At 41.2% G+C, this 107,521-nt stretch overlaps 1 protein-coding gene and 1 long non-coding RNA gene across 3 annotated transcripts; one reads left to right on the forward strand and one right to left on the reverse strand.

Moving 5' to 3' along the window:
- Positions 1-31,455: 31,455 nt before the first annotated feature.
- LOC128135233 (uncharacterized) lies at positions 31,456-65,130 on the reverse strand. Of its 2 annotated transcripts, none has more exons than XR_008233015.1 (3): positions 64,932-65,130; positions 58,710-58,863; positions 31,456-31,877 (listed from the first exon to the last, which is right to left on the reverse strand). It is a non-coding gene; the product is annotated as an uncharacterized LOC128135233 (long non-coding RNA). The 2 variants fall into 2 exon arrangements; XR_008233016.1 differs by having other exon boundaries at positions 64,864-65,130.
- A 78-nt stretch (positions 65,131-65,208) lies between these two features.
- Positions 65,209-99,990, forward strand: MRPS9 (mitochondrial ribosomal protein S9). Its single transcript, XM_052773881.1, has 11 exons — positions 65,209-65,355; positions 72,019-72,198; positions 80,740-80,802; positions 80,898-80,928; positions 83,207-83,286; positions 89,646-89,728; positions 92,466-92,541; positions 95,312-95,480; positions 97,274-97,382; positions 98,222-98,391; positions 99,787-99,990. The coding sequence occupies exons 1-11, from the start codon at positions 65,284-65,286 to the stop codon at positions 99,876-99,878; spliced, it is 1,125 nt and encodes a 374-aa protein (XP_052629841.1). The 5' UTR covers positions 65,209-65,283; the 3' UTR covers positions 99,879-99,990.
- The last annotated feature ends 7,531 nt before the right edge of the window (positions 99,991-107,521 follow it).

A 107,521-nucleotide genomic window follows, 5' to 3' on the forward strand; every position in this document is an offset into this window, starting at 1 on the left:
CTTGCCTTCTCTTGATAGCAGACAGCATGAGCACTGTGATATGGATCAGTGATACAACATGTTTTCCTTCATTAGAAACACAACCTAGACATTAAAAACAGCCTGCTGAAGAATCATATTCATTTAGTAATCATGTAATTTCACAATCAAGGGGTTACTATCCCTCCCCCGCCCTGTCGCCCCTTTAGGACTGCCCATTTATGGGGAACATCTGATACCAATAAGCTTACGATACCTATTTCTAAAAGCAATGCCTGCATTTCAAATGTGGCTTTAGCAGTTGGGTTATCAGATCCAGTGCTGACTGCAGATGGGATTTATCTTCGCCGACTTTAGCCATATACTGGTTAATGTGTAGGCCAAGTCTGGGCTCCCTCTCTATTCAATGGAGAAAGACGGAGGGCGATTCATGCCAGCTAACTTAGGCACCTATTAAAGGGAGGGATGAGTCACCTTTTGAAGTTGCCTGCATTGCTCAGTCCATTATAGCAAGAAGCCAGACAGCTAGCTTAGTTAGAGCGTACCTGACCAGATGGCTGAAGTTAGGGTAGATGGATCCTGTCCTACCTCTCTGTAGGCAACGCAGACAAGGACGAACTGCATTCAGCACTGTCTCAGACTCAGGACTAGTCGAGAGGAGCTGTTATTACTGAGCGTGAACGCGTTTTGCCTGTAACAACATCTCTTGGACAGGCTCACTTTTAAAAAAGGGGCCTGACTTATACTGTAGCCAGTGGCAAAGTGCTCAGGAAACACGACCCCAGCCTGCAGCTCATTTGATCAATTTACAGTCATGCCGACTGAAATACTTTGGCACTCCTTTATTTGCCATTCAGGCTGTGGTGCTTCTCCAAGACATGAGGTCTTCTAGCTTTTCTTCATGACAGGGTGAGTTGGACCCTCCCTTTTGTTCAAATATTTTCTGCATAACCATATGAGTCTAGGAGCCAGGCATTAAAAGAAATGCCAAGCAGCATGAGACTGGTCATAAAAACAAAACAAAGACCTCCAAAACCCAAAATGAAAATGCGGCAGAAATGAATATAGGAATACCTCCTCATGTGGTTGCGCTGGGGTGAAATCCACCCATTTACCGAGCGCTGGCGCACACAGCTTGTACAGAGTTAGATTTACACAAAACTAAACTCAAACTTTTCTCTCTCTACCCAGTTAGTGAGACCCCATGAACTGGGAGGTATGAAGGCAAGGGAGCTGCTCTGCTGGGACATGTTGGAAGAGACATACATAGCCCAAAGCCTTTTTTCATGTTTCGCTCCAAGGGTTCGTGTGTCAGCTGGAGCCGGGCGGTGGGGGGATCAATCACACCTAGCCGGGGAGGTCAGCAGCCTGAGACAGCCTGCAGCCCTGGGCTGGAAACAAGCACGTTGCCAGAGCCATGGTGCAAGACGGGGGCCGGACAGGTGAGTCTCAAGAGTAGAACATGACACAGGGAATGGCTGGTTAACAGTGGCAGAAGCAGAAGAATAATCAAGCACCTTTCTTCAGAAGAACGTATCTCGGGGCACTCTGTCACCTTTATTGAAAATTTCACTCCAAGGACCTCTCCGGAGAAGCGGCAGAAGCAGATGGACCCCGTGGACAGAGGAGAAAATACCCACCTGCTCAGCTATAAGAAGTCTGTACGTATTATCCCAGTGAAGCCAATGGGTAATTTCCTATGACCTCCTGCGAGAGGAAGCCCAAGCCCTTAGCTCTGCAAGCAGGTTTAGCTTTAAACTGGCAAACAGCAACGCTGCATACATATGAGATGGTATTAAACACACGTTCTAGGCCACTTTGTTTTCACTTTTGATGTTTGGCTGGCAGGCAGGTAGTGAATGGGGCTTGTTCTCTACATAGGACATAGCCAGCCTCAATATTTCAGATGGTAAAGTTCAGCTGAGTAGTCAGACAAGTCTGAGAAAAATGTTTTAAATTTTACATGAAAATCCACGTTCTTCCTCTTTCACCATTCAAGCTACTGAATATTGCTCAAACTTGAAATTTAAAGTTTTTTGCAAGATTCGGGTCTTTCTGTTTCAGTTCGTGTTTGGCAAACTAGCAAAAGTTTAGAATTGAGAAGCAGCTAAAGATTTATCGAACACTGAAGGAGACCTGCGGTCTTCTCGCATCACACAAATCTCTCCTTTTAATCTCTCCCTCAGATATTCAGCCACAGTTAGGCCCACGAGACTAGAAGAGGCTTCTTGGACCAGCAAGACCTCCTCTTATCACAAACACATAGGTTTGCTTTCAACGATGTGTCAGGTTCAGTCTTAAATGCCATTAGATTCTTGGTGCTCACTCTCCCCCACAGCAAGACTGATGACTCTAACGGCTAGGGAATATTTTCTGATTTTGCTGATTTCTTGTGGCTAGCTTATACCTTCTCAGTCCTCCTGGTTTGTTTTGGGGGTTTTTTGGGGGTTTCCCCCCCCCAGCTTAACAAGCTGAGTTATTCAGGCCTCTTCTTGTTTCCTCTTGGTCAAGTTAGCTGTGTTTCTGCACAGTGCTTCCAGCTGGAATCAAGCTTTCCTGCCCATGGGTGCTCAAAGCTGCACACAAGGTCTCATCAGGTTTTGTGCTAAAGGATTAACACTTTCCGATCTCTCTCTCACTGGATTTTAGTTGCCTGTTTTGAAGGCTGGGTCATACCGTAGTACAAGAGTCATCTTGGATAGCGTGGCCAGGTATTTCTGCTCACGTATAAGCTTGGATCAACCAGGGGAAATTGTATTGTTAGTCCTAACTTTGCATTTAAATTTTTTTTTTTTTAATCTTTACCTGTTTTCAGAGTCTTCATATGCTTTTCATTGCATTAATGACACCTCTCAGTGTTGCATCATCAAAAATTTAAAAGTCTGTACTTATGTCAGGATCATTTATGAAAATCTTACAGGAGATTGGTCCCAACGCTTAGTTTGAAGAGCTCTCCTAATTGCTTCTCACCAGCCTTGTAATGCTGTTTTTTTCAGTGGTGTCTGTGTGCTGTAAGGCAGATCCTTTTTATACATACAGTTTTTCTGCAGAGCTCCAGCTAACAAATAACGTCTTCTGTGCTACTGTGTCAAATGCTGTAGTGAAATGCACATAGACAGTATTTACCCTGTTCTCTCTGTGTAGGATATCATCTTGTCCAAGAAAGCTTAGGAGGACTTTGGTGTGATCTTTCCTGTCACATTTTAGCCCATTCCCTGTTTAGCACTTGGTTTTTCTTTTAAAAGACGTAAGCCAATGTACTAGTACCTCTCTTGAAGTGGTTATAGAACCAGGTTTTCTCTTTTGCCTGTTACGCAGATTCCCGAAACTTTTAGTCGCTCAGACCTGTAGAAGCTCCAGGCCTCTTTCACGTTTTAATGCCAGGACTCTGCAATCCATCTGACTTTACTAATCAATTCCATGAGTTTACCAAACTTTGCCCTTTTGAAATGCAAACCCTTATTAACAGACTCATTTATCTGTTCCATTTAATTAGGAAGTGTCAGTCCCTGACCACTTGAGCCGAGGTCATTTTTTGCTGCAGTCATCAGTTACCAAAACCAAGTCTCAATCAGCATCACTTTTTACTGGTTCTGTGAGAATTTTATTAAGAAATTTGCTGACTACTACATGCAGAAGCATCTGGATTCTGTCATCATTAGTGGCATTTGTTCTTTGATCCGTATTCGGGAAGGTAAAAATTTCCCTGCATGACACAAACCCAACAGAACTTGTCTCTCTAATGGCATCACTGCTGATTTTACCCATAACCAGAGCCAAATCAGGGGGCTCACACTTTCCAAGTACTCTCTTTTACCAGCTTTCCCCAAAGTGATTTTGACTGGAACAAATTCTGCTTTTTGCATGCTATCCCTTCTGCACATCCTTCTTTGCAGTGTTTCGTATCATTAATGCGCAGTTCTCTGCCACCACCTTCACCTTTATCTCTGCCTTTCTGAATAATGCATCTGCTTTGAGACCAGTGTTCCAGCCGTGATTGCTATTCTGTTGTGTTACCAGTGTATACCTGTCCTGCCTAATGCCCTGCCAGCTTAGTTCATGCTCTTCCCTTTTCTGGTACATATATTGTTGTTAAGTATTTCTGTACCCCATACCGCAGCTTTGTTAAGACCTGCTCCTGACACTCACTGTATTGCTGACTTGGAAGCAGTTCTCCTCACAGTTTGCACTTTCTTTCTTTCTTCTTATTCCCCGCCATTCTGATTGCTGGAATTTCTTTATCCTTTGGCATACCCTCGTGTACCTAGGCTTTCTCCTCTGGTGTTCTATGGGCATGTGGAGATTATTCAAGTCTTTCACTCTGTACCCTTCATTTCTCAGTTCAAAGTTCTGCTTATCAGTTCTGCCAGACTTGCTTCCAGAAGGCTATTTCCACAGTTGCTCAGATGGAGTCTGTCCTTCAAAAAGGGTCTTCTTTCAGTAAATACATCCCAATGGTCAATCCCAATGGCTATCTGTTGATCTTCCTCAAAGCACCTTTTTTTCGGCCTAGTTTTTATTTCCTATAGCATCAGGAAATGCTAGACCCTAGTGCTCTTTTTAAATAAGCAAAATTAAAAAATAATAATAATGACATTTGCCCCAATTCTCCAGTAATACAGTTCTAAAAAGAAACTCCCTCATGCAAGCAGCCAGCCCAGAGAGACAACTGAGAGGCAACTGGAACCAGCAGTGAATATTCTGTTCCCCCCCCTCAGGATTTCTTGTCTACGCAGAGTTTTGCCATCCTTGCTGTGTCAGTCAGAAGCATGAAAACGATTGCCTGAGGTAGACAGAACAATATCAGGGAAAAAAAAAGGGGGGGGGGTGTTGCTGGTTTATTATTTTGTTCATCAAAACAGTTCCACTGAGGTGGCTCTGTTGGTATTATATTAGTGCAGCTTTGCTGGCAAGCCCTTTCACATGTAGTGAACAAGGTCTAATGGAATAGCAGAGAGCAGGGACTACACCGTGTCCATTCTGCTTTGGAGGGTGATTCAGTGCAGGTGGCTTTAGGACCACAACAATTTGGGGTAGAAATGAATGCGATGTGAGAAAGGGCAGGAACAGCCCCTGTGGAATTAAAAAAGGCTACAGTGGATGCCCTCATGAATGTCCTCTGCTCACAGAACTTCCTCAGGACTCAGTGTTTCTGAGCTGTAGGCTCAACATAAGCTCAGCAGACACTTCTGGCAAACTAACATTTTGATCATGTTAAGGTATAAAAAACTACCTAGAATACGAGTGACTTCATAACAATAGCAAATATATAAGAAAACAACTGACTTAATTGTAAGTGAACCTGAAGAAGTAAGGTAGTCACTTGACTTGGGCAGACAAAATGCATTCCAGGTTTGCTTCCCCTCTTCTTTCCTCCCTCCCTTCCTTCCTCCTTTCCTTTCACACTTTCCTTTTCTCCCTTCCTCCTTTCTCCCTTCCTCCTTTCTCCCTTTCTTTCTCCCTTTCCTTCTCCCTTTGTCTCCTCTCCTCTCCTCACCTCTCCTCTCCTCCTTAAAAGGCTCACATTTCTGTGGAATGTGAGATGACATGGCTGATCTAAACTCACAGTAAAATTTGATTGAATGAAGTGGAAAAATGTATTGGCACTACAAACAAAAACCCCATGGTATTTCTGGAAATGCCAGCCCATTTTTTTAATGCAACAATTCTTGTTAGTTAAAGTATCACTTATGGAGTCAAAACAATGTAATTTTGTAGAGGATCACCATCATAAGAACATACTATAAATATTGAATAAAGTTCTGTGAGGAAATAGCCCCCTTGGTATATATATCTGTGGATTACACCTCTAGATGTAACAGTAAATTAGGTGAAAGTAAGTCCTGGCTAGCCATTGAAAACAGAGAATTAGGAGTGTGTAGTTTCTACATCTGGTTCAGTTCCCGATTCCCTCTGTGGACTTCAGGCAAGTGATTTCAACTCTTTGTCTCATTTTCAGTATCTGTAAAATCGGAAATATGCTAATATTTATCTGTCCTTCTGGACCCGCGGAGGATTCCTTAACAAATCCACAACACACTGACATAGGTGTAAAGCACAGTTGTTGAATAACTATGATCAGCGTAGGAATGGACCTGGAAAGACTTGAAAAAGTTGGCCATTAACCACATTTCTGTCAACTATCTATATGTTCTCAGAGACCACCCTGCTTAAAGGTATCTGAGGAGCGTGTTTCAGCCAGGGCATTGGCTCCCAGGGCTGCAGCTGGTGGGCTGTATGGTCAGCCAGGTGATGGGCTGGTCTTCTCTCCTCCTGCCTGTCTGGAGGGAGGCTCTGGGCAGCTGCTTCCACCCTGTTTCCCCCCCACCCCACCCCTGCTTTCTGCTGCCCAACAACTGGACGGTTAGCTGAAGAGTGAAGACCAAAAGTTTGAATCGAAGGCTGAGTCTCTCTTTCTTGAACGTAGGTTTAGACATGCCCCTGCAGCTTGATGGAGCCCATTTCCTAGGGGTGACTCCGAAAGTTTCCAGCTGTAGGATTTCCCTCTTCAGCATTTTTCCCTAGGAGAAACATAAGCTCTTCATTATTTCTACCTTTAAAGGCTGAGGGAGAGAATCCCAGAAGAAAAAAATCCATCAAGCCGTATTAAATACAAAGATACCACCTCTGGCTCAGCTTGTTCTCTAGCTGCTAATCACTAGAAGCTAGGAGGGTGTATTGGAGAACAACGGCTGCATTTTTTGGCTTTGTATTTTTCCCTAAACATCTGCTATTAGTCACCATCAGAGGCAAGAGTCTAGAGGGACGTTGGTATGATCCAATATGACCATTCTTACATTTTGATATTACGTTCTGATAATTTGGCCTTACGCAGCCTCAGGAAGCCAAGACATGGTAATGTCTGGGCAAAAGGGCACGGATCAAACATTGCTATCAAAGCCCATTCACTAATATTTTGGAATAAGCACATAATAAAAATGATGAAGAATCCACCCTTCAGCTTGGCTGTTTGCAGCAAATATTATAAGGGTATTAAACTAAACAATAGCTTGTACTCATCTGGCTCTCCAGATGTTTTCTATGACTCTTATTTTCTATCAATCAGTTAACCATGGTTTTTGCTTTCCTTAGCAACGTATTTCCAAATCACAATCAAAGAAACTAACGGCAAATAATGAGGGCTAGATTGTATTTGATTGCTGCTAGTTGCTCATGGGAAAGGAAACTGCAAGAAGCACTGCCAATCCTTCACACTGGCAGACCGGCCAGGAACGCTTCCAGCTCCCCTGACCGCCCCCCCAGCGCGCTCCACGCCAAAGGGGCTCTGCAGTGGTCGCGTCTGACGGGGAGACCCTACGGCTGGGGATGGAGGGAGTCATGCGACTGATTGCTACGCGGGATGGGAGATATGGAATAATTTATTTCTCTTTCCATTCAGTCCTTTATTACAGCCTCCCCAACTCACTCATAGACGCAGCAGGCTGCAGTCATTTAGAGTTTAGCAGTGGGTGTTTTTAGCCTGGCTCCATAAGGAAGCACAGCTCAAATAATTGCAGTGTGTGTGCGCTTGTGCACATGGTTGTCTAATAACTTTTGAACCCATTGGCCAATTGTAGCTAAACCTGGCAGAAAGGGAGAGGTTTCAGAGATAAACAAGTTCGTAAGTTTTTGCGAAAATAGAAAGCTGAAGAGTTTTCCTACTGACGGAAAGGCTGCAGCCCACGCTCAGTTCTTGTTTGACACGGAGCGAATCCACCTGGGAGAGAGTCTGGATGTATGTGAAGGAAAGCTTCAGTCAGAGCTTATACCTTATTAGATATAAGGGAATCCACTCCGCAGCCAAGGCTTCTCTCCCCTATGGATTCTCCGGTGTCTGATAAGGGCAGAATTCACATCGCAGCAATAGTATAATTCATTTAAAATGTCAGTCAGCCATGAAACACTAACTCCATTGGAAACTAGGCTTCCAGAATAATTCCGGTATTCATGGAAATACTTGTTCCCTCATACACTGCAAAGCTCCAGGAGGAATTATGGGTGTTTCTCCATTGCTTCCAGTCTCCAAGCTAGCGCTCTCGGAGCTATCTCTGCCCAGCAGTACACTGGGTCTTTCTAGCACCCGCTGCCTCTAGAGGTTTCAGAGAGGAAAGTTATATTTCACTTCTTTCCTCGGAGCCAGGCTCATCAGGCATAACTCGTCTGAAGAACCTGATTCACAAAAGAGTTCCCCGTTCCCTTTTAGGCACTGAAGAGAAAAAAAAAAAAAAGGCCAGCTTTCTCAATGGCTTCCTGGCCAGAAAGAATTGCTGGCTGCTGAGCACTTGTGGAAAAATGCTCTATTGAGAAGTGTAAATGAGAATGGAATCCTTCTGAAAATCTGGATCCAACTGGGGACTATCGGCACTTGAAAATTTGGCCCTCATTGCTTTTGAAATACTTAGCTCTTAAATGAGCAAAATCAGAAGTGACTTTTCAAAAGCCTCCTGCCTTCATTCCCCCTTATTCCCAGGTAGCACTGAAAATACTTGTGGTATTGATGTCAAGCATTATGCTCAAACCAGGAAAAAAAAGAAAAGGACACATTTCAGTCGGCTGAATGCTCAGATTTCCTCTAGATACTGTTTTAATAACAGACTCATTAGGAAATTCCCCAATTATTTGTATTGTCTTCCCATGTTAAAAGACAGAATGTTATTTCTTAATTTCAGTATTATTATTGAATAGGGATAGCTATTCCCTGCAGAATGAACAGATTATTCCGGTCCACTCAGGGATCAGCATTATTTCTGGCTGCTACATTTCCCTGGGAATGAATGTTAATATCATGACAGGTATTTGACAGCGGTATTAAAAAAAAAAAAAAAAAAAGAAGAGAGACATATCAAGTCATTCGATTAGTGATAGAGAGGGAGCGGGAGATCAGCACATGGAGACACATGCGAGTTCTCCCGTCAGAGAGAATCCAGTCTAAAACGGAACAATTCTGATGCCTGATCTTGGCGGAATTTAAGTCGGTGCCAATTTGCCACAGTTCTGAATGGGAGCAGGGCCCAGTGACAAAGAAAGCAAAAATTATTTCCCATATAGCTACGCAGCGTTGTTTGATTTCAATAGGTGTTGCAAATACATGCTGGGAGTTAGACTCCGGCTCTGTTAAAAGTCAGGGTTGCAGGAGATTGCGCTGAGATTGTAGGCAGGACAGATCAGATATTACACGAGCAAGAAGGAAATACAAACCTCACAGAATTAACATATATTGTCACATTCTATTAAGGTTTTCTGTAGGGCTAGATCAGATTAAATGCATTGAATCCCAGTCATCTTACAGCATATGAAAATATTGTCATGGATAGAATTTTTCATTAGTGAATAAAATGCAGAATAATGAACAGTAGACAAAAAAGAGAGAAGATGTAAAGCCAATCAAAGGAAGGGCAGATGTTTAAAAAGTCTTTTGCTATTCAGGATTGTGATCCAACAAAAGCAATTATGTTTCTGCTTTCTCAATTTCAAAACAGCAGAAAAGAGCTTTGAGGTTTTTCCAGTGCTTATGGCCTATCTCCACACCGTTAACTGAACAGAAGGTAACATAATACCAAACATAGCCAAAGGCAACTGATTCCATGCAAAGCTTATAATTTGGGACATCCAGTGAGTTAAAGGGGATCGTAATCAAGAAGGAGAAATATATATATATATTCAAAAATTGCCAAAGAAATCTATAAGAAGCCTAATTTAATTCTCTTATAAATCTGGAAGAGGAATCGTAAAACCAAAACTGAATCAGTGCCTACAGGTGGAAATTACACTTGGTAACTGCCCTCTGAACCCATGAAAAAAGATAATGTGTGGAATTTTGTTGAGGAACAGCTGGCATGTGGCTGCAGAAAAACAATGGTGTCTCTTGGCAAAGTGCTGAATATTATTTTTGCTCAAAAATTGTGTTATTTTTGAATGGAAAAATATCAGAGATGTAATTATAAATACAGTCCACCACATTCCTACCCCAGTATCCCTAGCCATGCACCTAAACAAAAGTCAGTGAGGCTGAATATGGGAATATTCAGTGAATGCAGCATATGTATGGCCCCAAATGCAATAGAATAGAGAGGAACGTGACAGAACAGAGAGGGAAAAGATTCAATGCCAGCCATTCTACATTGTGAGAGAAACACTTTCTTAATAATACAATACTCTTCCTGTATTACCTGACGCACAAGGCCTGATGTAAAGAGATGCTGCTTGCTACTCAGAGTGCAGGTACTGCGCCATAATAAAAATGGAGACGGTCGCATTCTGCCCTTTGTAGCAGTCACACAACTTATTAACACTGTGCCATTGAAAGGGGTCTGCGGTCAGACAAAAGGACACGCAGCCATAGAATAGAAAGCTGTTGAAATTGGTGGAATTTTTGCCAAGGACTTCAGTGGGGCTGAGATTTTGCCCACACAGTTTGACTTCTCTTTCTGTGGCTCTTCTTCTGCTGTCCTATTCAGACAACACAGGATGTTTCCTGCTTCCTCGGCTCCCCCACCGAGGGAGCAGGAAGCATAAAGTCTCATTTTTGCAGGTAAGCAGGCAGAATTTCTTCAAGGCACTATGAGATGAACCTTCCTTAGGTGCCCGGTACAGTCCTACTGTATGTGTCCACCCATTCCTGCCCACAGCCAGCTCACGTAAAGAGGAGCGTAGCCTTACTGCAGGGAAAGGAGCTGGGGCTTGTTTTCCCCTGCAGCAGAAAGTGCTAAGGTACAGTGAAGGCTAGGACTGTAGAGCCTGGGGCAGGACAGGAGAGTTCAGGAGAACAAGGCTCTCGGTCCTGCCGGGGAAATAAAGCAGCAGAGGCACCAATTACTGCCCCAAAACGCAGACTGCTGCCTCATTTTCCTGGGCTCTGTCTGAAGCAAAGTGGTGCTATTGCTTTTTGTTTATTTGGTTTGGTTTGGGTTTGGGTTTTTTTTTGCAACAAGAGGCAGAAAAAGCAACAGCCTGCTTGTCTTACATCTCGAACTGTCCCTGCTGCAGGGCTACATAGCTGAACTATTCCTATTTCCTTTCACAAGCTGGGCCCTCCCTACCTCATACCCTGTTGGGTCAGAACCATCGAGGTTTGCCCCAGAGGTGCACAGGACCAGAATGTAGGACTGGTCTGGCTTTTGACAGCAATCGAGAGCCCCCCTGCTTGTTTTCGGGGGGGACACGGTGCTAACTAGGAGCTTTTGAACATGAAGCTGTGTAGTTGCATTAGCTCAGGATCAGCTTACAGGAAAGCAGTTCCCCAGCTGGCTTGCAAAAAGGACAAAACAGGCTCACCTCCGTTTGCAAAAGACCATATCAGCATAGTCTCATACGCTCTTGGTTTCAGTGTTCTCAGGCAGTTCCTTTCAAACGCGACAACTGCTGTCTACCTTTTGTGCAATTGCCTGGCAGCTGGAACACTTTGGGAAATAAAAGTTTTCAGTTCTCTTTAGCCTAAGGTGTGGGTTTGAAGGTCTCTTAAGGAGACTCTCGTTGAGAGAGAAGAGGTAGCAGGGGACAGGACCATGTCATACTTCACACTGAAGTAAGCCACAGTGCAGCCAAGAAGTCAGGAGTTGCAGAGCTAGAGCAAAGGCGAGGTACTGCTTTTGCATTGTGTGTAGACAGGCACGGACTGAAAACCAGGGTTCAGAGCTTCCTATTCTCAGTGGGAATACTCATTACCTGTGCCACTCGCGGCACTCCTTTCTACTCCCTCTGGCTCTATGAGCTGGGCCTTCTGGGCTGTGCAGTGACCCATCGAATACAGAGAAAACAGAAGCACTCTCTCATCACTATTTCCACTCTCACCTAAATCCTTCTGATGAGACCCTCCTTCTCTACCTTATTGTAGAGTCTGCTGAGGTAGGGCTGGAGTCCTGCTTCTGGGGCACATATTCAACAGGCTACGAGCTAAAAGCGGTATCATCACTAGCCCCGTCCCAAAGGAGAACAGAGATGAGCCACTTGTCTCCAAATGTGTGACTAAGGTAGCTAAACACAGGACAGCCCACTTGAGAAGCTGGCATTCAAAGACACACTTAACTGCAGCTCTGATGGGGAGCAAAACTCCCCTCGCTTGGATCTCCTATTGGCTTCGGTGGCACACTTAGCTTGCTGTGCCCTTTCTTAGGGTATGTTTACATAAGTGGGTATGGACAGACACGTCTGGTCCATCCATGGTGCAGGCCAAATGGATATATGGCATTCTGGTCCAGGAGATAAGGCTTGTGAGCTCAGTGCTGTTGTTGTATGGGTACACAGCTGTGAGACCGGAGCTGGGTCACCATCCATGACAGGAGCAGGCGTATGTCGCACTGTACCCATCTACACATGGTTACTTGGTAAGTGCTAGCTTTCCTCAGTTGATGTCAAGGGAATTTAAGCTTTATCTACCTGCACGTTGCCTATATCTTAGCCCAAGCTTGTGACCTAACTCAGGAATTTACTCACTGCTGATCTTTAAAGCCAGAATGCGCACACTCTCTAGCCTGGATCTTCAAACTGCCGGGTCGGTGGAGAGGCAGTCTGTGTGGACACATTTGAGCTCTATCGAAGGCCAGCTGTTAGCACAAGCAAAGTGAAAGCGGTGGCTTAGACTGACCTTTGCCCGGGTTATAATGGGCTATTACAATAGCCATTTAACTGGTGTCCTGCATCCTTGAAAGCCAGGCTGTCCAATGACGCGAAGTGAGAGGTCAGAGTATGCATCAGGGAACCCGCTGCTCCTCCCAGGATCAGCAGTCATTCCCCCAGTTACCCAGTGACAGCAGCATCCAAGTATGGCTCTCTGACACATTTCACTGCTTCCCCTCCCCTCTTATAGCTGGGGCAGCCCTGGGGACCTGCTCTGCTTTCTTTCCCTTGGGGCAACAAAATCGGATTCTGGGACGCTGCGAGGCACCTCTCGCTCTGTCCCATGCACAGTGCGGTACGCCGACACACTCCGAATGGGCCAGTCGCACAGAAGCTCGGGCTGAAAGACAGAAGCAAATATCTGAATGGTGGTGTTAAAAAAAACAATACAAAACCCCAACATGTCAAGGCTCTCCCTCAGCACGTAGCAGCCACCTCATTGCTGAGATAGGTTGACTGTGTGGACTCTGTCCCTGCTTTACTCCAGGAGAGCGTGCACCCCACTTCCCCGCCAGCCTGCCTGACCACGGCTGAGGAGGGGACGTGCTCCTACTGTCAGGTGGCAATGTAACAAGCGGCACTAGTTGAGAAGTGGTTTAAAAAGCCATATCCCCTCTCAGCTAATGGTTGGTGCTTTCGAGCGGAGATCCCTGCCAGAGTACGTGCCATTTTGATCACAGCGCCAGGGGGTCACAAAGCTCATCAGGACAAATCCAAAGGCAAACATCCAGTGTACACAGAGCTTTAAGGTGTCTTGCTCAGCACTGTGAATTTTGATTCAAGAGCTAAGCACCTCCTTCCAGGTATCACACAGCTAGCGTGACAGCACGGAGGGCTGCTATTAGACGAGCTCTTCTGACTTCTGCTGATCAGGGTTAAGATGTGGATGCACTCAGCCATGTCCAGAAGTTTGTCCCCTTTCCCCAGAGGTTACTGCTCAATCAATTTTGCAATTTAACTCTTTGTCTGATTGCTCCTTGACAATGACTTCCATAAAGTGATTCAAGAGAGAAGAGCCTTTGGAGCCAACCTTGTCTGCACAGCTTCTTGGAGTATCCCAGCCAATTTGTAAAAGGAGCAGTGGGCGCAGCTCAGGAGGGACATGAAGAGTTGCAAGGGAGCCCGTTGTAGCTTTCTGTTTCTGGGATTCATGCTGCACTTTAACAGGCTATTGCCCCCATGAGGGTCTTGGAAAGGAAAAGGGAAAATGCAGAAATACCTCAACTGCACCCCTTCTCTGCCCCCACTAGGCTCCTCTAAACAGGTTCTGCGGGAACAGATGGCATAGGAATCGGCTCTGTCAGCTTTGTACGAGCTAGGAACTCCCTCATGCCAAGGGAATCCTCAAATGGGGAGATTCGGCAGCTCTCCAACTCTTCTGAAGTGGGTCAAAATGATTTAAGAATCTGGCCCGTTGCGGCCTCATTTCCTCTGTAAATCGGCTCAAACGCCGGGGATGATGGAGTGGTGAGAAGGTAGAGAGTAAGATTTCAAAGAGGATCAAAATATGCCATTTCAGCTTTTGTATGTATAAACATGCATAATATGACATTTTGTTTAGACAGTTATTTAAAAAGAAACTTACAATCTTTTTAATTAAAATGAATGCAAAGGAATAGGCTATAAATATGAACACAGGAAGGTAGGAGTTGACAGCACACAGCCTTCCAGACAATCTTTTTTCAGTTGTTATGGAGTATAATAAAATTTTGTTTTCCTTTGCAATTTTTCCATAATGTTTATGTTTGTTTTAGGTAACAGATTAACTGTAGGTGACTTTTTTTTTTTTCATATATCATGTCATGTGTCAGAAGCCCTCATTTTACGGCTAGCGTGGGAACAGTGAATGAGATTATAGGAGGAAAGAGAAAGAGAGAGCGAGGTGGCCATGTGGGAAGACCATGCCCGAATTGTGGATGTGATACTGTCTACACTTACACTGCCGTTATTATTAAAACATCGCCGGCTCCAAGTCTCATTACCTTACGCCTTACCTCTGCCATTCCCCCGCTGCCTACTTCGCTCTGCCTCTGCTGCCTGTCCACCTAACTGGTGAAATGCTAAACAAGTTTTGATATTTACCTGTTTATGATTAAACTGCAAAATGATCCGCTTAGTTCTGTTCTAAATTAAGGTCCGCGTTAAATGTCATAGCATTTATCTTTCATAAAACGAGACAGCAAGGACACTAATTTCCCAGGTACTCAATCACTGCCCCGTGCCACCGGAGAGCGGCCCGGGGAGGAGCGCGCCCGCCGTTCACAGCTCGCTGACAGCGCTGAGGCGGAATCATAAAAGTCAATTAATCATTAAAAGCTGTTACCAGCCCGTATTGAACCGCTCTGGCGCAAAATGTTAATCAGCCCCGCATCGATACCATAAATTCCTGCAAATTGGAGCGGTCGATAGCGCCGAGGCCCGCCTGGATCGATGGGAGGGCGCGAGGCCTCTCCGCCGGGCCCCGCCAACATGGCCGCCGGGCGGCCGCCACGCCCTTCCCGGCAGGCCCCGCGCCCCGCCGTTGCCACGGCGACCGCAGGTCACCCTCCATTATCCCCCCTCCGGGGCCCGATGCCTCGCTGCCTTTGATGGGTCCGTCAATAACACTTAGCAGGGGAAGGGGGGGCCCTCCCCGGCGCCGTCGGGGCGGTTTAATGGCTCGAGGCGCCGCGTGCCGCCGCATACGCGCCGGGGCTAAGCAAGGGCCGGGGGCGGCCGCTGCCCCGGGGACGGGCCGCGGCGGCCGGCGCCGTGTTGCCATTAACCCGGGCGCTGCTGCGGGAGGAGGAACCTCCAGCTCCGCGGGCGAGGAGGCCGCTCTCTGTAATGCGTTACTCATGAACGGCTGCCGAGTTGTTCATTAATCCCCGCCGGGCCCCGGGGACGGCGTTTTCCTGCGGCCCCCGGGCGCGCCGCTGCTGTGGGCAGCCATGAAATGGCGCCGGCGCGCGCCTGGGGCGCGTGGAGGTGCGGGGAGAGGGGACGGCGGCTTCTGCTTCGGCGCCTTTTCCCGCCTCACCGTGGCCGCCCTGAGAGCAGGAGGGGTACACGCGAGCCGCCCCCCGCCGCCCACGAGGCGCTTTCGGCCGTTCTTTCTCAAAGCGTCCGCGCGCGGTCGGGCGTCGCTTGCGGCGAGGCCTCGGGTCGCCTCCTCGCCGCTCTCGTTCCCGGGGCCGGGGCGCGCTCCCAGCCTTCCCGCCCGGACCGGAGCGGGACGAGCGGACGAGCCTGCGGCGGAGGAGCGAGCGCGACGGGAAGGGCTGCGTCCCGAGTGGGAAGAAGGACTCGTCCCCCCGAGGCCGTCCCTGCGGTGCCCCCGCCGCCTTCTGCCGCTGCTTCTCCCGGGAGGGCAGAGATCCCTGCCTCCCATCCACAGGGCTGCCGAAGGCTCAGCTGAGCCCAATCCATTTATCTCCTGTTACTGTTATTAAATCTGACCCGCAGTGGGGGAAAAATGGCGTTTTTAGGATTGCGGGATATTAAGAAGCCTCTTTAGAGATGAAAGAAATGCTGGATAGCGTTACTCCAGGGAAGGATTGTGTTCCACCAGTTTCATTGTCATTTAACGTAGAACATAAAGGTTAATGCTGAATAAAATAATACCCATGTTGATTATTTTAATAGTCTCAAAGTATAACTTTTTCCCTGGACTGCAGTTACCTAATCCATGTGCTGTACATGCACCGGCAGTATTTTGTACTTTTCCACGGCGCCGAGATGATGGTTCCATTAAGTTCAGTGCTGAGAAGCTATTGTGTGTATCTCTCATACAATCGTTGCGTACTCTATGGAAAATGGAAAATATATGGATCCACAGACATGCTAATTCCCAAGATTTGTACATTTTTAAAGATTAATAAAAAAGTCCATCTTATTATTATCTGAGTTATAGGAAACATCAAAATAAATTAGGAATCTTACTGCAAAGAAATCTCCCATTCAACATATTGAGACAGGATGATGTTATGAGTGTTCAGACAAAGGTAATACAGTGCCTCTATTTAATTGCCCTGACACCTTGCTCAGTTCCTCCAGCTATACTCTGAGAGCTAAAAAACCCCCTCTCATTGTTATTAATTGTATTCCTTTTTAAATGTAATGTCATATCGCTGCGGGCTGAGCTAATGAAACATACCCATATTACCAAAATAGGCATATTTCTTTTTGTACAACACATTCTATCAAAACTGTCTGCTAAAGACATTGTGTTAAAGACCTTTCATAGAGCAATATAAAGAATATCTCAGCTACTCCAACATTTCTATTACATGATTATTAAAATGCCCAGGAGGACTAAACAATATAGTGTGGATCCAGTTATCATATAAGACTTTAGAAATATTGTTAATTCCTGCCACTGATTTATGTTAATACTAATGCTAGATTACATGCTATGGCTACTAAACAGCCACTGCATACCAATTCACACAAAGAGAGTCTCCCTCCTCTCTATGGGAGCTGCACTCTTCTGTTATAATGAGAATCTGAATTATTTATCTCTCTTTATCCTACAGTAGTTCACTTGACCACAATCACTTTTTTTTCCCCCTGTTTCTACCGCATATCAATGCATGTAAACATGACACAATAACAACTACTGTCTTTACCTATTTCAGCCACTTTAAATCACATGAGATCAGTCAGAGGATGGAAGCGAAAGTATTGCGCAGTGCTGAGCAGGAGAGGGGTATGAGGTTGCCTAGATGCTGAAATGACAACCCCGCCCCGAGTTTTCTTCAGTATATTTAAATACAGGTCCAGTGTAAATCACAAACTGAGCAATACAGAAGACTTCCTTGCTGATGGTTTCCGCTGATGGCAGCTTGTCTCAGGTGCCCGCTGCTTTTCGCAGCTCTAGCTGGGTGCCAACAGCTCCTCCGCAGCACGTGCACAGACTCTGCTGCGTCTGAATGGGACTCCAGGCAAAACCAGCAGCGTGGGTAGGATCAACTACTGGTCTGGTTTGGATGTTCATGTCAGAAAGCAGCGTTCAGTTCCATCTTCTTCCTAATCAAGAGCAGGGATGTGGCCAAAGCTCTTCTACGTGAGAGGTGAGTACAGGGCAGTCTGTGGCATGTCTGTGAAAGTATTTTTAACCTGTCTATAACACCTGTTCCGCAGTCATTAGTGCTGGGTTTATGCATTATTTGTCAGAATGCATTTTGCCTCCTTCATACACGGCACACGTATGTTTTAGTTGAATGCCCCACATGATATTTGTATGCTGAGCCCTACTGCCTGCTGTCTCACTCTGCACTTTAGCTGGCCTTGGCTCATCAGGAGGGTAGGAATCCAACCCTGTTGAATTAGTTCTGAGGGTCCTTCTGGAGAGCTCCTTGGGGAGGGTTGGTTCTCCTATTTTCAAAATAAAGAAGCTCACACTATATCTAGGATGCTCTTTCAGCAGTAGGATACCAGCGCGTCTCACCGCTGCTTCCACGCCTTTTGCAAGCAGCTGTGAAAAGTAGGATGTTCTTGGTCACGGTCCTACAAGTGTCAATGTGGAGGCATGCAGGTTTACGCTGCGTACTGCTCTGTGACCCAGGCTCCGAGCAGGGTTAGAATTTGCAACTGCACGTGTTGCTTGCCATAAGGAGTTGCAGACTGCCATTCTACCTGGTGGCAGGACAGGTACGGACCTGATCTGGGCTGCTAAGGACCCATGACAGCAACAGAGGAGCAGGCTGTAAATGAAGGGTGATCAGCTATGGAAAGAAGAAAAAAGACAGCGTTTGTGGAAATCTGAGCCACACCTCAACTGATCATCCCAACTGATGAGGAAGGTGACTATCATAATTCTCAGGAAATGCTGAGGAAGGGGTTGTAGAGGTTATTTGGAAACTGACAACCCAAATTACATTTGCTAGGCAATTTGATGAAAAACAGAAAGACTGCTCACAAGGTGGCATGTGCCATCTTGTGCTGTGCTGCCCGTAGGTATTGGATGCACAAAGCTTGAACTCTGTCAGGGCCATTAGAATACCTGTATCTCCATTTTCTGTATTCTTGACCTCTCAGTTACACATCAGTTGAGAGGCATATTTTTGCGCTGTGCTTTTAGCTGTTGCTGTTCACTGCACTGTTTCACTGCCATTGCCCCCAGCTAACAGGACACACCATGGCAGGTTTTTCCACAGCCCTTGCTTGTCCAAGGCTCTGTAGTTATCTCAGTTTGTCCTGTCAGCTAAACCTATCAAGGCCAACAGAACCATCATGTTATCCACTATCCGTCTTATCTTAGTGAACTTTCGCTCCCAATTTCAGCCACCATCTAGAGCACTTAAGTTTTCACCAGAAAAAAAACTGTGGAGTGGAAATAGAAGGGTGGGGGTTTTTTCAATTCTAACGCCTGCCCCCATTTTTCTAAGAGCAAGATGGTGGACTTTCTCTGTCAGGCTTGAGACCACATTCTGTACAATGCCAGCAAGACCAAGGGGGAACAGATGGGAGAAGTTTGGAGGAGGAGACTGAGGTGGAGTCACACACTGTGAAATCACATTCATTTACCCAGCAGAGCCAAATGAGTCAAATTGTGATGGATGTTCTGCCCACGTGTTCTCTGCAGACACCCTGACCACAGCTGGAGATGCTACGGTGCTGTATGCTTGTTGCTTTGAAAGTTATAAACCCTCATTGTATGCAAGTCTTGATCCCAGTGTCTACTTCAGCTTGTCCTTGCCCTTGCTGGCTCCCCATCACCTGCACCTGCAATGAGCAGCCATCACTACACCATTATCCTGGAAAGGCAATGGGACGTGAAATGCTGAAGAGTGAAGAGTGGGGCTTTGTTGTGAGAAGTGACTAGTGAAAAAAGAGAAAGAGAAAGAGAAAGAGAAAGGGAAGGGAGGGGAAGGAAAGGGAAGGGAAGGGAAGGGAAGGGAAGAGAAGGGAAGGGAAGGGAAGGGAAGGGAAGGGAAGGGAAGGGAAGGGAAGGGAAGGGAAGGGAAGGGAAGGGAAGGGAAGGGAAGGGAAGGGAAGGGAAGGGAAGGGAAGGGAAGGGAAGGGAAGGGAAGGGAAGGGAAGGGAGGAATCCATTTAAAGGGTTTGATTAGACAGAATCATTTGTGAGTAAGTGTGACTGTGTGGAGGTTTGAAACCATGGAGGTGGGTATATGTGTGTTATTAAAAGCCACGGTCATTGTAAGGACTTGAATCTCAACAGGGGGGACCTCAGAAGTGATGTTGACCATCTACTCTGACCACTTCTGGTCTCAAGAGGTGATCGCATTGAATGGTGTGACACTGACCCCCTCACACCTGGCCAACAAAACCTCTCTTTCTCTCGATCAAGGAAGCCTAGCCCTGCACTATTCAGTGATGTTATTGATATGGTGCCTCAGAGGTGGACATTCTGAATTCCAGTCAGTTGTAATAATTAGTCAAGTTCAGTAAAATACCGCAAAGATGGTATTTTAATTCAGGAAAACAGAAGGTCAGATTTTATGTGGTATAAATTAGCCTAACTCCAAACCCTTCAGTGTTGCTCTATTAATTTCTATTATCTGACAGTTTGGTTTTGGTTACACCGATTACCATGGCAAACCATTTTTCTTTAGGGGAGTAGAAGTCTAAAGACAGATTTTAACCTTCATTATGGCAGTCTAAACCTAGAGTAGTTCTACTGAGTTTGAAGGAGTTACACCAGATTTACAGTGTAAGAAATGAGGGCACAATCGAGTCGTAAAGCAAGATGCCATTTAGCATCTATCAGTTGATGAGGTCTTACCTTGTAATATTTAAAAGCGCTGGTATTTTAGTCAGATAGGGAAATGCACTCTCAGAGTTCAATTTAACGAAGTCTAATTTCAGAAAGTGAAGCCCAATTCTCCTAATCTGAGTGACTTTAGATACATATGGGAATATCAAAACATGATTGCCCTGAAACTCAATCTTCTTCTTTTTAATTAAAGAAAGAATCCTATCTTAGTCACCTGAGAATCTGAAAGATACTCTAAGTATTTGACACTCAGAAGAACTTTTAAAAGATAAATTATGAGGACAAGAGACAAAAGCCACCATCGATAGTAAAAGCAAATTTAAAATAAAACTGAAGATGCTCTAGTAATTCTGAAAAAAAGAGCTAACCAATCCTGATCTGCAAATCCTTCCTTCAAGCCAAAAATAAACCCATTGCAGGAATTAAGTTATAAAAAGTCGTGGCTAGATCTTCAACTGATGTAAATCAGCAAAGCTCCACTGATTTCAGTGGAGCTCTACTAAGACAGGTTAGATGAGAATCTGACCCTCAATTGCTTGGTAATTTTTTTCCCCAATCAACAAACAAAATATCATTTTTAAGTTAACATAGAATCATAGAATGGTTTGGGTTGGAAGGGACCGTTAAAGGTCATCCAGTCCAACCCCCCTGCAATAAGCAGGGACATCTTCAACTCCATCAGGTTGCTCAGAGCCCCGTCCAGCCTGACCTTGAATGTTTCCAGGGATGGGGCATCTACCACCTCTCTGGGCAACCTGGGCCAGGGTTTCACCATCCTCATCGTAAAAAATTTCTTCCTTGTGTCTAGTCTGAATCTACCCTCTTTTAGTTTAAAACCATTACCTCTTCTCCTGTTGCTACAGACCCTACTAAAAACTCTGTCCCCATCTTTCTTATGAGTCCTCTTTAAGTACTGAAAGGGTGCAATAAGGTCTCTCCGGAGCCTTCTCTTCTCCAGACTGAACAATGCCAACTCTCTCAGCCTTTCCTCATAATAGGAGAGGTGTTCCATCCCTCTGACCATTTCATGGCCCTCCTCTGGACCTGCTCCAACAGGTCCATGTCTGTCCTGTGCTGAGGACCCCAGATCTGGACGCAGAACTGCAGGTGGGGTCTCACTAGAGTTGAGCAGAGGGGCAGAATCCCCTCCCTCGACCTGCTGCCCACGCTGCTTTTGCTGCAGCCCAGGATACGGTTGGTTTTCTGGGCTGCGAGTGCACATTGCCAGCTCATGTCCAGCTTTTCATCCACCAAACATCTGTCTTAAGCCCTTACCGTTTCTCAGTCATAACCTGATGTTTCTTTTGTAACAGATCTCCCAGTTTCTCTGTTTTGACAATTTTAGGAGTAAGACAAATCGTTAAGAAATTATTTTTTTTAATCAAGTTGTGCAGCCTTGATAAAGTATATGTCTTATACTATACACAGCACCACCTTCTCCTGACTTTGAAGGAAGAACTGGACAATGCTAAAGGATTAATCTCCTGGCATATTTTCTCTGGTGTCATTCAGGCTAACACATAGGATTGCACATATAGTCACATGCCCTATATTGCTCGACAGGCTTTTGCTGGGAAAGTTTTACTGGGCGCATCCTCCTTTTCCATTTTTAAGGTGTGCTTGCTCCCAAGAATGTTGTAGGGAAAAAGTAGAAGTGGAATACAACTGAGCTTAAATAGCTCACACTGATATTAAAACTCCTGCAATCCCTGCAGGCAAAAGCTGAAAAAGCAGTGCAAACTCCGGGCTGATGCTGTGAGTGCTCTGCAGAGACTCGTGCTTCCACGGGCTGAGGACTGGTGCAGACCAGTCCAAACATGCCAAACAGTGAACAAGGTGGGGGAAGCAAGATCTGCTTTTCCCACCAGATCAATTCCTTGAGCTGCTGTACTTCATGGCCTCATAAACACCTGGCTAAGCAAAGCATTGCGGTGACGTGGAGCTGGAAATGAGTAGCCGAGGGGCTGGAGGGTCAAAAGCCACCTAAGGCCATCTAAATAACACCAAATTTGTCACCAAATACGAAGCCACACAATCTGCTACACAATCTGCCACACCATACCACACTAAACTTTCAAGAGCAGTTCTACAGCCTGAATTACAGACCAGAAGCAAACAGGAAGCATAGACAAATGGTGGAGCTCTGGTATCCTATGCCAAACCAATTAAGCAGTCAGGCCCATCGGTAAAATTGTCTGGAAAGAAAACAGCTTTGTGCCCTTCCTGAGTACAGCACAAAGAGAACTGGGAATACTGCGGGGCTGGAAGGAGACCCAAGCCAACCAGCAAATTGCAGTGTGCTGGCTACACTGATTTCTGTCCCCTTGGTCCCCTTGGTTTTACAGCTGTAGAGGTCCCCGAATCGCTTCCTAATAACTTTCTACTGAATGCTGTGAAAATGAAACCCATGTAGTTTTAGTCTTGTCGATAGTGAAGCTTTTAAAACTGAGGCATCCAGCAATACAATTCTATTTTGTGCTGTATTCTTTTCTGCTTGCAAGTGTGGTTTATGGTCATAACAATGGTAGAAGAAGGATCGAACGTCCCTTATCTATTAACCATCAGGCTGCCTTTATGAACATTAAATGGCTTCCCGACTGCTTCAAAAATAAAAAGCACCAGCAAATATTTAATGCTATACAATAATTAGAAAAGTCTGGAATTGTCTCTCATTCGTTAACTTTAATCATATCAACCTGTTCACATACATTAGCGTATCAAATGCCAAAAGCCTGCTGGGAACCCATCCCTTTGCCAGCTGGTATGTACTGTATTCGACCAGGACTCCTTTTTGTATGGGAAGCAATGGAAGAGCATCCACAGCGGTTTGACAAAAAACATGGAAACCAGCAAACACATCTGGAAGTTTCTGAGAACAAGCACACACACCGTGTGTTCATTTATTTTCCCACAAACAGGGAGACAGACAAGAGGATGTAGCTTGTGAAAGGACAATATCATTGGGGCATCATATTATATTACTGCAGAGAAAGCACATGGACTTCCAGTTTTCACCAGGGATTGCGGCTAACTGTTAGTCTGAATACATGGAGTGAGCCACATAGATTGACAAGGAATTTTGTTACCAAATGTTCATCACCCCTTGAAGAAGTTATGTGCTTTGCTGCACAGTGGTATCTTTTTTTTTTTTTTTTCCACAGAAAGTGGAAAGAAATTCAGTATAGTGGAAGAGCAGATCAGCAAGCAAGAGGCCCAGAGTTATGCCCACAGATGGCCTCTGCAGCCCCCGAGGTGGGAGAGGGAAAGGGGGCACGTTATCGCTGCCTGGCTCCATACACATGCTCCGAGCCGCACAGGTGCAGTCAGTCACCCTGTTGCACGCCTTTCCTTCCTGCAGCTGAATCATTTTGTGACTGAAAATGGAGTAAATTCTACATTAGAAATTTTCTCATAAGATATAACATTGGCAAAAAACAAGTGGGATGCCACATAATATTATTGGTGCATTTTAGTCTAAGGTTAAATTTAAACACATGTCCTTAAATTCTTAATTTCTCTTATTCTTACCCTTCTGGTCTTGCCTCTTTCAGCCTTGCCCGCTGGTTTTGCTCTTGACTAATATGCCAGCAGCTATTTCCCTTCTATTGCTGCTTTTTCCCCGGGTAGGTGAAGTGAGGTCTTTCTTAGCGCTGAATTCTGCACTAAATAAAACTCTATCTTTTCAATAATGAATCCTTCACATTGTCCCAGGGGCCACGCACACAATTAAGAACAATATGAAATTTAATTAACACAGGATAATAATAAGGGTATGAATGTCACAGTGAACTCTGAGTGAATACAGACCCCCCACAGTAAATGGTTTGGGAACTGGAGTGAAAGCCAGCTGCTAACACTGAGGTCCCAGACACCCAAGTGGCATTTCAACACCTGACCTCAAGTATCAAGGTACTGGAAGGGAAGAAAAGATGACTGCCAAGCAATTACGACCCAAAGGCTACAGATCTTTATAGGGTAATGCTAAACCAGGGAGTTATATCCGTAGGTGGTGATGGAGGGAGCGGAGTCTGGGCGCTGAGCGCTCTGAATGCCTGCAGCCTGCCCGAGGCATCACCTGTGGGCGCACCACAGGTCACATCCAAGGGACATTGCTCAAAGGGTGCTCCCATGCTAGTCACTATGACGGTCACAGGCATGTTCTTTAAACTGCAAAACTCACTTCTGGTCACATAAGGTGGTGTCTGTCTTGCCAGTCTATCCTATGTATGTCTATGTCCAGAGTGCTCCTGCAGTTCTAAAGCACTCCCAGACATTGTTTGGGAACCCCAAAGAGTACACATTAACTAGCATCACAAGTACAACTTCCATTATCAAAACAAAAAGGCTGCTACAAAATAAGAAAGTAGTGGAGCACAGAAAGGAAAGAAACGACTGACTGCAGCCCGTGTTTCCATTAGGGGAAAACACTCACTTGCTAAGATTTAGATAAATCTTCGTTACAAAATCTAAGTACAAAGGTAGACATCTGAAGTGTGGTTAAAGTGTTTCCATCCCCTTGCTTCTCCTGCCTTTTCCCCTCTCCCCAAGGAGCCAACACAGCTCTGGCAGTTCACACTGGCTGAGAAATGGGCTTCTCTTCCTTAGACTGCAGTCATGTGCGTGCGTCTTCTCATTTAAGCTCTTCCATTCTGTTTCTCTCAGAGGTGGAGAAATCTGCTTTTGGGGAGAAAAAAAAAAAGAAGTGGGGAAGCTCATTAGCAGTTTGTTTAGAATTTGAATGTCACCGTAGTCACTTATGTCTAAGTGACTGAAAAATGTATGCGAGTCCTCTGACTTTCAGCAAGAGATCCAGTGTTCTAACATCAGAATGAACAATATAATTACTGTGTGTATGAAGACATATTGGTCTCCGTATAATGAGGTATTCAAATCTGCTCTACTTGAATCAGATCACAGAGATATATTAAACACACATGGCGAAAGAATTCAGTGTAAGGGTAACCATGTGTTCTGCCAAGTCTTTCTATGCATGAATGGGCTGCCAGGGCACCATAGGCTACAGACAAAGTACAGGAGAGCTGTGTTCAGAGGTAGGGAAATGAGGTTGCGAAGGTATTTCCTCTTCATTCCCTCGAACATGCGAGTGTCTCCCATTTCTCTTCCTCTTTCACAGGCTGGTGCACCTCAAAAGCAATTCCACCAGAATTTACTGTAACATTACTGTATCATGGTTTCTTGGTACGGTTTATTACTGTGTATTTATAGCACCCAAGAGTGAGCTGGCTGCCTGAGAGGGGTAGCGATTGCGAAGGCTATTCTCAGTTTCAGTTGCAGAATTGTTTTCACAAGTTCGCAACATTCTGGAAAACATGCCTCCTTTTCCAGCGTCGCTGCAGCTATTTTCAAGCGGAGGTGCTTGAACTTGCTGGCTAGCGGCAGCGTGCGTGTGTGCCTGATAGGTGCTGAGGATTGATTGACACGTCGGAGAGCCGAGGCTTGGGCCCCTCGCTGTGCCTGAGATCATGTATTACTGTGTACGATCAGGAGCAACCATTGTCAAAGCAGAAGATGTCAATTTTTTGGCACTGTTATTTCAACATCCAGATACTATGAAAAACATAGTAAGATGAAAACAGTAGCTGTTTTGCTTACTCGTAGAATTGTCTAAGCGTGGATACCATAGCAGATTGAGTTACGCCCAGCTGCCAAAACAGACACGGAGAGTGTTTCTGTGGGTCACGAAAAAGTCTGAGCGCCAAAGCATGCCGTTCTTTGGGTGGCTGAGCTGCTGCAGAGACCTCGGTGTGACAGATCAGAAAAACACAAACGACTCAAGGCCGTGATTTCAGTCTTTACCACTCACAAGTGAGCGTGTGGTTATGTGGACAAGTTTCTCTGCTGTGAGTGCTGACTGATTTTAAAGGGAATTTTGTCTTGCTTTTTGTTCCCGGGCATGTGTGGCATATATGATGTATTAAACATGCTTTTCTCTGGGTACAGCTGCTCATATGCCTGTTGGGTACACGGGCATTTTCAGAGGACGCTTCTCTTTTCCACGTGTCGATGGAGCCAGAATTTCAGGGTGGCAGGAGCAAGCCGGGAAGGCAGGAGGAGTCCAGTCCTTGCTCCTCTCTTGGCAGCCACCGTGGCTGCGTTCTGCAGAGCACTTACCAAGATGAGGATGGCAATTCACACAGGAGATAAAAGTTCTGGGAAAAAACACCACTTCATGTGGCTGCCAGTGATACCACCCTGGGAAGAGATTTATCAGGAGAAGCCTGGCCATTTTTAGGAAGTGAGAACTCACTGTTTCGAAGCAGAAAAGAGAGTGAGACCTATCTGTCTCTTCAGAGAACCACAGCTGCCAGAAGGAAAGGTGTCAGATAGATGTGGTTACCAAACTCAATTTTTTAGAGGCTTCGGTGGTAACTAGGGAAGGGGAGAAGGGGCGGAAAAGATTTAATGGGAATTGCATACGCACATCTCTTAGAATAAAGCTCAGGCTTTGTATTTTATTTCACTTAGAGATGGACTGTAGAGTTTATTTTCGCAGAATCAGTGAGGTAAAGCTGCAGTTTTAGAAAAACCAAACCGTGGATGGTTCCTATCCTCTTTTGTTTCATACAACTCTTTCAAGTCTATGTGAGGTTTCAAATACTAAGCCAGGATTCAGATGCCAAGCTCAGTTTTTAATTCATGTTTAAATTAACTGTTCAAATATGTAGAGCTACACTACTGCAAGAACCTTTTCTCACAGCAATTTTCTAATATTGAGATCAGCTATAGCCCTATACTGCAACTTCAGCACAAGGAAAACCTACACTGTGCTTTAGTCTGAAAAAAGACATGTTCTGGCTTTTTAAAAGCAAATGTAGTAACATTTAGTTAGCACAATGGTAGATTTCTTCTTTGAGGGCATTGAAGTTGCCTTTTACGTTCACCAAATCTATCTTTGAAGGGTGTGGAAAATAAAAAAGAAACAAATAAGCAGATAGTTAAGCTGGATAGATGTATTGACTTCATCAGACAATGTTTGGCTGGCTAAAAACTCTCTTTCATCATTATGAGAGTCAGTTCATATCCTCACCCTGTGGAAGTAGTTAGCTTTTAATTCATTCAAGAGATGCTATCAAAAAAGAGGGAAGTATTTTTTACAATCCCAAACCCAAAGTAATACTGCTAAACAATACATAATTCATATCTCTTCAGAATTCTGAATGTGGTCAGAAATAAATAGCAGCACAGGCATTTAAGAGCTATTCTCATTGAAAAATGTAATTAATTGGTGTTATCCACAAAATATTTCTTTGAGGGGGGGAGCAGCGTTGCTTTAATTACAAGTAATTGTTCTCAAAATCACGCAGCTCATAAGTTTTGCAGGCTAGACAGTGATTATGCGTCAATACACTAATCTATCACCTTCATTATTTTAGTCATCTGGGTGTGATCATCAAACTTTGGAGTGTAACCCAGACAAGAAACCAGACATATCTCATGCTTCTATTCTTTCCAAATCGGTTTGTTTTAAAAGAAAAAATTTGCACTGGTGATACAAATTTCAGTGCTTTTGTTTCAGATGGAGTCTGTAAATTAAATTAAATTCCCCTTTGTATGTTATTAGACGATGACAATGGAAAGGATGTTCTCGTGACTGCACGATAGCCTGGGCGGCTCAGGACACTCCAATATTTCTGCATTCTGCCACAGACTGTCTTCGGGGACAGGAGATTTCACTTTTTGCAGTTTGTTCGGACTGCCTAGTGAGCTTATTGGGAATCAGCTGCTGGAGACCAAGCAGGCTGACCGGCTCATTGCTCTCTTCATCTTAGACACCGTAGTGGTGTGATGCTCACACCGGCCATCCTTAGGTGCTCTGCCACCACAGAAGAATGACCAAACCTCCTCCCAGCTTGGGAATGCAGGAAGCCTTAAACCATTAGTGTTTGTACAGCTTAATACTTGATCTATTGAAATGAAAGTAGCTACCTCACTGGAATTTATTGTCATTACTATTATTGTTATTATCATTACTAGATGAATGCAGAGCTGAGTTTGTTATTAATGGAGGCACTGCTCATCCCAGTCTTTAGTCATCCCTACCTGAGATACCACATAAGCACCCAAGTAAATCAAAGTTAAGCAGAGGATTAAGTGCTGTCCTGCATAAAGATGGCTTAAGTACATGTTTCCTGAATCAGGGCATAAGCTGTTATTTTACTACTGTCTCTGCAGTACTGCTTTTTCTACCTCATTAGAATGAGAGAATGCTTGCATAAATTCCTCATACTGACACACAAGACTATGCCTGTCTCCCTGAGAATTTGGAGATTTCTTTCCTTTTCCCCCAAATTAATAAGTGCTGTCACCTGCATCGCTAAACACCAATTTGCTGCTTACCGCTAACAAGACCTCCACGTAACGTAGCTAACAGTAGTATTTCAAAAATAAAGCTCTCCTGTTCCCAGCATATCTGACAAGAATACATTAGAGGCACCTGTCCCTGGTACCAATATTTTGTTTTCTCTTCTTTTACATGGGAAGGAAGAAATCTAAGCACTGAAATTTTCCTTGAAATCAAAGCAAATGTGAACACAGAAATCTCTTTTCCCATCCTGCACCCCCTCTTTCAGTCCTCTCCAGCCGTAAGGAAATTTTCAAAAGTAAGTAAACATTAGAAACATATCCATTTGGGTAAAACCCTAAAATTATCTCTTTCTTAATAATTTTCATTTAAGAACCATCAGGTAGCAGGAATTTTTTTAATTATGTTTGAAACTATGAGACTGGCTCTGTGCTCACCAAGCCAAAGACATAAATACTGCAATATACCACAAATATACTGCAAATATCAGCAATCTTAAACCAAGTCCATCATACCCATTATCTGTCTGGGTCAAGACCAGTATCAATGGTACAATAGAAACCCAGGACCGGTAAAATCTAGATGTTCCCCACCTCAAAGGATGTGAAGCGGCGCAATATGCTTCTGTATCCTTTGTTTGAATTGCAACAGTAGTTCTGTAGACTTCGGGATGGGCTCCTCCAGTCCTTAGCTTCAGACATTTGTCCTGTCTACCTTGACACCTGAGGTAGATTCCCTGGATCCCTTCAACGTCAACAGAGGAAAATAGGTGTTTTGAAAGCTCAATTCATCTGGTCAGATGTAGATGTTAGCCCTAGGAGATAATGAATAGGTACCTCCTAGAAATGCCTATTTCTCTGTATTGACTTCAAAAGGAGCCTTAAGCGATGTAAACATCTCGGCTGGAAGCAACTGTGTTTAGTTAGATGAATCCCAGAATGCTGGGTGCTCAGATGCATCCTCAGACTTCACACGTCTGCTCAGCTTCTTCAACTAGGCTCCACCTTTGTCCATTGGCATTAGTTTTGTTTGGTTGTCTTCTATTAGAAAACAACTGACTTGTGTTTTTATCCCTGTGACAATTATAGTATAAACTGACAAAGTAATTTCATGCTACAAATGTCTCTCCTGTTTAGGGTGGTTTGTGAATTCTTTTCAGTTTTCCCTAGCACTTGAGCAGCAGATTTGAATAATCTCAGACATGGATTTAATGCTAGATCAGACTCAGTACAGTTCCTTTTAAAAATATCTAAAAAATGTCCATTGACCAACAAGGAAACTGGGTTGAGTCTCTTAAGTGTGCTGTCATGAAGCCAGCCAAGGCAGCGCTGTAAATCAGTAATACTAATTTCAATGAAACCCATTGACAGTAGTTGAGAATATAGATGTAAAATTGTTTCCTTTCTTATTCACCTGAGAAATTAAACATGCTATAGGAAAGAAGGGAATAACCAAGCAGCACATTGTTGGGTTTCTTTTCCCTGTAATTTTTTGGTGTTGCTGTCATGTGAAGAAAAAGATAATATTGCCTCATTCTGCTTACAGTTTATAGGGGATTTCAAGTAGGAACTCTTGTCTTGTTCCATGTTCGATCTCAGCCCAATCCTATCTTCAAATAATGATGGACAATTTATAAAAAGAAGGAGAAAATATACTGAATAATCAAACCTCCCCAAAAGATTGTTTAACACTTGCTGCAATTGCTTACCCAGGTTTGATTCTACTTCTTTATACATGTCTCTGCTCAGCTTTTTAGTAGGATTTCCATATACCTGGCTTTCAAGCACCTGGTAGTCCTAAGACACTGCACAAACCTCACAGAAGTAGCTCAGATAAACCTTTATAAGGTAAATGTGTAACAGAATGACCTCAGTCTGAAGTTTCCTTCTTGCCTGTTTTCTGGAGTAAGAATCTAAATGTTGTTTGAAAAAGCTGCCCCTTTTTAATGAGGAGTTCACTTTATAAATAAAAGGTTGTATCCATTTTCTTTTACCAAATTAGTCATCTTTTGACTATTTCATCTGCTTCTAGATCATGTAGTAATAAGGAATAAAGGCACTTTATGGACCTGATTTTCCAAACACTTACCTCACTGTACACCAGAAGTAACTCCCCTGTAGTCGTTAGGTCTGATTTCTCTCATACTTCATTCTTGCCTGGCTTCCAAAAAATGGGGGCGTGGGGAGGGGGGGGACCTGGGCTGGGCAGCTCTTCCGTCCCTCTCCTTCTCAGGGTGCTTTAAGCTGTGGCTTACAACAGTGTTGCCATCCTCTGGGATCACACCGATGGAAAACGGCACCACGCATAAGGAGCCCCAAGCCTTGGAGAGTCCCTTTTTTCACTTATGTACATGTTTTACCATTATATTAAGTCTTGTCGTGAAGAAAAAAAAAACTCTGCACATTGAAATTGGCCCTAGTTTGGTCTCTAATCTTTTGTGTTCACAGTTGTTAAAGAAAGCAGGTTGAGTCTTCACAAAAATGTTAGTTTGCTGGGAAAAAAAAGGCACAGTGAAGTGACACTTTGATTATAATTAAAAACTTTTCAGTTGATTTAACAGTTCACTTTAGGCATTTTTTGAGCTGTGGAAATAGCAGTGCTTTTAAGATAATGAACATTGTATGATTGCTAATGAAATCCACATATGCATACATACATATACACACGCATATATATGCGGTGTTTACACTATGCATTTATCCATCTACATACATACTTATATGCTCCTCTTAGGTTTACTTAAAAAGAAATCAAATGGGAGGGAAAGCACATTTTTCAAATGTGGCTCTAATTGTCTTTTGTGCGTGTTCTATAGATCATTACTGACTGTTTACAAACCCAGCTTGGAATGGCTTTACGGTAATAGAGAGGGTAACATATCTTCATTGTTTATAAAATGACAGCTCCTAATGGACCATATTAGCTTTAACACAAACTATTAAATCCTTTTCATTAAATTATTCTGCGCTCTATTTTGGAATCTTGTTAGCTCTGGGAAGTAGGTGCAAACTCCTAAGGAAACATGAGCACACATTGAGACTATTATAGATAATGTTTATTAAATAAGCCTCTGAGGATGTTTTTCTTGGGTTGCTCTCAAGCATTTTGAAGGAGTCATGTTCCATGTTTGAGGTCCCATGTTTCTTCCTCTTAAACTATGAGCAGCTGTAGCACATGACCTACTTCTGTAGAACCCTGTAATGATTTCCTTCCTTCAGTGGCTTCAGGAGTCCCTCTTCTGCCCTGTGAAAAAAGGGACAAATATTTTAATCCAAGCAAAATGCTAAAGCAGGTTTTGTTGGTTTCAGGGAAGAAACTCAATACAGCTACATCACTGAGCGTAGGCCTCAAATTGGAACCATCTGGCCTGCAGAAGCACCATGAGATCTTTGGGGAAGGCATGGATATTTTTGCCTTGGGCTGTAACTCATACACCTGCAGAATGGGTAGACATGTTGGCAGACAAGCTGGGCGCGTACAGCAATACAAGCCTTCTCTCACAGCGCTGTGCAGTGCCGGAGTTTGGAAATTACCCTGACGTGTTTAATAAATGCAATCACTGTACTGCATGCTCTCTGGATAGCAAATATTCGGCTGTACTTGCTGTTAAGTTAATTCAGACAGGTCTGCACTCCAAGGCCCATGTCTTTTCGCCCTTCTCACACAGGCAGCCCCCTTGAAGGCAAAATAAGGACAAGGGAAGGAAGATGGTAAGCACAAAAACATGCATTACATCTTAAGGCTGCCTCTTGCAGGAGGTAGCCTCATGTGATATTCATGTGAACTGGATTAGATTGAGAAGTGATTCTTGTTGGTAAATATTACAGCTCTTTGAGAACACAGAAAGGTAAAAGAACGCAGGTGTCAGTGCAATCTAAAATAATCCGTCCCTCTCGGTGGGAGGTTTGTAAAATCTCTAGGCTGGATGCAGAAAGAAAGAGAAGCCACATGCAGACTCCGAAGGTCGTGACTTGAGAAACTGTCAGAAAGAGGCGGTGTCCGAGCCCAGCCAGAAAATGAAAATGCACACCACAGAAGCAGGAGGACATACATCCTTTGACTGGAATGTTATTAAACAATTAGGATCACAGGTTTTCCCGGAGCTCCGCGCAGCACCCGGCTTTCTGCCTGCAGCCTGGCGGATGGCAGAGCAAAAGACCAGAACGTGACATTTGCACCTTTGTGATCTGTAGTTGCAAATGCTATTTTGCACCTGCAAATTTGTGCCCTGACCCTACGGGCGCTTTTCAGACAAAACTCCCAGCGGTCCCTCGGGGCTAAAAGGTTAAGGCCCACATAGTTGGACATCAATACCGTGTTATTCTCCTTTCAGCGATGTAACGTACGTGGCATCCTAGGCAGAATTTCTGATGGCGGGTTAGAAAGTGTCGCTGCTTGCATCATGCTGCAGATACGCTGGAGGGGAACAGGCTTTCCCCAGCCTTCTCCCTCCGCCTAGAAATCACACTGACTGTATCAGTCTTTCCATTGGGAAAGTTTACACCCTGAATCTCAATCTGTACTTTCCCATACTCCCAAAGAAGTCCAAAGAGAACATTTTGGCCCAACTCTGCTTTCAGTTTACTCTATATTGCTAGCATCTGGATTCACGTATGTGGGCTATCCCAACCCTGAGCCAGGGAATAAAATAGACAGAATGTGCGCAAGATCGCAGTCTAGTCCTGTGAGACGCAGTATCCTCAGCACTGCTGGCTCCTGTTGTCTTCTCTTTAGGAGGTGCTGAAGTGTTTTCAGATCCAGATCCTCAAGACGACTTTCTAATTGTTTCACTGAGAGCTAGACTGGGGTAGGGATAAAGGAAGACTACGTACAGTGTGTGAAAAATCAGATGCAAAGTCTCTAGCTCTCCTCTCTTGCACCCCTCTGTAAATGAGAAGCAGCTCTACAGAAGCCAGGGTAAAATGGATGATGGAGAGAGCAAAAGCAAAATTTTTTTTCTGAGGTCTATAGAGACATTATGGAGATTTTGTGGACAGTCAATTAAATATAACAGGAATAAAGGTGGAGCTATCTCAAAGGATAGCGCTCTGAAATGGCCTCCTTAGTTCCCAGCTCAGTCCTGCCTGATTTTGGAAAGGAAACCTGACTTTAGGTACTGACACATAGGAACGATGGGATACAGTATGTGTTGCCGGAGACAAACTTCCTTCTGCAGTCGTATTTGATTTGCTTTTGCTTTTCACCACACCATGGTTCACCTTGCCTCGCAGCAGCTCCTCACTGCTGTCCATGCAGCCAAGGTAGCTTTGCCTAATACACAGCTCCAACAGTTTCCAGCACTGTTTCAGCAACAAGATGAGAGTTAATGAGGCTCAACACACTTCCTACCAAACTTTATGGGGAAAACCCCTTGAGTGAGAGCAGGAAATCCATCTTGTAGGAATTACAATGTGGTCTCAGTTCCTCAACTAGAAACTGAAGAGAATATTGATATTTTTCAAAATATCAAATACTAAATGTGGGGGTTCCCCAGCCAAATTTCCCTTTGGTTCAACGGGGCAATTTTTCATTTCAGCATCGTTTAGATTTCTGAAATAATTTATTATATACTTCAAGAATATTGAAAATTTCCTGAAGCCAGATTCTGCTACCTCTATTTACACAGGCTGTGCATAGGCAATCCCGCTGCTGCTAGGAAAACAAGTGCTATTTGCTATGAAGGAGGGTGGGCAGAATCAGACCCTTCCTAAAAGCCTTCTGAAAGATGGGGAAACGCAAAAGGGCCCAGGTTTCAACAAGTGCATTTTGACAAATAACTAAACCGCCTTGTGATCCCAACCAGCAAACCAGGGAGGCTTGCCACAGCCTTGCCGAATGCCTTTAACAAACAGAAATTCCTCCATCGCATTCTGGGAATAACAGCAAAAAAAGAAGGAAACCTTTATGAGGGGAAAGCAAATGCAGCTGTGAACCTGGGAGGCCAGGTAAAAGGATATGCAAGCACATAAAGAGAAAAGTACTTTCCCTTAGCAAGTTTTTTCAGTCTTCTGGCTCTTCCCACTCTCCCCACCCCAGTCCCAGGGGTGATGGTCCTTGCAGCACACTTTTCCAGACACACACCAAACCTGACGCATGGGATGCAGCCACAAGCCAAATGTCTGCTTCCAGATGTGCCTGCCGGCCCCAGCGGAGCTGCTCCCCCACCCCACAGCCCGCGACCCCAGGCTGGCAGCTAAACTTTCCTGGGGTACCCAACAAATAAGTGATTGCCCAAATCCTGATCCTTCCTTAGCTCTGCCCCTGCTCTGGTTTCTAACAAACACCGGAGAGATGTTCCCTGCCTCCATCATGTTTCACAGTGCCGACTGTCCCCTCCCTGTCCAGACACGGGTGTTTTTTTCCGTGGAAACCACGGTACGGGACAGGAGAAGGAGGATCCATTTTAGACACAGGTCCCATCCCTGCACAGGGCCAGGATGTGGCCAGAAGGTGCATCCGAATCCAGAAGCCAGTGAGCACTCTGGGGCCCCATGATTTAGATGTCATTCAAGTGCTGCTAGAGGAGTCATGCGTATGCAGTTTACAGAAACGGAGCTTTTTTATGAGATACTTTTCCCTTTCCATCAGTAAAGGCAATAGAGAGCTCTTTCTCCTCCGGAGCTTCAGGCCGTGGAGTTCATTTTGAAATGCGCACAGTCTTTCAAGATTGACGGAGTTCCAGCTATTGATTTTCTTGACTTGTTCATAAGTTAATATTTACCATAAACATCTTGATGAGAAAATTTAAAAAAAAAAAAGACATTTTCAAAGCAGCAGAAGCTGGGGAGATAATGAACCAGACACAACTTTAAACAAGGTATTTTAAAAAGCATTAAACCTCCCTTCCCTTTTTTTAATTAGTGAAAAAGAAAATATGAAAAAAAACCAAAACCAAAAACCAGAAGGGTGATAAGCAGCTTTTATTGTTGAGTTCATTACTGTGATTATTTTGGGAGAGAAGACATTTTTCTCTTAATTCATGAGCCAGAAATGAGCTCTTTGGAGGCTGTAGTAAAAAGATCTCCTTAAAAATGACTGTGAAAAGATGACTTTGCTAGAAAATTCCAGCTGGTTCAGCCATATCCAGATGCCTGAGAAGCTTGATTATGGCTCGACTAACTCTCGGCTGCCCTCATCAAAGCACTGCCAAGATCGAGATCTCCCAGGAGCTAGCATCCCACCCGCAGTGGCACAGCAAGAGGAGGATGCGACGGGCTGGAGCACCATAAGCAAAGGCAGGGGTTTCGGCTGTGACCAAGGGCTGTGTCGCAGCAGCCCAGCCGGTTGTTAACGTGGGGGGGGACCGGATCGCTCCCCTCCAGCCCGCAGAAATGAGGGCAGAGCTTGCAGCCCCAACGCAGGTTTGGCTAGTCTGCTGGCCGGGGGTCCCGCGCTCGTTTGTCACCACGCTGTCCTGAAAATGGCAGCGAACGTAACTCTCCCCCTTCCCCTCTCCCCAGCCCCGTGCTGGGGAGAGCTGCCGACAAGCTCACCGACAGCGAGGGCAACGCATGAAAGAAAACACACAGCCGACAGAAAAAACGAAACGCACATGGCGGGGAATAATATTTCATTTGTGCGGTAGCGGCCCTGCGCGAGCAGTGTAAATAAAGCAGGTTACTGAGACGTGAATATACCACTGTTTATAAATACTAGCCCTTCTGCCCGGAGACGTGCGTGAGGAGAGCTGGACACTCGTGAGGTCACCCCGCCACATTTTATGATTTACATAAATCATGTCAACACCGCTAGCAGGAGCGGCGGGTGAATGGGGCTGCATGAAGCGAGCCATTCAGCCTCCTGTCACAGGTCTTAAAACAGGTAGAAGCTGTTAACGGGCCCACCAAATCTCTTAAAATGCAGAGGGGATGAGGGATAATCCAGCTGGGGAAGCAAGGCATGCACCCGCCCCGCGCGCCTCAGCCGACAGAGGCCTTCCCAGGCTCTGAGGAGCAGAAAGCCAGCCAAAAAGCGGGCGCTGGTGAAGCCCAGGAGCTAAACTTGTTATTAATGTTCACCTTCACAGAGGGTAGTGTGTCCCACTAAGCAACCACTCTTATGAAGAAAATGCCTGAGCCGCCTGGTGAAGGTGAAGAAAATGCCCCATGGCTGCTGCGTGCAGGACCCTTCCCTTATTTACCAAGCGCATGGAAAATTTCATTTTTTTTCCAGAGGAATCAATATTCTGGGACTAAACGGAAGCCCCTCGGTAGGTTTGCCTTGCATTCAAGTGCCTGTGGTTTGGGGGCCAGAGAGGAAGGCAGAGCGGGGACAGACGCAGGAGAGCGGTGCGCAGCTTCCCACGAATTTCCTTACGACTCCCTGGGAGCTCCATGTCTAACCAGGATCACGCAATACAAGGTCAAAGCTGCAGCTAAGGATAAAAGTGGCAGAGAGAAACAGTTTTCCTTTTCCTTGCCACTTTGCAGTCATGTATCACTATGGGGTTGTCCTAATTTCAGAGGACAGTAGTCCCTTTTGGTCCAATTTACCCAGCTCTGGAGACAGATGATGCCATCAGGGTGGGTGCCTGAAACATTGAGGATCTGGCTCGCAGTCTTTAACTCTGCCCAAATTTCAGCTCTAATAACATGTAATTATGTAAAATAATTGTAAAAATTACAATTACACATGAATTGTGTATAATTATGCAAAAGAAATGTAAAAAATATAAAAGCAGTACAAAATCTTTATGATACATTGCTGGTATATGGACATGTACTATTCACTACTCTTAAATGCAAGTTGATTTAGAAGTATTACTTTGACCATAAATCAACCGTGTTCTGTGTGATTCCTGTTGATCTACAGCTGTGACATGTTCTCAGAGAAGAACAGATGTAAATATTAGAGAAAATTGGGAAGTGTTCTGGGAAATGTTTTTCACTGGAAAATGTAGATTTGTCAAAATCAAAGCCTTAGGGAGGAGAGGGCATTTTTTTATGAATATGCCATATTCAAATACAATTGGAAAATGTTTTTAAAAATGATCAAAATATCCTCTTTCTATACTTTGAAAAGAACGGATGTAATTTTTAGACTGAAAGTAAGCTTCTGTTTTGAAATCTAAGTAAATTTACACCAAAAACATGGGAAAAAAAGAACCTTAAGTCAAAACACTTCAAAGCTTACCAAAGACCAACATTTCAGAACTAACTTCTTTTTGATCTGAACTAAATTTTTGTATTTTATTCTTTATATTCATTTTTTTTTTTCAAGATTTGCAGGTTTGGGGCCAACCTGAAACAGGAAAAGTTCTTGCAGTTATGCAAAATATGATAAGAGCAGAAAACCATTTTCTTTCACCTCTGCTGATCTGTAAAAATGTGTTTTCAGCAGACCACAGACAGATCATGCAAGCTTTAGTATCTTCTCCAGAGAAGCTTCACCAAGTTGGAAGTGGGGGGGATTTCAGTCCTTCAGCCCCAGACCTCTCCACCCTGGGGGCCAGCAGATAATACCTGCTCTGCTTCCCCAGCCTCATTTTGGACCCCAGGGAAAGCTTTTTTCCCAAAGGAGAAATGCAGAGGTGCCCTGCAGCTGGTGCTTTGCCCCTCTACGTAGAGGTGGCACCGCAGTGGGATCCCTCCCTTGCACGGGGGGTGACTTCTGCGTCCCAGTCCGGTCAAGGTCACAGCTTGGAGAAGCAGGTACCTGCTACTTGAAATGAAGCCCTGACTAAAAAACAAAAGATTTGTTTCTTGATACTGTGCCTTCCTGACGGTGACTTCTTTTCAGGGGCAATTAAATGCTAAGCATCGGTCTGTTAAATTTAGTGGCAATTTCAGTTGTAGGCGGCATCAAGTCAAGGACAATTTCAATTTCAGGGCAGCTTTTATTTCATGTTTTGAAACTGAGAGTGCTTTCTATTTAAGAGCAGCTTTTGTTTGAAATAATATAGCCTAGCCTGTTTCTCTGTGGCCCTGATCCTGCACCTCAGAAAGGACCTCACTCACAGCCAGAATCCTACTGAAAATCAGGTGTTTTCAGCAGGCAGACTGAAGTGCCCTAAGCACAGGCTGGGATTTCCTGTGCATGCCTGTCTCAGTGTGGGAAGGGTTATTAGGAGCCAGGGTTTTCTCCCTCAAAGCCCCCCAGCCCAAAGCCATTGGTGAGATCCTTCAGGAGAAGAGTCATCTGCAGGATTCGACTTCGGATGCAAACCTAGATCAGAGCTCTGGCAGTTTGCAAAGGCATTTTTTTCAGGCATGTCATTTGCTTCCCTGTGGGAGTGGGTGTCCGTACGTGCCTGTATAGCCGTACTTCATCTCTCTACGGGCAAGAGCTTCCCTGAGCTGCCTTCCTTAAGACTCAGGTTTTATATTACCAGGTAAATTTCCTTTCAGCTTTATTTGCATGGAGCAAGAGTGACATTCTGTGGCCAGTTAGATTTATGGCACCATTCTCTCGCTTTCTTTTTTCCCCTCCCATAAATACCTCAGGGTATAAGCCATCCTCTGATAGTCTTTTGTTTTGTTTGTGGCTTCTATCACGCTTTGTGAGAAATAAAAATAGAGGAATTCTCAAACACATTTCTGTGGCATAAAATCCTTAGGGACTGCTTTACCACGAATTCCTGACAAATTCAGATGTCTATGTACTGATTATTATTTTATGAGAGCAATGCCTGATCGTAATGTAAGTAACCAGAAGCACGAAGAGACTATGACACGTTCCTCAGGCTCTGCTCTAGCTGGCTCAGCTCGTTGCACTTGGAAGGGATGAGGAAGCCATGTTCCAAAACCCCATAAAAAAATAAAGTGGAGTGCTGTTTAAAACAAAGCAGTGGGCTTTTTAGGCACTTACGTGCTCCAGATAATACACCAATGACACTAAATTGAACTCATTTAGCTGTAAACATGATATTACATTTGACAGTTTCCAGTGGTAAAACACCAGACAGTCCATGCTGAGGAGAAAAGAAACAATACACAAGGAGCAAAGCCCGTCACAAGAGTAGCCACAAAAGGGCCAACGGGGGAAAAAAATACCCAACAAAATCCCAGCATTTTTCAGTGGTTGGGAGTCATAACTCAGCTTAGGCACACATGGTACTAAAAGGAACCTGCCCAGTTTAAACAGCGGAGAGCAGGCGCTGGAGTTTATGTTGTTCCCCTGTTTATTAAAAACGGATGGGAGCACTTGACAGAAAAATCAAACTTCTGGTCATGGCTCATTAATCTCTGTTGTATCTGTCAGATATGTGTGTCTAGAGTTTCAACAAGGCTCTAGAATTGAGATTACTGCTGAGCTCTGTTGTTTTCTCTAATTTTGAATGAGGGGAAATGCTGCCAATCACCCTAGGCGAGAGGGGAGCACGGGGCCATTGCCATAGCCCTTTGCAGCGGGCATCTCCCTGCCCCGTGGTTTGGATCTGATTTCAGAGGCAGTGACACCTCTCTCCCTTTCTCACCACAACCTGAGTTTTGGCTGGCTGCCTCCCCTCTCTCTCCCCTGCAAACCAGACTCATCGCTCGCCACCAAAGCGCGTGCCCATCAGTGTTAAGGTGATGACGAGGGCGATCTGCGGTGGCGGTGGATGCTCCTTCATCCCTGGATTCTGCTCTCACACACAAAAGTGTTAATCGCATTAATCTGCTGAAGACAGTGGAGCTCCTCCAGTGTAAAACCAGGGTAAGTGATGGGCTCAGCAGGCCTAGAGTGGGCTCAGCAGGACTGAGACGAATATGGTATGAAACAATTAGCTGCAGATGGTATAGGAATCTCGTTTTCTGGAAATACAGATTTTGCCTGGAGATCTTTCTATATATATTGGATTTGTCAAACTGATAATGACTTGAACATTTGGAGAGAGAGGATAACCCACCGCAGGGCCAGATGCAGCTGTGATGGGGAGGATGGAGGACGTATATTAGCCCCGAAACGTGGCTGTCTCCCCATCACATTGCCACGTCAATCCATGGTGCTGGGAGGATGGATGAGGCCCTGAGCAGAGCAGGGCAGGGGAGCTCGCCCGCTGCCTCCCCTTATGCCATTACTTTCCTTACTTGCTTTGGACATTGCTCATTTCATTTGCTCATTCTTTTCTTCCCCCCATTCTTCCTTTTTTAATTATCAGTGATGCTGTTTCCAGAGCTAGCAAAACTGCCAGGCACTTCGAGGATGAGGCACAACATTTAGCTGCTGCTTCACTTGAGTGCAAAACAGAGGCAGTTGTGAGTAGAGGTTTCCAGCTCCGTCAGCCAGAGGACAGGCTGGGGACTCCTTTCAATCCTGATACTGCTAGCAAGGGTTCTTCTTCAGGCACAAACAGTGGATTCATGCAGCACAAATATAGACACAGACAGAAAAATAACAAAGAAGATCTGATGTTTTACAACTGCAGGTACACCACAGGCAGGCAATCTGACCCTCAGTGCTCACAAACTGTAAATGGCAATGGCGGGATCATGTAAACGGCGCGTTTGCCAGCTCCCTTCTCAATGAAACACATGGAGTTTCCCTCGAGGGGATGTCTCTCCTGCCTGCCAAAGTCTGTCCTCAAGATCAGCCTTGCCCGCTGCGCCAACTGTAGGCTTGCAGGCATGGCTGCTGCGTGGTGCTTCAGATCATATGGAAAGCCATATTCCTGGGGATGCCCAGGCATGCCGGAGAGCCCGCCTGCACAGCAGGCAGCTGGACCGTGAGCAGGCAGCAGGCAAATGGCAAAAAGCGGAGCTTCCCCTTCTCTGTGCTGCAGCTTGCTGTTTCTGAGAAGCACAGGCATAGCCCTGCATTTCAACCGCAGCAGAGCTTGCCCACACAGAACACTTCCCAAGACCATTTTGAAGACCAGATTTATAAAAAGTTTGACCTATTAAGAAACAGTATGTCCTATTAGATCTTAATGGACAGGGTGAATCCAGCTGCCCGCTAATCTACCTGCAATGTGGTGGACTCTTCTAATCCAAAGAGTAAATTCCCATTGTCATAATGTTAGCTCCTATCGCTTAGAATATTTTTGCAGTGGGGTTTTAGGAATCTGGATTATTGGGCCTCTTGATCTGTTCGTTCTTACAGACATGTGAGAGCTATACTAGCAGGTATAATTTGCTGTTGCTCAGAGAAGCCTGTGCAGCTATATATATATTTGCAGCATTTCTGAAGCTTCTCTGTATTTAACACTTAATTTTTTTCAATAAAGCGTAAGTGACGTAGGAGCCATTTTCAACAGTCACATCAGCACTTAAGCCCAGATCCTTTAAGCTATTCAAGTGCTTAGATATATATACCTCAGTGGAAGTGCTTCAGACACATCGGCGGGTTAGATGAGTAGCTTCCACTGAAATCTGCCCCCAGTTCCAGCTTCCCCTCAGTTGCTTAAGTTGTTCCTTTGGGATTTAGATACTGAGATGACAGGTACCTAAGATACACAATAGCTGGATGACATGCATAACGTAAAGATGGGTGTTTGAACACTGTGAGATGCAGGATCATCCTTAGCTGAGTGACAGCTCAGGAAAAGGCCATGTGGCCCTCCTAGGCATCTCCTGGCCACCGATAGCCCTGGAGTAAAATTGTCAGGCGGTAAGTGCTGACAGGGGCCCTTGAGGGTGTGAAATTTCTTATGCTGATACAGAAGGCATGGCACAGGGAAAACCTCCACACTAGTCAGCTTTTTGGGAGCCGAGCCGTAGCAGTGAGTCTCTCAACAGAGAGCACCGCCGGTCAGCTTGGACATAACTGGGAGCGGAGAAGGGACCCACACACCAACCTGACAGAAATACAGGTTTGTTTCATTGAAATAGAGTGGGGGCATTTTTAATGGTGTGGTTTAACCCCAGCCAGCAGCTAAGCATCACGCAGCCGGTTGCTCACTCCCCCCACACCCAGTGGGATGGAAGAGAGAATTGGGAAAAAAGTAAAACTCGTGGGCTGAGATAAAGACAGTTTAATAGGACAGAAAGGAAGAAAATAATAATAATGATAATAATAATAATAATGATAATAGCAATAACAATAATAGTAATAATATTATAATAATAAAACAATAATGACAATAATAATAGTAAAAGAACTGGAATATACAAAACAAGTGATCCACAAAGCAATTGCTCACCACACACTGACTGATGCCCAGCCAGTCCCCGAGCAGCGATCTCCACCCCCGCTCCTGACCAACTCCACCCAGTTTATATACTGGGCATGACGACACAGGGTATGGAATACCCCTTTGGCCAGTCTGGGTCAGCTGTCCTGCCTGTGTCCCCTCCCAAATTCTTGTGCCCCTCCAGCCTTCTTGCCGGCTTAGTATAAACACTACGTAGCAAGAACTAAAAACATCAGTGTGTTATTAACATTCTTCTCATACTAAATCCAAAACATAACACTATACCAGCTACTAGAAAGAAAATTAACTTTAGCCCAGCCAAAACCAGGACAAATGGCAACCTGTGAGGGAGCTGGACTCTATCCTCCAAAAAGCTGATGCAACTGCTGCCAGGCAGGCAATAGCTGAGCAGCCTCGTTAGGCTGTATCACTTCCTAACTCTGCGCATCGGTCAAAGCCACAAACTATGAACCCAGGATTTGCTGTCTTCTTCCATTCTTTTGGGTGCTAGCTTTTTTCCAGGAGACACAGAGAAACCTGAGGTTACAGACCTGCTCTAACTCTACTCCTATCTCCAGGACACAGAAGATAGAGGAGACCTTGGTGTCCCTTACTGCATGCTGTGGCAGCAGCACTCCCTTTCTTCTCAAAAAGACTGTGTCTCCCTGGAGAGAACCACAGAATCATAGAATGGTTTGGGTTGGAAGGGTCCTTTAAAGGTCATCTACTCCAACCCCCTTGCAATGAGAAGCCAGGAAGTTCCCTTGGGTGATGCCATTTGGTGCTGCTGTGTACCACGAATACCATTTTTAAGCAGCCACCATGTCCTTTGCCTTCACGGTTTCCTTTCTGCTCTCTATTGCTAGTAATTTTTTTGCACGCATTTGTTACTTGAACAGAATAAAATGTTGTTTTCAAGTGTGTAAATACACAAAAAAAAGTTACTGGTAGTTTGCTGGGCAGGTTAGTGGAAAGCAATTACGAATGTTTTTATGCTTAGCAAAATATGGCTGAAGATGTTATCTGCTTTGAACTGCAAAACCAGAAAGTACTACAAACCCTTTTGTTATATGAGACAATGCGTCACTGAATAAAGAATCTTTTTATGAAGGGAAAGCTAAAAAAACCCAGTGATATTATATTCAGTTACAATGAAACTGCAGCCTTTCCCTCTGCATCTCTGCTTCTACCATCAGCCATACAAAGCCCTTCTTCTTACCACAGAATATATCAACTGCAGGTCTCCAGTTAACTCATGTGTGAAATGTGCTTGATACCAAATGAATGGATGATCATAAAAACAGCGTTCCTTTTTCCTGGAAACAAAAACCAGTGGTGATACGTATTGCTTCTGTTTTCAGCCAAAGACTATAGTACCAGATGGCTAACACAACCGTAACAGCTAGCTGCATCTGGATTAAAAAGTTTGGATGGTGTGAGCTAATCTTTAAAAAATGCCAGATAACTTTTATCCCTTTAAATCATGTTACTGCTCAGTGTATTTCCTGCTCACAAGATCCTAGGACTGTTCAAACATGCCTTAGACATGTTCATTAAGCATCACTGAACTGAACGAAAGGCTAGTAACTATCTTTGTCAAGTCAGAGGTCAGCTTTTGGGATATGATCCAAGATCCACTGAAGGCAAGGAAAGATGTCTCACTGATGTCTGTGGCCTTTGAACTAGGAGCCTTGTGGTTATTTCCCCTTGTCCGCATCTATTATGGCTGCAAATGAAACTTATACTGGTTAAGGAAAAGAACAGAGAAGACAACTTGTCTCTTTGAATAAAATGACTTGGCTTTTCATACTTAAATGTACTTTTTCGCATGAAAGCAAAGATGTTTGGGTAACAATGTTTGGCTAGCTATGTAACCTGAATACTGAACAGACGGAGAAGAAATACATCTTTTTGCTCTATATGACTATGAGATACCTGAAACAATAATTTGTAGGGAGGTCCTGGGCTTAGCTACAGATACTTGCACTGCAACAGTCAGATGTCATTTCAAATGACTTTTAATTCAATATCTTTCAGAATCAGCTAGAAATTAAATTCATACACTGTTGGATGGGGGAGATGTTGGCAAGGGCTTTGAGGAAGAAAGCATTTTGATTTTGTGAACAGAAAGACCAAAATTTGTGGGTGATGGACTAGGTACAGAGGACACTGTTATTTCTCTCCAGAGACTGTGCCAGGCTACCAAACAAGGTTCTGAGTGCTAGCTCTTGGGTTGGCTTTGCTTTTATTTCCCCTCCCATTTTCTTTCCTGTAATGGTAGCAGCGTAGCTTAAAAATTCCCCAATTTCCCACACTAATCTTTGCCACAGTGCCTCAGACACTCGATGGGAAGAGTCTCACAATTATTCAGTGTTTCACGGTGTTAAAATATCAAAAGCATTCAAGTATTTCTGATGCGGGAACATCTACAAAACTGCATGACTCACTCAACCAGGACAGAAAATAGAACAGCCTCGCAACGCCTTATGCTGTTTCTTGAACATTGGCTATCTTAATGGGGTCAGCGGTGACATTTGTCTTGAAAGCCATCCAGTAAGGAGGGAAGTTCTCACACAGTCTTCCTCACAGATGGTGAGACCTGCCAGCAGTTTTACGGCTCGGCAGTGAATGGCTCTGCAGCTGTACGGGCATACCTGCTGGAAGGCTGCCCGAGTGATACAGCCAACACGTGCGTCAAAAAACCCCGGCGCCGGCGGTGGGTTCCTTTGTTTAATCTTCCTCCAGCAAACAAAAAGTGACTTGGCTTCAAAACAATGGGAGGGAAGAAGAATAATAAGGGGAGAGGGTGATACTGAAAGATTTAGTTAAAGTCTATTCTTCTCTGGTATTTTTCAGAGTAGGGGTCAATGGTTTAAGTACAACAGGCTTGATTCACTGCCTGGATGAAGCAGATGGGGCAGATCGCCAGGCAGCGGCTTCCAAATAAAAGCTGTGGAGGGCAGCTTTAACTTTTCTTGCAAACCAAAGGGCCATTATAATAGTGAGAAAGTGGGACCTGACCCTACTCAGCCTTCACTTCCATCTGCTCCGGAGAATTCTTTGTACAGCAGTTTGGGTCAGAAGGGCCACCTGAACTAGCCCTCTCCTCCTCCGCCAGCGGCCTGGAGATCCAGTACAGGAGTTGGCAGACAGTCTTCCTGCACAGAGGAGTACAGCGATTGCCTAAGACCATCCAGCCCCGGTGTGTTGTCATATACTCTCACCTGGAGCCCACATTATACTGTGAGGTGAGCTGCTGCACCAGCAAATCACAAAAGATGCTCTTGCCTAAAAGAGGAGACAGTTTGAGCGTGAAAATAGAGACAACAGTGGGAACACGGACATTGATAGGGAAACACAAAGAAAGAGTGAGCTGACGTTTTTCAGCATCGTGGTCAGGAGCCAGTTGCCTGATTGCTGTTATGTGTGTCACAGGCATCATGATGCTTTCAAAGCAGGGAATGAGGTAAGTTTACGGACATCTGCTGGGAGTTCCTCCCAAGAGAAGGCTTGAGCAAAAGGGTGAAAGTGCTTATTTGGAAGTGTGGTAAGTGGGCAGTAACTGTGGTTTCATGGGACAATTAGATGTGGTGCTCATAGGTCAAGTAGGAATGGACAGTGAAGATCCAGGAAAATGGAAACAAGCACTTTGTATCAGTTGCAATACAGGAACCAAGACAGGAACCAGAAGAGAGCAGCAAAAAGATACAGTCAAGCTGCAGTCTGAAAGAATTATTTTTTCAGTAGAAGTCAAAATATGTTTCAGTGGCACTCAGCTTTCCCTGATCTGTGATGCTTGCACAACTATTATCCAAGACTCCTTTCCCTTCTCAAACCTGGAACAGACCCCAAGAAATCCCTCAGTGACCTGATAGAGGAGTACCTGGAATTAACACACACAGACAGCTACTTCTTATTGAAGTTTTTAGCATCACTGGTCTCTGAGCATCACTGTTAGTCTACAGAGGAGTCTATGTTATGTATCTTTTCTAGATTTTTAGAAACCCTGACTTGGAGCTACTAGTACCCATGTTGTTTCCCAAGCTCTTCCAAAGCTTGAGTTGTAAGTATGCACAGCCATAACAACATGCAGATCTGATGAAAGGCTATTGTACAGATTTCTATCCCATGTATGGAAATGTGTGAATACATTTTTTTCATGTCTCATTGGGCACATGTATTATTAGACAGATACAATGACAGACAAATAGATAAAAATAAATCATTCCACATATTGTATATCCAGAATATTCCACTGTCAGTAAAGTTATCTGTATTCCCATAATACCATTTATTTTTTTATTCAGATTCATAACTTTTTCAGTTTTTTCACACCAAAATCTGCTTGTTTCTCGAGTCTCTGAATGCGCACTGCATAACTGCCTTTCATATGTCCAACATGTACCATTGCCTTTGCTTTCAGCCATGAAGTTTCCTAGACACCAAAACAAAGCATTCTTCTGCACATGCTCAAGAGCTTTGCTCTCATACATCACAAGCTAGGCAGTTAGTTCCCACATAGTTCAGTGCTCTACTAATCCAGAAGAAAACTACACTTGCCCAAGTCCAAAGGGATTCTAATTTGGGACTCCTTTTTTCCAATGGAGTTTTGTACGGACCAGAGTATAGATATTCAGCCACAACGTACAAAAAAGTGCAACCAACATATACAGGGCCAGGAAAAGAGAACAATGATGGAGGGGTCTGATTCTGTGGTCCAGGGACAACAGGAATCCCATGACTGGGTAAAGTCATCATTTCTCTCTTCTGCCCTGACACTGCACCTTATCATAAGTGTGTAATTCTTCAATTATCCCTGGATTGCTGCTTGACTATTTTGACTTCAATTGACTTTGAAGAACTGGGTCAGAATGCATGTGTGACAGGTAATAAGCTGTAACTATAAAAGCAGTAAAAACCGCAGAAGGCGCTAGTGCAATATAGTCCCATTAACATATCACACCAGAAATCTTAATTTTGGAATTTCCTAAGGTTTTTTTTAACCTTTAAAAATTGTAACCATACAGTCTTCACACTATACTAAAAGTCCTCTTTATATAACACCCAGGGTGGGCTCAGCAAGTGTAGCAGGAACTGAAATATGGGCTTCTGGGCTCAGCAACTGTAACCTCTGCTGCCTGACCTTAAAGATGCCAGCCAGGAGAGACACGGAGTGCCAGCGTGGGTTACGGTAGCATATTCTTTCATTGTTTGCTACTCACAGCCTTATTTTCACAGCAGAAAAGGAAGATCAACAGGCCTGAAGGAAACTGGATGTAAGTGTTTCTGGACTCAGAAAGACTTATTTTGAGTATTAAGACACATATGCATACACAGGGACTGGGAGTGAGGAAAAGAAAAATACTCAGCATGGGTGTTAAGGAGAGAAAAACAGTGTCTGCTTTGATGGTTAGTATTTGGTGCCCTCTTCTGCACCCATCCATATTTTTAAAGTTCTTTAGAATCAGGAGAAGAGCATCTGTCTGTTGTCCATTTCTACGTAGCAGTGCTTTGCTGCTAGGGGCAAGGGGTCACCCTAGCAGATGTCAGCCATCGTGGTGATGGGAAAAGTAGAATCTTTTTTTAGGTGAGAGGAATGAGTTTGTTAATAGAGAGTAAAAGGCTATGAATAGAAATTAAAAAATATTTAACTGAGATTTCATTTATGACATCTAAATTATTATATTAATAAAAGTAGATTGTATTTTGATTGTGACTGAATAAGAAACATACCACGTATATAAGGTATATAATCAGTTTAATCACATGCTGATCCCAGGACAATCTCATCCCAACATTTTATGAAATTACAAATAACATATAGCGCACACAATACTTCATAGTAATTTAAATGTCACTTTGCTAAATGAACTTGAAGACAGATTTGCACTTCTTGAATGCGGAATCATTCCAATATTAATTTCTATTTTTTCCATTACTGAAAGATAATTTTATGCTAGAATTTCAAATACTTAAATCCAAAAGGTTCACTAATTCAGCTCTCAGCTTTTGAGTTTCAGCAGTACCAAATTCAATTGGAAAGCTTGCTAACTACCTTTATCTTTCTACCTTGAACTTCGCTCTATCTGCAGATGCACAAAGCATTGCAAACGTCTTCTTACAGCAGTTCTCTACCAGTCTGCCACAGCCCGGGCAGCTCTTGTTTCCTGCAGGATTATTCATTTATTTTGAAGAGGGATGATATAGAGGTTATATCATTGTGCCAGCTCACAGTTCCTCCACTGAGAACTGAAGAGAGCAATATCTAAATCATAGATGTTGTTATGAACATGACAAGCCTCAGGTTCCTGTATGGCAGTCCACCTGAGCCCCTGACCCAGGGCAGGGTTGCTCAGAAACATCATCTGGTTTTACCCTTCCAGGTATGTCTCTGTTCCTGTTTATTGCTGGTTGACTTCATGAGAAGAAATCCATTTGACATTTTAAGATTTACTTTCTTGGATACATAGGTTTGAGCAGCTGCTGCTAACCTCCCCTACAGTTTTGAAGCCAGTTTGTTTTCAGTCAAGCTAAACCTTAGAGCCAAAACTGTCAAACTTGGGTGACTACATTGCACATAGAGACATGGAAGCAATTGGCCAGACTTTTGAGGATGAAAAACATTCAGAGTTTGCATCAACTCAGCACCTTCAAAACACAGACCATTCATTTAAGTGAGCAAATATGTATTTAGATTCCCAAAGATAGACTCCTATTTGGAAAGGCTGGCTAGTATTTTCAATTTCCTTCAACGATGAACTGCCATGCTTACTAACCTGTCCTGCAAACTGTTACCTTCTTTCCTTTTTTTTAACTTTGGGGGAGGGAAGATACGTCTTTAATGTAATTGCTAAGTTTTATACATACGTCAGGGGATAGGTAGAATGGGTTATATCATAGAACAAGGCGCAGGAAAATATGCAGACTGCCACTCTGAGCAGACACCCGACCTCAAAAGCACACGCAGACACGGTGCACCCAGGCAAGCTCATCCCGAATCTGACATATTATTGTCACTAAGCAGATCTGAGCAATGCAAGGAGTCTTGCTATACTAGAAGATCTGCATCTTATTGTGCAGGAGTGCAAATCCCAAATGCAGGAGCATCTCTGCAAAGCTAACTTTAGCTTAAATGTTGCCCAAGTTTAACTCATACATAGGATCCTAACTTCAGTGTGGTGAAGCCTGTAGCGCTAACTGGCTGGCCCACTAATGGATTCAGTCAAACAATTGATCTCCCTGTAGCAGAGACATATGTTTGCTCCATGGGAAAACTTCAAGGATATACAGTCCTTCAGTGCCTTCTGCTCATCTAAAGAGGTCAGCCTTTTCTTAAGCAATTAACTGGGGTGTTTTGTTTTGTTTTGTTTTGTTTTGCAGCTTGCTCCAGTAAAGAAATCCATAGGATGCCTATCCACAACTCTTAGTATTACATACAAGCATAGCGTGGACAAAACAAACTCAAGTGTTATTTCACAGTGTGGTTGCTTTCATGCAAACACAGCTCATACAAACAGAGTAATTCAAGCACGGATAATTCATGTTAACTCTTCACTGAAGACACATCCATCAGTGGTGCATAGGAAGTGATTTTACCCTTGCTTTGTTTTCACTTAGGTCACTAATTAAGAGAAGTTAATCTAAACAAGTTTGAAGTGGATTCAAAGTGTCAGCCTCAGGGATTTTCTTCTAGTTTATGTAGATGACATAAAATTAATTGATGTAAACTTTTGAAACTTTTCTGGTGAGGACAAGATCATGTGCAGTAGCAAATATGAGCACAGACTGCAAAAAATAGATTCCAGAGCTTATAGTACCTTGTTTTGTGATGTCTTATACTTTTATATCATATGACCATCTGCAGCTAAGTGGAGCTGGCCATCCCACAAAGGGACCAGTCAGGTCACTGAAATATGGAGTTGCCCTTTGCTTGTATTTGGATAACTCTGATGGATAAAACATTCTTCAACATTATTCAGGAATGACATCAAACAGTTTGCCTCTGTACACAAAAAATTGCAGTCTAGACTGAGAGGAGGCTTTCCATATCCTTGTTTTCTACTCAATTTTGCAAAAAATTCTCTTTGAATTCATTATTAAATGAAGGCATTTAAAAATACTAAACCAAAGCTGCACTTTAAAATCAAACAAGGATGAAGTACCGGTGGAAAGAGGAAGGACATTTTCCTTCTTTTACCACCGTACCTACCGGTTTTGAAGGTGATTAACTGTTGTGTGCTCTAATATTACAAGGATTTTTAAAAGGCATTTTATTGGGAGGATTCCTGATTTAAAGAGGTGCTTCAGGAAGTAATCAGCTGTTTTACTATCCTGTTGAGATAGCTGTCTCTCTGCCACTGTAAGCTCAAGTAATATTCATATCAGTATAAGCAATGTTATGGCATACAATCTTAGAATAAACTGTGTGGAAAGTGGCTTCTAACATTGCATCATCTACATAGTAAAAATATATGCCATTAATAGAATGTACTTACAAAGACAACAAACAAATATCATGAGTAGGCTGCCTAGGAGAAACAGGCTTTATCACTATGCCATCATCATATTCCTTCAACATAATATAACGAAAATAACTTTGATGAGTCAGTTAAGAACATGATTTCAGAATAAAGCCACTTGGGTCTTCTTTTTCAGTGTCAGTCTATGAACATCGGATCAACTGCCTCAGCCTTTAAACTGCTTGCCTCGTGTCACACTGCATAAACTGAAATAAGCAGAGGGATTTGTGCTAGAAGTCTCTTCTTTAAAACGGAGGAGTCTGGCAGGGGGTGAATTTCAGAGGAGTTTCCCTGAGTTTGGACAGCATTCCCTGTACTGATTGGTTTATCCAGGCTTTTTTGTTTGAGTCTGTCCTTACAGATTTCAGAAACTAGTTGTTCTGCCAGGCCTGACAAAGCTCTGAAAAAGTCCCTTTTTAACTGTAAACATCACCTAATAAATCCATAACCTTGAAAGTCTAGCAATGTCCTCAGTCCAAAGGTCATGAGGAAATCACTCTGACTTGCTACCTAATGTGGCTCAGCACTGATCAAAACACCATCGGTTCCTGAGGAGAAACAGATTAATTAATCTAATTCTAAATCTATAGTATGCTACTTAAATATACTGATGAAAGGATTGAGCCCAAGAGCCCAAGTGTCTAGTAGCTGTATGCTGAGAAAATAACTCAGATCTTGTCTGAATAGGATGAGCTCTGGAAGTGTGTGCTGCCACCCAGCTCCCCACGGATGAGGGCAAATGTCACCTCACCTAGCGTTAACCACCTCTGCACCTCAAAGGAGACAGTCATCCCCTTCTAAGCCCAGGCCACCCAGCCTGCAGCATGAGGAGGACATCTCCCAGCAGAGGCAATATCTGTGCACAGGGACCTCAGTGTCACCACGAAAGAGAATCTTAAAGTCAGTAGAGGTTTTCTCCTAAATATGCCTGAAGCCAGGGCATAGATCACACTCCTTGGCCTATGTCTACTTCAGCAGAGGGCAGGAGAGAAGCAAGCAGAAGGCAAGAAAGGTCTTGACTGGGATGGAGAAGAAAGGAAAGAAGAGTGCCTGAGGGAACTAGAGAAGGAAGCACCACTCTGCCATGCAGACCACAGGACCGCACTTGGTGGGTTTGGTTGTGCCAGTAGTCATCCTCTAGCAGAGCAGCAGGCACCTTAAACCTCAGCTGCATCTTGGGGCTGAAGCAATGTCAGGTTATGCCACAGTGCCTTGCTACACTGCATGCAGTCCTGACAGAAGGGTTCACCCGAGACCTGCTACGCTGTTCTGGAAGCTGCTACTGGCTTCAGTGATGCAAGTGATTCTTGGGACTCTCTTATTGAGCCAGTGTCTAGGTCTATATACTAATAAATTCAACAGTGTCAGGGAAAGTTCCTGGACAGGGGAAGTCCATCAGCTATACTGTAAAATTACACTGTTAGAATAGTTCCAGACACAGCCTTGGTCTGTGCCAAATAGGACTTTGCCAAGCATAGTTCAAGGATTAGTACAGCCCTGGCACCACTTCCAGCAGGTGGTTTGGATGTGGCTGCCCTTTGCTGAAGGGTAAAGAGCTTTATTAATATAGTTGCAAGCCACTTTGTGACAGTTGGCCTCAGTGCCGGAACAGGGCCCCAGGATGCTTTGCCTACCGCCAAGCGTAGCCTAAGCGCCTGCCAACTGAAGACATACTTGGCCTCCGCAGAAATTCAGGACCAGATGTGGGACGTTGTTCCCCAAAGGTCTGGAGACACTGAGAGGGTGGATGATGAGCCAGACCACTTCACTCACCCTCAGCACTCCAGGGCACTCTCTGACATGCCTCTGGAGAGCAATACCTCATCTGCGTGTTCTGCTGTTAGTCTGAGTTACATTTGTTGATGAAAGTGAGGTAAGTATTGCTTTTGGTGGCTACCAGGAATGGAGATGGAACCACCACAGAGCACGCGACTGCTGATGTTATAGGCAATATGAAAATGAAAAGGATTATACATCTTCCCACTTAGGTGTTCATTTCCACAGTTGTAATTTTCAAATGAGAGGGTATGTCCTGCTGCAGTCTTAACTTCCAGTAAACACAAATACATACTGTGGCCCATAGAAAGTACAAATCATGTGCCTTATTACTATGCAATAAGCCTCCTGGATTCCTTTTATTTAATTAATCAATGCATAGGGAGATTTTTATTTTAACATCAAGTCACTCCTTAACTATTAGAGCTCACTCCCTGGAGAGAAATATCTCCAATTATCATAATTATCATATAGTTCAGCTTCTGCAAATTTTATATTATGCATTTAACTTTTGGCATCATAAAATGTGAAGTGCAAAGTACACAGGATGTGCCTTCCTGCACAACTTAACAGTAGCATTACCTACTTCCTAGCTTTGCACACTCTTTGTACTTCTGACACGGAATTATGCAAACACTAGTCATCCTTTGGTACCAAAGTAAGAGAAAACATTTCTTTGCTTCAGAAACACTTGCTATAAACCATTCCTCCATTACAGTCACCATTCAAAAACTGTGTACTCAATTTTTAGAAAAATTCCCAATGAAATTCCTGAAATCGCCGTAACAGGTTAGTTTGTGAACTTTTCCTTCAGGGCTGACATGTATAAAAACTTCTCAAACAAAAGCCTTCTCTCTGTAGATACATTCATTCAACTCGTCTGACTTTATTCTCATTTATTTTTAAGAGGTAGGAGCTATCTCTGTTACAATGGCACTGACATACCAGGACTGCTCCCAGCAATAGTAACATATTAGATGCTTTCCAAGAAAGAATGGTTTCTCTGCAGCTTCTAAGTGGTAGCCTACATGGCAAATGAGTTATTCAAGAAACTCACTTTCTGAATATACATATTCTCCTGGGTTTTCTTCAGAAGTTTTTCTAGATATTTACTTGAGAAAAGATCAGAATAGATCATTGTTGGAAATTTTAAGATAATCTTGCCACTTGAAACATTGGATTGCATTTTTTAATTAAATATAATTCATCTGTATTTTGTACTTTTGATATTAGATGCTTTGAAGCTCCGGTTAAGCAACCTAAAGACGTATTTAAGAAATTGTTTCTGTGCATTTATGAATAAAAGCTTTTGTTCTCAGTCTTGTTTATTTAGGTGTTTTGGACCCACACTATAGCTTCCTTTCTGCCATAGGCTTCTGTCCCACCATCATCTGTTTATTTTTATTCCTAAATGCACATTTGGAATTGTCACTTAAGGGAAAGCCTATTTTGTTATTGTCCTTCTCTGTTCTACTTCACTCAGTACTGTTTCTTTTATGTCCATATCTTCACCTTCATTTCTTTAAATATTGACTTAGATATTCTTTAAATCTTAACTAAGAAAAAAGACAGACTGTGCTATATATGCCATTGCAATAAAATAAATTTAAAAAACAGATTTTGATCTAAATCAAGAAAATCTACCACAAATAGGACCATAACAGCTTGTTAGCAGAGAGTGAGAATATTGCTGTGGCACAAGGGTTTCTAGATTTTTCCAAAGACAAGTAAAACAATGAGATAGTAGTATTAAAAGGAAGAATCTTCAGACATAGAATATGGAGGAACGCTCAAGAATGTGGATTCACTTGGAGCTACTCAAAATATTATCATATTGCAACAGTAATGTTTTTATAGATTAAAATCATAAGTATAACTGGCAGTCTAAGGAGAAGTTATTTAGAGAAGATGTACCATCTTATAAAATTGGTTTCGATTCTTTGAAAACATTTGGCTTCCATCTGCTACAAATTATAAAGCAAGCACAGAATAGGTACAAAAGAGAGAATATTAATTACTCTTTTTATTCTTGTCTTTGATTTATGAATATGATCTTACTTTTGTTAGCATAAATGAACACTATATATGTTGGTGTAATGAACATATTTTTAAGTAGAAAGAAGATACCTCCCTGCCCACTCCCTTTTACAGCTCCTCTTTTGGGTCAGCTTGTTCAGACATCTTTAGTAGGGTTCAAAGAGGCTACAAGCTGCATATACGTAACTTCGAAATTTAAATCCACTATTTATTGGCCAGCACCCACAAAAGGTAGCTGGGACTTAACACTTAAGCATTAGTATGCTCGCCACCCTGACAAGGCACCTGATGACTCTCTGCTAGCCAGGCAGGCATCAGTCGTGGGTGGAAGGGCTGATCTCCAGGGCTCCTGAGGATGGTCCCTCAGTGTGGCAGAGCTGCCATCTTCTACCATAAGCTGAAAGTCTCTGGCCTGAAAAAATTCCATGAATTGATCCTGGAAATGCTTAGGACCTGGTTTTGAAATCCCTTCTTGGGGTGAATGGCATTGAATAGTGTGCCATTAATGTCAACAGCTTTGTTCACCAGGGAAGAAGCTCTTTAAAGAAATACGGCAGCAGAATCCTGGCTGTGGCTCAGTTCTAAAATGAACTTCAAGAGAACAGAATCACCCCAGTTTTGCAAATATGTTCAGTCAATTATTCTCTGCCTTCATTGACAGTATCTGTTTTTCCCAGAGGAGATAACTGTTCTTCAGTTTCTGTTCACAGTATGGACGCTTCAGGCTCAAAAAATGCAGTGCTATGTACGTTCAATTTTGTTACAATCTTCCACCCTACATTTATGTTAATTTTGCTTCACTGACCTTAAACTTAACTTCTGAAGATTCCTAAATTTTATATTTTTCTGAATACCATATTCGCTACCAGTAACAGCAGGGCCATTACTCAGTGATAGTGACAAGCTGTTCTATGGATTCTAACAGCTAAAACACATACATTACCATCATCTAGAACTAAAGCTTAGCTGAGAGATTTACCAAATATTGCAAAGAAGGTTTGAGAATTCATGCGGGTCCTCTAATGTTTGAAAGGAGAAGACTCACTCAGATATGTTGACTCATTTGGTCAGATTTGTTCTACTACTGGAGTGAAGAAGCAAAATATTTATCATCTAATTTTCAGCATGAACATGAGAAGATGAAAATTTGCTTTCTCTTAAGAATTTCAAACAACTCCAATTTGTACATCAAATATTTGCATTAATCTGAGAAAAAATCTGAAGACCAATGTGTGTTTGTAAACATTCTCAAAACAATTAGAAGGTGCTTGACTATCGTATGCTGGCAGAGTGTAAAAACCTCTTTCAATAAACCTAAATAAACAATTTAAAGTAACAATTAAACTACATATCATTTGCAGAAAATTTAAAACAGAAAAAGGCAAAACAAATTTTGTTTCCCCAAGCCTGGTCCTCATTGTGAGCCCAGCTGTTTGCAGGCTCCAATGAGGCGTTTAAAAAGTGACCTGAGTGCTATCCTGAGTATACTTTACCAAATAATTCCTCATTTAATTTCATGTTCTTCAGTGTATTGTCCATTGGATGAAATGGCACTGAGACAAACCCCTCACCAGAAAGGTTTCTTTTTCATAAGTACACATCTGTATTTCTTAAAACACTCTATCAGCTTGAGTAAGAGATATCATTATCAGGTCAAGATGAAGGAATAGCCTTGACATGATCAGAGGGAAAATGTCCATATTAAGACAAGAATAATAGCCCTATCAAGAAAAGTGGTGGGAAAAGGATAGATCCAGGCATGTAAGGAATATCTCTGCCAGCTGTATCTCTCAATCCTTTACTTACTCAGATGTCAAGAGAAAGTACTTCTAGTGCAGGAACAATAACCAAATGCCTAACCATGAAAGAACTCTTTAAATATTATTCACAGGAGTAAAGTTACTAATTTGTTTGAGCATTTTCAGAATCAGACCTTTTATGACAAATGCATCTAAAAGCAACATTTTCCCCCTGAAGAGCAACAACACTGGCTGTTTGTCAGGAAAGCATTTTTAAAAACCAAAGTAACCTTTCATAATCATTCTACTGCTTAGTCCTCACACATGCAACAACATTTGCCTGTAGTGGGATTGAAGTCCTGCTCTTAATGGTTGCTGATCCCAGAACTGCTAAACACACGGTCATCTTTTGTTCTCCTATTTTAGCAGAATGAAAATCCAGGGAAAATGAGCATATAAAAGCTATCTGGACAGGATCTGATCCAGCAGCCACAAGATCAGTGTCATACCTTCCATAGACTCAGGCAAATCAGATCAGTAAGGTCAAGCCTGTATAGGCAAGGTCAGTAAGGTATGGAGCTGTCCCTGAAGTATATGAAAGAGCAAAATACCAAATGATATCACCTACTGTGGACAAGTAAGTTAGACTTACCTTCAAGTTCTGGTTCAGTGCTAGACTTTTTGGAACGTAGAGGAACGAGCGCTGATAGGAGAGTCACAAAGAGAGGCAAAGAGAAAAAATGTCTATACTATTGATCCCACAAAAGAGTTACATGTAGCTGACTCCTCTCCCCTTTTTAGTGTTTGAAACTGTAGTTTTTTATTTTGAATAGTATCACATTTTCCCTGACAACCCCACTCTAAAAAGATTTTTTTCTGAAGGTTCCTTGCATAAAAAAGCGTATTTCTTTCCATATTTGCTCAGAACCTCTAGATTCCAACAGAAACTCTTAATGAAACTCTTGTTTGATTCTCTTTTTTTAATGTATCCGTAAGAGTGGAAAACTAGCAACCACATCCCAGGGGACAGTGAAGTCCTCTCCCAAGAGATATTTAACAAGCCTTTTTGTTTTGCTTTGCTTTTATTTAAGAAAACTGAAATAATTTAATGTGATCTGTTTTAATCATATTGTATATCTAAGTACAGATTGACCTTTCCATGTAACTTTATAAATGACTGAGAAGGCTTGGCCAAAGAGACAAAATGTCTGGCATTCTTTAAAATAAGCTGGAGCCTACTTACCTCTGCAAGGTTCAGGATAATTTGCTGCCAGCCAACCATGTTCAGTTGGATTGTGGCAGCACGTTACAAATGACATGACTTGTGTCATCAATAAGTAAGTAAATCAGTCAGTTTGTGACCACATGCACAGAAGTTGCAGATTCCTTCTCTTTTCTCCCCCAAATTTGCAAACTTTCTCTCCCCTGTTTTGCCTCCCATTTTGAAACAGAACTATCATAATCTGAGAAATACAGTTGCTTGCTGCAGATGTTCAGATTTAGGCTGACATGCAGTATTAGCTTCTCACATGTAAGGAGGTGATGATTCAGACAGTTTCTACTGATACTTATAATAATCTTAATTATGCATGCTATTTCATGAGTTAGCTCCAGACTGCATCATTTGCCCTCTTAAGTGCTTTCTTTGATGGCTGAAGACGACAGAGCAAGACATGTCAAAACAGAGACTGCCTTTCTACCTGCAGGTCAGATGGTTGAGAAGAGAAAGCGTTCAATAGTGCTTCCTACTCTTCTCCTCAGGATTATTTCCCACAGTTGGAACTTGGCCCAGAGTGGTCAATGGCTGACAGGTTCTCCAGGCTAGCATAAAACACCTGGAGGCAAAACTATTTTCCAGGTGCCAGCCTAGCTCTCAGAGAGCAGAGTGCTACTTCTGCATTTGGGTTAGCTCTTGCACTGATGTTTGAATGCTAAAGAAGCTTCCTGTGCTTACCTCCCCCTCCAGCGGTACCCACACAGGATTATTGTGCACTAAGCTCTTCTACTTGTGCAGCAGAACGACAGGAAGGGATCTTTCCCAGGTGTTGCGCTGACTGGGTCTTCAGGTACTGGCACCCACAGGGCAGACTGTAGGTAGTGCCTCGTTGCTGCAATAAAAGAGAAGCCAAAAAGAATGATCAGTCCTTTTCTCAGAACATCTGGGGAAGACATCTGTATTATGTTAGATACTTGGTTTTGCTGGACACTTTATAGCGTTGACATAGATTCAATACAGGCACATGAATTGCTTGTTTCTGTAAAGAGCTCTACAGCAGAAAACTGCAGATTATTTTCTTTATTATTTGAAAATAATGGTCAGAAAGTAACAGCATTACTTGGTGCTTTTTTTTTCTTAATCCAGATCCAATTTGTCACTCTCTTTCCTTGTTATTTCTGTGAAAGATGCATCATATGTATTTCTTTAGACTTTCCGTGAAAGCCCTGATGACTCAGAAGCTTCTGCTGCTACGGCTGTTTTAAAACCTGAAATCTTTTAAGTCATACTTTCTTGGGCTTCATTACTTCAGAGACTGGTCCAAAGCCTGTAAAAATAAAGTTAAAGCTTCCTTTTCAGCTCTGAATTGGCTGGTATTTTGGTCATAATTTTCATTTTGAGAGGAGAAGAAATTTAATTCTGAATAACCATTTTGTCCTCTCTAGAGCATCTCCAAGAAGCATGGAAAAGTGTTAGGTGCTGGATCTGCCATTTCCCAAGCTCCAAAGACACCGAGAGGACCACTTTTATTCTATAACTTTTCAGCTCCCATCTAGCTTTCAGCAGGTGAACGCAGTCTCCTGACAGATTAGTTTGTGGCCAAGGTGACCACGTCCTCAACAACCTGGTCTCCTCAGCAGGAGTAACTTAGTGTCTGGGACCACAGCACTCTATGGGATAGCGCTTGGTCATTGACTGTCATGCGCCCTGCATGAATTTTAGTCTAGCTGGAAAGACGTGAGGCCACAGGAAGGCACATCCCAGCCTTAAAACCAAAATGGAGCTTGCAGTCTGACAAAGATACAGATGGAGTTCACAACCTCCAGCAGCATCCATAAACTGTACATTGGCAAATCCCTCGTGTTGTCCCAGGAGGGCACGCTCTGAGTTGTATTTTCTGGTTATCTGGTGAGGTAGACAGGACTTACAGTGTCTACTCCCTATCTATAAATGAATCTTGGGAGGCATATACAATTTGAAAAACTACTGTTTTCTTCTATTTATTCTGAATATATGTATGTCTCCAGTACTTAGAAAAATCAATAATGAAAAGTTTATAAATCTGAACAGGTTCAGTAATGGAAATAGCAATAAATTTCCTTCTGTGTGATGAAGAGATAAAACTACTACTGCTCTGTGTCTACGGATGGGGGAGATTATTTGTATTTCTAGTTCTATTTTGGGCTGTTCCAAGCGGCTCCGCTATACAGGGAAGGTGGCCCTAATCAGTGATGATGTGACTTGATCAAGGTCACTTAGTCTCTAGGCCAGTCCTTAGGCCTCTTTTATTTAGCAGTATAGGCACAGCTTCTGGATATAATGTCAGCTCTGACTCAAAGTTGCTGCTAGGATCAGTAATGACATTAGTCTAATTATACAGAGACAAAAAAGTCTGATGCAAACCCTAGTCTAAAGAACAGCTCCAAATGATTCTATTATTGAAATACTGAATCAGCAATAGCAACAGTGATAAACATATGGAGGCAAAGCGTATGGTAGACAAATGACAAAGACACATTACATAGTCTAAAAGCACTTGCCAACTAAAAATAGGCCCCGACACTGCATTTGGATCTCTTTGGGCTGACTCTGGCATCCATGTGGAATAAAACTATCTTCAGATGCCTCCAAATTACATCCATACAAGTTCTCTTTCTTTCTGAGAACTGTTTGTAAATTCAATGGGGGCTACTCGAGCACATAAATTATGGCAGAGCTGGAACATAATACTGCAGAAAAGAATGCTCTCCAAAATGCCTTGCAGTGCTCAATGATACCCACAAGCTGTGGGAAAAAAACCCCAACTGACAACCCTCGGACTGTGAAGAAAAGATGAAACAGATGCGGGGCTGTGATCCAAAGTGCAGTGAAGATCTGGGTAACACCTTCTTTCACAGAGAAGGGAAGCTGTAGGAACAAAACAGGGGGCACTGCTTTACAAGCAAAGATCTCTGGCTATTTTTGATTCACCTTTACTAATTCTGTGCTCAACCCAAACTACTTTCACTATAAAATGAAATACAATACCTCTGTATTTGGTGTTGTCATGTAAATTTTATTTTTATATTTGATAAATAGTTGGAATAATGATTCTTGAAACCTCTCTCACAGCAGACTTGATTGACAGCCCCCTAAGTGCTATGCCTTTTATAGCGTAACATAATTGACAACCCTTAGGTAGCTAGCATATGCAGTCTATGAAATGGAGTGTGCTCACTCCGCATTTGAAGAAAAGTAGGTCCAATTAAATAGTTGTTCTTATTATTAGCTTTTAAAAATATAATTAATGTGTTTGCATTTAAGAAAGCATGACTTTTGGATGTATCAGCCTCAAGCCTTTCAAGAGTGATGAAAAAGATCAATGGAAAACAATTTCCATGCCAAAAAGCACACACATGCCATAAAATATCTAGAAATTACTTAACTGGAACTGAGTTAAAATACTGCCGAATTCTTTGCATTTTTAACATGGATTTTGTTTTTTTCAAACACATACTGCTCAGCTTCTGAAACACAAAGCTTTCTGTCAAGCCACCCTTCTCCACTGCTCTCCCTAGCCAAAACCTCAAGTTTTTTGTTGAACACTGGACCTGGGTGTTCCTAAACTTCTCTGGGTCTAAAGAGAATCCAGAAAGTGCCCCTGATTAGGTTCTGAGGAGTGTTGTCTGCATGCAGATGCTCTGTCTAGCATCCTCAGACTCTGCCACCTAACCACTCAGTCCCTGGATGAGCACTGGTGATTGCAGTCCCTTTTGGCACAGGTGACCTAGAACTTCAGCAAAAACACTTACAGCCTAAGAAAGAAAAGCACAGGGGAAAGAGAACAGAAAAAATCACTTATAAGAAGAATAACTTTAGTTCAGAATTCAAAACCAAACTACTCCTTTATTTTTGTTTAGGGAAAAACCTGAAAAACTTTGGCATCTCTTCAGAAGTGGATTTAGATTATGGCATCGTGAGAAGATTTAACTCTCCTACAACTATTTGTTTTGTCTTCTGCTTCATCGAGTCCCGCCATCTCTGCTGCAGGTTAGCTTGTTCTGTTGCATGGCAGCAGGTCCTGCTACATCCTCCATGAAGTCCTGCCCTCTTCTCCTGCATAAGTTTCTTGTGTGTCTAAGCCTAAGATACTGCCTTCAGCTCATTGCAGGTCAGGAGACTTTATCAGGGAAGTATCTCTGTATATTTGCCCTGTCTTTCTACTCTTCTGTAAGCATCTATCATTGGCCACTGGTAGAGTGAAGCCGTCAGGCTCAACGGACCTTTGGTCTGACCCAGTACTGCCATCCTTGCCATCTTCTCATCTGCATCTGTGAGGCAGTGAGCTGGAGATCCATACATCTCCATCACTGCCACTGGGATACCTGTTCCTCAAGCAACTGGTTTTCACACTATCCATACCAGTAATCTGAACTCATGCTATCTACAAATCCCACCTCTGATTACAAAAGGACAGCCCAAAATTCACTGCAGGACTGTCTGCATGTAGGCTGGTAATGTAAGCCATCAGCAAATTTGGACTGAAGCTCAGCCTTAGGTTTGTGCTCAGGAATTTGCATATACTACAGATGTGCCCCTCAGGCTGTCCCCTGACCCATGCACGTGGCAGGCTCAGCCTGGTTTCCTTATTTTGCATTTAGTGATTATTCATTTCAGAAACCTCAAGGCCCACACAGAAGCACCATTTTCTTAATGTCAGACCATCCCCCAAAGACAGCACTCCAAAGCTTTTATCATCCCAAATTATATGCTTACCCTCATTACCTAAGTCTCAAAACAAAAGCAGGTAATGCACTGCAGGCAACAGTCCCCAGTTCTGTGATTGCATAGAGCATGATTAGCAAGTTACACAAGTATATCTGTAATCAGGTTCACAATTTGAACAAGTCCCCGGAGCTGAACATTGCCCAGCTGGGCTCAAAAAGGACATTCCTGCCATACAAGAGACTAAAGATCCACAGAGGGCTTAGCAAAGCATCAGAGTAGTTTGCATGGATTAGGTAAGCATCTACAGTCTGTCAACTAAATGCAGAGATAGAAAGAGAAGCCCTTTGGAGTTAATCTTGGGATAAGTAGATTAAACATGGTTTTCTTGCATTTCCCTCCACCTCTGTCTTAATACTCTTGACAGAGTGATGGGGATGCAGGGGGTTGAGCATGTAAGTAACTTCTCCTCATTTTTATCTTACCTTGGCTTGTGCTAAAAACTGATTTTGAACTGGCAAACCCAGACTCCTGCCATTCAAGCAGAAGTGGCAATCCTTCCACTAGAAGGAATCTTTCTGGGACACATAAGCCTTGCCCACCGTGGAAGTACATTTTCTTCAAAGCATCCCAAGCAATAACTACGTGCACTCGCACCGAGCTATACAATCAGTCTACAAACCGGTCACCCAGGCAGTGTCTTACAGGGACAAGCAAGCCCAGGTAGACTCCTTGGCAGCAGCAGGATGGTTGGGAAAAATACCTGAAATTTGTGCAAAAATACTCCACCTTGAAGGGGTAGCCACTACTTTCCAAGGGCTGACCGCTCTAAAGATCCAAGGGAGACACAACGTGGCCCTTGTCATTAAATGCTGGACTCTGCATATACCAAGGTCTCCGTTCAGCAATTCGCAAGAACAATTTTGTAACCTCAGACTGAAACCATGGACTGTATGAACTCTCATGTCATTGCAAACATGCTTCAGACTGCAAAAGCATTTAGGATTTTTTCACAGTGGGCATAGGGGGTCAAGGGAGATAGATTTAGGGGGTCAAGGGAGTTGGATTTACATCAACAAGTTTCCAAGTATAAGTGGATGATATTTTATAGGTGGTCGTGCTCCTTGAGTTTAATTGACAATTAATTATATGCGGGAAATGAAAACTGTTCACTCCAGCAGCGCTTCATTTCTGTAGAGCTGACAGGGATGAGAGGTAACAATTGCTCAGTGTGGTAAGGACTGAGGAGCTCCTCCACCGCTGAACAAAGCCAAGCCGCAGGGCGACAGATGGCAGATGAGATTCACCATGGGCCTTGAAGAGGCCATACCATCTCTGGCTTTCTCCACCCCTCCAGCTCTACTGGCTGCTCCAGGAGGTGGGTCAGTGGGACTGTGACCCTAACCCAACCCCTTTTTTCTCTTTTGGAGAAGCAGCTGGTAACCAAATGCCACCCCTACACACTCTGTGAATGAAAGCACGGCTGCAGTTCCCAGTGCTTGGCCAGGTGTGCACAGGAGAGAGACACTCCACCGCTCTCCTTCAGTGCAGCTTTCACTGCGTTCACTTGCATGTCTCCACGTCAATAAAACTACTGACGTTTTCATTTTCACAGCCAGTAACCGCAAGAATAAACGCACCTTTACAGGCGGCTTCTCCTTGACCTCCCTGCACGGGTGACCACCCTTGCCCACAGTCAGTTTTCTTATACCCTTTTTTATAACCCAGGGAGGAAATCATACTTGCGTCTGCATGGGGGGAAGCAAGAGCCACCCATGAAAAAGTGAAAAGCAGAGATTCACTCCCAGAATTTCCTCCTAAATAATAACTGCTCCTAAAGAGAAGGTCCCAGTAAGTCTAAAGTAGAACTTTTAAAATTATTAATTTCCACTTTTCCTGTGGTAGAAAACACTACTGCCCAAATCCAACCACCTCTAAGGGTATATACTATGTAACTTGGGGAAACGATGAAAACTCTGAAGGTTCAGCATCCAGATTAACGTCACCCTGGGAGGTGACAGTACTGACACCAACCCCTCTCCTCAGCAACAGGCGACTGCTGCATCTCTAAAAACCGGCATTTTTTTCCACGGAAAAAAACCCGGAGTGCTAGGGCGAAATACGCTTTTTGCTACAACTCTCCAGAGTAGTGGTGTTGCACCAGACATGCTGCGATTTCCAAGGCTACCTGCTTCAAGAGGAGTCTTGATTTTAGCCTTTTCCTTCAGAGGTGGGGCTCACCGGAGCAGAACCCACCTGAGGTGACAGCCGCCCGCCCCGGGGACCTACCGCTGACCTGATCCCCCGTGCGACCATAACGCAAGTTATAAACCATCATTTTAACGATCAGCCTGATTTTTTAATCATGCTGACGTGTTTTACCTCTCAAAGACATTCTCACCCCCCCGCGGTCCGCTCACCCTCCCGAAGGACAGCGGCGGGCAGCGGACGGCGCAGCCTGAGGAGACCGGGGGGGGGAGGCAGCAACGCGCATGCGCGGCCCCGGCCCCGCCCCTCCATCCCCGCCCGCCAATCGGCGCCGCCGGGGCCTGCGGCGGAGAGCCGCCGTTGCCCTCTCCCCGGCGGCCGGGGCGGGGTGCCGCGGGTGATGGCGGCCGCCGTTGGGCGCGTGCTGCGGCTGGGCGGCCGTTGGAGCGCGGCGGGCGGGCCGCGCGCTCAGGTGAGAGCCGGGCCGGGCCCTTTTCCCGCCGTCCCGCGTGTGGAGGCCGCTGGCTTCGTGCTTTGGTTCCCCCCCCCCCCATTCCCTCCCCGGGGCTCTGCGGGAGGACGGGGAAGCCTCCGTGAGAGGCGGCGGAGCGGGGGGTGTCCACGGCGGGGTGACCCCCGCGCTGGTTTCGGAGGCCCCGGTTGGGGCGCGGGGCTGCGGCCTACCGGGCGCCGGCGGTGCGTGCGCGGGGCTGGCGCTGAGAGGAGGCAGCGCCGGGGCGGGGAGTGCGAGGGCCGGCGCCGCGTTCGCGTCGGCCCTTCCGCGAGCGGAATTTATTTTTCCTGAGGTAAAGAAAAAGCGTAGTGAAGGCCCGGGTTATTTTATGTATCGCTGGAATTAACAGAGCCGCGTACAGACCCAAGCCGACACAAAAGCGAAGTGCTTTAAGGTGGTAGTTTTTTTAGGTTGATCAACTTGAGTGGTGGTGTAAGTGGGTAGTGAAGTCTCCCAGCTCCTGCAATGGAGAGAGAAATGTGTTCCACAGGTGCGGTAACTTCTGATGAAACAGAATTACCCGTGTGTTCTGAGAGATACCGGTGTTCAGCTGATTGCCGTTTAATTAAAAAGCTTAGCTGCTGTCAGTATTCAGAACAGCCGCTGTGTTTGTGCAGTGGTATTTGATACACCTGTGTGTATATATGTATTTAATCGGTGACCAGCAAGTGGATAAAAAGGCAGGCTGGTAACACTTTCAAGTTACAGAGTAATTTAGGGTAATAAGGGCTGAAGAACTGTTTGGTGAGTGAACTAAACCAAACTGGGGTAACAGAAGGTAGATGCAGTAAGGAAATGAAAGGTAATACTGGAAGGAGCAATTCGAACTGTTTATATTGGTTACTTCTAGATTCACTTTACCTCTTAGGGATAAAGACCTGGTGCCCGTGTGGGTAGTTCTTTACGCAACAGTCAGAAATGCACATGCTTAAGTTGTGCAAGGAATGAGAAAGAGAATAAGGCTGACAATACTCTAATGCTTGATTTTATTCTCAGTTGGAATAATTTCTGTTGCTTTGGTTATCCTATATCAAAGGTATGATTATGACAGTAACTTAGTTTTTCTGGTCAGGCACCTGCTTGAGTTTGAGCTGAAAATGATTTGTATTGTAAATGAGGAAACGGTCTCGAAGGAGGAATCACTGCAGAAGGTAGGGCTGGAAGGGGCCTTGAGAGATCATTTGTCTACTCCTCTCACCCCCAGAGATGGGATCAGTACCTAAGCCTATAGCTATATGCAAATCATCTGTCTGTGAACCAGAGGATGTGAAGGGAACTAAGGGGAGGCAGGGCCCGGGAAACTTAATAGACTCTCCTTTCCATTAGGTGTAGTTAACCTGTGGAACTGTTTGATGAGGATGTTTAGGATAGTAAGCATTTATGTGAATACAAAAATCAACCTAAGAAACTTGGAAGAAAATTCCACTGAGGACTGTTAAGAACAAGATATCAGCATGTCTTTGAACCGCAGATTGCTGGAAACTGGGGAAGTGTCCTGGGAAAATTACCACCACTTGTCTTCTCCTTGTGCCTCTGATGCTGGCTGCTGTTGAGGTCAGGGTAATAAGTTGATGTACCCATGTTCTGACCTGCTATAACCATTTCTTACATCAAGCACTTATCTGTGCTTACTGTTAGGGAACTCTTTTATGATGCCTACCCTAAAAAAACCCTTGCTGGAGTGTAGTTCGTTACTTCTTGTCTATCTTAGTGGGGGAACAGTTTAATTTCTTGGCGTTTGTTTTGTAATTGAAAGTCTCGCATTGGGAGAGGAAACGGGAGAGAAACTTTTGGTTCCCTTAGCTTTAACTGAACAACAGGTTTAGCTTCCTATTCTTCTAAGAAGCAAACCACAGAGATTTAGCACAATTTCTGAAGAAAAAAAAAAAAAATCTATCTTAGTTACTGTCAGTCACTTCTGATGTGATTGAATAGCTGTTCTCAACAGAAGAGTTCAGAGTACCATATGTGCTATTTAATTTGATTGCGTTGGTTACCTTACCTAAATCAGTGTGGATGGTACATGTACTGATAGCAGAAAGAGATGATAGCACTTTGGTGACAGTCTTTCAGAACTACATGCTTGGAATGGAGTAGCTTCTTCTGCACTTGTTAACTAAGCTAGAGTTGAAAAGCCTGTTAGTATTTGGTAACTTGTGCCTCAAAACACCTGGATCTAAATTCTGTTCCCCATTATGCTTATCTGACACTTGCTATGTATCTGTACGTTTAGAGTTATCGTTTATTTCCATAGCATACTGTATAAGCAAAACTTAAAATGTAATTTGGTCAAATATGCACAGGAAGTAGATTTTCTGGGTGGGGGAGGTGCAGTTTTACAGTTACCTGTCAAGAGACTTCATTTTGAGAAAAAGTTTCTTCTGATGAGACACTTTGTGAAATCAGGTATAAAAAGTAATATAAAATCACTTATGCATATTTGCTGACACCTTGTGATACCTTCTGATGTGTTTTGCAAAATGCTTCTTAAAACATAAACCTGATACTGGTTCACATAATTAGTTTGTAGGGCAACTGAAATCTGAGATTATGTAAATATTGTTTAAGTAAATCAATTAAAACACATTTTTATAAAATAGGACACTAGAAAGCCAAAACTTGCCTATTGATCAAAAAGTAATTTTTTAGAAACTTGGGGTGGGTCCGAGCATTTACATTCTGTATGATTGCTACATCATACATGTGTTTTCTTGTGCAACAAGTGACCAGAGGACCTCTGTTGGTATCTTGTATGTCTACTGGGTTCAGTAGCACTAGCTGTGCCAGTAATTGGAGCAGTGGACACAGGGCAGCTTTAGTCCTGCCTGCTGATGTGGTTATACAGCCACAGCTCCACATCTCCTAGTGAAGTTCTATCCCAAAGATGACTTTTTAGTACAAATTTGTTTGTGCGCTTCATTGTTTTGGAAAAAGAGATGCTTGAAGCCTGCCAGCTTAGAGCATGGAAGCAGCATGAAAATAGTGCAACTGTACGCGTGCCACATCATTTGGTGTCGTTTTCTATCTCTGTAACTATGTCATGTTGTAAAATGGACAATGTTTTCTCTTGAATTCAAGCGTCCTGTTTCAGATTCCCACTTCCTCCCATTCCAAAAGTACAGAAAGCTTGATTCGTCTGTTAGTGATACATGTTGACTTTATATCCATATAACTCCAGTGAAGCAAAACGAACAGGACGAGTGAACAGACAGGTGCTAGTTATTTCTCTTCTTGGAAAAGATAGGCCACAGAAGTTGAAGTTGTCTGAAAATGCTTATTTTTTTTCCTAAAGCAAACTTTACATAAGCTGATTTTCTATTAATTTACGGTCTCCCTGGAAGATCAAGATTTGCCAAGCTGTTTTAATGCTAGGTTGCTTGAGAAGAAGTTAGTACCAAGGAGTTTTGTCCAGAAGTAAAGGCTTTCCCTTCTCCCTTGTCCTGGTGGAAGAGTCTATTATTTCAGGAGCACTGTTAATAACCGTTATTATTTAAAAAAATGGTGAGGCTCCTGTCTGCAGTAGTGCTTTATGAAACATGTAAGACGTGAATGCAAACCTCTGTGTTTTCCTCTAGAAAGTAGAGGAGCATGCTTTCTTGTTTGACTGAAATGCCAGAAGCATTTAGCTCTGCTTTGCAGTTCTTGCCTGTGCCACCCATGAAATAGTACTCTTATCCCAGAAGAGGTACCCAATACAATAGATATTAATTTGCATAAGAGGCTGTTTTCTAATTATGAACAGTTTGTGTGTCCAGGGACTTTTGATTAGTGATGAATTGAAACTAGGGAAGAATATGAATAGCTTGAGGGAAGGAGGACAAAAATGAGAAAATTACAATAGAAATTGACAGGAATAAGATGAAAGCAATCTTTTTTAAAGTATTCTGTTTAAAGCATAGCAGAGAGAAAGCAATTTTGGGCTAAGTAATAAGGAATCATATGTTCATTAACAAGAATTACAAATAATTAGTTATTATTAAGACAAGTAAGACAGAAGATGAATTGAATTCTTTCCTGAGGAGTGACTAGGAGAGAAGAATAGGGAATATGCAGAGATACCTCTGCTTTCCTTACTGCTTTCTAAGGAAATCACCAGAGCCTTGCCTGTGGAAAATGTGTACATTTAAAATTTTGATTATTTTTCTTTTAATTCTGTATATGTCAATGTAACCTCATAGAAAATGTGAATATAAAGAAGAAAAAAGAAAAAAAGGAAGGGGCAAACCAGGACTAGCATTGCATATGATACTTATAAGCTGTGGAGAAAACAAAGCAACAACAGGCTCTTCAGCACCAAATTCTGCCTTGGAGCTGTTTTTAAATCTTTTGTGGCAGAGGTATTGGTTACTTTTCTGAAGGTATATAGCTTGGGGGGCATATCTTTATCTATGTCAGGTTGTAAAAGCATAGAGGGTCAGTTTTTTCCATCTCGTGTGACCTTGTTATTCAAAGATTACTTTACTTTCTATATCAAACCTTACTGAATTCACAGGACCTATCCTGCAGCACAAGCATTTGCTCTACATAGGTTTAAGGCAGGGTATTGTAGTCTTTATTCCAAATTGAAATTTTAAGTGGGGTGGTTAGATTTTTTTTGTATGTTGAAGCCTGAGACAGTCATGGACAGGTAAATTGATCATGAATAGCTTTACGTATGTGCAGCAAATGGGATGCATTGGAGCAGTCCATCCTGGGCTGCCAAATGTCCAGAATACCAACCAGGCTCCGTGAAAGTACGAGAAGATCTGTGTTTCATTTCCTGTTCATGTAGGACTTGGCCATGTAATACAGAACACCCAAAGCTTCTACTCACAGGAGTAACCTGTGTTACTGAGAGAAGGTGGACGTTTGGTCTGCTTTTGTGTTTGTCTTGCAAATATACCCATGTAATCTTGTTTTGATGAGACGTGTATTTGTACCGTTGTGGTTATAACTGGATTTGAAGATTACTGTTGTATTTGTATTAGTTACAGGACGATAGCAAGTATTTTATGCTGTTCATATTAGCTTAACTCAGAATGGTAAAATCCATCAAAACGGTCAGCATGTCTAAATTGTGATCCGGAGAAGACAATTCTCACGACTTGGAGAATACTTAATCATTTCAAATACTAGGTTTATTCTGTTCCTCATAATAAGAACCTTAACTAGTTCACTTTGTTGTGCGTGTTTGGGATTTAATGTTTGACTAAAGGTAGACTGAGGCTGCAGCTCTAGGAGCGGCAGAGGCAATTTAATAATTTGCTCAAAGGAGTGAAGGTAAAGAGAGAACTCCCCCTCTACTTCCTTGCTTCCAGTTGTGTAGTTCAGCCACCTTCTCGTGTCAGCTTTGGCTCTTCTCAGAGCCTTCTCTGAATCACTGGGACTTAGCTCAGCTGAGAACTGCCTGCTCTTTGGGAAGAAGCAGAAGTTAGTGTTCTGCCACATATAGGGAGCTGAGCTGGCTTGCAAAAGAGTCTGAGTGCCAGAGCTGGCACAGGGTGAGTGGAGGAAGGAATGCTAGCAGGGGTGGACTGTGAGATAGACTCACTCTGCCTTGTGAAACTGCACTGTCTGCTCACAAAGCCAAGCTGTGGCACATTGAAGGGGCTGGAGAGAAGTGTTTCGGGGTACTATCTAATGAACAGAACTGGGCATTTTTCTGATTCAGAAGTGATTCTTTTTCTATCTTTGCTTTTCTGTCCCACACACTCCTTTTTATGTGATTCCCTCCCTTCCCCCTGCCCCCAGAAGACCAGACAAATAATCAGTTCTCATTCAGTTTGTGGAATAATTAAGCTGCAGAGGACTTTAATACTAATGTTGGAGAGACAAAATAGTGCATAATATTGGCACTAGGCCAGAATTGGGACATTACAGCTCTCAGTGAAGCTCCTGTTCATCTGGCGGAGAGCTTGATTGAAATTAGTTGTCTTAACTACTGATTGTCTTGATAGAAGAGAAACCAAACCTGTATCCCGCAAAGATCAAAAGATAACTTGTCCCCTGAGTTACGAGTTCTGAGCTGGAATGATGCTCAGTAGTATTTGCTGGTGAGAACTACCCTACTAGTTTTCTAATTGTTTCACCTGAGATGGTGAAATAGCTTAAGAACCATTATGGCACTGTGAACAAGGAGGGAGCACTGCATAGCCTTCCCAGAGCCTTTAGCAGTATTTGTGAAGCCACATGCTTCAGAAAGCCACTAGAGAGCTGCCCTGCAGATTCTTTTCATACTTTGTTATGGGATGCCTTTAGGTGAAGGCAAAACCTGCTTATTTGCTGATAGATTTTTATTTTCTTTTAAGACTGCATCTGTTGATCAGCGCTGTGTTTTGCTTTTGCTGGATGTTCCTGACGTATGATACGACGTTTCTTTCCATCAGAAAAATCTTCTGAATTAACCGTAATGTGTGAAATGTTCAACTTTTAGAATGTGTTTATCTGTTTATGGGCATTAAACAATTGGTAGAAAATGGTTTCATGAGTAATATTGCCTTTTCTAACTTATTACAATGATGTGTTGAATGTTGTTATAGGTATGAATGGCTTGTTATACTATTCATTTTATTTAGAGCTCACTGTGCCAAAAATATAAAATAAATCTCTCACTTTTCTTTTTTCTTTTTTTGTTTTTATTAGGCATTAAGGCTAATCTATACCACTACACCAGTGCAGAGAAAAAATGTAGGTGCCTCAGGACCTGAAAAGTACACGGAGGAATTTATTAAAAAACAGATTGAAGAGTTCAACCTAGGAAAGAGACATTTAGCCAACATGATGGGAGAAGATCCAGAAACTTTTACCCAAGAGGATATTGATGTAAGTACAGTTGCTCTGTTGGAGAAGTAATTTACTGTAGAGTTTCAGATATTGAAAGCACTTTACTTCAGCATGAGCCCCTCAGCTCTCTGTGAATTTTAATCAAACTGTCAGAATAAGAAAGAATGCTACTATACATTGCAAACATTGCAACTGTGACTGTGAATAGAGATTCTACCCCTGCTACCATGTGAGGTCAGACATCACAGTATAGAGCTGTATACCATATCTTGCTGAAGCACAGTAGGTTCTTTTTAAAAGTACTAATGGATAATCCCCTTGATCAGAGGTTATAAGAGGCACTGTAAAGGTTTATGTAGCACTTCGAAATGTTTACCCACAATTTGACCTGCTGTGTATATTTAGGTCAGGTTTTCTTGTACGATACTGTGGTCGCTAGTAATCCAGATTAAATTTTATAGGATGTTTTACAGCTAACACTCTGGTTTAGGTTAGGGATTTTAATATAGACGTGAATTTAAGCTCATATCAGTAGCTCCAAACATACTATTTTATTGCCATTCCCTCTGACAAATGACAGATGGGTGGCCTCCTCTTTCTCTGTGTCATTTAGGCTCGTATATAGATATGCCCCCTTTCACTCAGAAAAATGTTTTGTTGCATGGATTTTTTTTTTTAATGTCCCACCTGGTCTTCAGTTCTGTCATTTCTGTCTTATTTTATCGCACATCAGAGGTAGGGAGGAGAGATGTCATTTGGTGACATTCACTCTTAGGTGAAGCTGTGTGAAGTCTCATGGCTGAAGCTTTCTCTGTGCAGCAGCAACACTATTAATATAGCCATGGCAGCGCAGTATATCAGCAGGGCCTGTAGGGTGGACATAGTAATGTGGTACGTGCCAAAAGAGAGGTGTGTGTGGTTTAGTTTTTTCAGAGCGAGGAGATTGTTTGTGTGGCCCCTGAGTGGCAGAATTCTGTCAGCATAGCTGTGTCCACATAAGAGGTCTTGACAGTGTGCTTATGCCAAGAGAGAACTACATCTGTAGGTGGTGATACAGGCTGATTTCAAACACATTTGGCAGGCTTCAAAACTAAGTTCTGAAAACTTCTCTGAAAATAGACAGCAAAGTAGAGAAGAGACACACAGTTAATGGCCTGCTGAGAAAAAGGCTGAAATGAGACTTGAGTTTTATCAGGTATCAGAAAATCCATAAGGGAAGCTTGACTTCAAGTCATAAATCTGTAGGAAATCAAGCTTTACAAGTACAAAGCTATGCACTGGTACTGTGACTACTTTCATTCAGAATTGTAGATATCATTTTGCTCTTCTACAGACAAGTGCCAGTGCGGAGACCCTTCCAGTCTTAGTGTAGAGTGGATAAGGTCCTGTCAACAGTAAAAGTATTCGAGACATCTAGGTCAGCAGTAATAGCAACCTGTTTCTTTACATTGGCTTGCTTATTTCTGTACAGACTATAGGATTTCCTTTTCCTGTATTTTTCAGATGGTTTTTCTTACCTGTAATGACCTTTATCTTTTTGAGTTACTTTCTTGTAAAGTATTCATGCACAGACCTGCCACCAGAATACCTCCCATGTTAGTACAGTACAACGATGATGCTAATAGTTCAGTTTGTTTGCCTGAAAGGTTAATGGTGGGAGAGTGCATTAATCTGCAGTCTGGCTTCCTTCCTTGATAGGGTCTGGGGGAAGGCTTACAGACAGCAAGACTGCAAGAAATGGAAAATGACCATATCTAAGTAGTGGTTTCTTCTTTATGAATCCACAGCACTATGATCATTTGCACAAAATTAACTGAGCTCCATCATTAGTAAAAGCAGATTCATTCTGGTAATTAGCTTTTACAAATGCAGTGCAGGTGACGTGTACGGGACTGCTTTGCAGACTGTTTTGGAAAGAGGGAGAAGTGCAGCCAAGAGAGTAGTGTTTTGTTTGGTGATACCAAGTATCTGTGGTACATGTTTGATTTCTTCATATTCCATCAGGTGTTGGAAAATACTTAGAGTGTGTAATAGTGTCTGCTATGCATAATTAAATTTCTGTTATAAAAATATAAAAGCTGCTTAAGCACTGGCAGGAGAATTATCAAGCTTTACATTTCGAACAGTAATAATTCTTTCTGATGAGTGCTTATATACCACCGTGTCTTCTACTGTTAATCAGTCTGTGCAGTGTATTTCAAAAGTAGACATCATAGGATTCTGTCCTTCACTGGAGTTTTAGGTATAGTTTAATAAAAGCTAAACCTTGTGAAGTTTTGAACAGGAAAATAAGTTGACTTACTTGCTAATCCTTCTGGATGTTGTGGAAGCAGAATTGCCTCTTACTGATGCTTTTATTTAGGAATGAAAAGTTAAGCTGTGCATTACAACTGTATTTCTGGAGGAGAAAAAAAAAAATCCAGCAAATTGATATATAACTCTGCAGAAGTCTACCAATTGCTTTTTAATTGGTATTATAGACCTCACTCTGTAGCTAGGATATTTTATTCTCCTATGTGTGAATATGTGCTATGAAGTTTTTCTAATTGATTTGCTTTGCCCATTCCATTTGATGTATCATTTTTCACAATATTTCATAATTTGTGCTCATTTCTAATGAACAGAGTCGTTAGGACAGGCATGTCTAAGTACAACTGACAGCTAACATTAGGTGCCAGATGCAGTTTATAAAGCTATGTAGAACTGCAGAGAACAGTTTAAATAAATTAGCACCTGTACATTAGTCTCACTTGCTGGTAATTTATAAGCGAATCAGTAGAGATGACATTTAGGTAAGTCATTGATCAAGTTAACAGCTGCATACCCACTGCCCAGCTGGGATACCTAATTAATAGAGATTGCAGTCCTGACCTAGTGCTTTTCCCCAGTTGAGTCTGTAATCCTTTTATTTTGTGATTTAACTTTAACTTATGGTTGTAGTAAACAGCCCACCTTCATTTTCCACTGTCAGTTCTGTGATATTCTACTTTAAAGCCCAGAAATCTAAGTAAGATTAATACAAGAAAAGCATCTTAATCTTCATGACCTATTTATATGTCAGTATTTTTATTATTCGTTTTTATGCAGTCACTAAATGCTCTCCCAGATATGAGCTCATCAAAAAGCAGTACTCTTTCCCCATAAGAGTTAGTAAAACTCAAAAACTAGAGATCTATGTTGATTTTCTCTTGTCTGCCTTATGACCTAATAGATTGTTGTCAAGCAGATGGAATAATTTGAATCTAAAATATATGTTTATCTTCACTAGCATATATATTGTTGCAAAAGTACCAGTAAGGTTGTTAACTATGAAAATGTTAAATGTGGATAAACTATACCCTATGAGGAATGAAGTTTCTTTCAATGAATTAAGATGACTAATGAAAAATAGGTTGTATTCAGTTGCTTTTAAAAGTCGCTCAGCACATCTGATTTCTAAACATTCAAATTTTAGCAATGCAGAGTGTTAGAAATGAGTGAATATTGGCATATGTGAAATGTCAGAAACGTTATTCAGAACAAAATGCATTTCTGAACTTTCTATTGTCTGTGAGAAGAGTGTGTTGTCCAGCATTGTCCTCCCAAGAAATATTGGATTTTGTATTGTTTTTTAAATAGCTGAAGCTAGAATGCTTTTTTCAACTTTTTTTTCCAGTGGAGCCAAACTCTGCATCAGTATTTTCTTACTTTTGCATCAAAGTCCATCTGAGCTGATGACTGCTGTATTTTTTTTTTTTTTTACTCTTTTTAATACTGTTCAGTGTTTTGAAAAGTTGAAATGAAGATAGAAATAATGACTGTTTCTTACAACAGGTTTTTTGGCTTTTTTTTTTTGCTCTGCAAGCTCTGGACAAGACATTAATTTTTGTTTTGAAAATGATTAGTTAGTATAAAAATAATGTTAAAAGAAGGTGGGTTTTTTTTCATATAATGCTAGTGGGTTGTGTTGGTTTTTTTTTTTTCCAAGTGATGGGGTTAAAATGTTATATCACTGTGAACTTGAAATTTCTTTCTGTCCCAGCTAGAATTCAGCTTTAGATAAACAGCAACAAATGATTGGGGTGGTTTCAATAAATTTTAGTAGTTAGTTGTTAGAGGAGGATTTTGTTTTACAAGGTAAACTTAGGTGTATCACTGATGATTTTTTTTTTTGTTAATCTTTTTCATTTTGTTAAATAAAAAAACTATTTCAGGCTTAACATTTCACATCCCATTTTTGATTCATTCATTCCTGGTTCTGCCCCAAATATTCTGGATTTTGGAAGCTGAAAACTTAAAGAATACTGCTAGTGTGATTAGAAGCAAAAACAGCTGTTCCAGCAAACATCTCAGTCTGAGAAATGCTGAAGTACAGTGGCTAAATGTGATTCAAGAGGTAAGGTTTAGGAAGGGAAGTGGCTCTCGTGTGAACAAGTTGAGGAGTAGAAGAAGCTGAAACAGCTATCGCTCAGGCATTTCATTAAAACATTACAGCATAAAGTGTCACTTCTCACCTCAGTGTTTTGATGATTAAAATTTTGTGTATATTTAAAAAGGAATGAGCTGGATTCTTGAGCCCTCTGCCTAAAAGGGTGCTGCTGCAAGGGAATCCAGGGTGGAAGTTCTTAAATTTTTTTTTTCTTTTTTGTTCTTCTTTCCTTGTTTTCTACAAAATACCTTTCCTCATGGGATGTTACTTAGATAACTATCTTTTCACATGATTTGAGCAATGAAAATTAGTGGAATGTTTTGTGTTTGAGCTGTAGATTCAACAAAAGTGTGGGAAGACACTTAGGCAAGATCAATTTGCCCTGCCAAACCTCTCCTACTTATGGCAGGTTATTTAAGGACTGAGCTGTTTCAGTCTCCTTCCCCTATCCCAGTATGATTCAGTGAACTCTATTTGAATTAAAGTATTGAATTCTTAATTTCTCAAGACATTAAAAAAAAAAAATTAACCCTTACTGACCCAGCTGAACTTGTTTGATTCAGAGTTAGTCTCTGACGTTTGAGAAAGTGAGCAAACAAAACTTCTTGGCTTGTAGATAAATATGAAGGGAAGGAGGATCAGAAGTCAGCATGTGCAACATGCACAATGAAGAGGGAAAAATGAAGGTGTGGCAGGTATGCTAAATTTGTACAACATGCCACATGCAGTGCTGGACAGATTATTTAATGAATTGGTTTGCATGTCTGAAAGACTGCCAAATATGATTTTGTTTTTATATAGCGATGGAAGCTTCTTTTCATTATTCCAACTGGCCTGAATTCAAACTTATAGCTGCAAGTGAAAGACATCATGGTCCTGTGGGCAGTATATTGAATCATTCGGTCCCTCAGCAGGGGATGGTATAACAGGATTCCTTTTTGTTTGTTACAGGAATGTTAAGTTTACCAACACAGTTTAAGAAATGTCTGATGTAAACCATCTTGTTACTAATATGTATTCGTTATGATCTGCTATTTTTGAAGGTGTGACTACTGGGTGGGTTTTTTTTCCTGTGTGGATCAACAGTAGAGTTTGAAAACAAACACTTTAAAATCCTGAAGGAAATGGCTAAAATTTTTTTTTAGTAACTCATAGCAGAAGCAGGCTGTACCCATTCCACCTTTTTCCAGTAGCGTATGTAATAATTTTTGGAAACACCACTGTGTTACTAGGGACCAGGATTTTTAATCATGCTTCTGCTGAAAATAATTATGGATGTTTCTTTTTTAGAAAGTTGTGTTTTGTTTCCAAAGACAATGGCAACAGTGTGATTTAACAAATAGAATTGTGAAATGGCAGCCCAGAACCTGTGGAGGCTACAGTGGGGTGAATGAATCTTGTATAGCTGAAATAATGGCCTGAAGAGAGCAGTTCTTGGTCATATTCAGCATGACACTTCCTTTCTCATGTAGAGTTCAAGTCAAATTAAGCACTAGAAGAAAGATTGGGCTGTGACCCTTAAGCTAAAAACCACTCCTGGAATGGAAAACTGCAGTTAAATTGAAAAGGTTTCTTGGGAACTTTACTGCTAGCGTTTAAACCTTGATTAAAGTTTCAAGAGGGACTTTCACCTGCTTTTTTGGATGTTCAGGAAAATGCAGAATGTGCAGCTAATTCTCCAGAATTTTGACTCGAGACATGGAGATTCCTGAAAGGAGGCTTGTGTTCCAAATCTGAAGACATTGTCAAAAGACTTCAGGAAAATACTTCATTGTTATTTACGTCCTCCAGCTGCAGTTTGGAGAGACTAATTCTGATGTCATTCCTAAGGTTGATCCACCATCTTATTTTATTGCTAGTACACATGGGTGTTGAGAATCACAGTTTTTCCAAAGTACTCCTTTTCTACATAACTGAAACATTTGCATAGAAAAAATCAGCTTCTATAAATGAAGTTTCTGAGAGGCAGACTGACTTGCTATGTAGTTGCTAAAAGTACAGTCTGAGGACACTGCTGTTTAAGAAGAAACTTCTGAATGAAGTTGAACTGGAGTCTGTTGCATCCCAGGATAGTTCCTGACAGGATTTAAAGACAAATACCTCATCCTTGACTGCATTTCCATAAAAAGGGATAAGGTAGGAAGACTCTATTTCTTTCCATTTTGGAACAACAAAAAAGCAAACTTATGAAGTGTACTATTATTATTTGGCTAGTTGTTGTGTGGAGAGCTGAAAGTAGATGTTGGGATTTCTTAATGCAGGCTTTTTTATGCTTTAGTGTGAAAGACATGAGTATACACTCAAGCAATATAAAGTAAACTTTCTAGAAGTAGGTCTCAGATGGTAGCCACTCTCTTCATTATAAATAAATGTTAAATTGTTATATTTGGCATTTATTAAGGTGTCGTAGTTACAGTAACTGTTTTGACTGAGATTCTGGAAATGCTTGTATAAAGACTGTCTTAAGTACACACACAGCCAGTCTCAGTATCCTGTAATAAATTCTTTTAATATATTATATAAGGTGTTTGTTTAACATCATTTGGCTCACAGCAGATCTCTATTGTCATCATAATTAATCCCCATTTGTTCATAAATAGGTGTTCACCTACTGTGTATATGCATAAAATGCCCATTGACTAACAAATGGGAATACAGTAGTCACTAAGAGAAACAAAATTACCATTTCATAAAATCAAGTTAAGCCTTTTGTTTGCTTCAGAATTCTCAAAATTTCTGTTCAGAATGCCAGTAGGGGATTAATGAAAGTAATAGGTTAGGTCTTTTTACACTCTATGCATATTAAATCGGCTGAAGCACTGACAAACCACTCCATGTCCATGGAAAAAATTATCAGCAAGTAATAGCCCTGAGGTAGCCTAACTAACAAAGAGCTGTTCTTCTTAAGAGAAGATTTTGAACTCTGATTTTATTGTAATTTTGCTTTTCCGTACTGTCTAATGGAAATATAAACAGCAGCACTGCCAGAGGGGTTTATTCGGTTAGTCCGTGTTACTGTACAAGCACAAGATTTCTGTCTTAAGCTCTACTACCCACTGTCTGAAGTTGGCTACGCTTGCCAAACCCCTACATCTGGGGGTTTTTGATGGCTACGTTTTTCTGTTTTGTTTTTAAAACCAAATGGAAATAAACAGCTCTCATAAATGCATATTTTTGTTTTATTAAATTATGTTTCCGTTACATTGAAGAGGGAGAGTAAGATGATGTTGAACAGAAATGCGTGTCATTGGACTTAACCTTGTAAGGTGCTTTCCCTTACATTTTGCCAAATTATTTAGAATATTGGTGTACCTACTTTATTTGTTGGAGGCAAATAATAACTTCATACATCACATGAATAGTGGTGGATATTATGTAGGTTAAGTAAAAGCAAATGATGTACCTTGTACTTAGTGAAAACAGTGGTAAACAATGAGCGTGTAATGAATGTCACACATTTTTCTAAATTGTTTTAGCAGACCCATAGGTATCTAAGGAGAAGAAAGATGGCATTTAAGAGTCTTTCTTTTCTAAGCAATTAGTTCAAGTTCAGCAAAGATTGTAGTGACTCACATTTGTTTCCAAATGCAGTGATCAATGAAATGCTTATTTAGGCTATGTAAAATACCTTCTACTGCCACAACAAACATTGCTTTTAGACTTGAGGAAGTGTCTGTAGAAACTGGGATTCTAAATGTGTAAAACTTTGCTTTGTCCAGTTGCTTTAAATAAAATTTCCATGTCTGTCAGTAGGCACTGTTAACAAGCACTGATATTTTTCAGAAAGATAAATGTTTCCTCTAGAAGTCACAGCACTTGAAATTTTAGGGGAAAATCACTGTGTATAAAGGTGGTCTTTGCACTTGAGTAGTTCTACTAAGTTATGATAAATGTATACCATAAAAACTAAACTTTGCAGAAGAAAGTTCACTCATAGTAATATAGTAGAGTACAGCCTTCAGAATGAGGTTTTACTTTCCCTGAGGATTCCTGAGGAAATGATCTGCTTTTCTTTTCAGCACAACATGTATGTGGCACTCTTTCTTACTGATTTGGTTGCTTGCTGTACAGAAGTTGCACTGTTTTTCTCTACAAGAAAGTACCTAAGACATGTTTTGATGATGCTTTTGTGAAAAAGAAATTGCATACATGATCTCTCTCTTTGTTTTTAGAGAGCTGTTGCCTATCTCTTTCCTTCTGGCTTATTTGACAAACAAGCCAGGCCCATGATGAAGGTAGGAATTTTTTGTTGCATTTCTGAATAACTGTAGCAGGATATTTTAAGTAACTTTTTCCTTTTGCTGATATTTGTTTGTTTATTTATTTACAGCATCCTACTGAAATTTTTCCAGAGCAGAGGAGTAAGTGTTCATAGATTTTTTTTTTCATTTATTTTTATTATTTCTAAGTATTAGAGTTTTTGCATATGTAGAATTCCTTATTTTCACAGATTTACTTTTTTCCCCTGTGTTTCTAATAACTGCGAAGACATGAGCAGTAAAAGCCTGATCTGATATTCTAGTTTTTAGGATAAAAAGATACTACTGGATTCTGGAATACCAGTGGTCTTTTCAGACATCTTGTTAACTGATTATAGATAAATGTTTTTCATTGTTTAAAAATAAACAATAGGTAGGATGACGTGCAGAATCTGTTGAAGTCATGTGAAAACCTTTTGTTGAATTCAGTAGCTTTTTGTCAGAGCTGTCTATCTTGCCCATAAAATATTCATTAATACTATTTAAAACCAAAAGTTTTCCTGGTAACTTCATTGCTCTAAAAGCTTAGAAATTACAGCTTTGCAATTGCCAGTTGAGAGAATAGAGAGAGTGGAAACTCTCCCAATCATGTCTCAGTTTTGACCTGAAAGTCCTCTGTGCATATGTCCATGCTGTCTTTGGTCTTGCTCTTGAGACACCTTATGAAGTCCTGGTTGTCAGTGATATGCCAATATGTTGGTCAGCGAGAACTCCACTGAAATTGCCAGATTAATCTTACGTAGAATATTTAAAAGATATGTCAAAACCTGTTGTCCACTTCTGACTCAGGTTTAGTATGAACTAGTAGCATGGGTGTGAAATTCTACATTCGCTGGGCTATCGAGTCCCACATGGACACTTCCGATTATCAGCAAAATCTTTTTCCATCCGTCCTTTTCCTGTTCCTGGAATTAATTGATACTTGATTGTGTATCTTTTAGAAAGCTGCCTAAATTATCTGAAATCTTGGATTTCAGCTTTCAAATGGTATCATACATTATTTTGTAACTTCACAGTATTGTGAAGTAGAAAGTAGAAAGCGAAAGGGTAGGAGAGAGTTAATCATTATGCAATTTAAAAATCCAAGGGCTGTTTTATTGCAGAACTAAGCTACTATGCTGTATGCTTTCAGGACTAAAGAATTCTTTGAAATGCTAGCTGTGTCCTGAGGAGTGTAAAAACTAATTGGTATAAACGTGTATCTTTATTTACATCTAAAAATAACACTTTCAATAAGTATCTCTTTTAAAGCAGCTTTGTCTTGTCTATGCATTATGTCTTTGATAACTTTGAAGTACAGAAATGTAAATTTATACTTCAGAATGTTCCCTGAACAGTAATTTCAACAAAATATGCTTTCACAGCTGCATACATGGAAATTCACACATTCCATTAGTAGTATGTGTGGGTAAAAGCCCCCTGTATTCCTTCTGTTCTAGTAAGTTTTGCATCTTTACATTCAACTTCTGCCATATTATGTCTTAATGTTCCAATGCAATATATATCGTGCTTATCAGACAGGTTCTTTGAGTCTTATCTTTCTCTATAGCTTATAGATAGTTTCGTTTGAACTTCACTGAATAATATAGCTGGGAGTTTCTCTACAGTTCAATTTGTAAAAAGCTCTCAGGTTTTAATTTTTGTCACTTTATTTGGAAAAGATCTTTGTCATGTTATATTTAAGTTTGATTTTTTTTTTCCCAAAGTTGAAATTTATTTGTCCTTAAATAACACTTTTTAATGAATAAAATAAACTGGATGTGCTGAATTATATGGAACATATGTTTTCTTGCTGAACTAATTATGTAAATTATAGCATAGGTCTTTGTATTTAAATATTCCAAACGTATCAACGTGAACAAGTCCTAAAATCACCCAAGTTCTGAATACAGTTGTTACCCACAAAAGACAATTGATACTTAGTTTAGTTTAGACATATTATATTAATAAAAAATTTGCTCTGGGTTTAAAGCACTGTTTTCCAGAGCTGTTAATCTTTCATCTTTCACAATCATTATGTAAATTTCAGTTCTCTTAATTTGTACTTTACCTATTCTAAAATGGATACTTCTATCTGTAATACCAACTGTACAGTCTTTGAAAGTTTATTTAAGATGTACATGAGGGATTCCCTCATGTTAAATGATATTTAGAAATATTATTAAATATTTGGTTATAATTGGAGATGGAGATTGGTTTTTAACAAGGTAGTCTAAATCATTAGATTTTCAGACAGGTTGAACACCCATAAAATGTCTTTGTTCTCTGATATTTAAAAAGGGAATCAGTGTTATGAAAGAGGTTTATAACTGCAATTAAATACAAGGGATTTTTTTAGTGAGTGTATATTGCTTTCTTGTCTAATTCTGCTTTTCATTAGAAATCCAGTGGGGAGAAGATGGCCGACCATTTCACTTTCTCTTTTATACTGGCAAGCAGTCATATTATTCATTAATGCATGTAAGTATGTTATAATCTGTAATAAATAATGTTAGCTCCCAGTCAAGTACATGTTACTGTAGAGATGTGTATCAGGAGCTCCTGAGTTTACTCATGTTTTTGCAGTAGGCCATAATATCACCACTGAAGCTAAATGCACTGTATATTTTTATGTCACAATATCCATTATTGGGGGCATTTTTATGTCACATTTAAGAGAACAGACTACATAATAGTTCTTGCTTTAATTTTTGGTTTATTTTACAATTTTGGCTATGAACTGGGTTTGACTATTCAAACTGACTATTCATTTGACTGTTCATTGACTATTGAATGCTTTCTTATAGGCTGTATCTGGTTAGTAGTGGAGAATGCATATACAACAAAAATGGCTAGTTCTAGGAAAATTCACTGTAGAATAAAAAATAGTGGTTGTGTGGGTTTTTTTTTTTCCTTCCCCTTGAAGGGCAAAGCTATAGGAAATGTTATTTGTGCTGACATTTAGTGTGAAGAAAATTTGCATTTAAACTGCTTAATTGATTTTTCTAAGACTGTTCCATTCATGCAAACTTAAGGCTTTTTCTGACTAGTATGGTTCCAGGAGTAAAGGATCTGCATCTCTTTACCTTTATGAAAAAAGCTATATCTAACAGAACATTGCTAGACCCTGAGTCTTAACATGGATTATGAACAGACGTTTCATATCTATGACCATCAGTGGTGCAAGCATTATCTATGTCTTTAGAAGAGTTTATAGGAAGATGTGCATTTTTCTTACATGTACTTAGAGAAGACAAAAGCATTAATAATGTATGCAGAAATATTTAATTGGACAATCATGTCGGATTTTGTTTCCTCGTTAGATAGTCTTAAAAAGTTAGTTCTATGGTTAGTCTGTTGTCCAAAAAAAAATTTTATGTTATCAAATTCGGTGCACAGCTTTACTGAGCGTAGTGTTTTTATTAGAATTATCTGATATTTATTTGCGTTCTACGTACCCAAAGGACAAAATCCCCACTTGTCAGGTACATTTATTTCTTTGGGAGAATAAAAAACACCCCCCCCCCCCCTTTTTTTTTTTGTTGTTGACCTTGGGCAAATGAGCTTCTTGCCCTGGCAGAAATGAAATGAATGATAAATGTAGAGTGTGTCTTTGCTGAGTAATGGAGCTGCAGCATAGGCTTTCCACAGAGGTTTTCTCCTGCACAGCCTGAGGCAGCCCGAGGACCCCTGCTGTTCATTTAAATAGGTATGTCAAATCTGCCTCGAAACGCCGCTGGTTTGATCTGTGGTAATATTTGTGAAGGTTCCATATGGACTTGAGCCCCCTGCAGTGCTAAGAAATAATGTACAACGCTTCATGGTGCAGACGCAAATTTTCTCTGAAAAGGGATGCAATGCTGCGTTTTAGCTGTCGGAGAGGATGATGGAGCTGACGCGCTAGGCCTGTCAACTTGTTACACGGATGGGTTGCACGCAGCGAGGCTGTGGAAAATCTGTGCCTTTTAACTTTTCTACTTAATCACGGTTGTAGCATTGCCTTTAGACTGTATGCTACATTAATTCTCTTCCTGCCTTCTGCCTTTCATCCCAAGTTTCACGGAAAAAAGTAAAGCATGCAGGTCTTGTAGAGGAGCCTTATCAAACAGCTGTCATCTGACAAGCCATTTGCATTTGTTTTGGCTGAAACAGAGCAACCCAAGGGCAAGATGTTTTGTTGCATTCCATCATAATGAAGAAATTACAAATTTTACAAGGAGCATAAGTTTATTTTTAGCTCTTCCTAGCAGTTACAAACAGTATGCAAGCTTGCCTTGGAAATCTCTAAAAGAATAGCGTGCATCTTGTTTCTAAGTGTGGCAACCACCTTAAAACAAATCGGTTTGACAAATGCATTTTTCATTAGTATAGGATACTTGAGTGTTCTTAGACTGTTTCTGAATATTTTCATTAAATAGGCTTCTATAAACCTAAATCCGTTAAGTGAGGTTTAACGGGAGATTTTTTTTGTCAGCCAAATGAAAGCTGAAATCTGCATGAAATTCCCAACATTGTTTTAACCTCTTATTAGACTAATGTGTATTTAAGAAAATGTATTTTTAAGTCTCAAAGCTAATTAATTTGGCTAGGGGAAAAAAAAAAAAGGGTTGTATGTTAATACACTCTAAGTAATCAATCCCATTTGAGGATGTCCTTTAAATTGCTACATTAAGTCTAATAAATCGGATAAACACAGTATTTAGCTTAAACTTGTATGCCATTAATTACTACATAGACTCACGTGGAACTTAAATTTTATTAATTGCTAGTAATATAACTGGTCACAGCATTATTTGTTTAGTTAATGCTAATAAATAATATTGTCCACTTACTAAAAATAAACTGTATATTTGCATGTATTATAACTGCCAATATATATGTTGTTATGACTTGAATATTAAATGAACTTTCATAAAGGATATTTGCTTTATACTCCATTGTTGCCTTTGTTCTGCCTGTTGAATAAAGTTTAGCTGTAGGGAAAGGGACAATTTATTTTTCTTATACATGAAAGAATGTTTCTTGCATGGAACACCATTTCACAAACAGTTGATAGTATATTTGATCATCATTTAACTTAAAAGTTTTTCAGAGTGATAGCATATTTTTGTAATGTGCAGAGCAAGACAGAATGGTCTCTTCATACCATTCTGTCATGCTTCTTGTACTTTTTTTAGAATTATCAGAGGTTGTAGATCAGAGGTAAATGCTCTAACAATAGAACAGTTTAACTCTTAAAAAAACAGAACCTAAAAACCCCCAAAGTATATGCTGAAGTCAAAACCACATAAGCAAAGAAAAATGCAAACTGTGATGTAAAATGTGGGCTCTGCAGCACATTTTAACCAAAACGTTAAAATTAAAATTTTTTTCCCGTAAAAATCTCTCCTTCTAGGGTTCCATTTGCTAATTTCTTCCCTAAATTTTTTTTATGCAGGGTAAAATAAGAATATAATTTTTTTTTTATTTATTTTAGAAGAGAGCATCCTTGTAGAGATCTGAAATTTGATCTCTCTACTAGAAATGGAAGTGTCTCAGTACATAGCCAGTCTTGTAAAATCAGCTGTTTTGATTGTGTAATAGCTGAGTTTACAAGACACACAGATGTGTACATTCATGAATTGGACTATTGAATCCTGAAGTGATTAGTAAAACCTTCACCTGCCAGCTTTGAAAAAGCAAGTGTGTCTTCAGAAGCTTGCTTTAACCGTTGGGGAGTGAAGATTTGTTGGATAAATTATTGGGCATTACATGTGATTCCTGATTTTGCAAAGGCTCACTTTACTTCATATGTGAGTGGTTCTTTTAGTCTGTTGACTTCATCTCTCTGCAGAGATTAAATACATGCATTAATTTTTTTTTAGTACTTCAGACCAAAATTTTGTTTCTTAAGAGATGCAAGTCCACTTTCATTGCCAGAAATACACAGGAAATTATATTTAGTGTTTCTCTTACACTTGGAAGTATTTTAAAATACCACTTTTTAATGTCGTTTGACTTCATCTCCTGTGTAAAGGGTTCTTTGTATGAATGGACATGATTACTGTAATTTAACCAGAACAGTGTAAAGAGATCATTTGAATTCTTAGAAGTGCACATTCTTAAACAGGCTGTGGAGTGTTGGTGTTCTTTGGGAATACCTAGGGAGGGTCTTTGGGAAAATCTTACTGTTCCAGCTGTTGTAAAGCTTTCTTTGTCATTGTAACAGTGAATTTCTGAGGCTAAAAACTAGTGGGTGGCAACCCATATCTCATTTTATTTGCCTGTGTTTATCAGTAGTTTCTGAATATGATGGCAAAATCCTTAAGTCTTCCTTTAACTTGTGTCTTGTTACCTGAAAATACTTCAGTTGCTGTTTAGAAGCAATTCTGACCATAGGCAGTCTGTCCGAAGGTGACAACTGTGATTCCCTCCCCCTGCCCTTTTTTGAAGAACTGTGATACAGTTGTGTTTTTGTTGAGCTCCTGGTTCATGTATTTTTTTGCTGACCATTCCAATACCTAAGAGCTTATGCCAGAGTGTAGTGAAGATGATGGGTGTTTCTGAGGAGGCAGACTGGAGACTGCTTTTGCCAGGTGGGAAGGTGACACTCTGTGCCTTACGAAGGCATGAGGTAAGCTGAGAGGCTAGCAGTAAAGTGAAAAGCCTCCTTACACATTTATAAGACCGAGTAACCCAGTACCTCTTCTCATCACCTAACACCAAAATATCTTCTTTGTGCCTGGTTTGACTTTTTCCAAACGTAGAAACTCGTGGAGCTCCCAGGAATCTTTAAGCCTGTACCAGGTGAGCTCTCCCCAGATGGCCGAGGGGCAGCTGCAGCCCTGCTTCCCCTTCTCTTCCCTCCCTCTACAGCCCGGTGCAGAAGCTTCCATTCCGATTCTTTCTCATGTCTAACTACAGATGCCTAAAAATTGCTTGGTGTCAGGCACATCTGTCCTCTAACACAAACCATGGCTGTACTTTTAATGTATAGTCAATAATTTTTGCAGCCTAACAGTCAGCTCTGAATGGAGCCGTTAAGATTATTAGTGATGCAACGTGAATCTTGCCCAAAGTAGCGTTACGATATCTTTTTATCTTAGAGGTCTACAGATATATTTGTGAGGTTTGGAAATATTTGAAAATATGATTTGTTGTGCTCTTTTATATGATGCTTCCTGTGTTTGAAAATAAATAGACTTTTTCTGAGTTGAAAAATTTTCCTAGTTCCTATCTGATCTCTATCAAAAATGAAGGATTTCTGAAAGGCATACTAGTATAATGTATGAGTTCTTACGCTGTCTCAGAGAAGTGGACAATTTTGTACTTCAGGATTTTACACTGTGGAGTTACTCCAAAAATACTTCAGTTCCACTGTGCTGTTAAAAATGTCACCAATGACCTGCATCAGAGACTTCAGTGAATTGTCCCGATTTAAATGGTTTGAGCGCAGCTCAGATAACAGTCTGTTCTTAGTTCATACATTTTAAGTACAAATATTTTTAGTATATGTGCGGGTGTTTTTATATTAGTGGATAAATCAGTTTGAACAGTAGGTGTTTATAACTAAGCAAGGGGGTTTTGTTTTGGTTTTTTTTTTTAAATGTGAACTGTTGCTGAAATTTCATTGCATCCTGTTGCAAATTCCAGTATTATGTTAAGAACTAGTATTTCATTGGTTAATTCCTGACAATACAGAGCTGTCTCACATTGCTTCTTTCACTGTTTTTTGTAAGTAATACAAAGAAAAAAAACCCCAACCATTGTTCCTTGTCCCCACTAATTCTTCCACTGTAGTTTCTCTCTAGTATTTGCTAAAACTCATTATATTAATAAGGTATATGAAAGTGATGATAAGCTTTCTATTTTCACTTGTTAATGGAAGTAAATTATTTGGCATATGAGTACTTTGTTGTAATACAACAGTCCTGTTTTGTTTCAATATAATTTATAATTATTCTACAAATACTCCTATTTAATTTGTGATTTGAATCACTGTTGTAATTTAGAGTATTAGATGTTATATTTTAGAACCAAATAGTCTCCGAAAGTTTATGAACTGAAAAAAAAAAACCAACCAAACCCGAAAATGCTTTATGAAAAGCGTGTTTCTTCTGTAATATTTTCAGTGTGACTTTTTAGAATATTTTTTCCTTTTGTCTTTCTGAAGTGTTAAATCTCTGTCACAGCATTGTTTGAAAATAATAGCATAGCTAAGAATTTTGAGAAAACTGTTTAAAAAAAATACTGAAAATTCAGAGTAAATAGATCTAATGTTTGAAAGAACAGAAGTTCTGATTATGGTAAACGTACAACTTTATGTGTGTCCCTATAGACATGCCTGGGTAGGAGGGAGTTCTGACTGATACAGACCACCAATAAAGCTGACACTCTAAACGTACAAAAATCTAACTGAATGAAATTATTTACAATCTTAAACCTTGTCAGTATTTTTGAGGAAGTCTAAAACATGGCTGCACTGATGAAATTATTGTGAAGTATGTTTTGGAGTTACATCCGTTATACAAATGCAGTTACCTTTCTGTATACAGTTGAGAATTAATTTTTTTACAAGCACATGTAAGAAGGCAACAAACACTGTTGAATAAAAATAGCAGAATTCAAAATTAATTACTTTGAACTGCATATGAAAATACTGTATATACTGTCCTAAATGTTTGTTGGTTTAGATTTAACTTGCTATATTTTTTTTTTAATTGTCGGAGCTCTGCTTGTTTTCTGACCTGTGCGTTTTACGTGTTTGGAGAGTAAAACGACATAAGCATGTGTTTTAAATAACAAAATTTAAATATTAAATGGAAAAATGCATTTAAATACTTTTTCCATATACATTTTAGGAAACATATGAAAAATTGCTGAATATTCAGAAGTATCAAGACCAACTGACAGCTCAAGACCTTCTTCCTCAGAAGGAAAAAAAGTAAGCTTCTAGTTAGAGTGAATATTGATACTAGTTTTCTTAAAATGCTTCAATATGTTGTTTTGGCACTTCTTGTAGTTCTCCACCCTACCTGCCTTTTATTCCACAAACACATTTCCAGACGACTTCCCTACTCCTTGTCTAATATTTGTATGGTGATTTCAGGCTGAAAGGTCTTACCTGTAGTATGTACATTATAGAGTGCTGGCTTCTGACTGCTAAAATAGGGAAACGTCACCTATTTCCCTTCCTCTTTAATCTCTCCCTGCAAGATCTTTTTAATATTCTCTCCTATATAAAAGTTCTGAAGTGTGATTTGAAAATAAGTAGAGAATATCCAGGATTCTGTGTTTCTGTATATGAAGTTTTCTAATTATTTCTTTATTAAAGGTTTTTGAAAAAGGAGGTAAACTCCTTATAAGAGCATAAGGCCTTTTAAAATTCCAAATAAATTGCTTATCTGTTGGAAAAATCCTAAGGCCTGAGGCTGAGCTCTTTTAATAGTCTTTCATTAATTTTAGTTCTTGAATATTTTTACTTACTAATATTTAACTTGAAGAGTATCAAAATACTTATTTCACTGTTTTTCTTCTAATGGCTTTGAACAGCTAAATCATCAAAAACTATAGTAATTTTAGAAAAGTTTATTTGGTTGGATTTGTTTAAATATCACCATTATTAGTAATTGAATTTAGTTTCTCTTCTTCTTTAACGTCTCACAGCAAGCTCTTCAGCTAGTTAGCCACTGGACAGAAAAGATACATGTCAGCCAGAAGAAGCTATGGGAGATGCTACAGTTGTTAGTTTCTTAGTGCATACAGTCAGCATTTTCTTTGAAATGGCTATTTGCTTCAAGAACTGTTTGTTTCTCTTAGGCTGTATTCTTGATTTTTCTATTTTGAGATTTTTTTTTTGCAAGGATTTTATGATCTATTAGAATATTAAATTAAGCAAGTCTTTAAAAGAAATGGATACAGCTAGGAAGTTTTGATTTTGACATTTACTACTTTTCTGTATAGTTACTTTTTCACCGTCCAAGTTGTTTTTATCTCTGTTCTTGCTGTGTATTTTCTAGCCAGATTTATGTGCTGTTCCAGTGGCACATCATGTTGGTTTGTCACTTCTTAATTTCAGCCATTTGTTGTTTGTTAGGAAGAGAAAGGATTAATTTGCTGAGATTATTTCAATTTCTTAAATAACAGAAGTTCATGTTTCTTCATGATATAAATAGTGTCCTATGACCCACAGAATGTTTTATCTTAGATTCATGTTAACTTCTGAGCAGACGAGAAAAAATGAATGTAGTTTCTGGGTGTATGCTGCTGAAAAATAACCTGACTCCTTACAGAGCTCAGCCAGTGGATTTACTGATGTGAAAAATGACCTAAAGCTAGTCAGAGTTGAAAGGTTTTTTCTATGTTAGGTTTGTAAAAGCTCACAATTTAAAGGATTTCTGAGACTTATTTTCCACACTGGATATGCTACTTCCTCTGAGATTAGCCTGGATAATTTACCTCCGAAGTGTAGGTAAAGGGTAAGTGGGAAGAGCTGTTTCGGTTGTTTTATGGGGGCTGTTCCCCCCCCGCCCCCCCCCCCCCCCTCCCCAAATAATCTATTGTGGACGTATGCTGTAATATTAACTGTAGAGTTAGGACCTGATCTTAAACTACTTTAAGTTTATAGCTTTTCACATGTAAAAAATGTCATTGACTTCACTGGCAGTAGCAATATGTAAATGCAATTATATACTTGAGTCTGTCAGGATTGGAAACTTATTTTAAAAATATTGTTAAAACCGGCATTGTTTCTAAATAAATGTTTCTTATGCCTGACTCAGAAAAGCATTAAAATACATACTTAAGAAGAAGTACTACTTAAAATCACCTACAGAAGGAGTGCTTTTCTAAATCACAGCTTCCTTAATGCTGCTGAAAACATTCATTAATATTGTTTCTAAAAAACCTGAAGAGGTAAGAAGCTAGTTACAGCTTTGCCTTAAATTTACCTGGTAGTGTTGGCATGTATGTTTATGGTGGCATTTTGTTTAGTTGGTCACTTTTTATCATGCATATTTCACAAAGCTTTATTTCAAACATTGGGGTGTTTTTGTGTTAGCATCTCCGTATGAGGCTGTTTTCTTAGAAATTTCTGCTTTTGCTATTACCACTGCAGTTTCTGTGCTGAGCAGGTAAAGATTACACAGTAGATAGAATACAGTGTGTCACTGCTGCATTAGTACTTTGACTATGCTTACTGCTAGGGGAGTTTTTTGCATTGATCAGAAAAGTAAAGACCAGAGGTAAAATTCTGTTACTTTAGAATTTGATTTTAACATTCGAGTTTTTTTTTTTTTTTTTTTTTTTCTTTTGCTGCTTGTAAACCAAATTTTCCCTAGCGGCAGGTTTTTAAAACTAAGCCCTAAGTTGTGGGGAAGATCACTTACTATTACAATATTACTCTAGCTCAATCTCGGACTTCAATAATATGAATAATGTGTAACTGATACTCATAATTTTCATGTGGTTAACTCAATACATGAAGTTACCATCCCTTTCAAAAGGCAGATCTTTTAAAATCAATGTAGGCATTCTCATGTTTACTATAGGAATGTGATCTGTATTCATTTGTAATGGAAAATGTATTTCTGAACGAAGACTGACTGTATGTGTGGTCCTTTGTGATGTAACTCTAATTGCATGGTTAATTAAAGGGAGAATATATGTGATATTTTAAACAGAAACCTGGCTGGCAGCAGATGGCTGACTAAGATTGAATTGGAAGAAATGTTGTTAGAAAAACTGTCAGATGATGATGTAAGTAATTAATCTCTCTAATCTTAAGGAGGGTTGTATCTTAAAAATACGGACTCTGGGTATATTTTTGGGTACTGAAAAGGTACTATGTAGAAGCAGGTGCTCTTCAAAAGAATTTTCTTCCTTCTCATGAAATCTATATATGCTCACAGCACTGTCACATTCATGTTTTGAAAAGTGACCTGTGTCACTTTTTTTATCTAGCACAGTACAGAACTATTAAGGGTTTTCCATTCTTACCAACATAGTTTAGTTTTTCTCCTGGTAATGTTGTGAGGCCTAGAGCCCTTGTTCCTTGTTGTCTAATTATGTAGTCAGGAATGGAGTATAGTAACTCTTTACAATAGAAATAAACAGTCATTTATTCTAGTTACAGGTGAAAACCAGACAGGGCTAGAACCTCTGTTGCTTATTGTAGAGAAGGAGTAAATGTTCAACACGTGAAACATGATGGATTTGTGTAATGGTAAGCCTGCACAGGGTTTCTGATTATTTAATTTTAAGAAGGACATGATAATGATAGAAAAATCACAGAGAAGGCTGATCAGAAATGAGGAGTCCTTTTTCTTAGTGATTGGTTACAGAATCAATTATCAGAAACAAGATACAAAGCTACATAGATCTGTGGTCTGATACAGATATCTCTTGTTACATTCTCCTTGATATCAAAATATGGTGGGAGAGAGGAGGGTTTTGCAGTTTGCCCAGTATCTGAAAACTGTATCCCTGTCTAGATTTGGAGTCCTTCTTTACATGTATCTCTGGGAATAAGACTTTTCATTCTGATAGTTGTATGCTTTTTTCTCACTCGGAGCTTTTTTTTTTTTCTACAGTCCCCTAAATAACATTAGATTTTGTAACAGCAGGTTCAGTCTATGTGGCCAGCTTCAGTTATCTTTTGGAAGTTTAAGCTTGAATATGATAGTACCAGAGAATATAACACTGTTTGTCTGAGCATCCCAAGCATTTTCTCACCTAGAAACCGTGTTCTTCAATCTCTTCTGTCCTGTGGACAACATCATTGCAAAAATAGCATAGCAGCAGCAAACATGCCCTTTGCTCACTTATCATCCAGAACAGTTACATGGGATGGCTTCCTTGTTTATGGGTGATGTGAAAAGGTCTCGAGCAGATTGTGGTCCGTAAGCATAAGTTGGAAATTGCTGTTGTGAATTCTCTATCCTGGTATACCCAGGAGACTTCCTCTATCTTGCTTGCAATAGAAGCAGTTACCACTGAGCAGGACCTCAGTGTTTTCAGTAGCTCCTGCGTTTGGAGTGGCTGTTTTTCCTCTCAGGATGCCAGGAACCTGGTCTAGTTGTACAACCAAACAGTTTGATGTTCTTCACTGCTTGGTTTTTGTACACTCTATGTGTGTAAAAGTAGACTACAGTAAACTGAAAAAAACCACAACAAAAAAAAAACCAAAAAACAAAAAACCAAACCAAAAAAAAAAAAACCCTCCCAAAACCCAAACCCTTTTACATACTGGCCTCTCACATGTAAAACCACAAAGCCTCAGCCTATAGGAACAAACATTGTTTAAATGTATTTGAAATGTCTCGGTATGAGCTACCTGTCTTAACTGCTCAAATTCTTACATTTTGCCATTGCAACGAAATTTTAAGTGGTGTTTGCATTATTAAACAATGAGAGCTATTGATATTTTTTTTCCTTTGCACTCTGCAAGTGAAAACTGTTGGAACCTTTCTTCATCTATAGCCTCTATAATTTTAAAATTTTTGTATTTTCATATTTCTGCTCTTCAAAGGCTTAACCACGTCTGTGTCGTATCGTTAGACAGAAGTGGCTTTCTAAGTGTTGTCAGAGTTCCAGGGGCTATTGCTAGGTTACAAGAAAAGTATTAATTTTATGCTGAAGACTCTGGTAACAGAGGGAAGAAAAAACACTTTTAATAACAGCTTGTAAGTAAAGAAAACTTCAAAAATAAGGTTATGTTATCTGTGTGAAAAATCCATTTCAGATGATAGCATACCTTTATATCTAGTGACCAGCTGTCTAGTGCTCCTGCCAGTAATACTTCATAACAGGACATCCCAGCTTTTAGCACAAATGGGTTAACACAGAGGTGTTTCACTCTTTAATCACATGTTGAAGAACTTTGGAGGGGGGTGTAAGGGGGAAGGAGAACCACACAGTAGCAAAGGATAATTTATTTCAAGAGGTTGCCCTTTAAGTCAAGTATCTCTTGAATTTTTAAATAGCTTGATTGTTCGGTTTTAAAGGAAATCATAAACATTAAAGTAACTCAGCTTGAACAGCCAAAGATAGGTAGATAGGTATTTCCTGTATATATTATGAAACATAATCATTTAAGAGGTTCAGTTTAGTGAAATAAAATTATTTCCAAGTCAATGAACATGCTGACTTACTGAAAATGAGGTGAAAACCTTTTTTCCTTTTGCCATTTTAATAAAACAATAATAAAAGAATGAAGACCCCCCTCAATGTTTTCTTTTAAAAAGTGAGATGAACTTCATTCTAATACAATAATCTTGTATTACAAAGGACTTGGTTATGCTTTGAATTAAAGTTTCATTGTTGCCTGAAGAAAGGACTAGGTATCTTTAGTCATACAGAAAATGATGCATCTGCATGCTGTTCTTAAATCAGCATGTAGGTGCAAAAGTGTCATCTTGTCAGAAATCATCAATAAAAGTGACGTAGGAAAGATCAATTATATAAAAATAGAAAGTTTTAGCAAATGCAATTACACTTGCATCCTTTAATGAAGTCTTGTTGTCTACAGTATTCAAGATTTATTCAACTCTTAGAAAAATTGATGACGATGCCATGTGCTGACATGGAGGAGAAGCATATACAAAAGTTTTCTAAAGAAGTTCCTGCGCAGTTAAAAAAGGTAGTTATTGAGCCCTTGAAGTATGATGAGCGAGGAGTGGCCTTCAGCACTGGCGAAGGTAATAATTTCAAGTTGGTTGGTAATGATGCAGAATTTTTTCCTCTTCATACGACTTTCTTTATAGTATGTACAGCACTGCTGCATGTGTCACTACTTAATTTTACATTTTTATGTGTATATTGCATGTATAATTGTTAATTATGTTATGGCATACTAAGTTATGACACGGCCTGGTAACAAAGTGCAAGTTTTTGTCACAGAGTCTATCAACTGTTAGTTTTTATCTGTATTTCTGTACAGTAGTACCTCTGTAGAGAGGACCCTGTTGTGCTACATATTGTAGGATACAAAAGGACTTTCACTGCTGGCAAGAGCTGATTGTTGAACATAAAGGGCGGGGGACTGGGGGAGCACAAACACATACAGAGAATTGCATGGATGTAACAGTGTTGTTGCTTAGTATAGAAGTGGCCTGCTTACACTACTGAGTAACCTTTATCATTACTTTTATGGGCTGTCCAGCAAAGGAGAATTTTAAGATGCAAAGACTAAATTGCAAGGCATTTGGATATTTACAAACAGCCTAGGAAAATGCAAAGAGGGAATTCCTAACTTTTTTAAACAAGTGGATGAACTGCAGCTGGCATTATGGGACGGAGATGGGAATCAGTCATTGGTACTGAGACAGAGGGGATGTTAGAGAAGAGCCATGAAGGTCTCTATCTTCTAAATACAGACTGCTTACATTTTCAGTGGAGGGACACATAGTGGAAGAATGGTATATGATATGAGTGATTGCCTAGAAAAAGTAATGTAGCAACAACATGTATAGGAAAGTCTGACTTTCTGGACAAAGCATATGCACTCGCACACACTTTATGCTGTACATTTAAGAGGAATCTTGGTCAGAGATGACGTGTATTCTTAAGCAACAGGCAGCAGATGATAATAAGAATGAAGGTCGCAGAGAATTTGAGGGGTAAAATGGCTAGAGAGTTCTGTTTTAGCTGGGCTGGCTTCAAGATGATGTGACAACAAGGAGATGGAAGAGCTCCAAACTGGGATTTAATTCACACTGGGTTTCAGTAGTGTCTTCAGAACAGTAGTTACTGAAGTTTGATAAACATGCAACCCACGTTATTTAATAAAAGCCATCAGATTTTTAAGTTCAAGAACAGTCTTGTTTTTGTCCCATCACCCCCCTAAATTAAGAAAAATGTCTGATTTGTTTCATAATTCCTTTATCAGAATGATTGCTTCCTTTGTGCTATAGAAGATTGGTCTAAGGCTTTAGCACAGAGTGTTTGTCATGGTTTAACTTGAAGCTAATGCACAGAAAGAGAACTGACTATAAGTAGTAATTTCTGAGCAAACCATGCTAAATGATGCATAGGCATTGCTTATACCAGTATAGTTAAAGTGTTAACCTTTTCCATGTGAATATTCTTAAACTTCTGTACCTTTGTACGATTTTTATAAAGTATTTTAATACTACTAGAAATTTTGCTTATGGTAAATGGTAAGTGTTCAACAAACTGGTTTTTTATATACTGTGACATCACTGGGTCAAGAAAGTGTCCTGATCTACTGAAGTTATGGGAGGTAGAGTGTTACCTCTCCCTCCTCCCAACACCCCCCTGCCTTAATAGACATTGATTAAAATATATTGAAAGCTAGTTGTTCATTGTTTGTATTTATTTCCTTCTCTTTTTTTTTTTTTTTTGTTACCTCAGCCTCCAGAAAAAACAGCTGGTGCTGTATGAAAGTGTTGAGATTTGCTTAACTTCTTGGGCACTTGAAGTTCTGTAGAATATTGAAGCCTCATAACAGATTGGTTTTAATTCCTTTAAGGTACAAGAAAAACCGCAAAAGCTACTGTAGTAGTTTATGACAATGGGACTGGAAAAATTACAGTGAATGGAATAGACATTTTACATTACTTCCCAGTGCTTCAAGACAGGTGAGAGCACTATGAAACGCTGTATTCTTACTGTACTTCAACTATTCCAGCAAAAGTCAAGACATGCAATTATATTTTGGTGCTGTATTCCACAGAGTTGATGCTATGGTATTGCTTCTGTATAACTATCTGTCTTAGGAAAATTGGTCTTGCTTTTCCTCCTAGTTTTCAGGAGTCAGTAGTATAAGAACTGATAGGTAAGCCTTGCTCTGTGTTTCTTGTCTCTCCCTTTCTGAAGGGATGCAGAAACTAAGAGCACAGACTATTTAGTTTGAATTTTGGTCCCCTTGGAAAGGGATTGCAGTTTATTTTAAAAATAAATAAACAGTGTCTTTAAGTGTTTCCTGAGAGATTTGCAAATTGTACGCATGTGTAATTACTCTGACATACAGTAACATAGTGGAAGCAAACAAGGTGAGACGCTTAATGTAAAGCTTCAGATTTTGGGGGATGTGCACAGTCTGATATAGAGAAGACTTCTCATAAGGCTGACATAAGGTTTCTATCCCTTATGTGATTTTTATTTTATTTTATTTTATATTGTGATTTCTTAGCTCAAGAATAGAGTTGGCATCTATAGATAATTAGTGAAACAAAAGTAATTGTAAAACCGAACTTAAAATACTTACCACTGGCAGTTTGAGTATGCTCCTAGCTGCTAATTTCCCATTGATTTAGTTGTTACCAGTAGGAAATTAGTGATGAATGCCTTTCTGGATCTCTGCCTGAAGTTAACTATGTTTTTGTATATACTATGATAAGAAATGTACATAGCATGTAACTTTATATACATGTATCTATTTAATTTTTATTATTATGATTATTTTTTTTATTTTTAGAGAACAGTTGTTGTTCCCCTTCCAGTTTCTTGACAGAGTTGGAAAACATGATATGGTTTGCACAGTCTCTGGTGGAGGAAGATCCGCACAGGCTGGAGCAATACGTTTAGCCTCTGCAAAAGCCTTAAGGAGTTTCGTGACAGAAAAGGAGGTGGAATTCATGAGGCAAGGTAGGAATTGAAATTATTTCAATGTTTCTTAATGTGTTTCTGGTAATTAACAGAATTAATACAAGGATCATTTAAGGATCAGATAGTGCAAATTTGAGTAAATAATCCCAGTGAAACCTTTTATATTGTATGAAAGGGATCTGCATTTATTTGTAAACTGTTTTCACTTGTTTCCTAGCATCCTTTTTGTACATTTTGGATGACTTCTTGAGCATTTTTCCATCTGTTCATGACCTCTCTTAGGTCTATGAACCAGCTTATGTTGCTTCAAGATAGAATCATAAAACATGAATGTGTATTCACCAACAAATAAATCTGGATCAGGCATTATTGAGCTGTAAGATACTGATTGTATTTTGTTTTACTTAGTTGCAGCTTGTTTATGTTTAAAAAAGTTTTATTCTCGAACGTAAACACTAGAGGTTTAGCTTTCAAGGGATGGTAATGACGATAAACATTACTAACATATGTGCAACTAGCCAGACTGAAGGAGCTTGCTTCCTCTCTTGCTTTATTTAGAGTTTACAAGTTACCTAGGATAAGATAGAACTCATTTGGATAACTGCAATATTTGATGCTTCTCAGTGATTAGATGCCATATTGTTTCAGCCAATACAGAATTATGAACAGTGAGCTTTTAACTATGCTCTTTATGGACTAGTAGGGAGAATACCTGTGTGTATTACTGGCAGAACAGCTATGACTTTTTTTTTTCCACTCTATTGCCATCCATGGAAGTAAAGCTATCTTCATGCTAGTATCTTTGCAACAAGTTTCTTCGATTATAGCTGTCAGTACTGACAAGTATGACTTGCTAGGAATACCCCTGTAAACTGACGTTGTAATGAGTTGGGTATCTGTAATGAGATCAGCATAATTCTGAACATGTTTTGGACATTGCCAAATATACTTTGGAAACACTAAGTGTACTTTAAAGCAGTGGTCTCCAAAGTGGGGTGTTGTGCAAGATGATCCATTGGGGTGCAGGAAGAAAATCTTAGAATTTCAGTAGTGTATATAATTTATAAATGAATAAATACACATGTATTGGGGGTGCATGCTCAAAAATATTTTACTGATAGGAGTGCATGATCAAAAAAGGTTTGCAGACCACTGCTCTAAAGGCTTAAGCAATATAGATATAAAACAGTGTGGGATTATTTTAATGGTTTGTAAAGGAAAATGTGAAGAAGGTTCAGTTATTAAAAGTTAAAATGTTAGAGGATCTGATGAAATTCCTTTCAGTATGTTTTATACTGAACCCTTACCCTTCTAGATGTTACAATTCGTATGCAAAGTTTTTGGCTGCCTTAAATCCCCCCCCCCCCCCATGTAGTATATCTGTAATATTAACTAATAACAGCAAACAAATGGGTGCTTTTCTGTGTTTTGTAGCTGGACTACTAACACTCGACCCACGTGTGAAGGAACGTAAAAAGCCTGGTCAAGAGGGAGCCAGACGGAAATTCACCTGGAAAAAGCGCTAAGTCTGAGTATTTAAAGAACGACAGAATGCTACCAGAATTTCAAACCATGCTGATTTATGATTTAAAACTGTTATATAAATATATTTAGTAATAAAGACTTTTTCCATTATAACTACTGTTTTCTCTGTTTAAAGAAAGTTGTTTGTTGCTTTTTAATTTATTTAAAATTGTGGAAAATTGTGGTGTGATTTGCCAAAATGCTAAATCTAAAATAGTAACTTGAGTGCCAGTTTTGCATCTTGGCTCCACTGAAGTCAGTAACGATTTATGAAACTGTTGGTGGATTATAACTTCTAAAAATCAGTCTATTTGTTTAGTGACTTAACTATCTAAATTCTGGAATTAGGCAGCTCCTAACCAGGTATTTGGACAACTTTGACATGCCTCCCTTTCTGCCTCACAGGTATCTGATGATAAGCGACAACTTCCCACCTAAGCTATGGTGGAGTTAAACTAGTGAGAATGTTACTGACAGTTGAGGGGATGTTGAGAGAGGAACAGTCACAGAGGATAACCTTTGCCTGTGGAATCAGTCGTCTCCAGGATGCCTCCCTAGGTTAAGGAGGGAGTGATTCAGAGCAAGTACCTAAATTTAGATGCTCTGAATCACCCTCTGGAGGAGTCAGTTTTTCTCCTCTTCCCCCAAATGCAGAAAGAGCTGGAGGGATTAGGCTGAAGTTAATCTTTTTAGAATACTCTTCTCCACCCCTTAATCTCAAGGGGCCTGCTCAAGGAGGTGTGTTCTGAATATGGCTGATGCACAAAGATAGCATTGGACTCTTTGCCAAATACAGTCATAACTTTTCTTTTTTAAAATCAGAAGCAGGAGGTGATGACAGTGCTGCCCACCTCCTGTCTATAATTGTAGCCTTCCAAAATAGATTAGTGGTTACAGCACTCACCCAAAAGTGCAAGGTTTTGGTTTATTGCCAACTTCCTTCCTGGGACAGAGGTCAAATACATAGAGCTTCCAAGGAAGAGCGTATCCTTCATCTTTGCTGTAGGAACTGGGCTACAGCGAAAAAGAGTATAAGGTTCATCTCGCCAGGAGAAAGCAGAAAAAAAATTTTTCAACTCAGTAGTTTTAACAACAGGGCGCCTTCCAACTTTCTTTTAATTTAGAAGACTTCAGTACTTGGATCTTTCTCCCCAGCCAGATTTTCTAAGTGCTCGAGTATGTGCCCTGCTTCTTACTTGCTGTAGATTATACCAAAAAATATTACACCTCAGAGGTAACAAAAGGTGCTAGCAGGTCACTGCAGGTGATAAACAACTATGAGTGATCTGTGTGGGTTGTCATTTTCCTGAGCACCATTCAAGAGGGGGCAGCAAGTAAATAGACCTCTTGAACTGAGTAAAACAGAGAAGGTCAGAAACTGGGTATGCATCCTTGACTGATGCGTTCCTGATTCCTTACTCCCCAAAGCCACTCTGTGCTTCTTTTTAACTCTCGTTTCATGAGAATGCTCAGTAAACTTGGGCAAGATTTCTCATTGCTTAGGTAGTTAATCGAAATATGTGACTCTACATCTGCTTGAAAGGAGGTCGTAGTGAGGTGAGTGTTGGTCTCTTCTCCCAAGTAACAAGTGATAGGACGAGAGGAGATGGCCTCAAGTTGCGCCAGTGGAGGTTTAGATTGGATATTAGGAAAAATTTCTTCACTGGAGGGGTTATCAAGCTTTGGAACAGGCTGCCCAGGGAAGTGGTGGAGTCACCATCCCTGGAGGTATTTAAAACACATGTAGATGTTGTGCTTAGGGACATGGTTTAGTGGTGGACTTGGCAGTGTTGGGTTTATGGTTGGACTCGATGATCTTAAGGGTCTTTTTCAGCCTAAATGATTCTATGACTTAAGTTGAATTCAACAGCTGAGGCAATTCGCCTGACTCTGAAAAACAAATGGGGGTTGCATGAGATGTTTTACACTAAGGCAAATACAAAATAACTTAATTAGCATTTCTGCTAATTTAACTCTGAATTGTTTTGTGTGTAGCAAAATAACTCTGTCATGTTTCAGTAAAAGCTGTGACTTGTAATAAAAGTATTCAGTAAATATCCATGCTGGGACAGGTACCTAAGGATTCTTTTGACATGCTTATGTAACAAAACATATATAAGCACATGGACTTAAATGAAGGTGCTAGCTGAAGAAGATATAGGAGATTAAATAGTAGAATTTTTATCTTAAGACAAATGAAAATTGATCAGTTTGACCATATTAATTTTCCTACCTCATTATTAGGCAATAAAGCTGTAAGTGCAACAGCATATCAGTACTTAAAACATATAAAGTCTTTTACCATGTTTTAAAGGATTTCTTAGCGTTTTACCTTCTAAAAAAGTATGGACATGGCCTTTGGTGTTTAGACCCAGCAAAAATTTTAGACAGGGCAAAGTTTTAGAATTTATCACAACTTTTTAGGGAAGTCCCTAGAAATACTAGTTAATGCTGTGCAGCCAGGTCACTTGCTTCATAGCTACTTGTTCAGGCTTCCAACTAATTCTGAAACTGAGCCAAAAGAGAGAAGCATTTTGAAAAGAAAAACAGAATTGTATGTATTTTTTGCATTTTTCATTTGTATGAAGTTCCTCTCAATCATCGGCAATACACGTCAACGTTTAGGAGTTAGGAGATGAAATAATTGTGTTAAGAAGGACTATTTCTGTAGTGTTAAAGGATCAAAAAGTGAGACTACCATTTTTTTTCCACTCATTTTTACAGATTCATCAGAACTGAAGTATTTTATGGGAGAACCAAATAAGGAAATTTTATTGGGGTTGCTAATTTTGGTTTGTGACAGCAGCACAGTAGTAGAATTGGTTTATCAATTGGAATAATCTGGTTTAACTTCCCATTCCTCTCATTCCCTTGCATTCCCAAGGTTATTGAAAGAAGCAGTCCTGAACACCTGCCTACTAACTGTGTCTGAGCCAGGCTTCTCGGGTCTCAATTTTGAACCACTTGCAGTGTGGACCAACTTATCTTGTCCACAAGATTTCAGAAAAATGTCCTGAATGTGGCAGGTGCTCATACTTTAAAATATTTTCTGAATGTGGGCAAAAAGACATAAGCCTTCTGTGCTTTCTGGTCAAGGTGTGTTGTGATTCATCCAGGCTCTTACCCCCCCACCCCCCCCCCCCCGATGTTTTGCTTTGAGTTAAGTTGCCAAAATTGTCTCTAAGACAAATGGAACATATCTGTGCCATTGATTTCTGGTAACTGTCACATTTGTCTAGGGTCTCAGTAGGTAAAGCTGTAAGGATGTTTCTGTTTTGTATTAATGCTGCTATGTTACCACAAGATGGAGCAGTTTGCAATCTAATGAAACGAGCTATTTTCAGAAAGGTATGTAGATACTTGGGAGAGAAATTATGAATCTTCCTTATAAATAGTGATTTTATAACAACAGATTAATACAAAAATAAATGTATTGGGTTTCAAAAGGGTAGATTCAGATTGTCTTTCCAGGTTGTTTTTTTTTTTCTCTTGACAAGAGAAACAGGTTTTAGTGAGAAATAATAAATGTCAGTTAATGCTAGTTTTGGGCAATCTAATTTCAATGTATAAGTAATACCTTCAAATTAATACTATAAGGTTATGCTAAGAAATGCCAGCTGATCTGTGGAGCTTGGAAATGGTACAGTAACATTGTGCCAGTCATCACAAAGTTAAAATTACAGAATGGTTTGGGTTGGAATGGACCGTAAAGGTCGAGTTTCAGCCCCCCTGCCATGGGCAGGGACACCTTCCACCGGACCAGGTTGCTCCAAGCCCCATCCAACCCGGCCTTGAACACCGCCAGGGATGGGGCATCCACAGCTTCTCTGGGCAACCTGTTCCAGTGCCTCACCATCCTCATTGTAAAGAATTTCTGCCTTACGTCCAACCTAAACCTACCCTTAGCAATCTCATACTAATCATAAACATAACTAATAAATATAATTATTTAGATAAAATGCCAGAAATCAGTTTTGGCTAAGGGGTAGGGGATTTGTTACTGAAACTGCATCTCGTCTGTACAGTTATAGAAAATCCCTGTCCATACAGAAATTAATTTTCACAGGTTTCTGCGATATTTTATATAGATGAGAATTCATGGGCTGGAATCGGAAGCAAATGTATTTTCCATGCTCTGCTAGCACCCAGTGGGTATTGGTTGTAGTAGCTTACTAAATGTCCTGCAAAACATGTGAACAGAAATTGCTGCCTGTGTACCTGCCCACATAAACATAGCAGCGTGGGAGAAGAACAAATCACACAAATGAACAGGCAGTAATGGTTTTAGACATCACATTGTGTAGAATCCACCCTCAACCACTATGTCAGCAATCACCTTCACTGTTAGTTTTCAGTATTAAATAACTGAATATTGAAGTCTTTCTGGTAGGCAATTCCAATCCCACCTGCCATTTGTCTCCTAGTTACCAGCCATGTCAGCAGGAATGGGTGCTCCTCTGCTCGGCTGGGAACTTGCTCATTTTGAAGGAAAAAAGCCTTGGGTGCTCCACAGAGGAGGTCTGTTATTTCAACACACTAAATCTTTAAGGTGTTCAAGATGTGTGCTGACCATTTCTTCATCCTTTCAATAAATGCAGATGCTGAAAGTACTGACATAGCAACGTAACCAGAGTGGTGGGTGCTTGCCACAGGTCCTGAGCAGACCAGTACATCATGGAAGCAATTTCAGACTAACGCATGATTAGCAGGAGCTACATGATGATGCACTAACACTTTCTTCTGAAAGTGCCTATTTGCCTCCGAGCTCAACAAAAGCAAATTCTCTGTTCCAGGACTGCTCCACAATACCTTCCTGCTTACCCTTCCCCTTAGTAAATGCCGTTTCTCATAAGGTGCGATGATGCCAAGATAAAGGTGATTGCACCAGTGGTACCAGGGCAGAAATGATTCTTGCAAGTCCCAGAGCAGCCCTGCAGGGTTTGGGTTGGTGGTGCCTCTAAAACTTTGACCTATACCTTACACCGTGAGCACTGGATCGTATATAGGCAGTGGGAGCTGTAATGCTTTTTAACTGGTGGAGCTATGCACAGGATTTTTTTGTTTAAACTTGTGGTTACAGAATGAAACAGAGGTTTTAGAGGAAAATATTGTGCAAAGGAAGAGCTGTATAGATTATTTGTTGTCAACAATAAAATGATAACAATAAAATGATAAGAATATTGTTATAAGCTGCATAACAGAGGAAGAAGAGGTCATTGCTTTGTAAAGGACCTTGTGACTTAATCTTACATACCGCTTTTCACAGTTGGGCCGAGCACCACATACCCGTCTCTGCAAGTGTGAGTTTAGCCACCAAAATCCCTGCTGAGGGCTCCTACGTGGGAACACCAATGCCTGAGAAGGCTGACATGCATACTGAAAACACCGTGTGAGACACAACATCTGCTTCATTCAACTTCATTGCAAAAAGGAGAACGCAAGCACACGGTTACACAATATCCTCCCCGCTCAGCTCACCTATAAAATCATATAGGTTTATAGCAAAAAGCTGCGTCGTCGGGATCTTCCGACGTTCTGCTGCATGCCAACTTTCACGCTCAACCGCGATGGACATCCCCACCTCGGTAAGCAGCTTTGGGGATGGCTAAGGAAACCCCACCAGCAACTGCTGCGGTGGTGCGGTGCTGGTGGGTTTGCTGTCGGTGTTTGCTGCAAGAGAGAAGTGAGACTCAGAAGGATCTCGCTGAGCCTGGCATGTTCTGGTGGGGATGGACCCCAGCATTGCTAAAGCAAGGGCTGCCCCTTCTCACCATATAGATGTAACAGACATCTAGGATCTCTTATTTAGTAATGTTCACCCATGGATTATATCACCTGCAAGGTAGGAATTTGGTTTTCTCCTCACTCAGCTGCAGTTAAATTCCTAGGAATTAAAAACCTCTTCTTTCGTGAGACCTTGACATGAGTGCTGACATCTCTTGGATGTTTTTGAGCCAAAGCCACAGGGGTCCCTCCTGTATCTTTCACCTGAGACAGCTATTTCTTTGCTAGGAGAACTGATGAGACATACAGGTTTAACAGTCAGCTTCCCTCATAGAGTTTCTTTCCCTGTGAAAAAGTCACATTGAGACCTATTCTAAATCTGCCCCCCCCTCCCAACATTACCTCTGAACTGGGTTTAATTTCAGAGGTTAAGCAAACAGGCAGATTATTTTCTCCTCTAAGTGCATGCTTCCAAGGCTGAAGGGCTCATTTGTACTCAAGTTGCAAAGAACACTTAATGATTTTATTTGACTAAGGCAAAATGAGAAAGGAAAACGATATTTAGAAAATTTCATTAGAAAAACATTTGCTGCTTTGTTTCTATAACAGCAAGATTACTGGGTAATCTCTGCCTTAACTCATCGGGGATAGCTGATTGCATCAGGTATGCTGATGGAGCTGATATTGACGGGCTGAGCATGCAAAGCATACACATTACCCTCTGGAAGACTCATGCCTCAGACCAGGAACATGCAAAACGGCTGCCCCATAAGGATATCCCAAGGTACAAAACAAAAACTAGGCAGGAGGCGGAACAGCTCAGAGCAGCAGCAGAAAGTCAAGGGCAACTGAATTTGCTAGAGCACCAACCCAACCCTCTCGGCTGCTGAAGCCTGGGCAGCTTCTAGGAAAGGAACGAGCCCAGGCAGTTAATTGCTGCTCAGCGTGGAAGCTGTGGCACCGACTGACGCAGCGACGGTGTCTAGCACTTCAACCGTTGGGATGTCACCCTTCCATCCGTGAGGGATGGGGTCCCGGATCTCCCACCAACCCACCAGCCAGCGGGTGAGTAGGAGGCAGGCGGCGGGGCTGCCCTCCGGTGGGGTGGGACGGAGGTGGGGAAGGGCTTCTCCGAGGGAAGGAGGAACCGCTGGCCGGAGCTCTCGCGCTTTTTGCACCGGCAGAGCATGTGCCCCTTCCCTACCGCAGTGTGGGCGATTCGTATTCCGTCATTTGCAAAAAAAAAAAAAAAAAAAGGGGACACCGACTGTGTTTCGTAATCCGCTGTGAGTTTGTTTTTACCTTAAGGAGCTTGTAATTTACAAACGTAACGCTTTAGTTTAGCATGAAGTTTGTCAGATGTTTAACATCAAAAGTCAAGGCTTCATCCACTGCCTGAGTTTGGCATAAATCTGATTGGTTTCTTTTGTAGAAAGCCAATTTAGGAATCAATTATATATTGTAATGGGCGTGAAAACAGCTCCTCTTTGGTCATTGTAGTAGATTACAGCTTGTAGTCTGACATCACTTAACTGCGTAGCAAATTGTCTGAAAATGAAAACTCCTATTAGGACACTTAAAAAATTTCTGTTTCAAAATGACTACTTAACAACCATTAAAGCATCTTTATAGAAATGTCACTACCCTCATTACATCTGTACCTTTGGTTAGATTCTTTCCCCCTTTCCAATTTTCCCCCAGCATCTTGCAGCTTGCCCATTATTTGGATGTATAATTAGAAATCCATTATTATGTTTTATGGAGATGTAAAGAGTAGGAAGAAAGCTGCGTAACTACTTTTTACATGCAGCATGCAAATTATCCACCTTGTGTATTTTGGCTCTGAATGTTCCGCAGATGTAGTTTCATTTCCCTTGGATCTCTGTTTACCCATTTTTATTGCTAGTCATCAAGTATAGCA

Source organism: Harpia harpyja, chromosome 22, assembly GCF_026419915.1.
Source record: "Harpia harpyja isolate bHarHar1 chromosome 22, bHarHar1 primary haplotype, whole genome shotgun sequence".
NCBI classification, from domain to species: Eukaryota; Metazoa; Chordata; class Aves; order Accipitriformes; family Accipitridae; genus Harpia; species Harpia harpyja.

Excerpts from the sequence above, each read along its gene's own strand:
- MRPS9 (XM_052773881.1), top strand. The coding sequence starts at position 65,284 with ATGGCGGCCGCCGTTGGGCGCGTGCTGCGGCTGGGCGGCCGTTGGAGC. Across the intron at positions 72,199-80,739 it reads TTACCCAAGAGGATATTGAT|AGAGCTGTTGCCTATCTCTT; the intron begins GTAAGTACAGTT and ends CTTTGTTTTTAG. Across the intron at positions 95,481-97,273 it reads GGCCTTCAGCACTGGCGAAG|GTACAAGAAAAACCGCAAAA; the intron begins GTAATAATTTCA and ends AATTCCTTTAAG.